General features: G+C 35.2%; 10 protein-coding genes across 11 annotated transcripts; 3 read left to right on the forward strand and 7 right to left on the reverse strand.

Annotated features, from left to right (window-relative positions):
- Nucleotides 1-689: 689 nt before the first annotated feature.
- On the reverse strand, nt 690-1,538 carry LOC122588081. Its single transcript, XM_043760225.1, has one exon. The coding sequence runs from the start codon at nt 1,536-1,538 to the stop codon at nt 690-692; it is 849 nt and encodes a 282-aa protein (XP_043616160.1).
- A 19,729-nt stretch (nt 1,539-21,267) lies between these two features.
- Nucleotides 21,268-24,860, reverse strand: LOC122606601 (sec-independent protein translocase protein TATB, chloroplastic-like). Of its 2 annotated transcripts, none has more exons than XM_043779446.1 (5): nt 24,495-24,860; nt 24,085-24,206; nt 23,438-23,497; nt 22,894-23,336; nt 21,268-21,649 (listed from the first exon to the last, which is right to left on the reverse strand). In XM_043779446.1, the coding sequence occupies exons 1-5, from the start codon at nt 24,718-24,720 to the stop codon at nt 21,586-21,588; spliced, it is 915 nt and encodes a 304-aa protein (XP_043635381.1). In that variant the 5' UTR covers nt 24,721-24,860; the 3' UTR covers nt 21,268-21,585. The 2 variants fall into 2 exon arrangements, with proteins under 2 accessions (XP_043635381.1, XP_043635389.1); XM_043779454.1 differs by having other exon boundaries at nt 22,898-23,336; nt 24,495-24,859.
- Nucleotides 24,861-34,302: 9,442 nt separating this feature from the next.
- On the forward strand, nt 34,303-39,546 carry LOC122608067 (silicon efflux transporter LSI2). The gene is made up of 4 exons (XM_043781156.1): nt 34,303-34,399; nt 36,082-37,334; nt 38,703-38,892; nt 39,039-39,546. The coding sequence occupies exons 2-4, from the start codon at nt 36,198-36,200 to the stop codon at nt 39,302-39,304; spliced, it is 1,593 nt and encodes a 530-aa protein (XP_043637091.1). The 5' UTR covers nt 34,303-34,399; nt 36,082-36,197; the 3' UTR covers nt 39,305-39,546.
- Nucleotides 39,547-48,718: 9,172 nt separating this feature from the next.
- Nucleotides 48,719-55,643, forward strand: LOC122610963 (mitogen-activated protein kinase kinase kinase YODA-like). The gene is made up of 12 exons (XM_043783917.1): nt 48,719-49,014; nt 49,818-50,525; nt 50,616-51,341; nt 51,928-52,015; nt 52,101-52,163; nt 52,309-52,469; nt 52,574-52,649; nt 53,151-53,210; nt 53,297-53,404; nt 53,499-53,726; nt 54,224-54,315; nt 54,862-55,643. The coding sequence occupies exons 2-12, from the start codon at nt 49,975-49,977 to the stop codon at nt 55,250-55,252; spliced, it is 2,544 nt and encodes an 847-aa protein (XP_043639852.1). The 5' UTR covers nt 48,719-49,014; nt 49,818-49,974; the 3' UTR covers nt 55,253-55,643.
- A 1,892-nt stretch (nt 55,644-57,535) lies between these two features.
- On the forward strand, nt 57,536-61,636 carry LOC122607030 (short-chain dehydrogenase TIC 32, chloroplastic-like). The gene is made up of 8 exons (XM_043779953.1): nt 57,536-57,925; nt 58,867-59,098; nt 59,413-59,492; nt 59,609-59,762; nt 60,570-60,648; nt 60,954-61,050; nt 61,138-61,184; nt 61,353-61,636. The coding sequence occupies exons 1-8, from the start codon at nt 57,820-57,822 to the stop codon at nt 61,509-61,511; spliced, it is 954 nt and encodes a 317-aa protein (XP_043635888.1). The 5' UTR covers nt 57,536-57,819; the 3' UTR covers nt 61,512-61,636.
- A 9,564-nt stretch (nt 61,637-71,200) lies between these two features.
- Nucleotides 71,201-71,734, reverse strand: LOC122588098 (probable inactive serine/threonine-protein kinase DDB_G0274821). The gene has a single exon (XM_043760241.1). It carries the CDS (start codon nt 71,732-71,734, stop codon nt 71,201-71,203), a length of 534 nt encoding a protein of 177 aa, XP_043616176.1.
- Nucleotides 71,735-80,185: 8,451 nt separating this feature from the next.
- Nucleotides 80,186-80,824, reverse strand: LOC122588116. Its single transcript, XM_043760255.1, has one exon. The coding sequence runs from the start codon at nt 80,822-80,824 to the stop codon at nt 80,186-80,188; it is 639 nt and encodes a 212-aa protein (XP_043616190.1).
- A 3,440-nt stretch (nt 80,825-84,264) lies between these two features.
- Nucleotides 84,265-100,366, reverse strand: LOC122610914. Its single transcript, XM_043783871.1, has 10 exons — nt 100,086-100,366; nt 93,716-93,931; nt 89,634-89,770; nt 89,422-89,466; nt 89,296-89,349; nt 88,888-88,992; nt 88,541-88,747; nt 86,973-87,058; nt 85,474-86,330; nt 84,265-84,896 (listed from the first exon to the last, which is right to left on the reverse strand). The coding sequence occupies exons 2-10, from the start codon at nt 93,894-93,896 to the stop codon at nt 84,769-84,771; spliced, it is 1,800 nt and encodes a 599-aa protein (XP_043639806.1). The 5' UTR covers nt 93,897-93,931; nt 100,086-100,366; the 3' UTR covers nt 84,265-84,768.
- Nucleotides 100,367-103,634: 3,268 nt separating this feature from the next.
- Nucleotides 103,635-106,282, reverse strand: LOC122584775 (lanC-like protein GCL2). Its single transcript, XM_043756832.1, has 6 exons — nt 106,091-106,282; nt 105,771-105,949; nt 104,865-104,976; nt 104,662-104,778; nt 104,252-104,566; nt 103,635-104,135 (listed from the first exon to the last, which is right to left on the reverse strand). The coding sequence occupies exons 1-6, from the start codon at nt 106,280-106,282 to the stop codon at nt 103,797-103,799; spliced, it is 1,254 nt and encodes a 417-aa protein (XP_043612767.1). The 3' UTR covers nt 103,635-103,796.
- An 898-nt stretch (nt 106,283-107,180) lies between these two features.
- On the reverse strand, nt 107,181-110,007 carry LOC122584776 (putative pentatricopeptide repeat-containing protein At1g56570). Its single transcript, XM_043756833.1, has 2 exons — nt 109,386-110,007; nt 107,181-108,970 (listed from the first exon to the last, which is right to left on the reverse strand). The coding sequence occupies exons 1-2, from the start codon at nt 109,977-109,979 to the stop codon at nt 107,786-107,788; spliced, it is 1,779 nt and encodes a 592-aa protein (XP_043612768.1). The 5' UTR covers nt 109,980-110,007; the 3' UTR covers nt 107,181-107,785.
- Nucleotides 110,008-144,179: the final 34,172 nt, after the last annotated feature.

A 144,179-nucleotide genomic window follows, 5' to 3' on the forward strand; every position in this document is an offset into this window, starting at 1 on the left:
CCAAAAGTTTCATCTATATCTCTCATTATCATTTCTTCAGTCTTGCTTTTGAGCACCAAATCATCTACGTATGCCTCCATGTTTCTCCCAACTTGGGGACCAAACACTTTATCTATCATTCGCTGATATGTTGCTCCAGCGTTTTTGAGTCCGAAGGGCATCTTCTTGTAACAGAATGGACCAACATCAGTATGAAAAACCATTTTATCTTCATCTTCTTCAGCCATTTGGATTTGATGGTATCCCTTGTATGCATTAAGGAAACATTTCCACTTGAACCCCACAAGAGACTCAATCTTCTCATCAATATTGGGAAGTGGATAACAGTCTTTAGGACATGCTTTATTTATATCTTTGAAGTCCACGCACATCCTCCATGAGTTATCTCCTTTTTTCACCATCACAGGGTTAGCAACCCAAGTTTGGTATCTTACCTCCCTCATAATATCTGCCTCTACTAGCTGCCTTACTTCTTGAAGGGCAGCCCTGCTTCTTTTGGGAGCAAGAGTTCTTTTCTTTTGCACTTTTGGTTCAACATTTGAATGAACGTTTAACCGATGCTCTATGACACTCCGAGGGATCCCCACCATGTCTGATGGTTCCCATGCAAAAACATCTTTGTTTCTTTTTAGAAACTCTACCAACCTTTCCTTTGTTCTTCGAGATAGCTCAGCTCTAATGGTAACGAGTTAATCCGGGTAATGAGGGTGAATCATTACCCTTTCTTCTTTCACATTACGAGATTCCTTAGTAAATTTTAAGTCATCTTCTTCAATTCGTTGGCATTCATCTACCTTTGCCATTTCAGCGCTTACAATGGCTACTCCCCAGGGGGTTGGGAATCTCATTTCTGCATGCGGAGTGGAGGTTACTGCTCCCAAAGTTCTCATCCCTGGCCTTCCTATTATCATATTGTATCTTGAGGATGGAGCTCTTACTACCGCGAAATCCATTTCTTCAGTTCGACATAATGGAGGTTCCCCCAATTTAATAGGCAAAAGAATTTGCCCAAGGGGCCATACGACCTCCCCTGCAAATCCCACTAATGGTGCCTCAGCCCTTGTCATTAACTGTCTGGTTTGAGCAGGGAGCTGGAGGAAACAATGTTCATACATCAGCTCAACAGATGCACCTCCATCGATATAAATACGATGGATCCTTTGATCCCCGATGATTCCTGTGATGATCATTGGATTGGCAGTCAAATCCACCATTCCGGGGGGAGGGAATGTGATGGGAACGTTCATCCAACTTTCAGGTATCTTTCTTTTCCTTGACTCCCCCATTTGACTCCTTCCAAACATCTGAACCTCTTTCATCTTTCCTCTGTTGTCTCTTTCTTTGTTCCAGGAGCCACTTTGTCTCCCACCTCTTGCACCTTTATTCTCCTCTTTAATTTCTCTTACTAAATGGGCCAACTGACCAGATTTCACGGCATCTTCTATCTGCCTTTTCAACTGCCAGCAATCGTTGGTGTGATGCCCTTTGTCAGAGTGGAACTCACAATACTGCTCGTTCCTCTTTTTAAGATCCCCCATCATTGGTCTGGGTCGAATGAAACCAACTCATGCATCTTCGGTGGCCAAAATTTCGGCAGGTGTTTTGATTAAAGCGGTGTAATGTTCATGCCGCCTCACATTAGCTGGAGAATAAGGAGTATTTTGACGACGCTCAGACCTCTCGGTGGAGGAGGTATATGCCCTTCTATTGTTGAATTGGCGTGATTGCTTGTTGTTGCGTCGGGCTGGTGCTTCATCTAATTTTGCAACTGTGATAGCTTCTTTTGCTCTAATGTGAGCTTTAACCACTTCCATCATTTCTTTCACAGTATCAGGAACCTTTGTATTTAATTTTTCTATCAATTGCTTGGATCTGATGCCATGCATAAAACCTGACACCCGCATGGTTTCACTTGCTCCCAAGATCCGCATACTTTCCAAATTGTACCTTTCCATAAATGCGGTGAGGCTCTCATTTTCTCTTTGACGAATGTTATGGACTTCCACCGGGTTTCGGGTGTATTTTTGTTGAACCATGAAGTGAGTGAGAAATTTTTGCCTCAATTCTTCAAAGCTATCAATGCTCCCTCCTGCTAAACTACCATACCAAACTCGGGCAGAACCAAAAAGAGTTTGGCCAAACATGTGGCACCACACAGGCATGGACCATTGTTCCACCTTGGTCGCGCCAGAGAATACTCCCATGTGGTCATCTGGATCTGTGGTACCATCATACATTTTCACATTAGATGGCATTTTAATCTTGGAGAGAAACTGGAAATCAGATATTCTTTTGGTGAATTTAGAAGCTGATGTGGGGCAATAAGGTGCCGATAAGTCTTCTACTTCAATGAGAGGCGTTTCCTTCCTTGTGGGTATGAATACATAAGTACCAGATGTACCAGGGGGTGGTTCTGTCAATTGGGTGTGACCCCTCATCGGTGCATTGAGTGTGACAAACTGTTCTGATGGACCACCGATGTTATGATTTCGAACCTGATGGTCCCTACTTGATCGAATTGGGGTTTCTTCTCTGAAGCGCAACCTCGTCGGAGCTACACCTTCCTTCATATAATTGTGCATCATCATGCTTAGAGTACCAAAGTTGCTTCTTATGAACTCTGGAGTGATTGGATCTAGATCCTTAGAGGTGCCGAGACCTTCGGCGTGAACCACATGTTGGGAAGGAGGTGGACCTTGTGGACCAGGGGTCTCAACCTCCTCCATTGTCTGGTCCAGAGCAACATTAGTGGTCCTCGAAGGATCTGGTTCAGAGGGTGGTGTGAGTTCCATCGATGTAAGTGAACCCGAACTTGTGACTTTACAAGTGTTGGGGTCCCACGGATGGCGCCACTTGATGAAGTAATGGACCTACTTCGGGATGGACCAGGTAAAGTCTGGTTCTTACTTTAGGATGGACCAGGTGTAGTCTGGTCCCTCTTGGTGAATGAAGGATGAACTGCCCACGATGGAACACACAATCGTTAGAAGGGCCGAAGGAGAATCCTCCTTCGGGTGGCGATTCCCTCTTGGTAATTCAATCCTTGTTAGGAGTAGAATTATACGCCACGGTTTGGTTGGAACCAAACCCCGGATGAAGCAGAATATAACATACGATATTTATGTTTAGAGAGAAAGCAAGAGAGTAAATATTGGAATAGTGAGAGAAGTGAATGATTTACTGTTGGTGAGCATGCGGTATTTATAGGCAAATGGGATGTGGATAATAACCAGCTCTGATGGGGCAATGATATTATCCACCATGTAATGGGGGTGACCAAACTCCAGGCTGTCACCTGTGGGTGGTTCCTCGAGTATTGGGGTTGTCCTTTGGTTAATAACCTATACCTTTTCTTACCCATTAAGAATTCTGCTTTGGTGATCCTTCTAATTAGTTGGCTCCAGATGAAGCTTGTGCTTCCTTACTGGAGGTTCTGCTTCCAAAATGAAGCTCATGAAATGCTACGTCATCATGTACAAGGCTACATGTGATGGAAAGTGGGGTGAACATGAATGTAACCATTCGGTTTTACCTTGAATGGTATAAATCTCAATATTTTGTATTGATTGATTATATGCTTACCCTGTGCTACTTTGTCCCTCTAATGTAGGCAATTCATAGGTAAATATGATTTCCAAAAAGTATAGCATAGCAACTATCTGAATTCTTTGTATTTGAACAAGGTTTATAGGTTTTTATGTATTAAATTAATACTTTTGGGCTTAGGGCAAATTTCAACTCTTTTGACATGTTTGATTCTAAAAATACATTTTGTAATCGTAGTTCTGATGGTCCACGAATGCACAACTTATGTTATATTTAAATTAGACAATAAGGTAAATAAGAAGATAAATAACAAGAACAACAGCAAGTTCAATTGTAATAAATCAATACAAGTATAATCATATGTATCATTGATTAAACGATGAATACATGGTTAATCTTACACACTTGACTTACAAGAATACAAAAGAACAAAGGTAATTGCTAAGTCTAGACACACTAAAAACTTGAACAATTACAAGTGACACACACTTTCAAGGTGACTAACACACTTGATACAATGCGGCTGTGTTACTTTATATAGAGGAAGAATTAGGGCAACACAGCCTTCCTTTGATAGTGATAGATGGTGGTTGTCGACGTTCCATTGGCTCCTTGTACTTCCAAGCAAGAGCCTTTGTCTTCTTTACCAAAATGGGTATGAGAGAGAAGACCCAAGTTTTGGTCCCAACATGTACCTTTTCCAAGTAAGGTATGTTACAGTTGGAAGAACCACCATGTGGCTCTTGACTTCATATGGTTTGAATACTTCCCGCCATGACAAACATTTGGTCAGCATGCATCCCGCTGAAGAGAGTCACTGGACTCGTTGAAGACTTGCTGACTATACATGTCAGCGAGTAAGTCTAATCAGCGAATCCAAGACTCAACAATCTCCCCCTATTCACTGAAGAGACTTGCTGAATAAGTAAGAAGAATGCAATATGAAGGAAAGATGTCTTTTATATCATCAAAGAGAATTACAAGTTGAAGCATAAAGCTTTTACAAATTAAGACATCTAAAGATTGGCAACTTCTATCTTCCAAGCATCTTCCTTCTTGGCAATTCTCAGTATAGGATCATCTCTTCTATGAGGCTTCAACAGCTCTTCATCAATCTTGCTGATGAACCATGTGGCACTTGCTAACTTGGAGAATCTCTTCCTGATGTTGATGAGAAACCCAGTGGAAGCCTTTTCTACTTCTGCCAATCTGAAGAAGAGTTGATCATTCTGAAAGTTTTGGAAGAATATGCCAGCAGGGGACTCTAGTGTCCTTCCTTCTTCAAACATGCTTCTAGGAGGCAATCGAAGATTCAATGTGGCATCACCAACTAGAGGAGGAAGAGCTGCTGGCAAGAATTGATACGTTTCTTTCCTTTTTCTTTGTGTTTTCTTGCCAGCAGACATTGAGATAGCAGCTGGAGCTCCAAACACTAGCCTCAGCATGGGCAGATCACATTTAAACTTTGTTTCAAACCCTCATGCCTTCTCAAAGTACTCCCTCAGCATGTTTTTCAATTGATCATAGCTGGGAGCCTTTTTATCCTTGATGAGCATATACACTTCAGCCCATTCGGATGCACTCAAAGTAGTTACCTTGACACCTTCATGTCTGACTAGCTTGTCAGCACCTTCTCTTAAAATCTTCAAATTTGTTTTTCGGCCCATGTCAGCACGAAAGGCTTCAGCAGCCACTATTCTTTGAGGCCTCCTCCTGTCATTCATGTATTTCAACCATTTTGCCTTTTCAACTTCAAACTTCGATCTCTTTTCACTTAGCTGCTTCTCTACTTCATCATGTTTATGTCTGTAGAGAGCTTCAGCACCACCAGTTTGTAGAATCATCTTCTGCTCAGCATCCAATTGTTCTTTTTCAAGGAGTGGCAGTTGTCTAATAAACTCCATGTTTTCTTTTCGTTTTCTTGATTCTCTTTTATTCTGTCCAGCTCCTTGATTGCTTCTTCTTGAGTTCTTCCCTCAGCAGTCAAGACTAAAATATCAATCATTTGGTGTTGATGACCTGCTGAGGATTGGATGGTCAGTGATTCAGTAGAAAATGAGGTGGCAGCAGCTTGAGGTTGCTTGAAGAATCCAGACCCCGTGAGCTGTTCCCTTTGACTGACAGTCATTGGAGTAATTTCAGCATTTGCCAGATATCGTCTGTGAAAAATTGGCAGCATTTCACGAGATCTGTCTTCAACCATTTCCTGAGCAAACCTCAGCTCCTGAAGTTTCAATCTGGGGAGATTTGACAACAATCTGCTGCTCCCCTTCAGCATTAACATTTTCCTCAGTCTCCCCCTCAGCACCAGCAGGGGGAACTTCAGCATCAATTCTTGTCTCCCCCTCAACATCAGCAGGGGAAGTGTTTACCTTGTCCTCACTAACAGCCACTATTGCCAGTTCATCTTGTTTTTCAGTGGCTGCAGCAGTGTATTCTTCACATGCAACCTTGTCAGCAGAAGCTTCATATATATCGCTTACTGCTTTGTTAACAGCTTCGCTTACAAGTGCCATCACGGCAGCATCAACTTTCTCCCCCTTGGAGGTAGTATCATTAATAACTACCTCCACAATTGTTGTTGGAGCTGCCTGCTGCTAAACAAGTTGGGACAACATCTTCTTAATGTCCCCAACTTCTTGCCCTAGGTGCATTTGGCGCTTACGATCTTCCTCAGTGAAAGAGACTTGAGGAGGAAGACTGGCCACTTGAGTCTCTAAGGCATTTATGGCCTTGGTGTTGCATTCAACCTGGGAGAGAAGAGGAGAAACCAGGTCAGCAACCCTTTTTGCTTCAGCAGTAGCAGATTCACTGTTGTTGGATGCTTTCTTTGTTGAGAACCGTACAGCAGTTCCAATCTTGCACAGCGATCGCGAGAACCCTCGAATGGCCTGCTGATCCTTTTTGACAACATTTGTATAAGTGCGCAGCTTCTCTTGATCAGCAGCCATAGAAACAGATTTTTCCTTAAGTATCTCGATGCTGGCAATGTTTTCATTCTGTTTGCTGTACCAGCTCTCCAAGATCTTCACCAAGTTGTCATCCTCATGACTTTTGAGTTGAACAGCGAGTGTGGCAACCTTGGTGAGATCATTCAGTTGGTGTTCCACCCTGGCCAGCCTATCAGAAGAGTGAGTAGAGTAAGAGATACCCAACTCTTTGGCAGTATGAGAGACGACAGGCTTGGCAGCAGAAGTACAGCTAGGAACACTTTGAAAGGAAGAGGGCATGCCAAGGGAGAGCATGGTGTTCACTGGTTACATGGGTGGAGTCTGAGGTCTGGTAGAAAGAGTCAGCACCTTAGTTTCTTCAACATTAGCTGCTGCATTGTCATCAGCAGCAGCTTCTTCAGCTCTTTCATTGATGGCTGCTGCATTTTCTTCAACAGCAGCAGCCTCTTCAACATCAACCTCCATATCACTCGCTTCAAGTTCATCAGCTTGGTTAGAGGAATCCAGCTGGAATTCATCAACAACAAACTCGCCCAACTCAAAATCACTTTCTTCACCTTCATCATCACCTTCAAAACCAGCATTTCCTTCACCACAAGCAACATCCTCTGCATTTTCAACCTCAACACCCATCCTTTCATACATAGAGAAATTTAGAGGAGTAGGGGAACCGGGGGCCTCAGCTTCAGTGTGTTGTACCACCAAAGCATCATCGGGCGTAGACTTTGTTGTCTCTAGTATCACCTGTGATATGGCTGCTGACAACGACTCAGAGGGTTGAGAAGAAGAAGAGGGAATAGTTTGTTCGGTGGACTCAACTCTAATGGGCTGGGGTGGCCCTTGATCTTCACCAACCTCGCTTACAGAAGTTTGAGGTGGCTGCTTTCGGTTACCCTTTTTCTCGTCAGCAGTCTTTTTTGAGACTGCTGATGGGCTGGCTGGGTCTCTATTGTCCTTGGGCAGTGAGGACTTCTTAACCTTAGTAGTTTTGCCCTTTGGTACTCGCTACTGCTGTTTTGGGACAGCAGCAGGAGGTAAAGTGGAAGAAGATGCGAGTGTTTTGGCTTTCTTGGGAGCTTTGGAGGCTGCTGGGGGGATTATCAGCATACCAGCTCCAGCAGGGTTAGGTTTATAAATTTCAGGATATACAGAATAAAGTACCTGCCTCATAGCTGGAGTGAGCACAGCATACTTGGAGTCGAACTGCTCAGGGTCGCAAGCAGGACTTTTATATACAGAGCTCGCAACCCTTGGAGAGAGAAGATAGTGAGCACCTTCAGGAAGATATTCTCCCTTAAGCTCATGCTTGAAGGTCAGTGAGAGAAATCTGGAAAATGGTACAGAGCTTGACCTATTCCCTATAGTGACCTTTCCCTTCAGGTCTTCAAAAATAACACTGGCAAAGTCTATATTTCGACCATTAGCCAGTGCATAGATCATCTGCGTTTGAGCAGCAGTGGCTTGATCAAATGAGCCACTATTTCCACCAAGACATTGAATGACATGAGTAAACAGCAACCTCCAGACCCCAGGCAAGAACTTCTTTTGAGGATTGCTATGAACAGGTGTGGGTGAAACTATGTTAGATCCGTACCCAATGGACAGCAGCCATTCCTTCCAAACATTTGTTTCTACAAGTCCAACAAATGGTCGTTCTTCAGTTTGATTGGGAAGACGAAGAACTTGTCTCAGTAGATCCACTGAGATAGATATAGTACTCGTCCCTTTCATGACGGTACCAGTAATGGTGCTACTTGTAACTTTGTAATCACATGTCCACCAGAACTCCCTTAGGAGGTGGACAACTATTTCTTTAGGATCGCTATAAATAACCCTTCTAACTGGGCATCCCATTATGAAGTCGAGCATGGAGAAGTAACCTTTGATTTTTGATGGGATCTCTTCAGATCCCAGATAGTTATTAGCCTTGATAACCAACTTAGAAGCTTGGAAAGACACTTGATTAGAAGGATTAATGCCTTCATTATCATAGATTTGGGAGTTGAGATATGAGAGATTTTGTTGTACATATAGAACATGAGCACCCTTTCTATAAATAAAGAGGGTGCTGTCTATAGATCCTCGCTGAAACTCATGAGAAAGAAGAAATTCAGAAAGAGTGTCATACCAAGCTCTAGGAGCTTGTTTAAGACCATATAATGCTTTATAAAGACGATAAACGTGGTTTGGCTTGGTTAGATCTTCAAAACCAGGTGGCTGCTCCACATAAACTTCTTCTTCGAGTTTTCCATTCAGGAAAGCACTCTTGACATCCATTTGATATACAGTGAAGTTTCGATAAGCAGAATGTGCCAAGAATAAGCGTATTGCTTCAAGTCTGGCCATTGGAGCAAAGGTTTCGTCATAGTCGACACCTTCTTCTTAAAGGTAACCTTGAGCGACTAACCTAGCCTTGTTGCGTATAACAACACCATCTTCGTCAGTTTTATTCCTATAAAGCCATTTAGTTCCAATGGGTTCTTTGCCAGGAGGAAGAGGAACTAAGAACCAGACATGCTGTCTTTGAAATTGTGTTAGTTCTTCTTGCATGGCAGCAACCCACGATGGGTCAACTATAGGCTCTCCAATATTCTTAGGAGTGATCATTGACAAGAAATTAACATATAAACATGTGTTTCTAGTCGTTGATCTGGTCACAATGCCTTGCTGAGGATCACCAATAATTTGGTGAGCTGAATTACTTGAAGTCCATTTAAGTGATGGGACACTTGATGAACCTAGAGTGGCAGCGGATGACATTTGTATGGGATCAGAAGGAGAAGAATAAGAGGAGAAATCAATGGTTATTGAAGGTTCAATAGGAGTTTGATCAGTGGAGCCATTTGACTGATTTGAGTTATCATTGATGATGGGGTCATCAGCAGACTCCATGTCTTCAGCATTAGCTGAAGCATCATGAAACTCATCATCAGCAGAGTCATCAACTTGCATGTCATCAGCCAGTGATCTAGGTTTGGCTGATGTAGCCTGGATTGATCTTAAAATAGGCTCAACTGGCTCAATCGTATAGATATGAGCAACAACTTGCTCGAGCTCAGGATCCGTTGAACTGTCCTCGGTGAGTTGCTGATCAAGATGAGGTGAGCAAGAAGCATCAACAAATGAGTCAGCATCCTTCGTAGGAGGATTAGTGAACTCATTGAAGATCTCTTCAGTAGAAGAAGGCTGGATATCTTTAAGAGCAGATGAGCTTTCATCAAAAGTGACATGAATGGATTCATCCACTTTTTGAAGTCGAGTATTAAATACTCTAAAACCTTTGCTAATAGCAGAATATCCAACAATGTAACCATCATCAGCTTTAGGATCAAATTTTCCTAGATGATCCTTATTATTAAGAATAAAGACAAGACAACCAAATACATGGAAGTATTTGATTTGAGGTTTCTTTCCTCTTAACACTTCATATGTTGTCTTGTCATGTCTTTTAACAATGAGACAGCGATTTTGAGTGTGACAAGCAGTGTTGACTGCTTCAGCCCAAAACCTACTGAGAAGAGAGGACTCACTGAGCATTGTACGTACTGCCTCAATAAGAGTTCTATTTCTCCTTTCATCAACACCATTTTGCTCAGGAGTTCTAGTAGAAGAGAAGTTTTGTGAGATCCCTTGATCAGCACAAAAAGATTCAAGAGTGTGATTTCTAAACTCAGTGCCATGATCACATATGAGTTCTTTAACCCTTATGCTGTTGAGATTTTCCATTTTCTTAATGAATTTGATAATTTCATCAGCAGCATCACTCTTAGAATAAAGAAAAATTGTCCAAGTGTATCGTGAATATTCATCCACAATTACTAAAGTGTATCTACTACCCTTTAGACTTTGGACATTCACTGAACCAAAAAGGTCCATGTGAAGAAGATGAAAGCAACCTTTAACATAATTTGCTTGTTTTGTTTTGAAAGTAGCTCTATGGGATTTGCCTTTTTCACAAGCACCACAGAGTCTATCTTTTTCAAAAGAAAGAGGAGGAAGGCCACGAACAAGGTTCTTTTTGGCCAGTGATTTTATGGTTTTAAAGTTCACATGCGACATACGCTTGTGCCATAACCAATTTAACTCGGATGCTGACTTAGCAAAGAAACAAGTCTCACTATCAGTCTTGATAGGAGTGAAGTCTACAAGATATACATCTCGTTGTCTTGGTGCTACCAAGACGACTTCCTTGTTGATGTTTACTACAGTGCCTTGATGTTTATCAAGGATTACTTTGTAGTCAGCATCACATAGTTGACTTATGCTGATGAGATTATGCTTTAATCCATTTACATAAGCAACTTTAGAGAATTTTATGAGGCCATTAGAAAGAAGACCATACCCTTCAGTCTGTCCAGTGGAGTTATCACCCAAACACCACTGTAGGACCAGGTGCCTCTGTATAGTTATCCAGCAGGGGACTTAGAGCCAGTCATGTGTTTTGAACAACTGCTGTCCAAATACCACACTCCTTTTCCCAGCGAACCCTGCATGGATATAAAGAAAGGATTTAGGGTTCACTTTGTTCATCCATTGCCATGTCAGCAGGATTAACTGAAGGTACTTCAGAGGAGGATATTGGCTCTTAAAAGAGAGCCTCCTCAAGAGTAGTGTGATTTCCCACAGAGACAAGACCAAAGGAGTTATCTTCATTGGAGGGCATTATGCTGGTTTCATTACTATGAAGATATGCATAGTTGCTCACTACATCAGGAGCACTATACTCAACCAGCATTGAAGGTTGCCCCCAAGCATTTGAAATAACCCTCTGAGAATGGGGAAACTTAATGCACTGAGCTGCAATGTATTCAGCAATGCTTGCATTTGTGACAGAAGAAATGTCACTGATTACTGGATCAGTAGAGAGGTTCTCACTGATCCTTGTAGAGGAATAAGATGTTTCAGTAGATGCAGAGATGTTTGGTTGATCTACAACCGCTGGAGCATCTCTTGAGCTGACTGAAACGCATTCAGAGACAACATATCCTCTGCTGCTACAAAGATAGCATTTTTTGTCAGAAGGGTTGCCTTGTTGATTCTGAATGAGAAAGTCCCTCAGCTGAGAAGAAAGATCATTCACTCGCTGAGTAAGCTCATTTATTTGAGGAGAAGAGGAAGATGAAGCCTTGCTCTTTTGCTTAGACTTGGATTTATTCCTTTGTCTAAGTTTAGGAGGGGGCAATTGAGGAACAGGACCAAGGATGGACTCACCATGATGATTTTGAGGATTTTGATGTCCTCTAATCATGGTCCATGCTTGCTTTTCAGCAGGATAGGAAGAAGAGGAACCCTGCGGAGACTGATTCACTTGGTTAGGAGTTATGGATCTGATTTGACGATTTAGAGTCACTGACCTCATTTGCCTATGAGGTAAGTACTCCATGTTCGACACTGAGGATTGATTGTGCTGAGAAGGCACTTGTCCTCTTTGTGGAGTAGTAGGTCTCATTTGCTGATGTGGCAAATGTCCCCGCTGAGGAGTTATAGGCCTTACTTGCTGATGTGGCAAGTGTCCTCACTAAGGAGTGGTAGACCTATTTTGTGAAGGCGGTCTTCCCCTTTTTGGAGTGTTATGCCTTAGATTTGATTTTAAATGCATAGATTGAGATGCCATATGAGTTTGAGTATCAGCAGGTACAGCCTTTGTGGGAAGTACTTGCTGATGTCTTGCATCAGCGAACCTAACCCGTCCGTTCATTAGACGACCATGTTCAGACATGGGATTAGCATGGGTAGGTTCCAGCTGAGAGGAAGATTGAGCACTAGCGTGTTGCTGAACGACCTGATTAACTCGCTGAGGAGTACCATAGTCATAGGGAGCAGCAATAGTGCTTCTTTTAAAGGGCTCAGCACCTTTTACAGATAGTCGCTGAGGAGCAATGGGTACATATCCATTACTTGAAATATTCCCTTTAAAGGTTCTGGGTGGAGAATGTTGAATTCTCCCTTCATGTGGCATCATGCCAACAATGGGAAGATGAGAGAACATGTCAAAAGTACTGGTTGAGGAACTGGTACTTTTAACATTAGAGGAAGAGGGCACACTGGTGGAAGATGTAGCCTTAGAATCTATCTCAGCATGGTAATCATTTTGTCCCTTGACAAAATACCACTTTTTCATCTCTTCAGGAGAGATGGTAGATGAAGAAGGTGGAGGAATAGAGATTTCAGGCTTTACATCATCATTAAATGAGTCAGCAATTGAGGCAATGGCATCAAAATTGCCACCAATCACTGCTTGTACTTGAGTAGGGACTTGCTCACTCAAGCATTGATGATGAAATTTGGAAGCCTTTGACCAGGAGGTCACAATCTTCTTCAGATTAGAAACTTCAGCCTTGAGAGTTTCATTCTCAAGTTGGAGTTTTTGAGTCATTAACTCATGAGATTGAAGTTCAATATGAACATTTTTCAATTTCATAAGTTTTTCAGATTTTTCACTTAACTCTACTCCAACAGAGTTAAGTTTAGATTGAAGTTCAGCACGTAGACTTTCTACGAACTGAAGATCACAAGACAAAGATTCAATAATTTTGGTCTTGTCATGATCAAAAGAGGAAGAAAGAAGAGAGTGTACCTTTTTAACAGTGACGTTTACCCACTGACTCGAGGAGACTTGATCCTTTGTCAGAGCATCACTGTCAGCAAGTGCCATAAGGCACATGGCATCAACATAATCGTCATCATCAGAATCATCTGAGTCAGCCCAATCATGTTCTTCAGCAACAAGTCCTTTTGCTGGAACTTGAGCATCCTCTGTTTCAGCCACCTTTGCCTTCAGCTGATAGTATTTGTTCCTGTATTCATCAGCAAATTTAGAAGGGTTAGGTTTAGGAGCAGCAGGAGTGGGAAAAGAGACTCTGCACTCCTTCTGGTAGTGGCCTTTTCTACCACACCTCCAGCACTCTTCCTGTGATTTATCAACAGGAGGTTTGAGGGGAGCAACCGTTTTGCGATTGTTCCACCTTCTGGAGTATTTTCTACCAGCAACAAGGGCAAAGCCCATAAAGTCATTAAACAAATCTTGTTTCTCTTCATCATCCAGATCATCAATGAGAGTCTGAATAGGTGCTGGAAGATTTGAAATACTGGCACCATCATAGAGATCGATGGGCTCACTAGAAACAAGAGCTATAGGGTCAAAAATAGGATGGGAGGAGATGCTGACAGAGGAAGAAGAAGAAGAGGGGCCAGCATGTCTTTTGGCATCAGCAGAGGCTCGAATGTTTTGAGCCAATGCTCTCTCTTCAAATTGAAGAGTGCCAAAAAGTTCTTCAAGATCAAAATCTTGGATTTTCTTCGTTGTACGAAGAGTTTGTCTTAAGTTTTGCCAGTTAAGAGGAAGAGAGTCGATGAATTTATGACATACTTCAAAATTATCATGAGTAATGCCAACATTTGTCATATCATTGAGCAACCCTTTAAAGCGAGTATAGGTACTCTCAAGACTTTCATCAGGAAGGGAGAAGAAGTTTTCATAAGCTCATTTCAAATCAATTTTCTTGATTTTGATGAGGTCTGCAGATCCTTCATAGGTGCTGACCAGACTATCCCATACTTCCTTTGAAGAGGGATACTTGATGACTAGCTTCATGATTTCAGTGGGAAGAGTAACGATAATCATGTTTTTCAACCTAGCATCAAGATTTACCAGCTTTCTTTCTTCATCTGTCCATTGAACCTCTGGTTTAATCAGGTCAGTGACTATCTTAGGAGCTTTAGGTGTAGCTCCTGGAGTCCTTTGGACATACATCGGTACGTATGGACCCTCAGTTAATATGGTCATTAAATAGGGTTCCACATCAGAGATGTGAAGAAGCATCCTCTCCTTTCAAGACCTAAAATCCTTGGGCTCGAATTTAGGAGGTGTCGACACGTAGCCAAAGTCACGTGTGTTCACTAGGCTGGGAACAGAAGACATGTTCTTGTTTTAGAAAAAGGGTTTCAAGAAAGATTAAAGAACAGAAATTTTACATGTAAACACAAGGAGGCAAACAAATCTTGTTCCAATGATTTAGGAACGGTGGCTCTGATACCACTTGATAGTCCACGAATGCACAACTTATGTTATATTTAAATTAGACAAGAAGGTAAATAAGAAGATAAATAACAAGAACAACAGCAAGTTCAATTCATTAAACGATGAATACATGGTTGATCTTACACACTTGACTTACAAGAATACAAAAGAACAAAGGTAATTGCTAAGTCTAGACACACTAAAAACTTGAACAATTACAAGTGACACACATTTTCAAGGTGACTACACACTTGATACAATGCGGCTGTGTTACTTTATATAGAGGAAGAATTAGGGCAACACAGCCTTCCTTTGATAGTGATAGATGGTGGTTGTCGACGTTCCATTGGCTCCTTGTACTTCCAAGCAAGAGCCTTTGTCTTCTTTACCAAAATGGGTATGAGAGAGAAGACCCAAGTTTTGGTCCCAACATGTACCTTTTCCAAGTAAGGTATGTTACAGTTGGAAGAACCACCATGCGACTCTTGTCTTCATATGGTTTGAATACTTCCCGCCATGACAAACATTTGGCCAGCATGCATCCCGCTGAAGAGAGTCACTGGACTCGCTGAAGACTTGCTGACTATACATGTCAGCGAGTAAGTCTAATCAGGGAATCCAAGACTCAACAAGTTCGCACATTATCTATGTATAAATCTCCAAGAAATCAATAAAACGGAATGTGTTTGAGGTCGTCCCCATCTATTTAGACACGCACTTAAGAGTTATACTTGAAACCCGTTTCCTTAGTTGTCTGCCGAGAATATTATACTGCCCTTAATTTTGGATCCTTTACAGTTTCTATGTCTGCTCTTTTTGCATATTTCGTTGGACTCTAACACAAGTTTTATTAATCTTCAGCCATAACATAAGAACAGTTCCAGTTGGCATTATTCAAGACTAAGAAAGAGAGCACGTTTGCAAATTAGATATTTGATCTGCTTGACACCAAGCATAATGAAATCACAGTGTTCGAAGAGTTTACAAACTAAGTTTGGATTAAATAATAGAAGTGATGTAGAAGTTAATGGGAATGTTAGAGAAGCTATATCTTGATCTCGAAAATCACCGTATGGCCGACTTCTTGTGCTCAATATGTCAACACAGGCATATTTGGAAAACCACCCAGGTGGTTCACTTATACTGAGCTGGAGCTTGCAATGGGAGAATTCTCGGAAGCAAATATCTTGGCTGAAGGAGGTTTTTGGTCGGTACACAGATGGGTACTTCCAGACAGCGGAAAGTTGCCATCAAATTACACAAACTAGCAAGTTCTCAAGAGGACCAACAGTTATGTTCAAAATTTCAAACTTTTGGTAAAAGCAAAAACTTCAATGGATCAAAGAAGGATTTTTCAAGTATCAATCCATGTATCCCAATATATACCTCAGACATAGCGCTAGAGAAGAGGAATGCAAACGTTTCTAATATGCAGGATGAGTAAAGGTTGAAGGTCCCATTTTTGTAAACAACTCACGAATATAAAAAATGTACACAAGAATGTAAAACAGACAAGGATTGAAGATTTTAACATTAGACAATGATGACAACCTTACAATCATCACAACAGATGTTGTTTTCAAAGAGTTTTTTACTCATCTATAATTCTTTTTATATTTATATTATCTTTGTAATAAATATTAAGTACCTTTATTTTGTGGACATTTTATCGTTGAATGACTTAAATCTATTTTATTGTTGAATCCATATGAACATCTATTTTATTATATATAACTATTCATTTGGTATAACAATTTTTATTGGATATCATTTACGATAAATTACGTAGAAAACAAAAAAGCCCGGTGCAACGCACGGGTATCACCTAGTTAGTTAAATATTTATTCCTAGCAAAGTGCATTTGAATTTGAATAAATACTGTAAACAAAATGTCTATAATGTGCATACAATTATCATTGTGGCTTGTGTCACATCACTTTTTACTTGTTATATAAGGTGACATGACAACATTTTAACAAGTTATATACTTTATAGTTAGATACATACTACAACAACAAACAATAACAAGAAGATCCAATCTTTGTGGTGGATATGAGAAAGGTGAGCTGTAAACAGTATTACCTTACCAAAAGATAAAGAAACTCTTTTAATAAAGACCTACGGCCATAAAAAGATAAAAGTTGAATAGTAGTGTAAATTGTAAGAGTTTAGTTACTGTACCACAAAGATTATAGTTAGTTACATACCAATAAACCATAAATAATGGCCTACAGTTTGACACATTCACACTTACTTTTAGCCAAATACGGAGTAATAGTATCTTTTGAAATTGAAATGGCAAAAAGTCTCTCACAACAAATTTAACAAAGAAGTGAATTGAATCCTTTAGCTAAAAATGAATATTTAATGATAATAGTAAGTCTTATCAATCTATTTACGTGAAAAAATAATTAAAAAAACACCTAACTACTCAAGTTCAAGTCTTAGAGTGGAAGGTTTTCCCCTAATATATTGCCGCGCATTTGGCGAACTATTAGGGGGTTTTTCCTCCTACTAGGTATTGGGTGAAAGGTTCTCTAGCGTAGACCCGGTTAAGACAACATAGTCTAAAGTCTAAACCCTCCATCGTGATATTCGATCCGCACCTGTAAAAAAAAAACACAATTTTTTTTTGAAAATTAACTTTTATTCACATAAGGAGTCGACTCATACAATTGAGGAGCGGCCCAAAGAATTATATGTTATGTACAAACATTGAAACGATTCCAATCTTCTAAACTTATATTACAATCTCTTGATCTATGTTTGAACCATAAAAAACTAGTTGTCTTGATATCTTGGAGAACTTTTTCCGCACAAGTCCTTTCTTCCTTAAATCTTCTATTATTCCTAGCTCGCCAAATGCACCAACACGAAATGAAGATGATGCCTTTGAATATCTCTTTTGCAGTTTTCCCAAGTCCTGTATGATCTTCAATTCCGAAAAAATCTTTAATCGAAAAGAAAAAAAGTGGGGGAACTTTGCACCATGAGCTAATTTTGTGCCAAACGATCTGAGCCAATTCGCAAGAGCATAGCAAGTGCTCCAGACTTTCCTCCATTCCGTTGCATAGCACACAATCCACACTTTCGAAGACGACATTCCTTTCCCTTAAAGCGATCATCGTTGGAATTTTATTCATGGAAGTTTTCCACAAGAACCACAAGCAATCTTTTGTAACCCACTTAGGCCCATTGAACACGAATTTGTCGCTATAATCATTCCCACTTCTAAGGAAATCTTTTCCTCTTTTAACCGCGAAACATGTATCATTCCCTCTCACATCTATCTGTTTCGTTTTTGATATGAAACTTAGAAACCATAACAGAGAGGTTTAACCATTCTGCCATTTCTCCCGGTGAAGTAATGGTCTTGGTCCAGTTTATCACGACTCCAAAGTTGTTGTTCACCCCAAGACGTTCCTTGATCAGACACTTTTTATCCTTTTCCAACTTAAAGAGCAATGGAAACCGCTCCTTAAGTGCTTCATCACAAGCCCAAATATCTAACCAGAATCTTATATCATCCCCTCGACCAACGACCCCTTTAAAGCATTGATTAAGACCCACTCCCTGTACATACAAAGGCATAAGTTTTTCTTATGTCATCATTATATTTTCTTTAGTAAGATAGATATCAAATCAATGTTATTTAACACTCTCTTTTATACCACCTCCATGGCCAATCTGTTTTATCTAGCTAGATCCTCAAATTTGTACTATCATATTTTTTTCATATATCGAACTCTAATTCTAGAATAACTCATAATAAGAAAACTCATGTTTCTATCTATACTCCTTTATAAAAAGAATAACACACTCTCTCCTAATTGTTGAACCTTACACATGACAAAATTACACTTATACCCTCTTTATCCCCTCCCCCTTAAACACACACAACCCAACCCTTGTTAGTATATGTATAGCATTGCACTTTGAACATGCTCCATTCGAGGAAAAAAATAAGTGTACATCGGGTGATTTTGTGATGTTAATTGTAACTGCCGCAACGTGCGGGTATCATATTAGTTTTTTTTAAGTATTTTACTCACATCAAAATTTGAATCCAAAACATCAAGTCTCACCATATGACACCCGTTACCACTGCCATCTAACTACGAAAGGCCTCTACTTTGTAGGGGACTTTTATACCTCAAAAATAATATTGAAACACTTCTCATCCAATTTGCTATGGAAGTGTCAAAACAAATAGATGTAATCAAACCATGCAGAACCAACTATTGTGACTTAATATATTGTCCAGAAACGAATGATTATAACAATCAATTTTTAGGTTGTGAGTTCAAATCTGTGTGGATTTATTAAGTTGCCTTTTCAGAATAATAAAAATAAAAAATGCAACGCACCTAAGGCCGCTCACTAAGCTCACATCGACAGGGTCTTCGACCGCTCGTCGACGAGGACAACATAGGGAGCAACTTCGTCAATAGCTTCTTCCTTCGTTTCCTTTTGATTGATCGATGAACATTGACGAGCGGCATAGCCGCAAAACGCCAAAACAAAAACAAAAAACTTTTTTTTTTAAAAGATGCAACGGTCGGAATTGGATTTTTTTTTTTAATCCTCCTTCTATATATACTATCTTCACATTCTTCATCAAACCATTTCAAAAAACCATTTCAAAAAACCATTCCATAAAACCATTCCATAACCATTCCATTTCAAAATGTCGAGGCATTTGTGGACTGAAGCTGAACTTCGTTTAGTGGTCATGTGTTGGATATGGGTGACTGAAATGCCTAACCTAAACGATTCGAATGTGTCCATGTGGACCTTAATATGCGAAAGGTTCAATGCAAACACGCCTGAACGTCCAAGGACCAAACTCAACTAATAGGTAAATTCAACAAAATTTGCAACGAATGTAAGCAGTTTGAGGCAATCTATTCGAGGTTCAAGGCACAGGGGACTTTATCGGATGAGATGGTTTATGTAACGGCCCATCAAGAGTACCGGCTGAATTACGGGAAGGACTTCAAATACGAGCGGTGTTTCCAGGAGCTTATGAATGTTCCCAACTTTTATAATAATTAAATGTGTTTTCGTATTTTAATTAAGTGTGTTTTTGCATTGTAATTAAGTGTGCTTTCACAGTTTGAATTGTGTGTTGTCTTTTACTATTGTGATGTTTTTAAGTATTTGAATAAAATAAATCTACTTTAAGAACATAAGTTTATTCATAATTTAAAAACATTAGAAACTTAATAAAGAAAAACATACAACATAAGATTAAAAGAGGCCACTTATTTCTTTTGGGCATAAACTGCTTTGGCTTGGTTGATGAACTCATTCAGGGTGATGACCGCACAAGCAATTTCTTCCACAGCTTCTTAAATCTTGTCAAACTTCCCCTGCAAATAAGTAAAGTATTGACACTCAAGCTCAGTGCAATGCCCCGTTTGTATATACTTGATTTGTTCTTGACACCATTTCTGTTTCGCTTAAAGTTTTAGACCAATTTCAACAAGCTTGTCTTTGCACATTTGGTGGTCGAAGATATCAGCCATGATACTGTCATTCACTTGATCGACAATCATTCGTGGTTTTCGGTTAGGGGCATTTGATGAAGAAGCTATTGCAGATGTATAAAAGTGTGAGTTTTGAAATGAAATGTCTGGTAATGAGACAGTATTTATTGCTGAAGTCACAGACGCTCCTCCAACGTTCAAAATTCAAAATATTTACATTTACAGTCCCTCAAACAGCCAAAAAATATTTACATTTACATTCCCTGAAACGGCCAAAATATATTTACATTTACAGTCCCTTAACGGCTAGCTACATTATCACTCTACAAATAAATACCCAGAACCTTAACCAGTTTCATCACATTATCAATCTTCAAACTTATTTCATCTGCTAACTCACTTACCATTCCAAATGGCTTCATCATCATCAAATAAGAACGTTCACCGACCTCGTTTCACCAAAGATGAGATGAAAGCACAAATCATGGAAGATGTCAAAGAGGACACCCTCCTTCAAAATGAACTCTCTGGGGAACTGCTTTACCTACGGAAGAAAAGATACCAATGTGACCAACACGTTCAGGAAATAGAAGCACCAGGTCGCATGGTCTCGAAACACGAAGAGACATATTCTTATTTTCTACAGGATGAGAGCAAAAGGGTGAAGAGGGCGATCGATCATGTTTTTAAGGCCGGTCACACGTTGACCGACCAATGCACTTGGGCAGAATCGTACCACGACAACTGCGGAGAATGCAAATCAACGTGGGAAGTGAAATGCTCAGAACACGACCTGTGGTGGGCCAATGAAACGGCTCACCGTGGATTAGGAAAAATGTCAATCAAAGATGAAGAGTAATCGTAGTTTTATTATCTATTTCATGTTTTAATCATGTACTGTATTTTTTAATTATGTATTGTAATGTTTAATTTTAAATAAATGTTGAATCATTAATATTTTGTTTAAATATAAAATAAAATAAAATAAAAGTGTGGAAGAGGGGTTATAAGGAGTGATTGTGGAAGAGGTGGATGAAGATAGAGAAAAGTTGATGTGACAATGTGAAAAATGTGCAGAAGAGGTAAAGGTTGTTCTAGCTTTGGGATAGGCCTAAGCAATCACTTTAATACATCTACATTTCTTATGTCCAACAAATACAACAAAATTGGTCAAAAATATTGCAGGATCAATCATGATAAATTCCAGGTACAAAAGTTAAAAGCGCAGCTAATAAATTTGAGACATCTGGTTCACTCACTATAAACTGGAAAACCAAATTCAATTTGTTGGCGACTTATAACTGACAACACATGTTCTTCGTAATCGATTAACATATAACCACAAACACTTTTAAGTAACGTGGTCTATTTCCTGAGAATATATCAAGATCTAACTTTAGATCCTTGGAACCTTGTCCTGAAAACATTTGGTGCTCTATATCAAAGCGTAAGAACTTGTCCTATATACAATAAATATGGAGATACATATTAAAACGTTACAGTTATACGAGTGAAGAATGGGCAATGCCCCATATTTCTGAAATAGCAATGGAGGATCATTCAGGTTCTGTGTTACTGGTCAAAATTTCAAACCATTCTGGGGTATCAAACTTCTGACCCAACAGCTACTTCTTGAACAGAATCTGCCATCAGTTATACCAAAGATGTGTTAATTTATTATTGTATTTCATTTAGAAAGACATATAACTCACACAAATAGACACTTTCTCCACCATATGACTAAAACCCACAACTTGTTAGTTGCCGGGTCACCTCACATACCGTGATACCGCTAGGCTCCCCAAGAGCCTTTGGTACCAGGATGTGTTAATGAAGTGGCAATCTGGGTGGTGTGTTGTCTTTAATGGGCTAAGCTGAAGGTAATCAACTAAAAAGGGAAACTGGTTGAAAGTCTACCAAAATATTCTGAACTATATTCAAATGCCTAAATCAAGGGGTGTTTAATTGTTAATGGATCAGGTTAATGAATCAGGCTTGATTTAATTAAGCAGGGTTATTTGGAAGCTGACATGTTACCCTTAACTCAAACCGACAAAGAATTTGGGTTGTTCGGGTTAAAAAGGTTGGCTTAGTTTTCGGCTTCTTGAATAAGCCATAAATTTTAGCTTGGGCTAAATTTAATTGATAAACTATGAGTTAAAAGTTAAAGGACGGGCTAATAGATGGGTATGGGCTAAAATATTAAAGAAAATGATAAATGTGACTAATTTGGTAGACAAAAATCTGGTGCCATGGTTAAGATTTAAAGTGAGAAAAACAATGACTTTATGCAATTTCATTCTCCGAATCTTAGCCACTGATCATGTCCGGCACCAGATTTTTAGGCATGTTTATAGACCTACTCACCTACTACTTAGTCATATGTATCATTACTCAATATTAGATTGGGTTGTAATAAATTATTAATACCAATTATTTATACAAAAACTAAAGTAAAAAATAAAAAGAAACCTAATCCACCTAACTAGTCGAGTTGAAATTGTTACATCAAAATACCCATCCAATTAATGGCAGATTTCAAGTTGGTTGTCTGGGTCACCTGGAAACCGAATAAATAGTGTAATTTGGGTTCGAGTTGGCTCGGTCCAGGTTTCTTACTTGGGTTCAGATTTTTTGCCGGGCCTGCCTAAAGCTTCATAAATTGTTTTAATATACAAACGTCATCATAAATTATGTAACAATATAATCTCTATGATCATATCAACAGATAGAGCATATAAATATTAATACAAACATATCAAACGTGTTTGCAGTTGGTTTAACCCACATTAAAACAACATGCTTGTGACCTGTTACCCAAATCGCCCATGTTTATACCCCTAGTGAGAATAGCAGAGGAGTTTCATGATGGAGAGTAGTAGCGTACTTACTAGGCTCAGTTGTCATGGTGGCAGCAGGAGTTGTTGCTACTGCCTGAGAATTTCCGGCGGGGGCAGTAAATTGTGCTGTTGTTGCCTGAGAATCCTCGTTGGGTGCAGCTGGAGATGTTGCTGTTGCCTGAGAATCATCGTTGGTTACAGATAGCAGTGATGCTGTAGCCTGAGAATCCTCGTTGGTTGCGGCCAGAGGTGTTGCTGTCACCTGAGAATCCTCGTTGGTTTCAACTATAGGTGTTGCTGCCCGAGAGTCACCTGTGGTGGCAGCAGTTGCGGTTTCTGTTGCTACTGCTTGAGAATTTTCAGGAGTGGCAAAAGATGTAGGGGCTGAGGACATGGTAGGTTGATTGGAGGTGTTGAGTTGTGATGGATTTTTAAGCTCATCAAGACCAATTTCTTTTTCAAGCGTGCTCTTGAATTCCCTTGAAACTTCCTATAAACAAAATGAAAGCGCCGTTCATGGCACTGGATTATTTTAAACATTTAGATAGTTACAAGATGATACATTAATAAAAATGACACTAAATTTCTTGCCTGAAGTTCCCTAATGGTTGGTTGAAATGTCCGCAAAGTTTTCCCTGCGCCTTTAGCAATCTGTAATATAAGATGCGTTACATGGCACATCGAAGAATTAAAGTGAATTTACAAGTTCTTTTGTGTTATCTATATAAACAAAAAGTTACAAATACATCTTGACCTTTAGGTATTGAATCTATATGAGTCATTAGATATTTATGCGATATGAGTAATCAAAGTGGGTCATTTTTGCATCTAGAATAAAATTCAAGTCCAAAATCATATAATTCGATGATTTAAGCTATAGATACATAACTAGGTAACCTTTCATTTATGTACATACTTTCTTCTTCACATCCGATTAGTTTGACCACAAATAATCAAACACTGAAATAATAGTAATTGTTACTCAAACACTTGAGACTAATTATCACCACTTCAGTCTAGTAGCTCTAATAAACACCATGTTGTATACATGTAGAAACTTACAATTCTACTTTTTGAATCCCTTAAAAGAAAGATTAATATTTAACTAAAGCAGGAAATTATAACCCAAGTAGTAAAGTAGACAAAATGAGATCAAAAACATTCTCAAGTAAACTCTATTTTTCCAGAAATGAAAAAGCCATCAATATATCAAGATGTTTAAACTAAGTTATAAATACCTCAGCAAGACCTTTAGGGCCAAAAACCAACAATGCAACCACTCCAATCACTAAAGCTTCAGGAGCCCCAACTCCAAATAAAGATGCAAACACACCTTTCCCTCCACATTTCCTTTTCTTTTCTGCAAAAAACCAAATTAAGACTTATACTTCAATAAAATACACACAAAGTCTTCAACAATACCTCTGTTCCAAACATGTTGACTTTTTTTAGTCAAACTGTAAAAACTACAACTTCAAAATTAATGTGCATTCCAAACTCTTCCTACCCAATTTTACCAAAAGTAAACAACTTCATAACAAAGACTACAAAAGTTTAAATCTTAACAAAAGTTTAAATGTTAACAAAAGTTTAAATCTTTTTCCACTTCAAAAATTCCAAGTTTGACTTGACAGTCAAAGAAACTTACCAAACTTGAAACTTTTCAGCAAGATTGAAACCCCATTTGACTTAAGTCCATTCCATGTTGAAAAAGAAGATAAACCCAGTTGAGGAACCACTGTTAATGAACTAAAAGTTGGGTTTTTGGAGTAGGAAACAGGGGATGCAAAGATAGATACAGAAAAGTGGGATGATTTAGAAACTGTGGGTAAAGTGTAAGATGAAGAGGGGTGAATGAAAGTTGCAGAAGCCATGGAAAAGAAGGTGGTTGGTGGTCTGTGGCGAGTCGATCTGAGGTTGAGGAAATGTTCGATTGAAAGATGATTGGTGGGTGTTTGGATGTGGGCCTAATGTTATCTTGACTGTTGATCCTTGATATAGTTTCATCGTAGTGTTGTAGAAGCAAATTTATGTAGTGTTTGGGTTGATGTTTTTAAAACCAGTTTTTAGGTCGAACGGAAACTTTTTTATAACATTTCGTTAGGTGGAACTTTTAACCTAAAAATGTAAAAATTTACTATTAGACTAGATTAGATAGAACTTTGGTTTTGAGCATATAGTAGAACTTTTGTTTACAATGTTTAGAAACATAGCTAGAGTTATAACCTAGTTATTACTAAAATAAAATGAATAATGGGTAAGATAAATTTTTGTGGTTACGTAGCTAACATTTAATTGACAAGTTTTTTATTTTAGATGTCATTTTTTTCTTTTTATATATGATGTTTCTTTATGCTATTTAGATAATAAAAATTATTGATTTCGATGAACTTTTTGTAGCCTTTGAGCATTAGTTTAGTGATTGAACCCCATTTAGAAAGGATTGAGTTCATTACGTTAATAAAAAAATGTTGATATGTAGGACTGTCATTTTTGACCCAAGCCGAATCCAACCCGAAAAAAATCAGGTTAGGGTTGATTATTTTCGACCCACCAACCCGTTAACCCGCCAACCCACCAACCTGATTTTTTCTGGGTTGGGTCCAGGTTGGGTTGTTGGGTTGTCAGGTCGACCCGCCAACCCAATATTTTTAAAATAATTGAATTATATATAATAGTTCATACACATTACACTAATTCATACGTCATATTCTCATTTTTTATATTTATAACATAAAGTAACTTCAAATATGAAATAAAAGGAGGATTCAAAATCCTGTGAGATGATAGTGATGTAGGATGAGGCGGTAAGTATGTTAACTTTGTGCCATGTATTAACAATACTCTCGTATTTCTTTCTTTTTTGTACCATTCATTTTCGGCTTACACCATCAATGATAAAACTTTATATTGGTTGATTTATTTCATTTTATATTTATATATATTTGCTTCTCGGGTCACATGGGTTTGGTCATGGGTTGACGAGTTGTGAGTCAGGGTTGAAATTTCTGACCTGAAACTTTTAGTGGGTTGGGTTAGGGTCGAAGTTTTTCAACCCGCCAACCCGAACTTGTCAATCCGAACCTGAACCCATTGACAGCCCTAGATATGAATATCATTTTCTTTTAAGCAAGTGGTGTAATTAAATGTATCAAATTAAGTGTGGTGTTAGGTACGTATAGTTACATCCCACCCAGCAACTCGCGGACCCAATTGCTTGCAGATTTTGTGATTTGCTTTCCACATTAAAATATTTAATGTGCACACTAAAGAATTAGATTAATACCCGGTCAGTGACCGAGTTATCTAAAATTTATACAATACATGTATCATACATCTCGAAAAATATAGTTTTATAGTATATCAAAATGGAGTTTGTTATGAAATCAGACATAATAATAAGATATCGAATCTTGTACATTTTTTGGTATAACATATATAGAGTAGGTTTTATATATCATCGACATTACCCGAAATTCGACTTCAAAGTGACCCAGAAAAACTGGGTTAGGGTTGTGAAGTTTCGACCCGGTAACCTGCCAGTTTGATTATTCTTATTGTCGGGGTCGGGTTGAACTTTTGGGTAAATAGGTTAACCCGTCAACCCAAAAATATTTTAAATTCATATAAAAAAATCTTAGTGGAACGATCCACTAACTCATTTGATCTGACAACCCACAACCAATTTACGTGAAATCAGTCCACCAACCATGAACCATATCACCTAAAATCAACCCACCATACCATTTAACCCACAAATTTGAATATTTCTGGTTGGTGGTAGGATTTGGGTTGACGAGTTAGTAGGTTTTGGTGGAGCTCTTCAAGTTGATTGTGACGTTAGGCCGGGTTGGGGTTGGGTATTTTCAACCCGTCAACTCGTACCTATTAATCTGAACCCAATATAATTATAGTTTATGAGTAGTAGTAGTAGGCTAATATGGTGTTCTATGTATATATGTTTATATTTTATATTTATTTTTATTTTTTAAGTTGTAAATTATGTTTATAATTAAATGATAAACAAACATTTAATTACATTACAGGTTTTAGGTAAAATAAAACAAATATTAAAGTAAAACAAATCTTTTATCATACTAAAGCACAGTTCTAATAACTTATTAGCTAATCATAACTCTTAACTTTTATAAATTTTAATTTTGACTTTCATTGACTTTTTTTATATAAATAAATATTAAAATCTCTATATATATTAAAAAAGAATTGTCTTCTAAAACTATTTTTAGAAAAAATATTATCTGGCATGTCTATAGTTTTTTTACAAAAGACTTTAATTTATTTATGATGTCATATTTACTATTCAACATTTTTAAAGATAAATAGTCCATTAAATGCTTATTTTAAATTTCTATTTGTAAAACTGTCTTTTTATGCTTTATTAATGCAATAAGTACTTATATATAAAAATTATGTTAGTTAATTTAGTATATTCAAACCAAATTATAACATATCAATAACAAAAAATACATATATTTATCTTTATATCTTTATAATTTTTAGTTTTAATTAAAATATTCGGGTTGAACTCGGGTTTATTAGCTAGTATTATTATAAAAAATAATGCCGACCACCTACATATCTATGATAAACTCATAAAGATAGGTGATATAAAATAAACTCATAAAAGATAAATATTATATTATTTAATTATTTTTTTCCGATTACCTATATCTATATCTATATATTGAATATAGATAAGTATTATCTTTATATAAATAATATAATAGATTAGTACGGTCTACCTAGATAAATATAAGAAGATACACATGAATTATTAATAATTTATAATTTTATTATATTTAATAATATATAAGTGAATTAGATTAACGAATAAATATTATCCTACATAAAAGGCGATAACCGTACTTACTTTAGACATGTTTACAAATTTAGGAATTGTATTGTGATTTCTTTATTAACAGGTTAACGGTATTATTTTGATGGGGCATCATTACTACGTTTAATATAATGGAGTTCATATATTAATTTTGTATTGACATATAGAAGTGTTGTTTTAAAAGTTAATGCATAGAATTAAATAGAATAAATTAGTTTCCATATCTAACTATTTAGTTTCAATGACCAAGATTAATTTAACTTTGAATTTAAATGGTTAAGATTTAAAGTTATTTTTATTTTTTTCTCTTAGTTATACCAACAATATATATATAGTTAGAATAAAAAAAATGTTTAATATGCATAAGTATTAAACTTAAAGGTGCGCCTAAAAATCTAATTATGACATATGAGTACTTATATGTCATCATTAAATTTTTAGGCACACCTTTATGCATATATATTAGACATGATGGTGAGGATTAAGAAAAAATGAGTGATATGAAGAGGTGAGGCTTGTGTCATCCATTGAATGTGTTAGACGTGTTTTTAGGCATACATATTAGACATTTTGTATCATTACTCTTACAAGAATAAACATATTTAAATTTCTCAGTTAAAGTTTTATCGTTATAGAGATTAACCATCATTTTAGGAAAACTTACGTATATTAGAGGGGTAGGAGTGGAGATGGGGAAGTATTTGGGCCCGAGTGACCCCGCGTGGGCACACCACTGCCAGGGGTTTGGGGTGGGGAAAAATGGAAGGAATCCGGTGTAGTGAGACCGAGGAGAGAGAATTGGAGGTGGGGTCTGCGCGCAGGTAAAGAATGAATGGTGGCTGGCCACGTGGTGGTGTGAAACGGTCATCAAGGATTCAAGCCTTTGGCTTCTTTTCAGAATTTGTTTTTTTTTTCATTTTTTATCCCCTTATATATATATATATATATATATACAAACATAACCTCTCATTTTCACTGTATTTTTATAAAATTCAAACACATCAACATTTTCATCACTAATTTCTTACACCCATCACCATAAAATATAGCATATCTTGATGATTAGTTTTTTTTAAAGTATTATGTAATTTTTTTTTAAAAGTATTATGTAATGTTTTTTTATAAGTATTATGTAATAAAAGGGTAAAGTAAAAATAATTGGAAATTAAAAAGATGATGTGGAAATTGGGGTTGGGGTGAGTAGCGCCACCTATTTTGGGGTGATTTAGGGTGAATTGGGAAAGTTTGAGGTGGAAGATTTTTATTAGAAGATGGTGATGTGAAAATTTGGGGAAGGTTGGGGAAGTGGTAACCACTCCCACCCCCCTTAGGGTGGACAATATGACATAGACATAAAATATACACCTAATAAGCACATGTATGAACACTGCCTCGCTTATCAGGTGCCCGTGGGGTGGAGAACCAATTAAGGACCATAGTGTCTTTTTTTTTTCCCGGAATAGATGCATTCCTTAGGGGGGAGGGAGCCGAAAGGTTGAACCCTCCCATCTCCCTTCAAACAACCAATCAAATTACTCCACCTCATTTCAACCCTCCAACCTTTTTTAGTGGCATCCGATACTCCCAACCTTTCTTTAAAAGTTTAAATACTTATCCTTAATATTAAAAACTTTGCATTCTAAACCCTTTAAGAATATAGTTAACCAAATTATATTTAAGAATAAGATTGATTTGGTTGAGAAATAGAGTGTCGTGGTAGAGGGGAAATTGGTTCGGGTCGATAGTATTGTTGCAAGGTCGACCCACTCGCATGAAATGGATCAACTGGTACTTGATTAATTTGTTGTCGCATCGTTTGTTTTGGCAGCCGATACTGTTATCGAGCGGGTTGTTGTTGATGGCCTGCTAGACCGGTGTTGTTTCGATTAGCCCGTCCACGACCTTGCATCTTTGTATTTGTGATTTTCATTCTAGGATCCAAGATTTTTTGGCTAAGATATGGTGTATATATGTTTGTGTGATGTATATATAAGTTGTGTATGTATATATATAACAATGGTGGAGTGTAAAAATCTGGGTCAAAAAGAAACCTCCGACTTCGAAAAGTTGACACATTTGGTCCCTCTAACGGTCACTAGACCGTTTGAAATATTTTCGTTTTTAGCCCCTCAACGGTCACATTTGGTCCTCTCCGCTCCAACCTTCAGCGAGCTTTGATCTCGCCCTCCCTCCATCTCGCTCCAACTTGCTGCAGTGGGTGCCGAATCTCGCCATCTCCCTTCCATCTCGCAATGAGCTCGCGCTCGGCTCCCTCCCCCCTTATAAGTGGAAACAAATAGACACGGAGCAGTAAACAGACATTCTATCCATCCTTACCAACAAATATATATAGTTTATATTAAATTATATAGTTTATATAAAACTATAAAGTATTAATTCTTTAGGTTATATTGGATTTTACAGTGATAATTTTACAACGACTTTGTTTAATCATTCATAATAATTTATATATTTTATTGTATTATTATTATAAGAGACTAGCATTGTATTCGCGTAATATGACGTTTTTGATATAGGCGACCGATAGTGATGGTGGTGGCGGCAGATGATATGAGTAATTGATGTAAATGTGCTTGATTTAAAGAGGGTAATACTGGTATATTATACTCCCTCCGTCCCATTTTAATTGTCTTATTTTGACTGGTCAAGTCTTTTTCTTTCGACTTAGACCGTAAATATCTTTGTTTTTGTTATATATTAGTTGATAAAAGTTATATCAATGGAAAGTATATCTAAAACTCAATCAATTCATATATGTTATACCGAGTGTTATATAACACAAACAAAAATATTTACGGTGAAAGTTGAAAAAAAAAACTCAAAAAGTCAAACTAGGACATTTAATATGGGACGGAGGGAATAATATAAAAGATTGATTGTGTAATTTAATATTAAAGGTTGGTTTATTAAAGGTAGTTCGGAGAAAAAACCACATCCACCTCCAACACGGTGTTGGAGCAATCCCGTCTATATATGAAAGTTATATTGCTAAAATGTAAAACTTCTAAATGTCACTGCTAATTTCATGAATTGGTCGAAAAATGTTTTTTATTTCCCGCAGTTATAAAAAATGTTACATCATTAAAAATGTTACGTAATAAAAAAAATGTACGCGTCAATTACACGTGTCAAATGTTATTATTTCGGGTAATTAAAGAATATTTATTTATAAAAATAACTTTTAAAGGTCACTAATAAGAAAATGTTTTCTATTTGTTTCAATTATTCCTTTGATATAAACATGTTTCACCGTTTATTTACTCCACATGCGCTACTTGATTCCTTTGACGGCTATGTCGAGTCACCAAAAGCATAAAAGTTGATAAGTTTATTTGGAAAAAAACATTTAGCTTGGACTTAGTGGACTAATTAAATGAAAACAGTCAATTGGATCAAAACAACGTTATAAAGCAAAGGGATTATAAGAAGAGAGAACGCACTTGATCAATAAACATATATTTGATAATGTAAAGATGAATTGGAAAGCATTATTTGCTGTAATTTTTTAAGTTTCATAGGTCTTTTTGAAATACTAGACTTCCCCGAATCATCTCTATATATTGGTTCATATTTTATGGTGAAGTCATATAATTCTTCAAGTAACTTTCGCTTTGGAATATATCTTCTGGTATACATGCTTTTTCTTCCTCTATGTTTACCTTTTTAGCACTTAGCATAATATTTGGGTTGTTTAATGTATATTTGGGCATTTATCGCTTCTTTTTTTTTTCTTTTTTTTCAACAACTTACTAGTACACTGCTTTAAGGTTTTAACTTTTGCGTAAACTTATTGCATGTTTGTGACTATCTACATTATCATGGTAACATATTGGTGAATATTAATTTATCTGATTCTTCCATTTAGGTTTTTTAGGTGAATTTTGCTTAATACTATTGTCATTTTTTCTTGCTCTTTTGCTTCAGTTAAGTAATATACATATTCTTCGTTCTAGCTAGTAATGAAATATTAAAATCTAAAGCTTTTTGATAGACCATCTCTAATGTACATACAAAATGTTTTGGTGTCTTTGAAAAAATAAGCTAAAGAATGGGTGTCTGGTTTGCCCCTCCAAGGACCGCCCTTATATGGTAGGTATGTATGTATGTGTATAATTTGTAAGAAGTCCTCTTATCCAACTAGATAGCCTCACTCCCTAATTTTTAAGGGGCTACCCACTTGGTGATATAGCGTTACATGGCTCAAGTCTCCTCCTCCATTGGTAGCCTCACTTCTCCCAGCTTTAAGGTTTTAGATAAAATAAAATAAGTATTAATTAAAAACAAATAAAATAATATGTTTCTCTTCATTGAGAATCAACGTGTATCAATTTTATCATAATTTAAGGTTAAGATTTTGTCTTATTTATTTTACTTTAATACTTATTTTATACTAACCAATTTTTACCACAGAAGTGTGTTTTATCTACTCGCGTATCAAAAAAAAAAATTTTTGAAAGACTGAGCGGATAAGCGGGTTCGAATGGTAATGCCTTAAAGGGTTTGCTCTCCCATGTGTAGATAAGTATAGTATTGTTAATGCACCCTCACCACATTTGGTGATGGCAAGATTTGAACTCATGACCCTCTAGAAAGATATCATAAAATGGAAAACTCCCTAACCACTAGGCTATCAGCCTAATGGCTACTTGCGTATCAATTAATTTTGAGATAAAACTAAACATGTTTTCACAAGCCTTTAATTTCCCGATAAAACTCATTTAGATGAATGATAGTTACGTAAATGCACAGATCTTCTAACCTCTTTTTAATATTTGATTTAATCATAAATAATAATATCATAGTTTGTTTTACTATATGAACCATAATAATATCTTATTTTATAACACTTGATTGCATCAGAATGTCGTTAAGCTATTATAGTTATAATTCTCGCCTCTTTGTTTAAATATTTGTATATGAGTCATCACCTAAGGTCGATCAATTATATGTGCAATAATGTCGTTCGAATTGAAAGACAAGACGTTGTACGATAGATAATTAATTAATTAGTTATGCATAAAATATCTATTACGGAGTATTATTTACTATAGGCATGGGCAGGTTTACGAGTACACCCAATGCGGTGAAACCAGATAATGATAAATCAATTTACTTTATATGCCTAAAAGCAGTGTGGAGTAAGTATTTTCAGTCTGGAGTTGCTGAATAGTTTTTTTGATACTGATAAGCATAATAATTATACTATAAAATTAAAATTGCACTAGTCTGGGGTTGTCAATTACCTTTAAACTAAATAAATACATAGAAATAGTACTAAAATTATAAAGTTTTATAAATATTGTGCGATTACCATAGCTACCCGTGGCCACCACATAGCTACGCCACTGCCTGAAAGTCAATCTAATAATAAGATGATGACATGTAGAAGAATCAACGAATAAAATTAGGAAAAATAATTAGTGAAATCGAAGTGTCAAATCCTTAAAATTTTAAGTTATTTTTATGCATATGAGTTAAGTTAATTAATATTTTTCTATCTTGATTTTAATTTTAAGCCCCTTAAGATTTTGATACTGAACCCACCTGATAATAGTTCGAGTTCCGCCACTAATGTATATGAAAAGAACTCCATGAGTAACTTCAAGTAAACGTCGATCATAGTACTAATTTTTTCAGAGGATGAGGTCCAATACACCTATGACATACTCCGTATTATTTTGTCCGGGGATCATCTTTTAAATCATAAGTTAATTACGAGTATTTCGTATAGGAATCTTTAAATTTGTAATAAGTTCCTTTTACATCGATATTTCAGTTTCATGTAGGTATCCATACATATCTATATCTATACTACTCTAAAAAACGACCTACCCATTCCCTTTATGTAATTAAGATTTTGAAATGATCATATTACCCTTATTTTTTATTCACTAATTTAAACATTTTCACTTATCTACTTATAATAACCTTAATGAAATAAAGTACAACATAGATCCTCCAACCCTTAAAAAGAACATAGTAACCCCTCTTACATCGATTAATTTACATTCACCACCACACCACCACTACTGTTACCGCCGCACATCGCCGCCATCACTGTCGTCGTCCTCACACCTTCGTCGCTACCATCATCACCGCCGCATCGCGCGGACATTCCTCTAATTATTATATACACATAAAGAGTAGGAAATAGTGAATATAAATAATTTCCTCTGTTTTCTACTTTTCTCTGTTGGTTCTTACTATTCCTAATCTTATTCATCTAATTGTACTTATTGATTCAAGACCAAGACCTTTAAAACATAAACATTTTTTTAATTAGTCTTCATTAATCATTATTCATTAATAAATATTTAACGAAACAATAATCTAGGAAAAAAAAAACTCTAATTTTGAAACAGATACACATCACTCTCATTGAAGTCAGACACCTTTTTACATGGTGTAGAATTATCCATTAAAAAATAAACACAAAAGGTGTTACGTGGCTGCATAAAATTTGTTTGTATCATGAAACGTAGTCATAAAAAGCTGTCAGTCTGTTTGTTTTCTACTACCCATATATATCTTTTCAAACTCCACAACTTATGCTAATGTTTTTAGCACAAATAATAATGAACATAAGCTCTTAATCATTTATCTTATTCTTCATTCTTGGACTTGTTATATTCAGATTCAGCTGCTGCTGCTTCACATTTCCATCAGCCCATCAAGTAAGTTTGTTCTTACTATTTAAGATCCATTTCTTTCTTTATGTAAATCCATATCATTGTTAGTTTCTCTTTAGTACGTGATTAAACAGTCTATTTTTACATTTTATAGCATTAAGCCTAATTAGCAGATTAATATTGTTGTTGTTATTATTATTATTAGGTGTAACAAATCTTAATGTTTAAGATAATCATATAGTGTGTTACAAATTACCTTCACCTCCATCACGTGGGTAAATTAAGTGGATTATTGGAGTAGGCCGGTTAAGTAGATTATCGGGGTAGGCCGGTGTTTACTATCGAATAAACGGGTAAACAGAGGAGGTTTTCGGGTTTGACTTTTAAGATTTATATGGCCCTCCAACAGAAAATATCGACCACACCTAATTTACTACATATGCATACTCATAAAGTCATAACTTTGCATTGTCAATTATATTTTTTTCACTGTTTATACCTTTATTTATTTTCTTGTTTACATGATGTATCTATCACATGAACTTATTGAAATAGTCCAAATCACATGAACTTATTTTTGTTAAATCATAAGTATTCAATAGTCTAAACTTACTCTAGTTCTATTCGAATTAACAATTATTTACTTAGAAATATTATGTAGCATTAATGTACTTTAAAATAATACCCTATATATGTATAACTTTAGAAGCAAAACTTAGATTAGTAGTTAATATCATTATCTCTGGATACAAAGGTCATGGGTTTGATCCTTATTCATTATAAGGTCGGGGGCCTTATAATACCTTAAGTAGAACCTAGAAGCAGAAACAACCACTCAACCTTAGGTGGGGGTAAAACAGGCTACATGTCAACCTAGTTTTCCCATACATCATCGTAGACGGTATTGAGACCTATAACCCGTAAAAATGGTATTGAGAGTTGCCTCTTTTTTTCCTTTTCCTTTTTTTTTTGGTTGCTAAATATGTATAGCTCTGAACGATTCTCCTATGTTTAGAATTTATTCTGCTTATGAATCAAATATTGTGGCAGATGCAAAGTAACCAGACAATTATCAGAAAGTGCTTGACAATTATGCTTTCATTATGGTGCAAAGTAATTAGAATCACATGAGCAATTTAGATTAGCTACTTCCAACTTGCTCTGCTGTTAGATAAGCACATAATTACTTCGTATAAGCATTTTGAATAAGCTACTCTCAAACTGCTTAATTCACCCGTAAATAAGCATATAACTATTAGCAGTTTACTTTTTACGAAAAACTCAACATTAATTGCTTATCTACTATATCATTGTATTGATAAGCTGATAGCCTGATATACACTATTATTAAACTATCCCAAACACCTTTAATTATTTTTTTCAAAAGATAATAATTAGCTACTGTCATTGAGGTGAAACCTCAGTGGCAAGGCAGTCCTCCAATGAAGGGTTTCGGGCCTGGTAACCCCGGGTTCGAATCTTGTAGGAGGCAAGGGTTTACCCCTATTAATCGCGTGCCTTCGGGCGGATTAGTAGGGCTTTTCCTGCCCATCGGGTATTTGAAATAGGCATTTCTACTCCGAAGGAACTCTCTAGCGCGGACCCGGTTAAGACAACGTATGCTAGACCTCCCGCTGTCGAATCGCGACACTAAGTTTCAAGCGAAATTCACCTTTCAAAAAAAATAATTAGCTACTAATCTTTCTAATGCTTTTACTCTATTTCAGGGTGATTCTTATGTCAAGTAGATATGACTGTTGATCATTAATGAAGTTCTTGAAATTACTTATTATAAGAGACTTGCATATTCAATAATTGGTGAAATTTCCTCTTCAGTGCAAAAATGGTGATGGCTCCTACTGTTAAAGTGATTTTAGGCTGTCTAGCTTTTGCTGTATTTTGGGTTTTAGCTGTTTTTCCTGCTGTCCCTTTTATGCCCATTGGAAGAACAGCAGGATCTCTACTCGGTGCCATGCTTATGGTTCTTTTTCAAGTTATAACACCGGATCAAGCTTACGCATCCATTGATCTTCAGATTCTTGGACTTCTATTTGGGACAATGGTTGTAAGTGTTTATCTTGAAAGAGCAGATATGTTTAAGTATTTGGGTAAATTGCTTGCTTGGAAAAGCTGGGGATCAAAAGATTTACTATGCCGAATCTGCTTGATATCTGCGATTTCAAGTGCTTTTTTCACCAATGACACATCCTGTGTTGTTTTGACTGAATTTGTACTAAAAATTGCAAGGCAACATAATCTCCCACCACATCCGTTTTTATTAGCACTAGCTTCAAGTGCAAATATTGGATCTGCTGCCACGCCCATCGGTAATCCTCAAAATTTGGTAATAGCGGTCCAAAGCAAGATACCGTTCGGGCAATTCGTACTTGGGATTGTGTCAGCAATGTTGGTGGGTATTTGTGTAAATGCTGTAATACTTTTATCTATGTTTTGGAAGTTGTTATCGGTTAAAAAAGACGAAGAAGAACCACCAGTGGAAGTAACCCCTCAAGAAGATGTGAACTTCCATCGTTTTTCACCGGCTTCAATGTCACATGTTACATCTCAAAATTCACAAGAACTTACTGCTTATTTGGAGGCCACGAGTGTTCATAGCTCCCCCGCTGTTAATGGAAATGCAGATTATACTCTCAGGAATCGCTTAGGTTCAGGTGACACACAAGTTCTCCCGAATGACATCACAGACAATGAATCAATGCAAAAGAAGGATGAAAAAGTTGTTTCAAGAGTTCCATCAATGAATGGGTTCGTGAATGCAGTTTCTGACTTTGGTTTGGAGGATATTAATGAAAAGTCTGCCAAGTGGAAGATAATATTATGGAAAATAGGAGTTTATGCTATTACAATTGGAATGTTGGTTTCCTTTCTAATGGGGTTAAACATGTCATGGACTGCCATTACCGCGGCATTAGCACTTGTGGTTCTTGATTTCAAGGACGCTCGCCCGTGCTTAGAAAAGGTACATACCATATAACCATGGACTACATATATTGTTGAAAATATGAGCAGGTAGATTGGTTAGGTAACTAGTAAAAATGGATACTAGGGAAAAAAGTAACTTTTTGACAGCTTGAAATTTTTGGGTTGTTTTGACTGGAAACACTTTTGGTCAAAACGCTTGGTTTTTAGGCTCTCTCCGTCCTGAACTCGCCCTAGGCGTGCACAACAACCGGCGCACTGGCATGCCCGTATTGGGATTTCAGCGTGCCTGTCGGGGTGTTGCTTTAGTGTGTGCCCACACATGTTGTGACCGTGGCATATGTGTGGGCCCTCAAGGGGCTTAGTAATGTTTTTTCCGTGTATTGTATATGTGTTTGTTTGTGCTATATGTATACATATACATATATTTAGCATGATATGGGTGGTTGGGAAATGAAATCTTTATCTATAGTTATTGAATATTCATTTTTATTTTATATGGTTCTAATGAATTAACACTTTTTAAATTTTTTTATTTAATATAATGTTTTTTAATTAATATAATGTGTTTTTTAGTTAATATGAATGATTATATGACATGGACAAAATAAATTTTAGTGTGTTGGGTTGGAGAAATTGAATTCAATGTATTTGAGCAATGGTATGCATGCTTGAGCACCTTGGCCTTCTCATTGAAAAAGGCCTAAATAATTTATTGTTTGAACTTTGAAATGTGATCACTAAACTTAATTATAGTGTTTCATTGAACAACCTTTTCTTTTCTTTTTTTAACATAAAAATGATAGTTTTTGAATGATATGGGTGGTTGGGAAATGAAATCTTTATCTATAGTTTTTGAATATTTGTTCTTATTTTATGTGGTTCTAATGTATTAACACTTTTTTTTTAAATTTCTTTATTTAAGATAATGTTTTTTAAATTAATATAATGTGTTTTTAGTTTAATATGGATGATGATATAACATGAACGGATAAAATTTAAGTGTGTTGTGTTAGAGAAAAAAATGGGTTCAATGTGTTTGAGCAATGGTATGCATGCTTGAGCACCTTGGCTTTCCCATTGAAAAACGCCTAACTAGTTTATTGTTTGAACTTTGAAATTTGATCACTAAACTTAATTATAGTGTTTCATTGAACAACCTTTTATTTTATTTTTTAACATAAAAATGATAGATGTTATGAATAAAAGTTCTAGTTTGGCGACTTTCGACCAATTTGACCCATTTTCTTGTATGCTATTAATTTTATTTTATATATCTATTAGGTTTCATCTATTAAAAATTTTAGCGTGCTGGATATGCTCAGCCTGTTGCTCCTTTCGTTTTCACTTTTTACCGTGTGTGTGCATACGATTAAACACTAACAGTTCCATTCCTTTAACCTTCTAGGTTTCTTATTCACTGTTGGTATTCTTTTGCGGAATGTTTGTCACCGTTGAAGGCTTTAATAAAACAGGAATCCCAAGTGCTGTATGGGATTTCATGGAACCTTATGCCCAAATTGATCACATTAGCGGTGTAGCAATTCTTGCAGTTGTGATAGTAGTACTATCAAATCTTGCTTCCAATGTCCCAACAGGTCCTCATTCCATCCTTTATTAGCATAAGTATCCGATTTAAACACTAACCAATAATCATATAATAATATTTGCAAAATAATGTCTTTAATCCATGATTAATTTTAGTTATAGCGCCATTTACCTCAAAATGAACTTCTATTTTCAGTACTTTTGCTTGGAGCAAGGGTAGCAGCAGCTGCGGCTACTATATCACCCGAAAAGGAGAAAAAAGCATGGCTAATATTGGCATGGGTTAGCACTGTAGCTGGAAACCTTTCGTTATTGGGATCAGCGGCCAATCTTATTGTTTGTGAACAAGCTCGTCGTGCTCAAAGTTTTGGGTACAATCTAACCTTCTGGTCTCATCTCAAATTCGGTCTTCCTTCAACCATTATAGTTATAGCTATTGGTCTGGCACTTATACGGGGATGAAGATAGAAAATTTATTGGGATTTCAATAGGATCTCCACTTTTATATGATTTCCATTGAGGTTTGTGTAAAGTACAATAAAGTTTACTAGAGTTTCAATCAAGTGTTTATATTATTGGTTTTGGTGTCAATTAGTTTGTGTAAGATTGGGACAATCATGTTAAAATGAATACTCCCAACACCATGTCTCCATGAATATATATATATACGGCTTGTTATGAAGTTTAACATAGTTTGATAACTAGTTATCATATTCTTTTTTCGAATTTAGGACATTTCTTAAGTTAAATGTTGGAGAATGGATGGTAGTATCCATCAAGTTATGAAATTGTTTTTATTTAATCTGTATCAGTGTATCCTAACATAAATAATGATTTGAAGTTGAGCCTGCTAAAATCATCCTAAATCCAACTTTTATGGTTCAATTTTCATATATAACATGTTCAAATGGTTGTAATACTTATCGTTGGTTAATGTTAAAGTTGCACATGAGCTCGTGATAAAGTCTAGGCTTGAACTCTCCTTGCTTGGCTCTAGTAATGGGCTTACACTGATGTGTATGGTCTCAAGGGAAACTATAACTATTGGGCTTAAAGTATGAAAATTCTGTTTCAACTATAGGGTTGAAGCCTTGAAGGTTTGACTGTTGCTTTATAAAAAAAAATGGAAAAGGAACTCCCAAACTAGTGAAATACGATATGACACAATATATTTTGTTCAGATGACAATTTTTAGTAGAGTTTATAATTTATGGTTTTGTAAACACAATTACTTGTAGTTCGAGTCTCATATAATTGATTAGGGATTTTCTAACTTCAACCCTTTAGATTGCTTTTAATAGATTGTTTTTAAGCACTAATTACCTTTCAAATATAATATTTAATTAATTTAGATATTCCCTCCATTGACTTTTTATTAAGTCTGTTCCGATTATATGTTGTGAAAGTAAACTAAATATTCTAACTTAATCTACAATTTACATATATATATATATATATACATGAGAATAGTTAGGTAAAGCATGCAGTACCTATCTTAAGTAAAGCAGGGAGTGATTATGTAAAAATCAGGGAGAGTTTATGTAAAATTCAGGGGGGTTATGTATATTTATTAAATTCAAAGGTTTAATATGTAACTTTTTTTAATGTGGCAGTACCTAAGCTTAGGTAAAGTCTGCAGTACGGATCATTTTCCTATATATATATATATATATATATATATATATATATATATATATATATATATATATTTACATGTATTTTCCAGCTAGGGGTGTTCATTCGGTCGGGTTTTGGGGGAGTAGAGTTATTCGGTTTGGCTTAATTGGTTTTTTAAAAATTAGTAAACCACCCAATACCAATCCATACATGTGGCCACCCAAATAAAATTCGGGTTATTTGGTCGGGTTTTGGATTACCCAAATAAAAACCGCTTTCAAACTTTGATTTAATATATTTGAATAATCATAAAAACCGAACTTCAATGCACACCATTTTATTTATTCATGTGAGGTTATTGAAATAAATACGTGTATTTTTACTTTTAGGTTTAACGTATTTACAAAATTAAAGTTGTATTTATGTCATTTAGATTAAGTTATTATAATTTTTACTAAATGTTAAATGCTTAATCGGGTTTCAGTTGGACCCCAATTTTAATTTATCTAAACCAAAACCGAACCATTTAACGACTTCTTTAATCGGTTTCACCCAAACACTAAACCAAATCCGAATAACCCAATCCAAATAATACACATGTCAAACGGATTGGGTGGATTATTTGGTTAATCCAAATAATGAACACCCCTATTTCCAGCAATCAAATTTTATTATAATCTCATCGCTACAACTTACAGGCTACAATGCATTATTAGAAAGTTCATGAATCAAAAAAACCAAAAAGTTGTCTTAATACTTCAAACTAAACACTGGATTGAGTCCAAGATCACCAGCCATTTTTTTGCTTTTGTTTTGTGGATTATTTGAAGACACATTTTCCCCAGCAACATTATTCTTCTTATTATCACAATTTGTTTTTGTATGTCCTAATTCTTTGCATATGGAACATCTATTACGCGACTGATTTCTTAATTCCTTTCCACCCTTCATACACCTCTTTTTTGGACGATCTTTTGTTGCTGATTTTGGGGGGCAAAAATTGTTATATCTTTTTTCCGATTCAGTGCCTTGAGCCGTACTTGTTTGAGTCAATGACACATTTGGTGATAAATGTTACATTGCACTGCCACTCTAAACATTGGTGAAGTTTTTATGGGTTTTCATTTTAACAAATAAAAGTGTAAATAAAGTTAGATATTTGAGAAAAATTAGAAATAAAATATTGAATTAAAATTACTTTGATTTGACTTTGACAAAAAATATGGACGACGCCAAAAATCAGTTGAAGGAAATATCTAAATTAATTACATATTATATTTGAAAAGTAATTAGTGCTTAAAAACAGACTAAAGAGCTGTAGTTAGAAAATCTCAATTGATTATTATCCAATATATTCTCGTATATTGTTTTTAAGTTTGATCCTTAAGCTAATCGTATGATTATACTAGTTAAACGTTGTGTTTTGAAAACATTCTTTATTTTAGCATATTTCAAAAATGGAAATAACTAATCCTTTTTAAAAATTAGTTTAAAAGTCATCATAAAATTTTATAATATGACATGTAGATTTCACTCATTTTCTTTCCTAATTTTATCCCCTCATATTTACAAATGTTGTTATCCTATTATTAGGAGAATTTTAATTTTAAGTTAATGAGTTAGAAGATATATCATCTCTTTATTACACATGATAAAAAAAATTAAATTATAATAAGAAAAAGGTTTTCAAGTATAGTAATTATCAAGATAACATTCAATGGAAAGAGAAATGAACAGCGATGTAATTCGTTTGATTTATATTTTTAATCATTTTAAAGTTAATTAAATCTTTATAATAAATAAAAGACAATTGTCTTTCTAAAGTATTTCTAGAAATAATATGATGTGGTAAGTCTACATTTAAAAAAAAAATCTTTATTATAATTATGATATCATAAATAATTTACAATATTTTTAATTAAAAATAGCTCACTAAATGCTTATTTAAAGTTTATAATTATTTATTATAAACAAAGAAATTTTTTTTATATAGTATAATATCCTTTTTATGTTTTGTTAATGCTATTTTAATTTATAAATTATTGTATTATTCAATTTACTATCTCCATATCGATTTATAATATATTTATAACAAAAATTAAATGCATATTTTTTAGTTTTATAATTTTTATTAAAATCCGCTAGTTTAAGTAAAACGAATGAAAGTTATCTAGATCGATTTGCAGTATAGTGACAACCCTATATATAAATCTTATAATATACACACATAGTACCGCTTGGACCTTCCTCAAAAGTATTGTAAGTTATTTTTGACGACACTTGGATTATTCTTATCATTATACTAGAGACGTGAATGTCGTGGTTAGTATATGGTACATTTCATTTCTTGCAAATACTAAAATTTTTATGCGCTTACACTTGACAATGTACATAAAAATGGTGAATTTCGCGAATCTTTTTTACCAGGACTCATAATTGGATAAGAAAATCGAGCAATGAATATATATATATTATATATATATATATATAAGAAAAAAGTGAGTATGAGGTTGTTATACACCAAATTTCGGTGAAAAATCTCTCACATACTAATTTTTTTAATATTTTGAACAAATGTATGGGTCCCTATGATTTTTATAGTTTAAAATAAGATATGTGAGGGTTTTTCACCCAACTTAGGTACCTAACAGCCTCATATATATATATATATATATATATATATATATATATATATATATATATATTGGGTTATATTAGGGACTCCTTATTTTAGGGACCATTAGGGACATGTAACTTACACATGTGTAAGTTGTACCTCACACATGTGTAAGTCGTGGTGGCGGTGGTTGTCGTCGCCGGAGGATCATGGTGGTAGTCGGAGATAATGGTGGTGGTGGTGGTGGTGATGGTGGTTGTATAACTTACACATGTGTAAGTCGTGGTGGTGGTGGTTGCCATCGCCAGAGGATCATAGTGGTGGTCGGAGATGATGGTGGTGGTGGTGGTGGTCGGAGATGATGAAAAATGAATGATTGAGAAGTGTCCCTAATGGTCCCTAAAATAAGGAGTTTCTAATTTAACTTTTCCTTATATATATATATATATATATATATATATATATATATATATATATATAATCAAATAAGAACAGTCTTAAGATAATAACGGTAAGAACACTTAAAAACATCATTTTGATGCATTAAAAGTCCATAAAACTAATATAGTGCATAACTAATTATCATTATTTAAGTGTTTCACAACACATTGATCCGTCAAAATCGAAAAAATCACGTTTTTTGATGGATGCATCATTTTGAAGAATATGCATCAAAGATGGATGCACAAAACAAAAACATGATTTTCTTGATATTGACAGGCTAATGTGTTGTTATACACTTAAATAATGATAGTTAGTTATGCACTATATTAATTTTATAGACTTTTAATGCATCAAAATGATGTTTTTTAAGTGTTCTCACCGTTCTTATTTTAAGACTGTTCTCACCGGAGTGTTACCCTATATATATATATATATATATATATATATATGGGAAAAGTGAATATAAGACTGTCCGACACTTAAGCTTAGGTGTGGAACCCTCACATACTAACTTTTTAATATTTGTTGAAATTTAATTAAAACACATGGCCCCCTGAAAAAAAACAATATGTAAGTGTTCCACACATAAGCTTAGCTACCTAATATTTGTTCCACACTATATATATAGTGAAAAGCTATTTTGAGAACTTTTTTTTGCGAGAACTTTTGATGACTTTTTAAATCAAGCCCAACCGATGATTATTCTTTACATGAAAATTGTTTTTTGAATGTTTTCTGGATAACTTATGTGTAATTTTGAAGTTTATAATTGTGTGGAGGCATGGATTATCATCCGTTATACAATTATGTGGAGATTTAGATTCTTGATCACATGTGTTCGAATATTGCTATGATTACATGTGATTGACTTGCATACATGTGATCATAGCAATATTCGTACACATGTGATCAAGAATCCAAATCTTCACAAAATTGTATAACGGATGATAATTCATGCTCCACACAATTATAAATTCAAATTTACACATAAGTTATTCAGAAAACTATCAAAAAACAATTTTCATGTAAAGAACAATCATCAGTTGGGCTTAATTTGAAAAGTTCTCAAAGGTTCTCGCAAAAAAAGGGGTTATCAAAATAACTTTACCCTATATATCTATACTATATTATAAAAGAAATAGCCCCTTTTATTTATGGAAGTGTTGAAAATATGTAATATTTTCACTTAGCACCCCTTAAAATATTTCCACATACACTACCCCATAACATTAATGATTAATTTACACTACCAATCCTTTATTCTTTAATATATTTTTATTAACCATTTACATCAATTATCCACACCACTCGACGTCATCTCCACCATCAACACTCGACCCCCCACTACAACGGCATTGTCACGACCACCGCCGCATTGCGCGGGTAACGTGCTAGTATATATATATAGTAAAGTAATTTCTCACACACAACCATTTATAATCGTTGTTAAAAATAAATTTTGAGCTCTTTTGATCTAGTTTACAATGGGAAGCAAATAATAGAATACATCCACAGTTACAAACCCATAGTCCCAAACTACATGTGAACTAATTGATACATGAGGTCTAGTATTGCCATTTTATTTCTATGTGGCAAAATGTCTTCGTTTTGTTGATGTGGCCCGGTTTTTATGGACCTTGCTTGTAGGACATGGATCTTAAATACATATTCTTGTCTTTTCTTCAAATAAAAATGTAGAAAAAACACAATTTTTGTCACTAAGATTGCTAGATCTATTAGACACGGATGTTTAAAATATTGAGAAAATGACCCAACTTGTGAGAAAAAGATATGACATAAATTGGTGTGAAAGAGATGTATTTGTTTCAGGTTTTAGACTTATTGTATGCTAACCTTTTAAAGTAGTATATAATTATCATTTGATTTATTATATGACGTGTGAATCCAAAGAAGAAAAAGTTCGTGTCATTGCTTATGTATTAAAGTTGTACAAAAGTTTTCTATGGATTGAGATCAAAAGGATAATGTTAGAAACATTTTAATAATTGTATTAAGATCAACAGTTAGAATTTAAAAATGCTAATTAAATTTTTAGCGTTATTATAATCATAAAAGTTAAGATTATCTCAACTTTATCTCTCGAGTTAAAATACTTTAAAGGAATCCTCATCTGTTTTTTATTATCCACAATGCTTAAGAAAGAAAGTTGTAATAACCAAAAATAATATTTCTCATTTGCAATATAAGTTTAGATATTGGTTTTGTAATAAAACAGATTATCAACTTTTTAAATTTAATTTAATTTAATTAATTAATTAATTTTTTTGTGTAGAACTAACAAACTCCAACCATACCAAAACAGGAACTTGACTAAGAGTCTAACTGACAAGCTATATATATTATATTATGAAAAATGATTATTGTACCACAAATATTGATGAATCTACTACTCAGTATAACTTTTAAAATATATACTGTACAAGTCAATTAGGATTAGTGTGATAGATTAATAAATACGAACATGGTAACCGCGCAATGCGGCGGCGGCGGTGAGAAAGACGGTCTAGTGGTGTTGGTGAAGGTAATATTGGTGGTAGTGACGGTGTCAAGTGATGTACGTTGATGTAATTGTGATAGTGAAAATTTTTAAGAAGATAAGGGCTTAAAGTATTAATTAATAAAATGAAGGTCTAGAGTGTAAATTAAGGCATTAAGGACAAATTTAGTTTTTTATAAAAACTATTTCCATAATGGGTGTTTATTAAGGGTAATTTAATAATTTAGTGTAACTATCTATAAAAATGAAAGATGTGATAACTTTTATAAATATAAATATCACTTCTCATATGTTATATATATTGTATGGATTTTAATCTAAAGTTCAAATATATGTTTCTGGGGAGAAGCCTAATCTTGCTTTAAACTATTACAAATCACAGATATGTATACATATATATAAAGTACTAGCGTGGTGTCGGCACAATGTGACGGTGGTGCTGGCAATGTGGTGGTGACGGGTAGCGGTGGTGACAACGAGTAGATATAGGCTATTGATGTAAATGTAGTTAATATAATAGTTAGTGAAATTATTTTAAGAGTTGAAGGACTTGCGGTGTAATTTATTTCGTTAAAGGTATTTTAGATATGTTTGTGGAGATAATTAAATCAGTGAATAATGAAAATGTTGATTTAAAAGAATAGTAGGGGGTATTATTGTCATATTGCATAGAGTAATTTTAACATTTCTATCAATAAAGGAGAGTATTTTTGTTCCTTTTGATATCGTTACCAGCCACCTATCTTTTGGGCGGGGATTTTGATAAAGACGATCTAATTGTGATTATCTTGGCTAGATGTTGCCAAAAATGATGCCATATGCTAATTCCCCAACGTCTTATCTTACCAATTGGTTACCATGTAAGATTATTCACCTCAATCAGTGACCCGTTTTCCTTTATGATAAGATTTTTTTTAAGGCTATCGACGGAGATGTAGCCGTTTTACAGAATGTGTCGGTGACCCCTTTTTGTGGTGTTTAATTGTCGCCAATAACCGTTTTTTTTCCTTTCATAAGACCATTTTTGATAGAGATTGCTTTATTATTATTATTTTATATATATATATATATATATATATATATATATATATATATGTTTTGTCAATATTGTTTGATTGTGATTATCTTGGTAGAATTATTATTGTGGTAGTGTTACTGGAATTTCATCCTAAATTCAATATGTTGTCGTAATCTAATTAGGTTCCCCGTGATTAAGTTATGAATTCGGTAATCGTTTAAATGACAGATGATGACAGCGATTCGAAAGGGGATTCGAAAATCCGAGCCGTATCTCAACAGGGTAAAATGATGGCATCCATGACATGCTTCGCAATTTCAATTTCTTGTCCTTGAAAAAAAAAGGTTTTAATAGGTTTTGGTATTCACACCCTATAACTTGGCATAGATTGAAATGTTTAGACATATATTTTTTTTAACGATGTGATATGTTTTTATTGCCTACCACCATGCCAACAATTAACATGCTAATACCCACGACTTTACCTTAAAAATCCACTATATTCATCAAAATTTGTTACCATAATTAAAGTTTATGCAAAATCATTAAACTAAGGTGCCAACAATTAACATGCTAATACCCACGACTTTACCTTAAAAATCCACTATATTCATCAAAATTTGTTACCATAATTAAAGTTTATGCAAAATCATTAAACTAAGGTACAAATTGACATATTTATTGAATACGAGGTTAAACATTTAGATCTCAACCTACTCACATCATTTTCATACAAATTAATAAATAAAAATTTTTTAAACAGCCAACATACTCGTATTATTAATACGAGCATAGTGCCCGCGCGTTGCAGCGGCAGTGGAGATGAAGGTGGTGCAGAAGGAGGGCTACGATGGAGGGTGATAGAATGTGGATGAAAGTGTGTTATGATTAGAGAGAATTGAGAAAAATAGAGTATATAAGGGTTTTATGTTTAAATAGAGGTAAAGTAGATATTTAGTCAGGGGTAAAATGGAAATACTGAAAAAAATGTTTAAATTTCCTAAAATAGATGTTTAATATGTTTTATAAGAGAGTATAGATAAACAACTACCAAAGTGATAAAATACAACGTCTTACACGATAAAGATTAATTATACATATATTACAACATCATAGGAGAGACACAAACAGAACGTAATCCTACCCAAAGTGGTTAAGTAATACATGACACCCCGTTGTTTCTCCACTGCTTGACAGATAAACTAAGAAGCCTCAACTGGTTTAGAATCGATAAGTAAGAGAGGGTTTTGACCTCCCCAATGACTCTCAAAATATAGGTGTAGTTAAACGTTGCATCATTCCTTGCCTTTTAAATGCTTCACACTATAACCATAATGACTGCGTTTAGTACTTTTTTTTTTCCCTTGTTTTTGTTAATACTCTATAAATCTTTGATATCAAACGCGAAGAATGGGCTAAGTACAAATTTGTTAAAAATAAAAGTTAGATATATCAATATAATAATAGATAAAAATAAATGGTTAACATTGTCTATTTTCTACATAAAATCAACACTACTATTAGTACTATGTAACTCCACTCTCTCTAATCTTCTCTATCTCCTCCATTAAACTAAACCAATTAAAGAAAGTGACAAATCATTCATTCATTCAAGCATTAAAACATAAAAGAAAAAAAAAAAAAATACAACCAAGAAACCCACTACTCTCTTTCACACACACAAACACACTCGCTTTCCAAGTTTATTCTCCCAGAAAGAAAGAAAGAAAGAAGAACATCACTTGGAAACCTCACATTTCCAAAATCTTCTTTTCTTTCTAGCCTATAATTTAAAAATAAACTATATATATAAACATTTATATTATACTTTGTAAGTATTTGTTTGTAGTTGTAGCTTAATCCAAACGTCAAAGTACTGGTTTTATTCTACTTTGCAACTTCTGCTTAAATCTTAAGAAGCATTTATTCTAATGCTAATTCTTGCACCCAAAAAAAAGGTTAGCTTTTTTTTTTTTTTTTATCAATCTTTACATTTTTCTTGTTATTTTTTGTGTCTTTATTTAATTGTTAATATAATCTTGTGTAGATCTATCTTTTACATGCTATAATTTCAGACCCACTAGATCAATTTGATTACACACACGTGTGTGTATATATATATATGTTGTAAAACGGTGAAAGATCAAATCTTTTAGCTAATTGGAAGAACCCCATTATCTAGAATGGTAATTTAAATTTTCATTTTTCAAGAAAGTTATATGTTGGAAGTGTTTGCTGAAAGTTGTTTGTTTAATATTAGGAAAAAGGAATAAACTTTTGTAATTTGTTTTCCATTTTATGTTTATATGTTGGATAAGTAAAGTAGTAAGCGTTGTATCTTGATTTAAAATCGAATTCGTTGTTAGCAATTGAATAGAATTTTATGTTATTTACCTTGATTTAAGTAGTTTTTAGTTTTTTTTTCCTGGTAATGGTATAAAATAAGTGATTATGATGCATGCAAAGATTTAAAAGATGTTGGTTGATGACGACTAATTGGTATAATTAAATACACGACTAGCCCTTGCCCGTTTGATCTCTTAAAAATGAAAATCTTGTGATGATGGTGCACACATGGAATATAGTTTAAAGAAAGTTCTCAACGAATGTTCAATCTTGTATTAGGTAGTTGATCCCATATTCCATTATGATATTACCTTTTGGAAATGAGAAATGCACTAAGTAGTCTTGTTGATATCGTTGTAGTCATTAACATGTATATTCTGTTTGATATTTCTAAATTTGAACTTTATGCATTCAGAGCTCAGTCTACAAAAAGCACTGGAGATTGATTAAACTAGTGTAACATTTCTCATAGACTTACAAAGTGAGGCCAACTGAATAATCTCATGCAGAGGAATTAACCGATTGGTAGTGGATTATCTCGAGGTTCCATTTCTTTTGTAAATATTAGAAATATGCCTTCATGGTGGAGTAAGTCGTCATCAAAAGAAACAAAGAAGAAAACGAGCAAAGAGAGTATAATTGACACTATTCGAAAATTTAGGATCCCTTCTGATAAGAAATCAACTAACAGATCAGGTGGTTCTCGAAGAGGTTGCAGTGACACAGTTTCAGAGCTTGGATCTCTGTCCCGGGTCGAGTCCAGGTGCGTTTCACCTTCCAAAGAATCCAAACTTGTGGCTAGATGTCAAAGCTTTCAAGAAAGACCTCAGGCTCAACCGCTCCCTCTTCCACTTCTTCACCCTTCCCGTGTGGCCCGGACCGAGTCAGCAATCAATGTATCAGGGAAACCGAGACAGGAAAAGGTGAAACCGTCAGCATTTCTTCCACTCCCCCATACTGGATACTCGCGGACCAGGACAGATGCTGCAGATTTTGATGGAGCAGATTCTGTATATAGTGAATGTTATAGTGATAGTGATGATCCGCCTGACTCTAGCCAGCTTAGCCCATTGGCATCGGACTATGATACAGGGAGTCGAACAACTGCTGGAAGCCCTTCCAAGTAAGCTTATATTTTAAATTATTAATTTTAGCACTTAAAACGAATACGTTGATGATCTGATATTAACTTACATCTTTTTGTTTGCTGAAGTATGATGGTAAAGGATCTGTTGCCTGTCACTAAAAGTCATTCAAGGGACGTCGCAAAACCGCAAGATCATCTTTTTGATAACCATATATCATCTTCACCCACTAGAAGAAAACCAATAGGCAGTCATGTACCGAATCTCCAGGTTCCATACCATGGTGCGATTTTCAGTGCTCCAGACAGCTCGATATCCAGCCCTTCTAGAAGTCCACTACGAGCATTTGGAACCGAGCAAGTTATAAATTCTGCTTTCTACGCTGCAAAACCCCATACTGATTTTCCTTTCCTTGGATCCGGACACTGCTCGAGTCCTGGGTCCGGTCAGAATTCGGGGCATAATTCTATGGGAGGTGACATGGCAGGGCTATTTTGGCAACCCAGCAGGGGTAGCCCTGAGTATTCTCCACTTCCCAGTCCCAGGATGACAAGTCCGGGTCCTAGCTCAAGAATCCATAGTGGTGCAGTCACACCACTTCATCCAAGAGCCGGAGGTGCGGCCATTGAGTCACGTCCAGAAGATGTAAAGCAAAAAAGTCACAGGTTGCCACTTCCTCCAGTCGCAATTTCCAGCCCCTTACCTTTCTCTCAGTCAAATTCAGCTGCAACATCACCTTCTGTACCACGAAGTCCTGGGCGTTCCGATAATTTACCTAGCCCAGGCTCAAGATGGAAAAAGGGGAAGCTGCTGGGTCGAGGCTCATTTGGGCATGTTTATGTTGGTTTCAATAGGTAAGGAATGGTTTGGTCTGCTTCTTTTTTCATCATTCCTTTCCATTTGCTTTTTTCTCACGTCTCACAGTAGTAAAATAGTTAGGTTGGGTTATTATTTCAAGTTGCGTTGGGTTAGACTAGTCAGGATATACTATGATGTTGCAATAAGCATCTAAACCTTTTTTAAGGCTTACACATCTGAATACATCGCGGACATCGTTTACCTAAATTGCTAAATACCCCGCGTTTTGCGTCCTGGAGCAAATTATACCTAATCGGGTACCGTTTGTTACCTGAACAATCGGGGTCGTGATTTACATCATATAGTTGACGTTCCGAAAGTCTTGATGCGTTACCTTTTAGGTTAAAACATATCTGACATGTTGATAGAACATTCCCCAAATGGGCCCATTTTTATTTGAATGTGATGAGTTGTTGCCTTTGGTCGTGTCTAATTAGATAACTCCCGCCAGGTGGACTTTAATTTGATTCGTTTAGATATGTAATTAAATATATGATCGTAGTTGTTTCTAACCTTTATAGTTTTTTAGCGTAAGTGTTTAACCTCAGCCGTCTCTTATCTGGGCTTACTTTGCTGGTGCAGTGATAGTGGCGAAATGTGTGCTATGAAGGAAGTTACATTGTTCTCGGATGATGCAAAGTCAAAGGAAAGTGCAAAACAGTTGGGCCAAGTACGTATTAACAATTTAACTCAGTTCTTCCCCAAATCATTTCATGTTTGCCATATCCGTTTATGATATTTCTAAATTGTTTCAGGAAGTTTCTTTATTGAGCCGGTTAAGCCATCCGAATATTGTGCGGTACTATGGGTCTGAAATGGCAAGTTTCTTACCTGATAACTCAACTGTAATAATTATCATGTCTGACCTACAGACTTCATTGAAGTTGTGGCTCTGAAACTCTGTTATGCTGAAAGGATGTTATTTCTTGATATTATTATCTTATTTAGTGGACTTCTGTACAGGTTGATGACAAACTTTATATATATCTGGAATATGTATCTGGTGGTTCAATATATAAACTTCTTCAAGATTATGGACAATTTGGTGAACTGGCAATTCGAAGTTACACTCAACAGATCTTGTCAGGGCTAGCATATCTGCATGCTAAGAATACTATCCATAGGTAAATAAGTTTCCATTTGAAGCCAATCCTAACTCTTAAGGTAATGTCTCCTCATTTTTTCCAAACATATGTAACATCTTGGGTATCTTTAAATTTGGTTGCAGGGATATCAAAGGAGCAAATATTCTTGTTGACCCAAATGGCCGAGTCAAGCTAGCAGATTTTGGAATGGCAAAGCATGTAAGTCTGCGTTTTAATTTTTTTTTCTAGAACGGCGTAAAGTTCGACCCAGTAACCTATATGCTTGTGATTTGGTTAATTAGGTTTGTGTTTTATCTCAAATCCGTTAAATGTGTGAAGCAAAAATAATTAGCTAAAAGGGCAACGGGTCAAAATGGTAGAAGTTCACAAAGTCTATTTTTCTTGCATACAACTGTCATACTGTAATTCCCAATTGTTTCTATTATAAGATTTTAGGTATTAATGTAAAAATATTGTTCTTGTACTCATAATTACCACATCAACTATATATGAACAAGCTGAAAAATGGACAAAAAGGTTTTGTGGGTCAACTGAACCGATCTCACCCTGGCTTGACCTGTATTAAGATAACCCATTTGATGTGTTACTCAACCTCTCCATCTCGCCATCTCTAGTTAATATTTACAATATGCATATCACTGCTAAGATGAATTATAAGGTTGCATGCTAAGATTATTATGACATCCACACACATTGCAGATCACAGGGCAGACATGTCCATTGTCATTTAAAGGAAGTCCTTACTGGATGGCACCTGAGGTTAGAATATAACTTATTTTCTTAGCATTTATTACAATATAAAAGTGTTATATGTTTTGTTTTTTAAACATTGTTTGTCAAAACAGATAATCAAAAATAGCAATGGTTCCAACCTTGCTGTTGACATTTGGAGTCTCGGATGTACAGTTCTTGAAATGGCAACAACAAAACCACCTTGGAGCCAGTATGAGGGGGTCAGTAGTCTTATAACTTAATGGTTACCATGATTTTTATATTCCATATCAGTAGATGATATCATTTTATTAAAACACAAATTTTGGATAATAGGTCGCTGCCTTGTTTAAGATTGGAAACAGTAAAGAACTTCCTGTTATTCCTGATCATCTCTCGGAGGAGGGGAAAGATTTTGTAAGGCAATGTCTACAGAGGAATCCACTGCATCGTCCTACGGCTGCTCAGTTGTTGGATCATTGCTTTGTAAAAAATGCAGCTCCTTTAGAAAGGCCTGTATCATATTCCGAATCATCTGATCCACTTCCTGGCGTCACAAATGGGGTAAAAACTCTGGCTTTTAACTTCTGCTTATGCTGTTTCATTTATATCAATGAACTTCATCTGTATTCTGCATCTATCTCTTTTTTGATTTCATTGTTATAAAAGGAATATATGCATTCACCACTATTATTTATTTTTATCATGTCAAACCAAACCTTTTTGATCCGTCTTCTAACCTAAAAAATGTGCTAGATTTTCCACCTCCCATACAAGTTTAATATGCTTTTCTTTTACTTGGAATAGTTTTTATTATTCTTACTATAGCTTTTAATAATTCTTCTTCTAACAATGACTATGTACCAATAAACTTGACATAATATTATGATATTTGGAAATATGTTCATACTGTCAGTCAAGCCATAATATCTGAAGCACTATCTAGTGACACATTATGACGTCGAAATAATGTTTGAAGATTGCTGCTTACTATGGGCGATTTGTTGTTGGCTATAAAAAGGGTTTATTGTAATCATGTAATGTTCATTATCTTTTCCCAGGGAATTGGACATCCAAGAAATCGGCAGGCGTTGGATTCTGATAGACTTGCTACCCATTCGTTTAGAGTGCCAAAACCGGGCTTTTGTTCCAGGTATGCCCCCCAACCAAGCTACTTGCAATGTGCATACGAATTACACAACAAACCTCAGTGGGAATTTCTCTTAATTGCACTTGATTTTGCAATAGAAAATGAAAGTTGGGGTAACTAGAGGTAATGGCTTCAACCCATAGACTTTGGGCGACTATCAACCCATAGACTTCGGGCGACTATCAACCCATTCAACCCAAACCATTTACTAGAAAGCAAAACATGCTAACAGGTTGGGTCAAAAGAGTTTATAGTCACCTAAAGTCTATTTCTAATGCATAAAACCTTTTGAATTGGTTTTATTCACAAATTCGTATTAGGATTATTGATTGTAATATCATAGTATTTGGTAAAACATAAATGACACATTGACTATTTACAAAACCTGTACAAAAAAATTGGACGGGAGAGTGTTGAGGTCAACTTAATGTAGCCATTTGACCACACTAATTCCTCTTCAACCTAAACCGTTTTTTAACTGTTACCAGTGTTACCATCTTGCCACCTCTAGCAGTAACATCACCAGACTTACATATATCATGTTTGCAGTGATGTTCAAATCCCAAGGAATATATCATGCCCGGTTTCTCCAATTGGAAGCCCTCTTTTACATTCAAGATCGCCACAACACCTCAATGGAAGGTTATCTCCATCACCCATATGTAGCCCGCGAACCACTTCTGGCGCATCCACTCCTCCAACCAATAATGGTTCTAAAATCCCATTTCATCACGTTAACCAGTCAGTTTACCTGCACGAGATCTCAAAACCTACCAACCTTTCTTACCGTGATCCAGTCCCTGATATGTTCCGAGCCAAGCAGTCGGGAGCTCATGGGTCTAGCCCTAGAAAGCAATTTGGTGGGCTCACTCACGAACTTCACGGAGGACAAGGGGTCTTGGTTGACTCTGCATCTATCTACTCCAAAGGGACAAAGTGAATTTCAAACCATCATTGGATTTAAACCCCTTGTAAGATGCACATATCATTTCATTCATTCTAAATGCAAAATGCGGCTAATAACAGGAAAAGAGACGTAAAGCGGCTCAAAATCCTTGGCATGTGATCCTATTTGAAGGTGGGTCTTGCATATAGTGTCTCATTTTGCTTATATATTGAGTTCTGCAACCATCATCAAGGACTTGACTGACCTTAAGTTGCAAAAAAGCGGTTTGTTAACTGGTAATTTATGGTGGTAAAAACAGCATTTCACATATAGAAGAGTAGGAATTAGGAGAATAAATAGTTACTTTTTTTTTTTCTTTCTTTGTTACAAGGGAAGCTGAAACTGTTGTACATAAGATGCAAAATCATTAATCAGTTTGTGTTTCCTTCACTTGGCCAATTGTAACGTCATGTATCATCAGTGTGTATGATTTGTTACCTGTACATTAGGATTTTAGAGAACTGAGATATTTAACTTGGAGGGTTCAATTGTCTTTTATAGACTCATAGCGTTATCATCATGTATTGATTGAATCTGGGCTTTTCATCACTAAACATACAAATAATTTATGGGATAAGTGCGTTGAAATGTAGATAACTAAGATCAAAAAGTTATAGTGTGCATGAACTATCGAAAACCTCTATTGTATGTATAAACTTTGTAAAAATGTTGAAGTTATGTAACTTACTATGATTGAATCAAAATGTTGCACGTGACAACTCATGTTAGGTGACACGTATACCATTTTACATAATTTTAACATTTTTATTAAGTTCATGCATACAATAGAGGTTTTGATAGTTTGTGTAGACTATAATTTTTCGGTCTTAGTTACATACATTTTGGTGCACTTGTCCCAATAATTTACTAACAAAATTATATAAACACGTGTGACATTTCTGTTTTTACAAACGACATTTGTGTGGCATATGATAATGAATAGAAAGAAAATGTAACAAATGTGATTGGTTCATCTTGTGCAAGTAAAAGTTTAGATTGGTAAATACAGTTTAGGTGAATATTAACTACAAGTTTATAAAACTATCAATGATGGACCTAAAAATGACATAAAAGAAACAAAAAAAAAAAAAAAAAAAAGAACTGGTAATTTGACTTCTAATAAAAAATTCATAAGTAAATTTACTCAATTTATTTGATACCACCTGTACCCAAACTTTTAATACTTGAACCAAATTTCCCAATTATGATTCAGAGACCAATTCACAAGAAGATAATGAATGTTATCTTCTGAGGGCACTGAGAAGAATGTCTAATAGTGCTAATACAATACACTTGTTGATTTACTAGAAACAAATCAATAATGAGTCTTTATCTTCTAGTGATGACAATCATGTAGATAATTGATCTACTTCTGAGGGTAATATTATATAATGATATGATCAATGCTTTAAATGAACCTTCTGTGAATATTATAAGGTTCGAGAGAGTTTCAAATCTTCCTCAGAATGATATAGTATAAAATCTTCTCTTTTATATCTAAGATTGTTACAACTAAATGTCTTCTAAATTTAGCATTGAACAATGATTGACCTCTATTCCATGTTAAATGATGTGCTTTTCTTTTATATGCTTGTTACAACTAGATGTCTTTTAATCTATTGTAAAATTCTTCCCGTTCATTTAGCGCACATGTATCAAAATAAAAATTTGCAACTTGAGAAAACTAAAAAAACTATACTGTATTTAAAAACTCAGTTTAAAAAAAAAGTTACTGCAATTAACATGGAGACTTGGGTTGAGTCCTAAGCGAAGGTGGTAGGGGAGAGGGGGGTCTAGTGAGGTCAATGCATCCCTCAAAATTAAAATCTTATCATAGATTTTTAAAATTTGTTTATAAGTTTATAAATTTTGTTCCTTTTGGATCTACATTTAATAAATTATTTTTTGTTTTGTTTTAACTTTGCCTCCTTTTAATTATTCTTTGGTATTTAGTTATGAGGTGTTACCTTTATTTAATTGTTGTGCCATCCGGCGAATTAATAAAGAGTTTTTCCTTCTATTAAGTATTGAAACTTTTTAACGCGGATCCGGTTAATACAACATGTTTAGACTTCTCGTTGTGATATATTCGATTAAAAAAAAAAAATCTACATTTAAAGCTGACTCCAGAACTTTTATTTATTTTGCTATGTTTTATTTATTTATTTTAAGTCTTAACAAGCTTATCCACCTTAGTGTATTTCGTGTAAGCAGATGATGTTTGGTTTTATCTAAAGTAGTGACAGTGAAGTGATGGGGAGCGGGAGGTTAGAAGTCACAAATGTCGTGAACAACAATAACACGTTAATGATGATGTTTGTTTAGTTTAATTTAGTTTAGTCGGGTGTTACATGATGCGTGTCAAAAGTATGTGAGTGTGATAAAAGAAAGAAAGTTAGAAAGAAAACCAAGGTGGCCACATAAACTCCATACAACTCTTTCTTTTACTTTCTCTCCCATCAATCTTCATTTTATATATCAAACATAAATATCATATGAATTCATAAATATAAATATAAATATACATAAATAAAGAGGCTGGAAGAGATAATAAAAGGAATATGTGGCTGTTCGGGAAAGCAGGTCCTTCTGGATTTTCAAAACATTCAACAGCTGAACAAGTTACAGATGGAATTGATGCTTCTGGCCTTACTGCCATTGTTACTGGTTCTTTTTTTTTCTTCCCTTCTTCTTTATCATTGTCCCATTAAATACTAGTAATATATATATATATATATATATATATATATATATATATATATATATATATATATATGTGTTTTGCTGTATGCAGGTGGGACTATTTTTTGTCATAAATAAACCTTATTTATAGGTAAAAGTAGGACTATATATTTGTGCTGTACTATATGACCCCACGGCTATAGGTGTTAATGACATTACATGCTATATGTATTTGGTTCACAAAATGCTTTTGAAAGGAATGAAATTCAAAAGAATGAATTTTGTCTATTGGAGATTGACAGAAATTCCTCACCCCTTAAGGAATAAGATTACTTTTTTTTTTGGACAACCAAAAACTAGTGGTATTCATTTTCAATTCCATCAAATTCCATCAGTGAACCAAACGCGACCTAGTTTATACTTTAGACAGATTTTGATTTAACTGATCCCATTTTAAGATCAAGGAGCTGAGATAGTAACAAGTTTTGCATGCTTCATATCTCTTTGCTAACCCTTGGCGAATGACCGGTAAATCACTAGAACTTAAGAAACCGTCTGATTCTATTCATTAAATGAATAGTTGAATTCCATGATAGGTCTTTATATAAAGAAATGTAGGAGATAAATACATCACGAATAATCAAGAAACCATAAATTCACAAATATGCATATGATGATGCTAGTAGGATTTGCTATGAAGCTTGCACGCACAGAGCAGTGTATGAATCAAAATTTGTGATATATAATAATACATTATTGGAAAAATACTAGGTTTTTGACCCGCGCAAGTATCTTTAACTTTGTACATGTTCTGAAGCTAAACGTCTATTTTGAAGATATAGAGGAATACTCCAAATCCAATATGGAATAGGACTTAGTAAGACATAGTTGTAGAAACTTATCTATATTCTGCTAAACAACTGCAGGAGGATCAAGTGGCATTGGCCGTGAAACTGCACGAGTCCTAGCCCTTCGTGGGGCACATGTTGTCATGGGTGTCCGGAATATGGTTGCTGGGAAACAGGTTCAAGAGGCAATAGTCAAAGAAATCCCAACAGCCAAAGTTGAAGCGATGGAGTTGGATCTTAGTTCCATGACATCTGTTAGGAATTTCGCCTCCAACTTCAATGCAAGTGGTCAACCATTAAACTTGTTAATGTAAGGTTATAAAACAAAAGCCCTATAAATTGCCCTCCCATCAGAAAAGAACAGTTTTACTGTAAAAGTCAATCAATCAGATTTCAGTTCTAGAAGTGATATGTATTTATTACAACCTTCATTAGGATCATCAAACTTTTGATGAATAGTATAAATATTCTTGTCGGTTTTGATGCTTAAAGAATAGTTGGTACGACCTCAAAAGTCAAACTGTACTTTTGTTAGCAGAATGGAGGGATTACGTATTTGCTGCTTTAATCTGGCTAATGCAAGTTGAAACTTTCTGACTTTTTTTCATTTTGGTTTGTGTTAAGAAATAATGCAGGTATTATGATGACTCCTTTCATGCTTTCTAAAGATAACCTAGAACTACAGTTTGCCACCAACCATTTAGGTATCTGAGATATATTTTCTTCCCCTTTAAGTAGTGTTTTAAAAATTAAATATGGTTCGTACTTCGTATACTATGATTAAGGTGTTATCTCTTTACTAAAACTTTGTTGTATGCAGGTCACTTTCTTCTTACCCAGCTGTTGCTTGATAATATGAAGAAAACAGCCAGTAAGAGTAAAAAAGAGGGAAGGATTGTGAATGTATCATCAGAGGCTCATAAATTTTCTTATCCTGAAGGAATTCGGTTCGATAAAATAAATGATGAAAAACAGTAAGTTTGCTCATAGAGCTCTCCTTTAAGATTATTTCATCACAATAGAATCACATTTCTCTTTTTGTTCATTCTAAACCTGTTTTGCATCTTGCATACTCATTCATGACTCGTGAGGCCTTATGTGAAAAGAAAATATGTTTAGTAACTTCATATTTGAATTGCTTGAACTTTAAGGCTAGCTGTATATACGTTTTTCATGTATTTCAGTTTAGTTATAGCCTCTTGTCCAAAGGTACCAGTGTTGGACAAAACCCAACATGCTATAATACATTTACATTATAAGTTACCTTGGTCAAGTGATTTATTCTTATAACAAGAAATTGGGCAGGTAGTCAAAAGCTTGTTCGAAACATGAGCTATATTTTCCATCCAAATGGATAAATTTATAAGTAAGATGGCTTAACACAATAGTCTGGGTAAAAAAAAAAGAGTCTAAAGTCTTAACTGAGGAAGAAGTAGATCTTATAGTCAAGAACATGATGGCCTCTTTAGAATCGGAACTCCAAGAGGCTGCTCATATAAAGTGAAGACGGCTAATGTTACTTTTACTACTTCTTTCAATTTGTGGCATAATCGTCTCGGTCATCTTTCAAACTCTAATCTTAAGCATATCTCGAGTGTATTGCCTAATGTGTCTAAACTTTCTGATGTACATTCTGTTACTTGTATGACTTGTCCTATTTGAGTGATTCTCATGCTGTAACTGTGTATGAGCTTATTCACATTGATATTTGGGAACCTTATCGTGTTTCTACTTAATCACATTGATATTTCAGTGTAACTTAATCACCTCATGTTGTACAGTTACAATAAATATCAAGCATATGGTCAATCAAAGCTAGCCAACATTTTGCATGCTAATGAGCTCACAAGACAACTACAGGTATGCGTTTTAAATAGTGGTAAACTAATGAATCATTTTGGACAGTATTGGCTATTGAAGTAAAATAAGCTGATTCTTCTGCTTCAAAGTTTTCTAGGATTTCCTTAAAACCTCAAAATTAAAGATGCATTTCACATTTGATAATCATATTGAAACCTGGAGTAAATACCATAATGGATATTAAAAAAAAAATAGTGGCAATCATGCATCCATATCACCTGAGAAGTAAGAGGTTTTACCTTAAAAGTCAAACACTACCTGAAGCTGTCTTTAGCTTAATCTACGGTTATTTGGTGATTAAACAGGAAGAGGGAGTTGAAATAACTGCAAATTCTCTTCATCCGGGAGTAATTTCAACAAATTTGTTTCGCCACATTTTTACTCCTCCCAGCTTTGCTGAAGGTAATGTTTCTTGACTTTTCGTCAAAGTAGAAAACGAAAAAAGAAAGATAATATAAACGTATGCGTCTATACTATGTTTTAATGCAGGTTTTGTTAAGAAGCTGAGCAGTTGTCTAATGAAAAATGTTGAGCAGGTTAGTAATTTAGCAAACTTATGCATGCAAAGTGGTTGTTTATAACTTTGTACATTATGGGTTTCAAATGTTTGAGTTCGACCATTTATTTGGTCAATTTTACTAATGTGCTTTTGCAAAGTTATTGACTTTTGAATATATTTTTGATTTATTTTGGTGTGGTATCAGGGGGCAGCAACAACATGCTATGTAGCACTGCACCCGCAAGTGAAAGGGGTAAGTGGTGAATACTTTTTGGATAGCAACTTGGCAAAAACGACAAAGCTGGGTAAAGACGTTGGTTTGGCTAAGAGATTGTGGGATTTTAGCATGAATTCAATCAAGTAAACATCATCATTTGCAGCTTATAGGGATCCTCCTTTTTTCAATGTAGATATTTACTTGACTTCTATGCAAACCCGATAGACTTTTTTGTCTTGCTATATAAGTGAATAAGAAAACAGTTTTAACTATTTGACAAATGTATCATTTATACCATCCAACTTTATATAATCAATGCCATTTTATTACCATTATAATGGCAAGTATGATAGTCTAACTATTGTCTTTCAATTAGCTAAAGTTCAGAGTATTTTGTGGCAATTGAACTGTTGAATCATGTCCCAAGGACTTGCTTGTTAGAAGTCATCAATCCCTTGCCCTACCTACAGTTGTCACCGTAGGGGTATTTGTGTCATTTTGACCATTTTGGTTTGATATTGTCACACGTTTTCGCGTGACCTCGATATTCTCATTGTTCTTGTGGCACTAATCATGTTGACTAGGCAAGATGTCCCAAGATGTTCTACATTTGCAGATTATGTTTTCTTTGAAGGTATCCAACTATTCATGTCTAATAGTTACCTACACGTGAACATATTATGTCTTGGTCTAGTCAAGAATCAGAATGTGGAGCTCTCGTCAACGTTATGGCTGAAGCAGCTTGCTTCTGTAATCTCCCCCTTGAGTCCATTATCCACTCGCATGTTCCTTCTGTTGTTTGTGATGATTTGAATGAAGCTTATTTACCATCTAACCCGGTACAACACCAACTTATCAAACATGTTTAGGTAGATTTACACTTCGTTCGGGACTATGTTGCCTACTTGCCTTGCCTGGCTCAAGTTCATGTGTTACATATTACCGAAAGTTCATCAATTTGAAGACAATTACCGAAAGTGACTTTAGGTTGCGATTTAACACAAACTTACACATGGGTTAAACCAAACCCATTTCCAGAGTTGATGAAAAGTTGCACCATTTATAAGACTGCTTTCAAGTAATAGTCAAACTAGGATGAGGATGAACACCAGTCACTAAATGGATATCTCGCCCGAAATAATTTTTTAGTTATATAAATGATAAGGTTATTAAAGATGTTAAGATAAATATAAACTTTTAACATTACAATTTGTTATTAGAATCAACAAGTAGCATGAATCGAATATTAAACTTCATAATCATCATAATAATTATTAAAAAAAATAATCGTTTTATTTGTTTAATTAAAATTTGTTTTATTTGAACTTCTGCCGTTCTTTTTGTTTTCTAAAAAAACTTGTTTGATTTGAACCTGGACATACAGAAATGGAAGTAAAATAATTGTAAGGGTATAATAGTCATTTTCTAAATTATCTCAGGCAACCGTGTTTAATAACACGCCGGAAGTTCTTCCCTCCTTCTCCCTTCCCCGCCGCGTTATTTAGGGTTTATGGTGGTTTCATAAAATTGATAGGGTTTATATGTATCTATATATATGTATAGTTATTTCTTTCGTTGATTCATTCATTCATTCAAGAATACAATCGTACGTTCAATTTTTAGGGTTTATAAATATATATCTGAATTACTATAATAAGAAGAAATAATGGGTGGTGTATCACAGCAGCAGCAGCAGCAGAAGAAGATTTTATTTTTATTGAGATCATGTAAGAGGAAGATAAGATTATGTATCGCTGGAGGAGAAGGAAGATGCAAGACATGTAATGTAGGATTTTACAAAGAAAGGGCTCTGCGTAAACATTACGAGTGGCACGAATACAACTGCGAGCGCCAGGAGGCAGGGGATCCTCCGGTGAAAGAAGCGGATTTCTTGGCAACACCGGCACCCGTGCTCTACGTTTGTCGGCCTTGTGGCAGAGGATTCACAAGTTCAAAGGCTCATCTCCAGCATCTTGATAATGATTATGATATTGCTGATCAGTTACTTGATATGTTGAAACGATAAAATTAATATCCATCTTATATATATATATATTTGTAATTCTGACTTTTCTGTTAATTAGTCTCTTCTATTTGCTTGTGTACGCCTTTTATGATATGATTCTTGATTGACATAATTATGAGCAAACTGTTTATTTACCGTAACGTATTAATTATCATTGTTCTCTTGTTTATTTACATAGTTGAAACGATCCTCACTTGTATATATACATGACTAATCTTTCTCACATGAGTCCTGAAGTTGGTAGGAAACATTTCGATTGGAAGACTTGCTTCTTCATAAGTGCAACTACAAGTTTTGAAAAGCTAGAAACTTTTGGAATAAGTGCCACTGTTACAAGCTCAAGAACTCATGCCCCATTGTTTGGAGGGCTTATGGCTGATAGTTATGTTGGAAGTGTTCCTTTGCAGGTTTCAATTTTTGAGGGCAAAAGTTGCTTAAGGGGGGAGTAGCAGTTAGATAAAAATAATTAGTCTCAGTTAGTTACAGTACGTAACTAGTCGGTTAGTGATTGAAGTCGGTTCAGGGTGTCTATAATGGAATGTTAAGCTTGAATTTGATAAAATATCTCTTTCCCACTCTTTCTTTTCCGAATTTTCTCTGTAACACTAACCAAAGTCATTTGCACAGTTGATGAAAAAGTTGCACCTGTATAAAACTGCTTTCAGGTAATGATCAAACTAGGATGACAATGAATACCAGATGGATATCCTGTCCGAAATACATTTTTAGTTATATAAACGATAAATTTATCAAAGATGTTAAGATAAATATAAACTTTTAAATTATACTTTGTTATTAGAATCAACAAGTAGCACGAATCGAATATTAAACTTTTCTTTTTTTGACTTGCACGGAAATTTTATGATTCAAATCTTCACCAAAAGATAAGACACTAGGATCATCAAAATAAACATATAAATATCCATGATCTAATCCACCCAAGATGCAAGTATTTTGAAGTCTTAACATAATAAGATTACCACACACACTTGGTAGTAATATATATTGTAATAATAATAAGTGGATATAGCTTTTGTCTTTCAAGTTGGACGGTCAGACGTTGACTTTTATTTATTCATACATACTAGTTTCTCTTGGCTTGGCCTGGTCTTATTACATGCAGCTTGAAGCGGTTTGATGCAGTCACGCAAATCCTTCAGGTACGTGGTTGTATAGGGGTGCTTGTCCAATGCAAAATCAAAAATTTCAACAACACGCTTGCGAAAATGACCAATCACAAAATCCTCAAAGTTCTTGGGTGGTTTGTTCATGGTATACATCATTGTTTTCAGTGATTTAATAAGAGCAGTCTCATTGTATAGATACAAAGCATGTTCTGCATCAGAAGAGCCTTTCATAATTGCATATGCAGGTTCGTTGAACAACGGATCAGCATTTAAAATCTGATTCTGTATGGAGACCAGAAGTTGGAGCAGAGTCATTGTGCCAGGCACCCACATCGACTCCCATCCACCACTTTTAGTAGGAAGATTCAAACGAACCTCACCACATTTGGACAGATTTGGATTGATACCCATACCACCAGAGCGATAATGCAAAAGAGGTGGGCTATCAGGGTAGTCGCTTAGGAAACACACGTCAAAGAAGAAGAGACCACTATGATAAGGAATGATAAGGAGTACCAACTGGTCCAATAATTACCGCTCTTAAAAGATCCAACCTCGATTTATAAGCCCTCACATATATGGTCTGAGTCTCAGGTAATTTTTCTTCAAGGATCCTCAACTCTACGTGTATCTTGCCAGCCAAGTCTTTTGGGACTGCAGAATCGCGTGCTGAATAATAATGATCCACTACATACGCAAACTTCTCAAAGTTTTTATAACATTTCAGAACAACTTCTCTACCAAGCTTTGCCAATGGATTGCTACTCGGATCAGCACTATCCTGGTCCATTACCACATCTTCCATAGAAAAAATACCGATACGTGAACTATGGTTCAACAACAAAATCCTGCGAGCCGCTGATATTGGTTTCGGACGACTAGCAATGTACCTATTTATGTCGTCGCTTTTAGTATACAAAGGCTGCAGCGGTTCAATTTTCATTCCTTCTTTGACTAGCACCTTACCCACCAAGCAAGGAAAGGAGCATCTGATCTTCCAAGGCACATTACTATAGCCTGAACCATCATCATGACATACGTCACCGTGCTGCAGCTTCCTCTTTTTGTTCACTCTACCATCACCCATGTTATCATCAACGACCACAACGTTCTTCTTCTCTTTAATTACTAGATGAAAGGATTCTTGAGTTCCAATTGCTCCGATTTTGTTAAATGCATCTACAAGTGGGTTGATGCATGATGCCACCTCATTCTTGAACTCGAGTGAGCAGGTATGCTTGTCATCATTAACAAGACACCCGACCTGTATACCTTCCATATATCCTTTACATAACATTAATATATCAGGTAAACGCTTGCGAAAGTGGCCAACCACCAAATCCTCAAAGTTCTTGGGGGGTTTATCCATGGTATGTGCCATTATCATGAGGGATTTCACAATAATATTCTTGTTGTTTAGCAACGCAAGAAATTCCCAATTGGGTATGCCTCTCGTATCTTCTAGTCCACAAGCGTTGAAAAAAGGCTTTGGGTTGAGAATCAGAGTTTGTATGGAAATCAAAAGGTTGAGAATATTTGTGCCACCAGGGACCCACAAACGTTCTTCTTTTAAATCCGTATTGAAAAGGTTCAAGCAGACTTCACCGCCTGGTCCCAGATTTGGATTGATACCATGACCGTGACAGTGATAGCGCACTTTAGGGGGACTATCAGGATAATTCTTTGGGAAAAGCAGATCGAAGAAAAAGAGACCGTTTTGATAAGCAGTCCCCTCTAGTCCAACAATTGCAGCTCTGAAGAGATCCATCCGCGATTCATAAACCTTGACAAAGATGGTCTCGGGCAAGTAGTGTTCAAGAATTCTCCGTTCTTCCTTCATCGTACTAACCCAATCTGCATGTTTTTCTGTGATTTCTGAATCTGAAAAAAGATGATCGGAATGATCAACGACAGTATCAAACGTCTTGAAGTCTCCTATAACATCTTGTTTCCGGCGGTTTGGGGTTTTTTTGAGCAACAAGCTCTTTATTATTATGGGACATATATTGCATCTGGAGATTCTTTTTTAACTTTAATTTTTCGGATTCAGAAGATATATGTATCGAACTTTAGGCCGAAATTATTAGGAACACGCATCGTCACTAGAAATTCATTTTGGGTTCCTCAAGGTTGACCCCAGTAACGAGAAATTCGGACATCTCGAATCTAAATGTACTCTTCGTTTGTGAGGAGGCGTTTGGTTGTAGAAAATGTTTTCTAGTTTTTCATGTCTAATTTTTTAGAAAATGAAAGGAGTTTTTATTTCCTAAAAAACAAATAAAAATTTTGAAAACGCGTTTTAATTAGAAAACTAACAAATATGTTAAAGATGTGAAGGAGGGGGAGGAATGAAATGGAAAATGAAAAATGCAAAACAAGAAAAAGATGTTTTCAAATTATCTATGGAAAAAATAGAAAACATTGTTTTTGTTTTATTGGAAAACATTCTTAGATAACTATGATTAGAACGCGTTTTATATTTTTCATGTTTTCTTGGAAAACAAAAGTGGAAAACAAGGGGTGTTTTTCGCAACCAAACTCCCCCTAAGAGTTTCGCTTTCCCTTTGCGATTTGACTATTTATATTATTAGATGTCCTATGGGCCTATGTTCAAAAAAGGATTAAAAAGAAAACAAAGTTATATTATGGGCCTGGGCTTGTGTAGGAGGTCATGGGCTAGCTTGACAATGTAAGAACCAAAGTTGTTCTATTTGTTCAATTAAAAATTTGTTTTATTTGAACTTCTGTCGTTCTTTTTATAAAAAAAACTTGTTTTATTTGAACCAGGACATGCAGAAAAGGAAGTAAAATAATTGTAAGGGTATAAAAGTCATTTGCCAAATTATCTCAGGGCTCAAGCAAGCCATGTTTAAAAACAGGGTGGAAGTTCGGAATATATAGACTCGAGAATCCACAATTGACTGACCAAATCAATAGAGATAAGGACTAATCTAATACTAAAATATATCAATAGAGATAAGGACTAATCTAATACTAAAATATATATGATAATAGTTTCCTCTAATATTCCCCCTCAGCTTGAGCGTGGATATGCAGTAACATTTAAGCTGGATCTGAATGTCTCAAATAGGTATCACGGTAAGCCTTTGGTGAAGATGTCTGCATATTGTTGAGAAGACGGAACATGGAGCACTTTCACATGGCCTATTTGAACCTATTCCCGAACAAAGTGAATGTCCATTTCAACATGCTTGGTACGCTGATGTTGCACAGGATTCCCAGATAAGTAAACTGCTGAGACGTTGTCACAAAACACTACTGTGGCTTTGTGTGTTGGAGTCTGCAGCTCAAGTAGAAGATTTCGAATCCATGTTGCTTCTGCAACAGCGTTTGCAACCCCACGATACTCTGCTTCTGCACTTGATCTAGAGATGGTTGGTTGACGTTTTGAGGACCAGGAGATCAGGTTGTCACTAAGAAAAATACAATAACCAGAAGTGGAGCGGCGTGTATTCGGGCACCCTCCCCAGTCAGCATCCGAGTAGGCACCTAACGAATGACTTGGCGAGGCAGATAAACGGAAACCCAGATCGATGGTGCCATGAATGTAACGTAATACACGTTTCATAAAATCAAAATGAATATCCTGCGGGGCATGCATGAACAGGCAGATTTGTTGCACTGCATATGATATATCGGGCCGGGTAATGGTGAGATATTGTAGAGCACCGACCAAACTTCGGTACAATGTACCATCAGGTAAAGGAGTCCCGGCAGTAGCACTTAGTTTGGAGTTAGTATCAAGAGGAGTGTAACATGGTTTGCATGCGGTCATGTTTGCCCTATGTAGGATGTCACGAGCATACTGAGTTTGAGCGAGTAACAAAGACTGATGATCTCATGTAACCGTGATGTCGAGGAAGTGATGAAGAGGCCCCAAGTCAGACATGGAAAATTCAGTTGATAGCTTGGTAATGAAGTTGTTGAGAAGGTTGGGATGGTTAGCCGTGAGAACAATATCATCCACATAAAGTAACAGATATGCTAGGTTGTTTCCATTCTGGTAAATAAATAATGATGTGTCACACATGCTGTTGCGAAACCCCAAGGATGTGATGAAAGTCGAGAAACGAGTATACCATGCCCGCGGTGCCTATTTCAACCCGTATAAAGATTTATTCAGCCGGCAAACATGATTGGGGTGAGCGGGGTCAATAAAACCAGGAGGTTGGTACATATACACGGTTTCCTGAAGATCACCATTTAGGAAGGCGTTTTTGACGTCCAACTGATGTATCGGCCATGACTGTGACACGGCTAATGAGAGAACTGTACGAATGGTTGCTGGTTTGACAACTGGGCTAAATGTCTCAAAGCAGTTTATGCCTACTGTTTGAGATTTTCCATTGCATACAAGGCGAGCTTTGTACCGCTCTAATGTGCCATTGGCATTAAATTTGTGGCAGAATAACCACATGGAGCGAATAACCGGGCTGTTTACGGGCCTAGGAACTAACTACCAAGTATTATTAGCCTGCAAAGCACTATATTCATCGTTTATGGCCCGTAGCCAATTCTGGTCCGTTAAAGCTTTGGTATGTGAGTTTGGGACAGGTGAAATATTGGATGTGGCAGCTAGATTATATCGAGGATTAGGTTTAGAGATACCAGCTTTGGAGCGGGTTTGCATGAAATGAGGATTGATAGGGGTGGGGTCATCAAGGAAGTTGTAAGATGTGGGGGAGGATAGATCAGTGAATGGGAAGGTCTTTTCATCAAAAATCACATGACGGGAGAGATGGACACGACCCGTGACGGGATCATAACATCTGTATCCACGGAAGTCAGAAGGATAGCCAAGAAATACACATCTGGTGGACCGGGGTAAGAGTTTGTTGGGTTGAGTGGCGGACATGTTGGGGTAGCATGCACAACCAAAAACTCGAATGTGATCATATGTGGGTTGGCGGAAGTAAAGGGCATAGGCGGGTGTTTGGAAATTTAGGCGAGTGGTGGGTAAGATGTTGTGGAGGTATGTTGCTGTGTGGAGTGCTTCTACCCAAAATTTGGGTGGAAGGTGAGCATGAACGAGAAGATCCCGAATGACGTCATTTAAACGACGAATCATTCGTTCGGATCGACCATTTTGTTGGGAAGTTTGAGGACAGGAAAAGCGAAATAAAAGACCATTTTGACCAGCAAAAGTTTTGAAGTTATTATTATCAAATTCACCCCCGAGGTCACATTGAAATGTTTTGATAGGTAAGTTGAATTGGGTTTGGATGAGTTTGTAAAATTTGGTAAATGTGTTAAAGGTGTCAGATTTGTATTTAAGTGGGTAGACCCAAACATAATTTGTATAGTTGTCAATCAAAACCATATAGTATTTATAACCAGAATTGCTCAAAACAGGAGATGTCCACAAATCACAATGAACAATATCAAATGGTTTAAAAGTACTAGAAACAGAATCCGTAAATGGTAAACGTTTGTTGTTTGACAATTGACAAGAAGAACAAAAAGACGAGTCAACAGTTTTATTGCATGAAATACTAAAAGTACGTTGAAGATGGCTTAGCACATTCTCCCCGGGATGCCCGAGACGATTATGCCATGGTGGATGAGTGGTGGATGACAGCAAGGAGAATTCAGGCTTGGTGAAAGGGTAGAGATCTCCACTGCTATTGTGGCGGGAAAGGAGTCTGCCATCCTTGAGGTCCTTCAAAGAAAAACCAAAAGGGTCAAACTCAACGGACACCTAGTTATCAATAGTAAATTGACGTACAGATAAAAGATTTTTGATAACACACGGTGAGTGAACAATGTTATTAAGTTTATAGGTTTTAGGGAGGGTGTATAAGCCATTACCGGAACCAGAAACGGGTAGGCATTGGCTATTTCCAACAAATATAGGACTTGGAGGTAATAAAGATGGAGTTAGTATAGTACCTAGATCTGATGTAACATGAGATGTGGCCCCACTGTCCATGTTCCAGTGAGGGTCATGATAGTTTAAGCTCATGTTCGAGAGCGCAACACCAATATCACTTGGGCAGAGGGCATTCCCATGCTGTTGACCAAATCCAGGAGGGTTTGACGTGGGATGATGGGCTACATGGGCCTGATGTGGTTGCTGAAACTGAGCAAGGGGCTTTTGAAAGTAGTAGGCTGGTCGAGAAGGATAGGGCGTAGGTGGGGGTGTCCATGAAGGATGGTTATACGGTTGTTGAGTGGAAATCCAGTTGGGTTGAGATGTTTGACCCATGTTGGTTTGGTGCTGTTGGCTTGAAGTGGTTTGATATTGAGCTCCCCAAGAACCAAACCCCCAACCAGCCATGGATGAAATTGCTCGGATGTTGCCCAGTGGACGTCCCCCACGCGTTGAATGGCCACGACTTCTAGCAGCCTTCGCCGGGTCATAGTTTCGGCCTCGATAGCCATTGGGATAAGGGGACCGGGCTGGATCATTTTGGACAGGGGTATTGGGATATGGGGACCTGGCTGGATCATTTTGGGCAGGGGTATTGGAGTGCAATAGCACCATATCACGTTTGTTGTTGGATCTGCCTGCAATTCGAGTTTGCTCGTCTTCAATCATACTTCGAGCAACGTCCCATGTGGGTTTGTTTTGGTTTATGATGGCAGCAATGGTGTTGTATTCAATGGGAAGTCCACGAACCATTTGTATAACGAGGCGACTTTCATTGACTGGTTGATCAACATCACAGTAATTGTTCAGCAATGTCCTTCAAGGTTTGACAATAGTCATCAAATGATGAGCATGAATTGAGGGTGGTGTTGGTGAATTTGGATTCAAGGGTGACGGCTCTGGCGTGTTTATTGTTGACAAAAATTTCTTGGATTTTTAGCCAGGCGGCTCTAGCTGTGATATCAGTGTCAAGAACACGGGCTAAGATATCATCGGATAATGTGCTATATATCCACTGGAGAATGAGTGCATCAAGTTCAGACCACGCTGAATATGTTGGGTCAGATTCTGCGGGTGGGTCGGTTCCGTCTATGTGATGAAGAACTTTATAGGCTCGGACATGGAGTTTGAATAACTTAACCCAAGATGAATATGTGACCTTTTTGCCGTCTAGGGTTCGAATTTTGTTGTTGATGTTGGTGACTGTATATGCTGGGTGTAAGGGTTGCCTATCGGTACTGTCAATAGTGTTGTTGGAGTTGGAATTGTTATCACTAGAGTTGTTAGTGTTGTTGGAGGCAGAAGTCTCTTCTGTATCATTAGCCATGGTGTCTTCGAGAAGAACACTAAGGATGAATGGTGGGGGCTGGGAAAGAAAAAAATAGGGTTAAGGTATGGCTCTGATTACCATGAAGGAATTTGTATTTCTTATTGATCTTTTTGTCAACATAAACAACGGAATATGTAGACTCGAGAATCCACAATTGACTGACCAAATCAATAGAGATAAGGACTAATCTAATACTAAAATATATATGATAATAGTTTCCTCTAATAGTTCTTTGATGCTTTTTTAGTAATTAAAAGGTATGGAGTTTTTTGATGCTTTTTTAAGGGTATAAATAAAATAATTGTAAGGAAGTAAAATAATTGTAAGGGTATAAAAGTATGAAGTTTTTTGATGCTTTTTTAGTAATTAGGAAAAGGTAAATTAAAACAACAGCCCCGAATCCAAATTATTTTGTCATATCATTTGCAGCATATCTAAAGTAATTATATATGCTAGTCATGATAACGTGCGCGTTTGTGTTCCGAGAATAAGTTGCTTCAGGGAGCCTCGGAAAAGGAAGTTATGGAGGTGTGTGCTTAGCTTACTTATTAGTTATTACCTTGTCTTATGATCGTCTGATTATATAATGTAACGTATTAACTATCATTGTTCTGTTTATTAACATAGTTAAACCGATCCTCACTTCTATTAGTATAGTATACTAAAAGTCTAAAACAATACTCAGTAAGTCAGTGTGTACTCCATTTACTCTGTGATAATCAAACATTTAGTAGGCTAAGCTGTAAGCTTTCCCAAAGGCATTATCTATTTATCTAATAGCATAACTAGTATTGCAGTTTTTAGTTGAAGTTTTTGCTGAATTGCTTCACTAAATTATGACTTCAAACACTATGTTTCTGACCTTTTTCACTGAATTCATGGCTTGCGTGTTATGGGCTTAGTCGAGTTTAGGAAGTTTTGAGTTAAACATTATTAGATGATCAGCAGTAGTAACACAAATTTCAGTAATCAACCACATTTACAATCTTACAATGTGTGCATTAGGTGCTTTCTATTGACAGTGACAGTTTATCACCTTTTCCCATTTTCTAGAATTCCTTAAAACCTCAAAACTAATGACGCATTTGATAATTATATTGAAACCTGGAGTAAATACCTTAACGAATATTAAAAATATGGTGGCGGCCATGCATCCATATCATCTGAGGAGTAAGAGGTTTATCGTAAAAGTCAAACACTACTTGAAGTTGTCTTATGCTTGAAATACGGTTATTTGGTGATTAAACAGGAAGAGGGAGTTGAATTAACTGCAAATTCTCTTCATCCGAGAGTAATCTCTACAAATTTGTTTCACCACATTTTTACTCCTCCCAGCTTAATTTGCTGAAGGTAATGTTTCTTAAATTTTTGTTAAGGTAGAAAATGAAAAAAGAAAAATAATATAAACGTATGTTCTTATAATATGTTTCAATGCAGGTTTTGTTAAGATGCTGAGCAACTGTCTAATGAAATATGTTGACAAGGTTAGTAATTTATCAAATCTATGTATGCAAAGTGGTTGTTTATAACTTTGTAATTTATGGGTTTCAACTGTTTGTGTTTGACCATTGATTTGGTCAATTTGACTACTGTGCTTTTGCAAAGTGGTTGTCTTTTGCATGTAATTTTGATTTATTTTGGATCGGTATTAGGGGGCAGCAACAACATGCTATGTACTATGTAGCACTGCACCCACCAGTGAAGGGGTAAGTGGTGAATACTTTTTGGATAGCAACTTGGCGAAAACGACAAAGTTGGGTAAAGACATGGGCTTGGCCAAGAGATTGTTGGATTTTAGCATGAATTATATCAAGTAAACATCACCAGTTTGTAGCTTATAAATATCCTCCTTTTTACCATGCGAAAGTGTTCAAGGTTTTACTTTTTACAAAAGGTATTGCATTGACATTTATGCAAAACTGTAAGTCTTTTGTCTTACTTTGTAAGTGAATAAGAAAACAGTTTTAACTATTTGGCAAAAGTTTCATTTATACCATCCCGCTTCATAATGCCATTATATTACCGATATAACTGCAAGTATGATAGACTAACTATTACTCATGTCTTTCAATTAGCTAAAGTTCAGAGTATTTCGTAGCAATTTAACTTTTGAATCGTGACCCAAAGACAGCTAGGCAAATATAGAAACCAGTCAATGGGTCAGGAGGGGAGGACAAGTCAAAGATTCATTGGGTTAAATGGGAAAGGACGGTAGTATCAAAATCAATGGGAGGATGGGCATTCAGGTTGTTACAGGCTTTCAATCTCTCTTTGATTTGGAGGGCAAAAGATAAACCCAATGATCTATAGTTCAAAGTTGTTTCAGCATTGCATAGTCAAAGAAGATTCAGGTCCTTTTTACCTATTAAGTTGTCATTAGGTGGGGTGTGAAAGACAATATGTAGTTGTTGATAACGAGCTTTTTTCATCACCTGGTCTATCCCAAGTTGGAACAAAGGTGAAAAGTGGCTTTGGAAAGTAGATCAATCGGGTGTCTTCACAACGACTTCTATTAGGAAGCAAATTGAAGAACTGGAAAGAAACAATTGGGTTCCCATTAAAGTAACTTCCATTTTTAGAGAACTTTAATTGACAGGTCACTCACAAGAAGAAACTTGGTTTCAAGAGCTATTTTGTTAACATATCCGGGTATGTTAGAAAGTTGCTTCAAGATTCTGAACTTAGGCTATCACATGTGATTTCGCTAGAGCAATATGACAGGTTATTGAGCAATGGTGTAGAGACCGCTTTTTAGTATTGATTCTATAAGTGAGGTAGTGGCAGTGCTGTAGTTGAACGAGAAGAGCAAATGGCTGAAGGGTGTTGATAATAACCACATTTTGGTGTACTTGACAAACAAGAAATGAGGGCAAAGGCGAAGTCAGGAATTTGTGTTGAGGGGGACCGAACAATTTGGGGTTGGGGTTAAAAGGTTGATTGAAACTTGTATATTGCTCACATAAAGTGTATAATATATATACAAGAGGAATCCTCAATTAACGGAGAGGAATTAGGAGATACAATTGGAAACTATACTAATTGTCCTAGTATTTAATGCAAATATCAATCACATTAGCTACACAATATTTACTATATAGAATTAGTCTCGATACGCCCCCGCAAGATGGAGGTTCCGTCAGAAACACCAATCTTGGACCGTAACTGTAGAAAGGGAGCCCGAGAGAGCGGTTTAGTGAGAGCATCTGCAAGTTGGTCCTTGGAGTTTATGTGATGAACCCGTAATGTGCCCGCAGCAACTTTCTCCCGAACAAAATGATAGTCTAAGGCCACATGTTTCATGCGCGAGTGATACACAGGATTAGCACATAAGTAAGTTGCACCTGTATTGTCACAGAAAAGACGAGGTGGTACGTTCACAGAGACACCGAGGTCTTTGAGAAGATTTTCAACCCACGCAAGCTCGGCGGCTGCATTTGCAAGTGCTTTATATTCTGCTTCGGTTGAAGATCGTGAGACTGACTTTTGTCGTGCTGATTTCCACGATATGATATTCCCACCAAGATATATAAGATAGGCTGTCGTTGAGCGACCAGCGGTGGAGACACCTCCCCAATCTGAGTCGGAGAAGGCAGTGAGCTCAAAAGGGGAACTCTTTTTTAGAAACAGTCCATGATAAATTGTGCCTTTGAGGTAGCGAAGCAATCTTTTAAGGGCTTGCCAGTGTGTCTGGGTTGGTTGATGCATGAATTGTGAAAGTTTGTTGACTGCAAAAGAGATATCTGGACGTGTAAAGGCAAGATACTGAAGAGAACCCACAAGCTTACGGTATGGTGTCGAGTCAACTTTTGGAGTACCATCTTCAAGTGTGAGAACTTGTGAAGAGCATAGTGGGGTGTTAACTGACTTGGCTCCATCCATGCGATGAAGAGATAATAAATCATGTATGTGCCTTGATTGAGATAAAAATAACCCATTTGTTGTAGGTATAAGTTCTACCCCCAAAAATTGACTTGGATATCCCAAGTCTTTTACTGAAAAACGAGAAGCAATACTTGGCACAAAATGATCCAAAAACTTATTGTTGTTGCTTGTCAGAATTATGTCATCAACGTAAACTAAAAAATAGCATTTTGTATCACCATGATTGTAAATAAACAGAGAGGCATCCGCATGAGACTTAATGAACCCAAAATCGGTCAAGAAAGAGGTGAGTTCCATGTACCATGCCCGTGGCGCTTGTTTTAGACCATATAGAGATCGACGTAATTTGCACACGTGATTTGGGAATTGCGGGTGAACATACCCTCGAGGCTGTATCATGTATACCTCCTCGTGCAAGTGACCATGCAAAAACGCATTATTGACGTCCAGTTGGCGTAACGGCCAATCCTTAGATAAGGCAATAGCGAGCACCGTACGAATAGTAACGGGTTTTGTAACCGGACTAAACGTGTCAAAATAGTCCTTCCCATATTCTTGCAAGAATCCTTTGGCCACGAGACGTGCCTTATACTTATCAATGCTACCATCAGAACGACGTTTGATACGAAAAACCCATTTGCAACCAATCGGTTCGCGAGCAGAAGGAGCCACAAGTTCCCATGTTTGATTTCGAAGTAAGGCGTTATATTCGTCATCCATAGCCTTGCGCCATAATGGATCTTTAGATGCTTGAAGATAAGTTTTTGGTTCAAGGGACGGTGGAATGGGATGGACAGTGGTGGTATTAACATAATGGGAATTGTAATACTTTGGATTGGGTTTGCGAGGTCTCGGAGGTAAGGGTGGGTGCGTGGATTGTAAAACAGAGTTGGAAGGAGAAGATGGAGTTTGTGAGGTGGTTGAGAGGGGTGTAGCGGAAGGTTGGGTCGTTGAAAGTTCATCTGTGGCGTGAGAAATTGAAGATGGGGTTGACGTACTAGGAGGGGAGTGTGGTGTGGAAATTTGGACAGGTGATGTTGGTTCATTTTGTTGGGAATCATGTGTAGTAGACGCATGCAAAGGTGGTGCATTAATTTGAGGGGAGTTTGGTAAGGGTATATGCATAGATGGTGGACAAGAATTGTTGTAAGGGAAATCACGTGGAGTAGGCAGAGTGAATTTTTTTTGTTTGAATGGAAAGTTGTCCTCAACAAAGACAACATGTCGAGAATGGTAAAGACGGTTTGTCCGGAATCAAAACACTTGTAAGCTGATTTGGATGTAGAGTATCCTAAGAAAATGCATGGTTGAGAACGAGGTTCTAGTTTGGATGTGGCATAAGGTTTGAGCCACGGATAACATAGACAACCAAATGTTTTGAGTTTGGTGTAATTGGGTGATGCACGATAAAGCATGTGATATGGTGTTTTGGAGTTGAGATTTGGTGTAGGGAGACGGTTGATAAGATAAACCGCCGTTTGGAATGCATGAGACCAAAAGGAGAGCGGGAGCCCGGCATAGTGAAGCAAGGCTAGTCCTGTTTCTACAATGTGACGATGACGACGCTCGGCTATACCGTTTTGTTCAGGGGTATGCGGGGGTGTGGTGTAATGCGAAATCCCCATGGATTGGAGAAAAGGCAAAAGACCAATGAACTCGCCTCCATTGTCAGTAAAAAGGGAGATAATTTGTGATTGAAAAAACTTCTCAACAAGAGATTTAAATTGAGGAAAAATGGTGGATACATCGGATTTTTGTTTTAGCGGATAAAGCCATACATATCTAGAGTAATAGTCCACAAACACAACATAGTATTTAAACCCATCAATGGACTGCTGAACCGGTCCCCATACATCCGAATAGAGAAGTTGTAATGGTTTTGTGGCAACAAACGAGTTTGATCCAAATGGCAACTTGTGACATTTATTAATTGAACATGACGGACAATGTAAGGTAGAATACGACAATGATTTAAAGTTTAGACCAAGGTCTTTACAAAGAAATTTAAAAGTACGAAAACACGGATGTCCAAGTCGATGATGCCATTGGAGAGGTGAGACGGACGTAGTGGTGTTAACTTGTGGAAATTGCGACAATTGGTTCAAGTAGTAAACATCATGGATGTTCTCCCCCCGCATGATAGGCGCCCCCGTTTTGAGATCCTTCACAAAAAAATGAAAAGGAAAGAATTCAACAGAGACTTGATTAGTGCGACATAATTTTGCAACGGATATTAAGTTTGTACGCAAGTTTGGAGCACATAAAATATTAGGTAAAGTTAATGGTTTGGTTTTAGTAGAAAACTGAGTAGAACCAATATGTGAGATAGAGAGTCCCATACCATTTCCAAGGACAACCTCATCGGGACCACCATAATCTGAGACCGAAGTAAGTGCAGAAGGAGAGGAGGAGAGATGATGCGATGCACCGCTGTCCATCATCCACATATGAGATCCCGATTTGGTGGTGGCGGTATTAGCAACAGGGTTGGAATTGTTGAAGACGATTCGATTTTCTTTAAGAAATCTTTGAAGTTTCCTGCAATCAGGTGTGTCATGACCATTAATTTCGCAAAAATTACAAAATTGGTCATTGCGGTTGAAGGATGAACCCCGTTGGAATCTGGTGGAACTGTTAGAACGAGAAGCTCGCTGGAATGAACTAGATTGTTGGCTTCGCTGGTTCCGAGGCTGTGAACCGTAGGAAGACCGATAGGTAGGGCGGGATTGTTGTTTTTGGGTTGCATTGGCGGTAGCAATAATAGGAGTAACGGGTTCATCAGCCGGCTTTAAGGAGCGTTCAAAGTCCACAAGCTTATCAAGAAGTTCCGGATAGGAAATTGGTGTCTCGCGGACTTTTAGTGCGGACGCAATGGGAGTGTATTCATCACCCAGTTGGGTTAGAATGTGAACCATAAGGTCTTCCTCACTAACTGGGCTTTGAGCGAGGGCTAATTCATCGGCGATGGAGTGCATTTCATTCAAAAAATCAGCAACGGGCCTGGCTCCCTTGGGGTTCTTTGCAAGTTTAGACTTCAGAGATATGATGCGAGATCGTGATTTGCTAGCAAATGAGGACGATAACCTGTCCCAAGCATCTTTGGCAGTAGTTGCTGAGGCAATCAGTGGTTGTATTTCGTCTGAGCATGAGCCGAGAAGCGCACTAAAGATGACTTGGTCTTGTCGAAACCAAGTTGCATAGTCGGGATTTGATTTGGAAACGGTTTTATCTTTGTCTTTTTCAGTGATTGTCTTTGGCGGTGAGGGAATAGTACCGGTGATGAAGCCTTCAAGATCAAGGCCGATGAGGGTGGATTGAACATGACGTCTCCAGACGGGAAAATTTTGGGCTGAGAGTTTGATATTGAAGTGAGTTGCAGCGGTGATGTTGATGATTGTGTTTGAGGAGGCCATTGGTGAGTAAGAGGAAAAAAAAAAGAAGAAGAAAGGATCGACTCGTGAGAGTGTATATTAGGCTCTGGATACCATAAAAGGTTGATTGAAACTTGTATATTGCTCACATAAAGTGTATAATATATATACAAGAGGAATCCTCAATTAACGGAGAGGAATTAGGAGATACAATTGGAAACTATACTAATTGTCCTAGTATTTAATGCAAATATCAATCACATTAGCTACACAATATTTACTATATAGAATTAGTCTCGATAGGGGTTGGGGTTTTTTTTGTTGAGGTACGAGTTTGGGTTGGTCTTCATGAGCGACGTCATGTTTTCCTTTTAAAAATGAATCGATAGTATTATTTTGCCCTACGATTCAACTTGAAATCGTTATTGTAAAGCACTACTTGTCAACTTAATAATCAAGAACTCGTTAGAAAAACTAAGCAAATAGCCAAAAATGTTGCTTAGTTGTGGCATTCTAATGGTGTGTAATTAGAGTATAAATAGTATATAAGCATATAATTAATAAACTAGCTGTAGTAAGGCTACATGTAAACTTGGTTTTGGTTGATTTGCTAGGCTGAGTTGTATGTAATTTTTATATATATATTAATAAGATTGTTCAAAAAAAAAAAAACTTTGAGAGAACCTTAGATCGACCTGGTTGGTTTTGAATATCATAACGTAAAGCTCGAATCTAACTTCCATTTAATTTTAGATCCAAGTTTGGCTAGCTCGATCAACTTGTTTAGACTAGACTTGAGTAAAAGCTTTACAAAGTTCAACACGAGTAAGCCAACTCATTTACGAGTCTATTAAAACCCAACTCGATCACATTGCAAGTCTTGCCTATAGACATGGCTAAGAAGGTTTAACAATCGGCCTCCCTCAAAACCCAATCAATCTTTACCTTCATAACCTAATAAATTCCTCCTTGTTACGCTTTAAAAATATATCTAAAGGAACTATCTATTAATCTATTCTATCACTTCCTACTATCCTACAAATATATTTATCCGAGTACATGATTTTTTAGATATACAAGACAATTTATATATTACATCAAGTATGTGAAAAAGAAAAATAACAAAAGCAAAAGAAAGTAAACACAATCTAACATATATCCATTGATTATTAACTAATTAACCACCACCAAAAACTTAAGAATCTTTATCCTTAGAATCATTATCATCACCAACATCATCATAATACTTTTTAAAAGCTTTAGGTAAATAAAAAGGCACCAAAAACCCAAAAAGATTAAACCCCCAAAACACCAAATTCCCGAAAGCTAGACACCTTCCAAAAAACAACCTCCTTTCACTAATTCCATTCTCAACCACTAATTTCTCATCATAATTATCATTTAACCCTTTCATAATCTCACTTTTAACCCAATCCATAATCGCATACATCCTCATAGCATTATAACAAACCGGTACAAAAACCCGAATCGGCAACGAAAACCCGCCCGAAAACGTCACACTTTCCATCAAAACTTGACTAGCTAATAAAAAAACATGCGGTGCAGCCGCTTTTACACCTTCTTTATCACCCAACAAAACTCCATGAACAATATAAGCTATTGGGAGGACAAGTCCTATGAGGGCACCGACAGAAACATAGGCGGTTAAAAGCCGTTGATGTCGGGCGAAAACGGGTGGGGCCGGGGTTGTTGAGAGAGTTGGAAAAGCGAATTTGGAAAGGAAAAACATGTAGAAAGATGAGAGGATTACGAAAGTGATGTCTTGGAAACCGATGAGGCCGGAGAATGAAAGGATGATTGTTATGGCGACCATGTTGAGGTTTTGGAATGATAGAAGGCCATGGTAGTTTATGGTTATTTGTTTTTCGGTTTTGTTTAAGGTTATCGGTGCGACGCCACCGGACATGTTTTGTTTTTTTTTTTTTTTGGTTGGGGGTGGAAATGGTGTGATTGGAAATGAGTGTGTTTTTGTAGAGGTGTGGCGGTTGGTGGTGGGATTGAATGACACGTTAGTGATTTGTGGCGAGGGAAAATTTTCATATGCAAGTGAAGTAATTCTCTTTTTAATTTCTATATAGACAAAAAATTATGAAGTGATATTGGACTTTGGATTTAGCGTATAATACGTGGACAGGCATTTTGTGACTACCGTGGCAACATATAAGCTATCTATCTCTAATTTGTTATAAATGTATATTTATATTGTGACTATCCATTTACATAATCTTTAATCTCATTTATTGTTATAAGGTTCTTAGAGCCCTATAAATAGTGGCATTGTATTAGAGATATCTTAATATAATATAAGAACTCTCTTACTCTCTACTTTCTTATGTCTTTGTAATCTTTGTTAGTCATTGTTATCTAATACGTTATCAGCACGATTTGCTCTTCTAGTAAGATCGCACTATCAAAAGGTATAACATATAGCCTAATTTATCATTGTTCCTTAACCTTTCATACTAATCCATATTGTAATTCATACGATGTTGGGTTGTTAGAAAGTTGTATTGATTTTCTTTTATTCTACTAATCTAATCCATATTGTAATTCATACAATTTTGGGTTAAATATGACTATTATCACATGACCATAAAATAAAGTCTTGGTCTCTTCGTTGGTAAAGTTTCTGTGATTTAATTTGGTCATCTTGTATTTTTAACTTCGAATAGTAATACAAGTATAAAGCCACTCCAACTTTTCGTCTTTATTTACAATACTTCTTTTCAGTAAATTTTATATATATTATTTTAGTTTTAATTAATATTTTGATTCTGATAACATATATAAATATAGACACAAAAGGGTATATATATACATATTATATCTAATGGATGTTGTAGCAGCCTATCTCTACGGCTTACTTGATACCGATATTTACATGAAACTCCCTGAAGGGTTCAAATTGCCAAATTCATGTAAATCAAGTTCTCGAGAACAACTTTCAATTAAATTAAATAAATCATTATATGGGCCGAAACAATCTGGGCGTATGTGGTATAATCGCCTTAGTGAGTATTTATTGAAAGAAGGTTACAAAAATGATTCAGTATGCCTGTGTATCTTCATGAAAAGGTCAAGTTCAGAATATGTGATAATTGCCGTATATGTTGACGACTTGAACATAATTGGAACTCCGGGGGAGCTTCAATTCAAAGGGCGGTTGAATATTTAAAAAGGGAATTTGAAATGAAAGACCTAGGAAAGACGAAATTTTGTCTCGAGTTACAAATTGAACATCTCAAGGGTGGAATCCTTGTACATCAAGAAACATATGCAGAGAAAGTACTCAAAAGATTTTACATGGAAAAATCACATCCCTTGAATACCCCAATGGTTGTAAGGTCGCTTGATGTTGAGAAAGACCAATTCCGACCCCCGAGCGATGAGGAGGAAATTCTTGGTCCAGAAATACCGTATTTAAGTGCAATTGGTGCACTAATGTTTCTTGCTAGCCATACGCGAATAGATATATCATTTTCGGTAAACTTATTGGCAAGATATAGTTCATGCCCAACAAGGAGGCATTGGAATGGGGTAAAACAAATTTTTCGATATCTTCAAGGTACAAAAGATATGGGTTTGTATTTTACAAACCAATCGAAAACAAGTTTGGTTGGTTATGCAGATGTAGGATATTTATCTGATCCTCACAATGGACGATCTCAAACTAGATATTTATTTACAAGTGGAGGTACCGCAATTTCATGGCGTTCTGTAAAGCAAACAATCACAGCCACATCATCAAACCATGCAGAATTATTGGCGATTCATGAAGCTAGTCGAGAATGTGTTTGATTAAGGGCTGTAATACAACACATTCGTGAGTCTTGTGGCATATCTTCGAGAAATGAAGGACCGACAATTTTACACAAAGACAACGCAGCATGCATTGTACAACTGAATGAAGGGTACAACAAAGGTGATAGAACAAAGCACATTTCACCAAAGTTCTTCTTCACACATGATTTGCAAAAGAATGGAGATATTAGCGTCCAACAAATCCGTTCCAGCGAAAATTTGGCAGACTTGTTTACCAAATCACTTCCGACCTCTACATTCAAGAAGTTGGTGCATGGGATTGGGATGCATCGACTCAAGGAGCTTATCTGATCATCATCAGGGGGGGAAATACGCATTGCACTCTTTTTCCCTTAGCAAGGTTTTGTCCGACTGGTTTTCCTTGCAAGGTTTTTAACGAGGTAGTATCATGCGTATGAAATGGATAGTCAAGGGAGAGTGTTATAAATGTATATTTATATTGTGACTATCCATGTACATAACTTTTAATCTCATTTATTGTTATAAGGTTCATAGAGCCCTATAAATATTAGCATTGTATTAGAGATATCTTAATATAATATAAGAACTCTCTTACTCTTTACTTTTTTATGTCTTTGTAATTTTTGTTAGTCATTGTTATCTAATATAATAATTATTATTATTATTTTATAACACTAATTATTATTATTATTTTATAATAGGAAATTAGGATTATTTTTTTTAAGAACGGCAATAAAGAAATTAGGATTATTGACGAACCAGTAGAGTATGTCATCAGGTAACATCCGATTATTGTTAGACAATAATGTCAATATATCAGTTTAGAACTGAATAAATTTAAGAAAACCACTTTTATAGAAATCAAACTCATGACTTTTAACCATCCATAAAGAATAAAGAATGATTAATATTTCTAAAAATTAATCTTAAAAATCCTCATGAAATTATATGAAAATAACATGTAAATTTCACCTTACTTTCTTTTATAAAAAATTCATTTTAATTTTATCCTTATTTTTTATGCTAGTTAAAAAAAGGAAACAATGACATTCGAGTTCGCCTCACGAGTCGCGTATTACAAACTCTTACCACGAGTTGCACGAAATGGCGTGGCCTTGTGGCCTTTACCAACACGAGTCAACCATCAATTTTAACAAGACTTCTAAAAAGAATAAATTAGAGAATAATTACATCAATCTAATTAATCAAGCTAATCTCTATTGTATCACGTTTGGTACTATTTATAACCGAAATTCGACACTAAGTATGATCATAAGTAGTGTTAAAACACTTATCAAAGAAAACGCATAATATGCAACTAATACGTCAAAGAGCACAAAGACAAACATCGTCAGTACCAAACATAGGAATATGGGACGTGGTGGATTGTGGAATCGAAACTCAGTAAGAAATGAAGGTGTTTCTAAATTCCGAAAGAGAAGGGAAAAAAAGAAAAGAAACACGTACTAGTTTCTCAGTAATGGTTGTCTGCCTTCATAAGAAATCTCCAAAGCAATAGAGGTTATTGAGGATTATTTCTACAAAGAATGATCCAGCAGTAAAAGAGCCTCTTACATTGACTCTCTTACTAAACAAAATCTCAAACTGACTCAAAAAAACCATAATTTTATAAGGAAAAACAAAATCCAATAGCAAAAAAGATGTTTAATTTCCTCAACTCCTCTGGTAAATTGGAACCCCTAGCCATAAATAAAACTGCACATTGTGGGGAGTCTTTTGTTTTCCTTTTGAAAGGATCACACACATGGATCTTTAAAGAGACTCTACTCATGTCTCTTAGCAAAAAGCTGTTGATGAAAAGTTTCTATTGTGTTCTCCTTTATTACAGCCTAATTAGCAGGTCTTTGTTTCAGAATATACTGTCTTCATTCCCTTCATGGGTTTTGTTCTAAACTGAGGTTTAATATGTCCATTTCGATGTGTATGAGACCCAGACACCACCATTGTTTCCAATCAATTTTCTGCACTCACGAGAATGACATGCTCATGAGGTTCAGATGAATAATGGGTGCTCCGGGCAGGCGGTTCAGATGATAATAGAACCAACTTTACATGCTCCCGTGACGCTACCTCTTTCCATCCTGCAAAATTGAGGCACTTAAGAATCAGATGATGCAAATACAGCTGCCAAACATTCACGTTTACAGTTGCAAGCAAGGCCTATGAATGGTGAACCTAAGTTACAAATATGATCACTATGATTAGAGGTGGCAACTTCAATCATTTATTCATAACTGATTCAATTTGGATTATGTTTTATTTCTAATTACTAATGGGTCAAACATATTAAATTATAATAAAGTTAGTCAAAACTTAACAGGACCACAGGGTTTATACAGGTCAAAGTCATCTAAAGTGTATTTTTAACTCAAGGAGCTTCCTAAATCCTTATATCCGTAAACCATAGTGGTTTCATATAAAAGTTAGAAATGGACAGAAGAAGTGGTTCAGTGTCAATCGGGCCTGATCTGATTCACAATTCTAAAATTTACTTCATAAATCAACTACCCATTTCGACTCGTTATCGTACCCACCCATTTTCCCACCTTTAATATTGATCATAAAAAACCTTCTTATTGATAGGTGGTTTGTATCTCAAATGTTTCTATTTAAGAAGTCTTCATTGTTAAATGAGCACATGACGAAGTGAGTACATACTTTGTGCGAGGAAAGCTTTAGCTGCATGAATAGTGAGTGGCATTCCTTCCTGCTTACCCCGATCTTCCATTTGTGGATGAAAATTGCTTGTTCCCTTACTATCATTTCCATTTAACTCGCATGAATCATGAGGACTCATGGTAGGTAAGGTTTTGGCAGGTTCTTTATCTGGTGTTGTATTGCCTCCCAATACACCTCTGCTGCTGCTCTCTGCCAATTGATATGCGTTGCAACTTTCTTGAGCTTCAGCCAAAGTATTGACCTTATGCTGCTGACCTGGACACTTTCTCACTGTCACCGATATGGAACCAATCATCAGCTCACAGTTGTTCTGATCAGTTTGATTAATTGAGTCATTTTGTACTCTCGTTTTTACAAACTCGCCACCACTATATTCGGATTTATGCTTCTTGGCCCAAACTTTACTACCACTACCAACAGCTGCCCTTTGTTCCTTGTGCTTGTGTGCTTGTTCCCGTTTAAAATTGTGAGCAAATTGAAAGTTGTTTCGTCTGCTTTTTTGCGAATTTGGCACCTGCCATCGAGCCACATAATGCTGAAGACCATTCTTGTGAACCTTTTGGTGCTTGATCTTCCGACTAGTGACATAATCTGAACGATCAACGGTTGACCCACCATGAGCTCCAACATCCATGTCATTCTCACTGTTTGATGGCTCAATGGTCTCAAGAGGCATGCAGCTTTCATCTGGAATAGAAGAATCAACCTCAACAGACGACTGAGGACTAGAAGCTTCTGTAGAAGCATTAGAGAGATCTACCTTCAACTGATCCCTTACTCTCTGTTCCTTCTGCCGAAGCTTTCTTTGTCGTTTCCTTTCTAACAGCTGAGTTTGCCTGTATCCACAAGGACAAGAAAGGAGTTAAAACGGGCAAGCCGAATACACGGCCTCTCGGTGCCTGGAAGAGAATGGTTTTATTAAGCCGCAAGCATGTTGGGTATATATGCATATATAGATCAATTCATGTCTCTACATATCAAGTGAAAAATAAGATCATGCTACACAGGGGTAATAAGCAGAAAGATTATGACATTTTCCTGGTTGACTGTGTTGGATTGATTAATTTCAACCCAGTGATAGCATATCTCCAACAACTTAAACAGATAAACAAACAATGTAAAAAATAAATTACAAAAAAGGTGGTCAGATAGGTTGCATGGGTCAAAGGATTTGAAGCCTCCAAAAGTCTATTTTTAATGCATAAAACCTCCAGTACTACTTTATTTAATTAAAAGAAACTATATTCTCGTTGAAATACCACTATCTGCTTATATTTTTTATTTTAATCACAGAACAATAATATTTCCGTGCACATATATAGCACATTAAATTTTTATTTAAAAGAATAACAAAATTTGGACATAAATTAGATTATTAGTGCAGATAAAGCGTGCTAATTTGTACACAACTCATATATGTACTTCACTACTTCAGAAATAGCACAGAGTGGTCAAAGATGAAAGCAGTGACCACATACCTTTTCTGGGCAGCTTCCTCCTCTTCAAAAAGTAACTTCTGGCATCTTAATGCTTCGGCATCTTTGTCTGCAAGGCATGCCTTCACCTGATAACAATCAAGAAGTGGGAAGAACGATTCATCAGTAACGATTCAAGATATATTTTAACACTTCCATTCTCCAGATGTCATATTTACTATGTTTCTATACTTGGTATGTTAACATCTACGTACCCCACAGATATTTGATAAAAAATTTTAAGTTTAAGCAAAACAAACATCAACAAAACGCGAAATACTATTTAAAAAACTCAGGCAGTCATGGTAAGGCACTATTAAACTAAGTAATATATGTGAAAAACTCAAATTTATAGATTTTCAGTTAGGTTTTTTTCTAAAAATTTTAAAAATCATGACCACTACTTTATATAATAATGAGTTATTTGCAATATTGGTCCCTATGGTTTTTTCATATTTGCAATGGGGGTCCCTTTTTGAGTTGACTAGCAATGGAGGTCCCTTTGGTATTGTATGAAATAACGATACTGCCCCTACACGTGAGGGCCACGTGGAGACTTGGGACACTTGTTAACAATTCAGTTAAAAATGGACCAATCTTGCAAAAAAATCTCAAAACAGGGACCCCCATTGCAACGATAATTGAAAAGAGACCCCCATTGCTAAACTCTACAAACCACAGGGACCAATCTTGCAATTAACTCTATAATAATATATACCAAATCAACACTATGATTAAATGTTTTGAACAGTATTACAAATCGACCGTTGGAATTCTGGTTTGCTTTCCAAAACAAGATCGCATTTGAATACCACGTACTAACTTCGAGCAAAGATCTTTATTAAAATCTTTTCAAAGTGAAAAAAAGATCTGTAACAAAAGCTAAGCAGCTTGACTAAAAAACTTGGCTAAGAAACAATTTACTACATAATTCTAGCTTCCAAAATCGAGAGTTGACTTTAAAAAAGTCATGGCCGTGTTCATTTAAAACCCCTAGCTTAGGTCGCTTATGTTCATTGTAAATCACTAAGAAAATTATGATTCCTCCAACAAAATCAAAGAATGACAACCTTGTATCTTAAGTCATAACTTGTATTAAATACTTAACAGCTCATTTAAAAATTTGGTTCGCCAAGAAATTGTATGGTCCAACTTAAATGAAAAAACTATGGTAGGGGGTGCTCCTCAGAAAAAGACCAGGACCAAACAGAAACCGGAAAAATGAAAATTATGAAACTAAGAACTGCACTGGTCTGAAATGGTATGGCAGCATCCGGTTCCAGTTTAGAAACAGTTCACTCCCAAACTGGGATGACCTAATATGAACTGTAGGTTCTATAGTTAAACAATGAAATATGTAGAACTAGAAGACATAAGTTAAGTTCTGGTTCTGGACTGCACAGGTCATGAAACCAAATACAGTCAGTACCAGTTGAGTGCAACTCCAGATCAATGTTTGCATAACCTATAGTCTAAATAGTTTTGCTACCCCTTCAGAATGCCAAATTAGCATGGTACAGAATATTTTAATAGCAACCTGTTTACTAGTAAATGAGAATATGAGAATATACCAATTTCTGTTCAAGAAGAAAACTTGTGCAAGCAATTAAGTTTTTCATCTCAAGGGCAATCTTCCCCGGTTCCCCATCAAAAACATACTTTTGCAATGATTCGGCACTTCCGGCACATAAAAATGTTCTCTCGCTGGCATCATCAAGTATGCTAAACAATTCCTGGGAAGTAATTGTGAGCCTTGAAGGTCTGCCTTGGATAATATCCTGCAAATGATTCAAAAGAATACCCAAGAATCCAAGATATCAAGCCAATGACAAGAATCAAATAAAAGCAGCAAATAAATAAAAACAACCAGGTAAAGTAAGAAAATAATAGCATTATATATATATATATAACAGCTTACCACAAGAGCAGAGCCAGCTCTGAGGTAAGTTTGAGGAAGCGATAGAAAAAGTGTTTTCCGCAAAGTAGCTGAAAGATTCTTAACAATGGAAGAGCCTGGAACTTCCTAAAAGGAAGAAAAAAGTAAAAGTGCTTAGGAAAAATGAAAATGATGTTCTAATATGGAGATAGTCCATTACTCCAATCTATAAAATAGGAAGGCAGGCTAAGTAAGAAATCTTCACTATACGTGGCGTCACAACGGTTAAAGTTTATGTAGACCAGGTTGAAACAGATTAAATTAATTGACCCATTTTTGAAATTAGTCATTTAAGAAGCAGAAAACCAAAACAATCATTGTGGTGGCTAGTTCAGCGCATATTAGCACCCAAAAGCAGACTTGAAAAAGGGAAAACAACTGGATCAATACCTCCAGATTAACATCCTTAAAAGACATAATTTCCTTAGCTTCCTCATATGAGAGCTGCATAAAGCAGAATAGTGAGGATGTTAGAACTAGTATAAGACCTTCTCAGATATACACCAAGGCTCTTACCTTATCCCAAAATGCTCCTAGTAAATCACGGTACTTCTGAGGATCCTGATAAATGAAAGTGAATGCAACATATTAGAACACAAACTTTGTGGTTAAAAGAAATAATACCATGGATACTCAAATGGAAAGATATTCAACATTTACATGACCAAAGGAAGAAAGAAACAGATACTAGAAAAAATAATTAGAAAACTTAAGTGAGAGAGAGAAACCTTATAAAAGTTCAGAGACCGGCGATGCACCCGTGTATGTCTCCGGTAGTTAATCGGTGAAAAGAAATCGCGAGCACATTTATCACATTTCTGCATCTGAACTTTTGTAGGAGCAAGCAAGGGCCAACCAGAGAGATCTGCACAGTAAGACACTCTCAGATTAGCCTTCATAGGCCAAATGGTAGGTAACAAGTGAAACTGCTTCATGTTGAAACAGGCTGGGTCGGGTAACTTTGACCCACAAATGCTTTTGTAAATTTTTAAAATAATGAGGAATTATTCATTATCACAACCCTGATATTAATATATTAGAAGTCTAAATTTATATTTAAACTATATGGGAGATTCGATGCATTAGAACATATTACATACTTTGGGTGACTTTCAACTCATTCCAATTACTTAAGATGTTCCCTTGCTATAAAAAAATTAAAAACTATTTGACCCATCTGAGAATAAAAACAAAGCCCAAATGGATCCCTTCATATATAGATAGTATGGTACGTCACTACTGCTTCTCACCAAAGACGATACCTTTGAATGCTTACTTGCTTTAAGGGAAATGTAGCTGATGCAGGTGACCCGTAACCTGACCCACAATATCCTTTATTAAAATAAAATAATCTTTTTATATTATTTGTTATCTTTTAATTTTGTAAGTTATATTTTTAAATTATAGATTGATTGATTTCCTATTTTAGTGATGTTAGGTTTAATATAAATAGGGATTCTAGTTATTGTAAAATTCAGCTGAATTATTGTTACTCTTATAAGAATATTGACGGTTTGTCAACGGTTTTTGATCTTTTGGTTAATCTTTAGTCTTGAGCCATTTGATTGCACTTCTAAACTGCATCAGTTGGTATCAGAGCTCAGGTTGATTCAAATGGCTCTATGTGAAGAGAAGTACCTTTCTTCTCGCAGATTCGCCGACCGAGGCAGTGAAGAGGGTGTTTTCTATTCACGTGCCCATGGAGATCGTTTCTACCGCAATCGTAGATTCGTCGTCGGAGGCAACGAGATGGTAGGCCGTGATCCATGGGATATATTTCAGATCAAACAACTTCGGAAACGAGTCCGAGATCTTGAAATACAACGCGAGATTAAGCAAATCCGGAAAAGGATTCAATATCTCGCGCTGCAACGGGAGACAAAGAAGGAAACCGAATCGAGATACGTCGTCCGGCACGATGTGAACGAGGAGGAGGAGTACCCTTCTTTTGATTCCAACCCCCGGTTCTTTGAACCAATCTATCCGCTTTTTGTAGAAGAAGAGACTCCAAGATTTGATGAAGATGAGGAGTTTGGCTATGCTTTTCCTCCTGTGTTTGATACGTATGATGAAGAGGAGTTTAGCTACGATTCTCCTCCTGTATTTGATACGTATGAAGAAGAGATTTCATCATATATCTATCATGTGTCACCTATGTTTGATGAATATGAGGATGAAGAAGAGTTTTCGTCAGTTGGTGATGATTCGCTAAACATGGTGGCTGTGGGTGGTGATGAGTTTGTTAGATGTCGTGAATCTGTTTTGGAAGTGTCGATTTTTGAGCCAATATTTACATGGAATGGAGATAATCTATATCATGATTATGGGTTGCCTTTTAATTTGGAGATTTCATATAAAAAGTCGGTTGCACAAAATATCAGTGATGATTTAATAAACAAATATGAGAACTTGAGTGGTAGAAATATATGGGGTTATGAAAATATTATTATGAGTTCAAAAGAACTAAAGTTTGACAAAGTGAATACAACCACCGTTATATTTGGTATTGATCCACACGAGTACAATTTTAAGATTACATCAATTGATAAAAGTTTTGTAAGAGATTGTGCTGTATCTTTTGTTCTACACCAACCACATCTAAGTTTGACCAAGACTTTGTGATGCAGAAACAACCCCCGGCCATTTCCGCATAATTACTCGGCTCGTGTTTTTATTAATTGAAGCTCAGCAAGCAACTAAATTCCCTTTGATGTCTCATTATAGGGTTATACTCGCTGATGGCATCAACACAAGTACTTCTTGCTATGTGCTCATGAGTTAAGACGAAACCAGTCCAAAACTATTATACTTACTGAACTCGTGCTGATAATAAGTCGAGTACTGAAGTTATGCAACAAAATCAAGTGTTGCTGGTCTTAAAGTTCATCAATGATGGAACTAGTTTTGATCAGCAACAAGCCTTGCTAAAACAACTTCAGCTCATAACGAGCTCATAACAACCAGTGAACTGGTAAGCACCAGATGCAACCAGCAAGTGTCCAGAACAACGATGAATGAACTGGACAGCACCAGATGTGATCAGTGAGTGTTCAAAGCGACTAGTAACACTTTAGTGAGGAGGTTACATCAGCAGGTCGTTCCTCAGCAAGTATTTATAAGTGACACTAGCCACAAATGGGTGATCAGTGCTTTATTTAAGTTATACTTCAGCGAGCATCCACCAATGAACTTAACAGCTATGTTTCAGTTGCACACTAGTGAAGACTCGACAGTCAAAGCTCCAGTAACTTGCTCCAGTCACAAGGCTTCAGACATGGGTTCCAGTTTTACTTCAGTGAAGTTATCTCAGCCACACTCCAGTGAACCAGTGGACAGCTTCAGTTGATAACTCCAGTGAGTTGCTTCAGTCGAAATGCTCCAGATGGAATACTCCAGTGAGGGGTCTCCCGGTCAAGACTCCAGTAAAGCGACTCCAGGTTAAGGCTCCATTGAAGCAACTCCAGATCCATGCTCCAGTGAAGATCCTCTAGTTTACTCCAGTGACGACTCTTCAGTCCAGGCTCCAGTCAAGACCCTTCAGTAACGCGACTCCAGATCGAGGCTCCAGTAAAGACACTCCAGTGGAGCTTACCAGTGAGCACCTCCAGTCAAGATGCGCCAGTAGTAATCCACCAGGTCCACTTCAGTATGTTGTCACCTAATTACTTCCATCCAATAAGAAGTGGACACATCATAATGTTCTAGAAGCTTTTGGATAAGAATGGACATGTGGATGTGACACCTTTCCTAACGGTTTGCATGTGCCAACGGTGGGGACCATTTCTAAGAGAATAATTCTAGAAGCTGCATATGCCCTTTTCTATTGGTTGTCTAAAGTAGCGGTGGTCCTTGATTTCTATGACAGCCTTTTATTTCTTTTATTATTGTATTTCTTTAATTCTAAAAAATAGCATTAGTGGCTATAAATAAAGGTTCATTTCTCATTGTAAGGGAGATTATGTTGATATGAATGAAATTAATAGAGCAGCCTCTATTTCTTGCAAAATCTTCATTTACCTTTATAGATCTTTGATCTTGGTGGTTTGGAGTGATCCCTTTATCTATATTTGTGGTGGTTCGTCTTTTATCAAATATAGTGGTGAAATCTTAAATCTTCGATTCCTTTATCTGTGTTTGTGGTGGCTAGACCTTTATCAAACATAGTGGTGGGTTGGAGTGTTTCCTTTATCCTTGATTCCGGTGGCTTAGCCTTTACGAATCTTGGTGGTGAATTCTTTATCTATCCTTTTATTTTATTGTCTTGTTTCTTGTTTATTTCATAAAATCTAGAAAATACAAAAATTATTTAATTCCATTTTTGTTTAATTTCCGTTGTGCTTAGTTCTTTTTCAAAGAAGGAGAGAATGATGCGGGTGACCCGTAACCTGACCCACAATATCCTTTATTAAAATAAAATAATCCTTTTATATTATTTGTTATCTTTTAATTTTGTAAGTTATATTTTTCAATTATAGATTGATTTGTTTCCTATTTTAGTGATGTTAGGTTTAATATAAATAGGGATTCTAGTTATTGTAAAATTCAGTTAAATTATTATTACTCTTATAAGAATATTGACGGTTTGTCAATGGTTTTCAGTCTTTTGGTTAATCTTTAGTCTTCAGCCATTTGATTGCGCATCTAAACTGCATTAGTAGCTTTAAAAAATTATAATATTTTGCTTAACCTTGGCACCTTAGCGGCTTAGCCCCATAAGGCTCAAATACTCATGATTCAGACAATCTATATGCAACTATTTAAGATTTTTTACAACTGAATCATGCTGAACCATAAGAAGATGTGAGCATACCTTGTTGATCCAGTTGATGAAGAAATTGTATCCACTGCATAGAACTGTCCCCCGTCCTAGAGAGCGAAAATAAGGGTTCTTTTCCAACTGATTGTCTGATAAATGTATCCAATGAATCAGCTCCTTCGTCCACTTTCATTGCATCTAAACTACTGGTGCCCAAAAATTTTGCAACAGGCATCTAAGCTAACTTATTAAATACTCTGCAAAAAAGACCTGCATAAAAAGAGTGCTCAGACTATTTCAATTAGACCAGCATCATAAATGCATTAATCCTAGAAAAGAAATATATATAGGTAAAACAGCAAATCAATAGGAATTATAATTCAAATTACTACTACAGAGAAACGATGCGATTCAGCCTCTAGCACTTAAATTTGACTATTATAAAACAATTTTCCTATTAGTAGCGGGTATAGGTGGCAATTTGGGCTGGTTGGTTGGGTGATCGGGTCAAAACGAGTTCGGGTCATATCGGGTACGGGTCAAAACGGGTTCTTTAAAAAACGGGTCAAAACGGTTCGGGTCATTTCGGGTCCAGGTGAAAACGGATCGTTATAATTTCTTGCTATTATTTTCACAAAAATAAAAAAAAATGAATTTAATCTTTCATAAATTCATATAGTACAATATATTTCAACCAATCTCTTATATTAATATAACAAGATTGTGATGATGTCATTTTATATTAAAGAAGACTTTTTAATATATCATCTTGATTTTTTATGACATCATCCAATAATAATTAAAAGTAGGCAAAAAAAAAGAATAATGCTAATCAAAATAAACATTCCTTATACTAAGTAACTTTAAATCTGGCAATAGCAATAAGTCTATCTTCATCCTCAAGACAAATGCACAGCCGATTGGACTCTTGTTTCTATTTCACCACCATTTTTTGCTCACTATACAATTTTTTTTCTTCTAAAACCTTTCTCCCTCTGGAAAATAATTGATCCACATATCTCCACCACCGCCCATTCTGGCCCGCTCATACTTCTATCTTTGCCCAATTTAATCCAAAGATTTTATAGGTGTGATTTTGAATTCACCCAAATTGAACCACTAGGATATTTACCACCACCCAATCACACCCGAAGACCATGGAAAATGATCCAAAAGACCAAAATCACTCAATAATTTACTTTTGGGCAACTATTGCCAGCTCTAGTAGCGGGGAACAAACAATGTTCTTTAATACACAGAATGTGCTCATCAAAGAGACATACACCTTACAAAAACTGGAACTTTATGCATGTGATACAGTATATATATATAGAGAGAGAAATAATCAATTAGTAGAGCAGTTGAATAAGTGATAAGTTTCAAAGCCTGGAATATAAACCAGGAACTAGTTTCAAATCTCTTGTCGAGCCTCCATACTGCTAGACACTCATATCAATGTCCACAAGATTCACATGAAAATTAAGGAAACAAATTTGCAAATTAACTTCATGGGTTACCCCTGGCCGCAATGGCATCAGGTCAACAATTTAATGGATGTTGCTATAACGGGCACCAAGCTACCTATCTAGTAAAGATGATGAACGTCGTACATGCTTAGCGAACGTTAGCACCTGATTAGCTGGGAAATCGATTTTTGCAAAATGATGGCTTATTTATTACTTCGAACACGGTCGTAAATTGGTCATATTTCTGGTTGGGGATAGGTTTATTACTTAGTTGGAGTCTGAGTTTTGTTTTTGGGTTCATGGTCCATATATGGTAATGTTGAATATGGTCAAGTGGGTCGATCTTATGTGATTGCTCACACCTTGTAATATGTTCTATCTGTTAGTGTATATAATATTTACCAGGAGCTGCTCCTGGAGTCCTGGTTACCCCAAAAAAAACGAAATATTAGATTAAAGAACAACAAATCAACTATTGAATAGACTATCGCATTTTTAAAAGAAATCAATAGATTAGTGACATTATATTAATAGTGACAACCTATAATGGAGATGGATCAAGGAAATGAAAGATGCAGAGCAAAGGTGAACTGACATACTATCAAAGGGGCAATACCTTATACTCGTAACAACCAATGCTCGCTATTGCCAAGTCCTGACTTGTGAAATATCTTGATTTTTAAGTATATTTTCCTCTCTATGCGTACTAGAATCATGCACACGTGATGCTTGACAATACATCATTATATAGTTTCTTCAGCGAGGATGGTCGGTTGGTGGGATTACGACGCTCAGCTTTGCCAACGGCCGTTTTTGTGTGGTGGTCGGTGTTGCTGATGTTAGAAAGGCGTGATATTATGGTATGAATTAATTTATATTTACTAATGTCCATTTTAGTTAATCAAATATATGATTCCTATTTTTTAATTAAGATTCTTTCATTTAATTATTATATATGCTTAGGAAGAAAATAGTTAATTTCTTGCACTTAAAGTTTCAAATTCTGAGACAAAATGCCAAATCCTTTATAGATATAGAAGGTAGACACGTTAACTAAAAGTTTATTCGATTTAAAAGACCCTGTGGCTATTATTATTTTTATTCATTAAAGGTGTCCCATAATCACAAAAAAGGGTCCCCACATTAACCAACTCTGGTTCTTAGCAAAGCTCAGGTGAGATGGATAGAACTGACACCTAAGAATACTTTTTAAGAAACCATGTACAGAAACCAAAGAGTGTAGAAAGCTTCTCCATAGATTAACTCCTTTCATCAGATCACATCATTCACTACCAAACAATATAAAATGAAGAAAGTAAACCACTAAATCCCAACGTAAATGAGATGGTAAAGCATTATGGCAAGAAGTAAATATGTGTGGGAAGGGATAATAACAGAACGGATAATGCTAATACTATTCAAAGTTGATTCCTTTTGTATTTTCACATTTGTCTTTACAAGATAAATGCATCACCTCAGGTGCATTGGAATGATCAAGCAAATTGGTATTAAAGGAAGGTCGTCACCCTAAACAAAGAGCTACAGCAGACACTTCTGCAGCTCATGTTTTCATGTCTCCTAGGGTGCAATACGATATTTATGTACATACGAATAAGGGTCAGGCCAATAACACAAAGCGATAAAATACATTTGACTAATCTAAATCACCTGGATAATATTGAAGTTGAAGGCAAAAATTTCCCTTTCTTTTATTTCGTAGACACTTCTTAATTTTTCCTGCCCGTTTTACTATAGCAAGCAAACACGGTACCTCTCCATGTACGCCCAACAATTCCACAACTTAATCGATCCTCATTTTCTACAAAAATGGAGAGGTACCATGTTTGTTTTACAAAATCAAACCTCATTTTCTACAACTCCATATATTTGTGCTTTTAAGTGAGAAACACATTACCATGTTTGTTTCACTAAATCAATCCTCATTTTCTACATCAAAAAAAATGTAGACAAATTAGTGAAATTTGTCTACAACTAAATGCAACCCTAATGATTCTATTCTCCAATATCACTAAAAGATCAAATATTTTGAGTCACATTCTAACATTCTTCAACTGTCATGTGACAACTCGTAGTTTATTAACATCGGGTTAGTCTTAATCTAATTTAAGCTTAGTCATTATCATAATCTTGTCTAAATTAGACGGTCATATAAGTGGAAATTTTTAGACGATAAGACTTTTGGCTTGGTTCATTTAGACGTGTCCTAATGACGTAAACTATTAGCTATCTAGTTGAATGCCCAGTCTTAAAAATAACTTTAAATGAATATTTAAAGGTTATGTCTTGTACAAAATAAATAGACCGTCTAGACTTAATATTTTAAAGTTTACTTTGACGGAATTTTATTGACTTTTCTTAACTTAAATAACACGAGGAAAATACCTTTACTTTAAATTATAACCTTTTAGTCATACGGTATTTAATCGTAAGCATTTTACCAAATTAAGGGTACAAAAATATCATATTTAGGTCACATGGGCCGGTTCTCTTGTTTGTGGCAGGAAAACAAAACACCAAAGCCCCCTTTTTTTTCCTTGTTATTGATTGATCACACACACACAAAAACTCACACACACAAAAGCTTTTCTCCTCCTCCTCAATCAGTTATACAAAGGGGAAATCAAGGAAAAATATATTTAATTGTTCTAATAATAATAATCTTCTTGAAAGCATCATCATCGTCATTTTTATCTTCTTGCTTTCTTTTCAAGAACACCAAAAGAATTTGTAAGTAAACCATTTTCTTTAGACTTTGACTTTTATAAATTTAATCATATGATTTAATTTCATTTATGTTGATTGAATTAGATAGCCTTGAAAATGAAAAGAGTTTTGGGTTGTTGTTGTTAGATGAAATTTTACTAGAAATAGGTTTTGGAAATCAAAAGAGTTGAAATGGTATATGGTTAGCGAAATGGATTGTTATCAGGTCCTTTGAACACGTAATAGTTGTTATATTGAAAAGACTTCGATTATAAAATGATTTGGTTTGCGGAAAAAGGTCGAAAAATGAGTTTTTTTGTTTCGATCAGGTCATGCCTCGCGCCGCGAGGTTCTGTACAGTTTGACATTTTCATATTTTTGATAACTTTAACACTTGAACTTTGTTTACATGGATTAGTACTTGAGCCTACATTTTAATGTCAATGTCAATGACATTAGAAACTAAAGTCGAATAAAATGGACGTTTAAATCACACTCTTGGTCGTGGCATTCTAGGGTTGATAGCTAAGTAGTTATACATAGGAAACTTGACGTCATGAGATTTGATCCTCACCATTGGTACTCATATCCTAGGTTTTGGATAGACGTGGAGACTAGACTGCTCATTTTCTCAAGCTACTCATACTTTTAGCTCGTTGATCGCTAAGCTGAGTTTATGGCGCCCTTTTTCCTTTTTACTTTGGGCCTGAAAAGCATGTACTGCTGTATACACGACTACTTTATAAATGATTTGTCTTTGTCTATGCCATGAGATTTGGCTACTTAAATCATTTGCCTTATGTTTGCCATGTTGACGGCTGTCTGAAAATGTGTATACATGTCTTATGAAATTTTGTTCTATATGACTTAGACTTGCCATGTTGTCGGCTGACTAACTGTTTATGTGTTTGACAGACTAAAATGTTCCCCTTATGTAGTTATTAACATTATGAGATCCTAATGGTTGTCTTGTCAGCTTTCGTATCTGACTGTCATAATTCTGGTCCGCACCCCACTTTAGACGGGAAACCCTGTGCGAGGCATATTAGTCATATTGTCGGACTTAGGTCTGGACTGTCATTATATATTGTCGGATTTTGCTCCCGGCTGTCTTGTCTTAAATAACTACAGGTAATTGTGTATTTTCAATGACGACTAAACTTTGGTCAAACACACTGTAAACTCACCAACTATTTCGATAGTTGATCCTCTCAAATTTCATGCTTTTCAGGTAACCAACAGTAAGTCTTGGATCATCTTGGCATTATAGGGTCATTCTTTTGACTTTGGACGTATAATTAGTGTCAGACATTGGAGGACTATTATGTTCTTAGTTCTAATTGTACTAGACGGTCCAAATATTTATCTTGTATTCAGTGGGCCCAATTCCATATATGGATGACTTGTATCCGTATTCTGGGGTCCACATTTGAACGATTGTACTTGTATTAGACTTGTATTTGGTATTAAATGGATGTAATTTCTATTAGCCTATGGTTAGTACGCAATTATATGTTAACCCTGTATTTCCGCTACAACGGGGTGTGACACGTCAAATCCATCAGCATGCCAAAAAAACGTACTAAAATAAAAACAGAACAAGGCCATACAATGACCTAATCAAAATAATGTCTGAACAGCCTTATAATCTTATATCTACACATATATCTAAATTCTACTGCAATTGCAATTTCTGTTCAAAAAAACGACAAATACTACCACCACGTGGACAATCCACATCTAAGGGAAGTTTTTAAGGCCATCAAACACCAATTGTACACACGAAACCTTCGATGCCAAATCCAACTCAATTACAACACCCTATTAAATTATGCAGAACCAAAAATCCTAGTCATTGAACAAACATGCCCTAACTGATACCGTGCTACATCAAATCGACACGTCTTGAGTATAATTATCAATTAGCAACACTTACTAGAGCTGTATAACATATACATACATCAACAAAATGTAACAAAACATTACAGACAGAATAAATAATATATATATATATATACACATAAAATCATCAAAGCAAAAACAATTGGGATAGTGCAGGATGAAATAGATCATAAACAATAATTAACAAATCTCAATTCATACGGATTCGCTTGGAGAATAACAACAATATAAATTATAATATTATATATATATATATACACACACACACATATAACGTGATCTCTGGTTAGCTACTGCAGGTAGTGATAGATACAGAGTCTACGTTAACGTACCAGTGTGTGTGTCTGAGAGAGAGGCGGTGGAGTTGAGATCTCCGGCGATCGTATGGAGTCGCAGTCGCCGGAAAATGTACAGAAATAATAATAACTAATTATTATGGAAAAAGGAAGGAATTGTGGTCGTTATGAATGATTACAGTCGGGAAATATGTAGAGGGGAATGTGAATTAAAGCAGACGAAAATAATTTTGTTAATAATTTAAATTTATAAGAGATACGAATGTCGGATCATCAAATTAAATTTCATTTTATACCGAGTATATATATATATTGCTTTTGCTTTTGGGGTCGCAGACCGGAACTGCTCATTGTGGACCGGTGACTACCTAAAGTTAAGCTTTTTATTGGTTTTGGTTTGATAGTTCGATAACTCATTAGGCTCGAATTCTAAAATGGAAAATTAGGATGGTTTAAATATTTCGAATATGTTTTTATACAAAATGATAAATCTTCCTAACAAATCCTTTTAAAAAACCTCTTAATATATCGACTTGTTAATAAATGTAATTCACTAATTCTCTTTCTTAATCTCATCTCCCTGATTTTCCACATGTCACAATATTATTAATTAGAAGGATTTGTAGGCTAATAACTTAGGAGGATTGATCAATACCCTTTTTTATACTAAGTAATTTTTATTAGAAAATTAGATTTAGATCCCGCTTAAAACGCAAGTCTGGTGAATAAATTTTGATTAAGTATTTCCGCTAAGAAGAAAGTATTAACATATAATGTTGTGTTGTAAAAGTGTATTCCAAAAAAAATGTCAGGTAGGATTGAAGGAATTCGGACGAGTTGTCCACGGTCTAGTGACCATTGTTAACATTTACCCTATATACTAAAAACCAACTTATTTTTTACCTTTTTAAAAGCTATAGGTACAACTACTTTATGCATATACTTGGTACAATTCTATAAACATAAAATACAACTTTTGACTTTTCCAGATACATTTGATTATTTGGTACAACTGTTATGGAAAAAAAATACACTTTTTCAATCCTTACAAGTTGTTAACGCAAACAACACCATATGCATCTATCGCCACTCACCAGAAAACACCGTCGGTACATCTTTTTATGCATAGTACAAATTTTCTATGCACAAGTTTACTAACTTTTCCCTGAATGTGTTTACATTCTTTTTTGCATCCGGTACACCCGACCAAATTTCCACTTCCCCAATGTCGGAAACCGTTGGCTTAAAGTACCCAGACGAGAAGCTTTTGGATAAATCAAATGCTAGAGAACAAAAGGAAACAATTTTTCTAATTAGTAGAAGATCAAATAAAATATATATGAGAAGAAATCGTAATATTATTACTTACAAAAACACTGATTATGAACAAATAAGAAGAATATAAAGCATGAACCAAAGAGTTTCCCAATAGATATGGATATAGTTACTTTAATCATCATCAATTCCTCATCGACACGTATTTCAACTTTCCAAGATTTAAGAATACAAACATCAAATAATAAATCTGAGTATGAGAAATCTGAAATCTATGAGTGTGTTTTTCTTTCTTGGTCGATCTTCATTATGTGTGTCTTTTGGAAAAGGGTAGCTGTAAAAGACGTGGAATTCTGTGGGTGAGAAAACAGAGAGTTAAAGGTATAGGTGGCTAACTGGGGAAGACTTTACACTTTTGATTTTAAACCCATCTATGTGGCTAAATGTAAGGTGATATACAACACGTGTAAATGGGAAATCTTTACTTCACTACAATTTTTTTTTTTACATTACTTCACTACAAATTGTTTTTCCTTTTTGTATCTTCATAAACTATAACATTAATTTATAATAAATTATTGATAGTATACTAGATGGCTAAACTTTAAATTATAAAATATTTTATGCGTAATTTAATTTGGTCAAATTAAATTAAATTATTTAAAATATGTGAAAATATGGTTGTCATAAGTTAGGCATGGTTAGATATGAGTTACGTATGACATGATATGAGTATATATTATTGGTAGATTGTTAGAAATGGCTAGGCATACGAGACATGATTGTCATCATCCTTAATAGTTCGTCCCGCTGCAACGTGCGTGAGTGATGATCCTAGTATGGACCTAAAATACAAGTCATTTTTTGTTTATATATGAACCTTGAATACATGACCAATGAGTTTATTTGGTAGAATTTGTTTTGTTTTTTGAAAGATGGATAAATGTATGTCTTTTTTAAAATAGTATGCCTCTTCTCAAAAGATTACATAAAAGATCATGAATCATGGTTTTTTTCGTCTCATACTAATTATTCATATCTTGATTAAAGTGATGCGAATCATCACAACATGGTGCGAAGAAGTTGAAGATGTTAACATATACTACCTCTTGATTCTTGGATATTTATTTTACACTTTCAAAAATATGAAATTAAAGATCATCTTGATCCTATTATTTCATCTTGTTATAATACTAATAATAATAATAATACTGGTAGTCTGACAATCGGGTCAACTAGTTCATTAAATTTATCATAATAATTAGTTGGGTTTTGTTAAACAAAGTCTTAGGGGCTTTTGTTAAGGTGCATTAAATAGTTGTACATTATTCTATAAAAATCAGGGGTGGGCTTTTGACATGGAAACGTACAACCTTTTATGCAAGTAAAGCCCTAAGGGCTTTGTTTAACATTTTCCTAATTAATAAGTTTTGTATAAATCGTTTCTTCATCTTCGTTGAACAATTTACAATAGGGGATAACTTAGATGATGTTAACATCATCTTGGTTAGATAATGTTGCTCTCACAAACCATAAAAATCATGGGGGCTTTTTGACATGTGTAAAAATTGATTTAAATGAGTTTGTGAGAGCAACATCATCCAACAAAGATGATGTTAACATCATAAATCATTTTCCGTTTACAATATTATTCTTCTGATATTCATCATGACTATAATTTACATAAGATAAATTACTGCATTCACATTGTTTATATGTTCATCATGATTCATGACTATAACTTACATAAGATAAATTGCTGCATCTACATCACTTACAAAAGTTATACTTGGTTATGTCATATTAAAGTATGTTTTTGTAAAACAGCTAAAGTTATACTTAAAACAGCTAAAGTTATACTTGATTATGTCTATAACTTACATAAGATAAATTGCTGCATCTACATCACTTGCAAAAGTTATACTTGGTTATGTCATATTAAAGTATGTTTTTGTAAAACAGCTAAAGTTGTACTAAAAACAGCTAAAGTTATACTTGATTATGTCATATTAAAGTATGTTTTACAAAAATAGCTGCTTGATTGTGTTATATTCAATATGTTTGACAAAAAGCTGGCACTGATATTAACTATCTAATTTTATAACTAGTGTCACGATAGCGGCTACACATGGAATCCAACCAAAATTGACATATATGCTTCAACCAAACAGTCGAAAATGCCACATGTGGTCGATCTTTGGAGAAGAATATACAAACACATGTGAATTAACTTGACACGGCTCCAGCGGCAATACAACAAAACATCGACTCAAAATATCAAATCTTGTGTCAAGTAGTTGTAGACCAAAATTATATATCATTAACATTTTATATATACTAGGGAACTGCTACATCTCATTTATCATTATATTATACATATATGAAACTTCAGATAACATAAAACAGCTATACAAAAGTAACACATAAAACTACACCGTTATAAGTCCCTAGCTGGTAGATACACATACATTTTCATATTTCATAAGCTGGGAACCTAGCATTAGTAGGATCTGCCATGTCGAAAAAGAGATAACACATGCCTCCGATTCCTTCAAACAAAGAGTAGGGAGTGTCGCCTCCATGCATTTGGCCATCAGATATGAGTTTGTGGGCTCTATCAAGTAAAAAACAAGCAAATGCCTTTGCCTTGTGTAAAAATTCCACATCACCCGTCATTCTATAAAGCGATAGAAAAACGTATGCATTCCCACTGATACCATGACAGATGCCGACCTTTTTCAGCAACCCACGAGTCCACACTACGTTGGCTGCATCAAGTGCCGCTTCTAGAAACTCTTTATCTTCATAAACCTAATCCCATAGCAATATGTGACACAAGATAATAAGAAACAAAAAACTAAGTACACTCATTCATAGTGCTTTTTACCTGGCATAATTAAGGGCAAAATAATAGTAGTGCTTTTTACCTGGGCTGCTTTGACTAGTGTAAGACAAACTCCGGATGCTCCATGACACCAATACACAAGTTCATCAGTTTTCTTTTCTTCATCCCGTGGATAGTTTCCACTAGGGAAACGATTGTTAACCATGTACTTAAGAGTGTTCTTCACATCCATGAGTACATCCGGTGAAAGCTCAAAATGCATGAGAACATACATAACCCCAGCCAACCCATGGGCAGCACCCCAGTATCTCTCACCAGCATATTCAAACATCAAAGGGCAATTTGTATTGGCACCCAATTTTCTTCCATGTTTGACAATCTTGTCCACAACTGCATTCTGTTAATTCATTTATAATAGATGGGTTTAATTATTAAAGAAGCACAAATTAAGTGAAAAGGTATGAGTAAGAGTACATGAGCTAGAACCCTTACGGTTTGTGTTGACGGGATTGTTTGATCACCTAAGTTCTTATTAAGAAAGAGACATGCCCATAAGTAACCAGCTCTCCCACGTAAAAATTCATCCGGAACATCTTCATTTATCTTGATCTGTTACCAGAACCAAACACACACCATGATTTATAATAGATTACATGTATATGCCTGTAATTTGGATAACTCAGACTGAACATTACCTCTCTAAACTGAGTCAGATAGTAATCAACCATCTGCACATTATTTCGGTGCTTTGCCACAACAGCACCAAGAGCACAAACTCCCACACGCCCCAACAGAAAAGAGACATCCCTACAACGACCATCACATTTTCACATTCTCTTCAGTTCCAAAATTTTACATAAATCTTTATTCCTAAAACATGAGTTTCCATGTTTCATAATATACCACTGAATAAACGAAGACTAGATTTTGCAATTATATATCTCATGTGTGTTTCGGAAGTGATTAATTTATGATGATTTTGAGTCATGTTGCTCTATTTGACCAACATATATCTACTTATCATGGCTATTCTCATTACCGTAATATATAGCAGTCAAATATTTTAAACAGCATGGTTTGGATAAGTGGTAAACACCCTGCCTCTGGAGACAAAGATCATGGGTTCCATCCTCATCCCATTCAAAGGTTGTTGCAGGGCCTTTTCTACCATTTTAGTACAAAACGGAAACCTCTCTACTACATCTTAACCTTTCCCATACACCATCGAGGTATTGGGGCTCAGAACCCGCGGAAGGTGGCACCGAGCCGTTTCTTTCTTTACTACTATATTTTGCAACAAAGCAGAATACCACATGCTACCTAAATTTGATCATTTACTTCTTCAGATATCTAAACTAGTTCCAATGATCATAAGCTCTTATTATAGTTGCAACTTTCAAGCTTCAAAACACATCTATCTCTGTATTTCACACCATGTCCTAATTATGTAACTTTGATCATATATCATCCAGTATTACCTTAGAAGTTCATATCCGAACAGTTATTTAAAAAAGGCAGAGTTACACCATAATCTGGGTAATTAAGATAGGCAACAAGCTTTTAACATGCAAATGAAACAAATTAATAAGTTAAGTGAGAACCTGGAACCCAAAGAAGCAGAGTCACAAGCTTTAATAATCTCAGAACAGAGATCAAGATCGCTTTTATTGTTAGTAACTTGATAGGACTTGAAAAGCAAGAAAGCCGTTCCAAGAGTGCCTGTATAGAGTGAAAAGTCTTCGATGTTTTTCCCTGTAGATTCCCATGTTTCCGCAACTATCTGTGACACATTTTCACAAAACAGCGAGCATGAGCAACATATATTAAACGAAATAGATACTTGTTTAATGTTTATTTAGAAAAGAAATTTAATTTTCATACTCATAATTTATGAATGGAAGTGAGTAGATAGATATATTACAGTTTGTTTGAGATCCAAGGCTCTTGTTTTGAGTTTCTCAGAAAGAGTGACATATGGTAAAGAAAGCAGATTTAACAATGAATTATCTCCATCTGTTTTCCCTTCTTCTCCTTCTTCAGCTCCTTTTGCATGTACCGCTGCTTCCTCATGAACATAATCTAACATGAAATTATCAAAATATCGATCTGTCATTTTTTTTCAAGCGATATGTTATGATGATGAGGATGAAGTACAAGACAGCAGAGATTACTATTACTCGTACTATTTTATGTATATATAGATGCCACCCAATGACAGAATGACTTAAATTTTCATGGACGAGACACGTGTAACCTTATGTAAGCAATTACATTGTCCCTCGTGTACGTGCCGTTTCGATAGAATTAAGTTGATTTGTTGTCACTTGTAATAAAGGAATCGAAGATTTTGTTCGGGTGTTATCATGAGTATTTTTTTTCTCCCTTTATAATAATTTCGATCTCCATCTTTATCACCCCCACAATCTGCCACAATGACTCATCATTTTTGGGTTGTACCGTACAACCCAAAAATTTATACTTCGTATCAAGTACTTAACAGCTCATTAAAAAGTTTGATTTGCCATGTGGTTCAACTCCAGTGGAATAAATTATGGGATTAGTTTTTTAGTTTGTAAAATGTATATAGTAGGAAATAACTAATAAAGTTGTGTGTATTGTATGTAAACAATTCGAAATAATGTTTATTGTATGTAAGAATTTCGTTTCAACCAATTAAAATATGACAAGTGAGACCTGTATATGGTTGACACGTATGTTTTCTTACATATAATAAACATTTTTTCGAGTTACTTATATACAATACACATAACTTTAGTTTTTTCCTACTATAAGCATATACAATACACATAACTTTAGTTTTTTCCTACTATAAGCATTCGGTCAAAGATAGTTACATTCCAAGAAACTAATCTCATAAATTATGGTAGGGGATGATCATCAGGACAATACCAAGACCAAACAGAAGCCAAAAATTAAAAAATTATGAAACCCAGAACCAAAATGGTCCATAATAGTTTGGGTTCCAGTTTAGGAATGGTTCAGTTCCAAACTGGAAAGTAAACGTAGTATAAATTTAAGGTTCTATGGTTTAATAATGAAATACATAATAAAACATGGTTTCAACTTTCAAGTGTGGAAGAATAAATAATTCTCGAAAGCACTGGTTCAGTTCTGGTTCCTGACTGGATCGCACTGATAATCAATATAGTCTGTACCTGTTCAGCTCTTCAGTTTTGTCAATCCAGACAAATCTTTGCACACCGTATGGTCTAAAAAACTTCTATACCCATCCAGAATGCCAAATCATCATCGTACAAGATACTTTTATAGCAACCGGTTTTCTAGTTAAATGACAACAACAGCAAAAACAAGACTCAATCCTTGTAGGGTATGGGGGGTTTTCTAGTAAATGAGAGTATGAGAATATACCAATTTTCCGCTCAACAAGAAAAGGTGTGCAAGCAATTCATTATGTCATCTCAAGAGCAATCTTTCTGGGACTCCCATCAAATAAAAATTTTTGCAGTGATTCAGGACTTCCAGCACATGAAAATGCTCTCTTGCTGCCATCCTCAAGTATGCTACACCAAATGCAGGGGAAGTGAATGGAAGCCTAAAAGGTCTACCACATTAAACATGAAACCACTAATGCTCCTTAATCCCCAATTTGCGGAATGTAGTTTTTCTCTGCCATATGCTGACCCAATACTCCAAGAACCTCATAAACAAGTTGTTCATGATAACCACCCCTGTCTCCAGCAACAAAACTATAGAGCTGATTCTGTATCTCGACCCAACTCCTACCAGCTACTTTCTTAACACCAAATTTATTTAGTAACTTCCTCATTTTGGCTCGATCATCCCATTTACCTTCTGCAGCATACATATTTGACAGTAGCACATAGATTCCTGCCTTCTTAGGCCTCGAATCCAACACTTTCTGGGCAGTCATCTTCCCCATGACGGGCTTCCCGTGTGCTTTACAAGCTCCGAGGAATGCTGCCCAAACAGATTCGTCAGGTTTAAATGGCATATTTTGTATCATATCATATGCTTCCTTAATCCTTCCGCCGCGCCCAAACAGATCAATAACACATGCATAAATTTCTTGATTTGGGCTAATTTTGTACTGGCTAGTCATTAATTTAAAGTAACTTAACCCCTCTTCAACAAGTCCAGCATGGCTGCATGCAGTGAGAACTGCCATGAATACAATTGTATCTGGTTTTATACCTGAATTCACCATCTGATTGAATAACTTGATAACCTCATGTCCATGCCCATGGCTTCCGAATCCAATCATCATTGAAGTCCAAGAAACCAGATCCCGAAAAGACATTTCAGAAAATATCTTTTTAGAATCTTGAATGCTTCCAGACTTTGCATACATATCGATGAGAGAATTTGCTAACGGCAAGTTCTGTTCATGACCTCTCTTGAAAATCGCACTATGTATCTGTTGGCCACAGGTCAAAATTGACAAATTAGTACAGGCTGCTATAACACTGGAAAATGTGAAGCAATTTGGAGCACACCCCATAAACTCCATTTGCACAAACAAGTGTAAAGCCTTCATTGGATCGGGCTTTTCGTATCCTGCTATTAACGTGTTCCATGTAATGTCGTCTTTTTCATACATTCCATTAAAACACACTTCTGCTTCCTGGAAGCAATTGCACTTGCAATACATGTCTAATATAGAGTTCATCACTGGGATATTAAGGTCAAACCCATGTTTGATTACTGAAGCATGTATTTGCTTGCCATAAGTATGTGATCCGACTCCTGCACATGCTCTGATTGCAATCGAGAAACTGTAAGCGCTTTGTTCAGTTTCCTCCTGTCAAAAAGATACAAAATCTTAATCATTGGTTCTATTTGCAATATACCAAACTGGGATTCAAACTAGACATGACAATTTCGACCAATGTACTTTCAAATGGCTTGAATCTGATTCTATTATATCTCTAACGGGTCAAAAAACAGCTTTGAAAGAACATACAAATAAGTCAGACTGGTCAAATTCTGCCAAAGTATGTTTTAAAGACTCAAATTTTCCTAAAGCTTAGCAAAATTAAACTATTGTTGGAGTAATATATAGCTTCAATATCATTCTTGAGGTACTAATTACTTACATAAAACTAAAAAATTTTGGAAAAAAATCTGTTTCATCTCAACCTACACAAACCCAAACCGTATTATACTCTTTGTCCCGATATTTGGGTAATTGTTATGTACCTAGTGTTTGAACATACCATGAGCATTTCTCGAAATATTTGAAGGGCTGAAAGCCCGTCATCCCTATGAGTGAATCCGGCTATAAGTGTAGTCCAAGACACTTGATTTTTCAAACAAATCTCTCGAAAGATTAAACAAGCATTGTCCATAGTAACACAACAAGTAGCATACATGTCCAAAAGAGCATTATCGACATATATACTATTATTACACCCAACAAACCCATGTTTCAAACCCAGCCCATGAGCTGAACCACCACAAGAAAGCGACTTCATCCCTTTACAAGCCTTAAAAACGGTCGAAAAAGTAAAGGCATTCGGAGGATCAAAACTTTCCCTCATCATATCTTTGAAAACCAACCATGCAGAATTATAAGTTTTGCATGTTGTGTATCCAAAAATCATGGATGTCCATGCGACTACGTCTCGGTCAGGCATTTCATCAAACAGTTGGCGTGCTTGCTTGATTAGGCCATTGTCAAAATAAGCTCTGATGAGATTAGTTGATAGTTTTGCCTGCTCAAATGGTGTTGTGGAATTTTGGGTCACATTTATAGCAGCGTTACGAATTGGTACAGTAATTTTATTGGCCAGCAGATTTTTATGACTCATTTTTGATAGTTTTTGCCTATTTTGACGATTGTCAATGTCAATGGTTTTGGGTTGATAGTTTGATGAGGCTCGAGTTCTAGGCTATCAAAATTTGAAGTTAATTAACAAAATTTGACGCACAACCGAAAGTGACCCGTAGCACAATTTTTTTTCCACTAGCTTTATATAGGTATAAAGTAACGACAACAACTAAATTGTTACAATTGTTAGCATTTTTTAAAAGATTTTTGGCTATTTTTAATGAATGTTAAGAATTTTTGGCATTCTTAATAAAAAAATTTTATCATTTAGTTATACTGATACATCTTTATAAGTTTTATTGATAAAAAAATGTTTCAAAAGTTAAAAGTTTGTTACAAGACCGGTATCCTATATTTATTTGACTCGTAGTACTAATAAAAAATACATCATTTTTCAAAAAATTTTAACTACATGAATTTAACGGACCTGTAGCCCGGGCTACCCCTTAGATCAATGTAGGTCCGCCCCTGGGCAGTATCTTTGTGATTGTTTTCTAATGATTATTTGGCCATTCCAAAATATATATCTTAGAAAAATAAAAAGAGTTAATTACTTAAATGGTACCTAATGTTTACGTGATATTGCTGGTTTGATATCTTTCCTTTCGAAATTACGCGGATCGTACCTAACGTTTCCAAAACTCTACTCGGACCATACCGAAACCAAACGCCGTTTGATGGCCGTTAAAAACCCAACACACGACTTGCACGTGAGGGCTAAAAATGTAATATCGCGTTTCTTAATTATTTAAATGGTACCTAACGTTTGCACGGTATATTGCTGGTTTCATACCTAATGTTTAGTTATTAATTTTTTTTTTAATTTTTGTATTCGTTTTTAAGGTGAATTTCGCTTGAAACCTCGTGTTGCGATAAGTCTAACATATGTTGTCTTTTTTTTTTTAACGACAACGTATGCTAGATCTCCAGTTGTCGAATCGCGACATGAAGCTTAAAACAATGTTTTAAATACCGATAAAAACCGGACGGTATTTCTGGTATTCCTAGTATTTTCCGGTATTACCGTTGCGGTATTTCTGATATTTTCAAAAAAAATGAAAGAAAACTTGGAATTTTTTTAAAATTATTTTTATGATAATTTATTGTTATTTTTGGTTATTTGTGAACTTTAAAACTTATTTTTTATTATGAAATACTTATTTGTTATTATTTTTGAGTGGATTATAAGTACATTTTGACTATTTTCGTTAAATTGGAGTAACAAGTTTTAGAGAATGTTTATAAAAAAAATTAAAAATAGTCGTATCAACCAGTATTTTCGGTAATACCGATAATATCAGAAAATTTTTCACACCGATATGACTAAAATACGATTTTTATAACATTGGCTCAACGCGAAATTCAACTTTCAAAATAAAAAAAAAATTAATAACTAAACATTAGGTATGTAACTAACAATATCATGCAAACGTTAGGTGCCATTTAAATAATTAAGAAATGTGATATTATATTTTTACCCATCATGTGCAAGTCACGTGTGTGTGTGTGGGGGGGGGGGGGGGTTAGCAGCCCATCAAACAGCCTTTCAAAAGGCATGATCCGCGTTAGGTATGATCCACGTAATTTCAAAATGAAAGATATCAAACTAGTAATATTGCAACCGTTATGTATCATTTAAGAAATTAACTCAAATAAAAAATGAAAAAAGGTTATGTAAAGTGTTGGATTTTTTAAGAGAAATCAAAACTCAAAAGAAAATGAAAGCAATATCTCAACATAAAACTCACGTAAAACATGTATATTGCAATATTTATATTTATACTCCTTTATAAAACACTAGATTAAACTTGCACGTTGTACGGGACTGACTGAGAACGTAAACTAATATTATATGATAATTACTTATTATTCATAGTTTATGATAATATAAAAAATAGTCAATTTACAACTGATACAAATAATAATATTATAATTTATAATTATATAATATATACAATGAAATATGTTAAAGCATGACTAGTGAAACATAAATATTTTTAAATCATAAAACTCCTTTTCTATGATCTATATATATATTTAATATAATATAATTAACAATCTCATTTAAAACAATGATAGTTATCATTGAATTAATAAAAATACGCAGTTTAAAGCATGTATAGACATCTTTGAGCTCATATATTATCAAAATACGGAAATCTTAGTTATATAGAGTTAGCTTACAAATAAGATTTAAATATCAAAAATATATGTTTGAAATTTATAAAGTAAATATCTAATTTAACATTGATAATATAATCTGTTAGTAAAATATTAGATGTAATTATCAATATAATATAGTTGTATACTATGTTAAAGTAATTATATTCCACGTATAAAGATAATTAAATACAAAGGAAAATAAAAAAAGATATGTTACAAAGATCGACAATATATTATCAATGTCTTTTAATTAGTTTTAATATTCAATGAATATCTAACGTAGTTTGCAAAATATAAACAAATATTAAGTCAGATCAAGTAGTTTGTGCATAATATTAAAAGTTAGAGATCGTGATTTCTAATCTTGTATTTGATTCTTTTATTTTCTATTTAAAATTGATTTTAAAAAAAAGAGTAAATGTCCACGTAGGCAAACGATTACGTGGCAAATGAAATGCCACAAGAGCATTAAAAAAATATAAATTTAATGTCAATATATTTTAAAAAAATATTACAATTATCAAGAAAATAACACCTAAGCAAAAAATCTAATTGACACGAAAGAGAGTGTTTCATTTTTAATTTTCTACCTTTAAAATATCTAATTTACCTTTAACTTTTGTAACACTACATTTTTTTTTAAAGAAAATAAAATAAAATTTATTAATATATTATTTATATACGTTAACATTTAAATATATGAAACTAGATTATATACCCGCGTAATACGCGAGTTAAACATATTAGGTTTTCATAATAACAGAATTAATAATAAATAAGACATGTTGAAATATAATCTCTTATATAAATAAAACAAGATTCTTATGACATCATAATTTTCTAAATAATGTTTATTTGTCATTATTAGACTTATTTATATCAAATTTTTTTTTATTTTCTTGATTTATGACATCATCCTATTCAAAAGTTTAAATCATTTTCTAAATGATTTATGATTTATTTCTTTTCAAGCGTAAGTCCAATGGAAATTAAAATGTAATTATCTAATTTGTTCTTTTTTAAACGACTATATGTTAATTTTCAAAAATAGTATCACCATCTTTTTTTCGTCTTAATATTAGCAATCAGCCCGGGTATATTAAATAAAAGAAAATTGTTATGACATCATCATTATATAAAAAGATCTTACTTGTGATCGATCTCCAAGTTCTTTTTAAAGTTTAGTTTTTCTTTTTTAATTTACTTATGATATTATAAACACTTTCCTTCTTTAAGTTTACTTCATTTTTATTTTTGTCATTTATGATATCCTTTTTATAAAAAAAATATTTTCTTTTGAAAACTTTAATATTTTATACATGGTGTTTTCAATTTTCATTATCTAAATAGTTTTATCATATATAATAGATTTTTAAATTATCCGCATATTATGCGGGTTAATAAGCTAATTATATATATTCGATGTATAATGTATACTATTTCGAGATTGTGAGTATGGTTGAACTATCTCATAGTTCTTATACATCGACATAACTTAATATTAAACTTTTTTTAATAAGCCCGGGTTGAACTCGGGTTAATTAGCTAGTGATATTATTATTCAAAAGATTTTATGTATCGAAGTCATTTAGTAAGATATACATATAATTGATTAGATTTTTTGATAACAAACAATGTAAAAGATTTTTTAAGTCTTTAGTTGTAAGTTGAATTAGCTAATGCTCATCACTTAAGTTAGGTCAGCTTGGATGTTTAAGCCGACCCAATATTCACATGTATCAATGTAATCCGCTTAAGAGGTTATTTTTCAAAATTGCTTTAATGTAGATTATAACATTTGATCTAAGTCGTAGATGATCTAAGTTTTTCATCATTTGTATGTTATGATATTTAAATAAAAGATATTACCGATAAGTATACTAAAATAATTAAAAAGATAAAAGACTATAAAAATGGCAACATCATTAATTTCTAACATCTTTTATCTATGTTTGTTAAATTACGATATTATAAACTATCTAACATGTCATTAAATATCTCTATTATACGAAAATTTTAGTATATATATATATATATAAAACTTTATACCGTCACAAAAGATATAATTAACATACGTATCCTACTAATAACTTTTGATACAAAATATTTTTTAAAATAATAGTATCATCAAATTTCAACCTGTCTTATCAATAATTAATAATTTCATTATAAGCCGTAACGACAACTCAATAAGTTTAACTTGCTTATTACACAAGAAATAATCTAGCATTATTATTTTTTTTGATAAGTGAATTTTACCTCAGACGCGTATGATGTGTGCTAATCGCACAACGAAAGGGTCCCGCACTAAGCGGATCTTAAATAACATTTCTAATCATACCACCTCCTTAATTGGAAAGTACCGTCGAGGGGAACCAAGAAAACGAAAACATATGCATATTTTTATCATTATTATTATATGGTGACTCATTGATAAGGTCTTAAACCTTGGAGAAATCTACAAAAGTGTGATTCTCACTTTCTATATTTGTGGATGTGAATTATTGAAGGGAAAAGAGAAATTTCATTTCAGGCATGCGTGTTTGAACTCTGTATACTGTTCAACCGGATATCATTATGGTGTTTTGATAATAACTACTAACTCAGTTGTAAAAAAAAACGGGATGACCATGGTCTTAGAAGTCTTATCAAAAACTATATTTGTGTAAAATTGGTTTAGTTATTCGGAATGGAAACAAAAGTTGCTAATTAAGAACACATTACTTCATGAATATGCAACCAATCATGTTTGTGTGACTAGCGCAATTTTATTTTATATTGAAACAAACAAAAGTTACGTTTTCTTCTTTGTAGGAAAACCAATATAATTTGTTCAATTTACATATTAGATTTTTAATCAAAACTTCCGTAAATAAGCAATGTGAATTTAAGAAATTTTATAATATAAATTTATTAAATATTCTTAGATCTATTGATATACTTGACTAATTTAATAAAGTATAAGGACTAATGTTGTGTTTTTTGAAAGTAAATTTAGAAACAACATCATTATCTAAATCTAAGGGTTGTGGTTAAAAGTTTGAACTCATCTAACGGTTTTAATTTTTTCATAAAAGAATTTAGCACCTTGTTATTATATATATTGGTAGATGTCAAAATAAGTGATGCATTTTCACAAGCATATCTATAACTTAAGGAATTAACATTACAACAATTATAGCTTAGCTACGTGGTTTAGTAGCATGAAATGCCAGCCAAAACCCAACTTGCTTCATCCTCATCCATTTGAAAGAAAACTTCATCCAAATGATCTATATTCTATTTCTAATCATTTCGTTCGAATTTCTCTTAATCCAAAGGAGTTTTATCTCTACACTATTACTAGAAATCTTAAAAACAATAATAATAACTTCTTGGCTACTACTACTACTTCTATGTACCATTTTGTCGTCGTTACGTATATGTGTCGAACACAAGAAGAAATGGAAAAGAAACCCAAATTGATTATGAAGAATCTTAGGTGATCCTATAACCAAGTTTAAGGTAAATCCTAATTGAATAAATAATTTGATTAAATATATTAAGATTCTTCTTGGATGGAATTGATAATTTTTGATCATTGTAACTATATAATGAACCCTAGATGTTTTGGTCTAGGGCTTCTTGGATGGTGTTGTTGACACCATATTGAGATAAGGTGATGGTGTTTGGCAAGTAAATTATAATTCTTTAACTTGTAACCGAGAGATTTAGTCAATGGAAAAAGAATTACAATGATGTTCTTATTTGAGTGATAGGCCAAACACCAATTGTATATTATAAGTTGTGTTCGTGAGGCAGAAAGAACAAATTGTGGCCTAATGATATGATGCATTTGGTTAGGTATATAAACAGAGAAGTAATGTTGTGGAATTTTCATGTCCTTTGATGTTTGTGGAATTATGAGTTCATGGCCAAGGTGAGTATATCTATGTACATATATTTGTATCATGGGCTTAACATGAATTATGTGAGACCGGTTGGCATTAATTCATGTTAACTTATGTTGTTGATGATGAGTAGAGACCACGGTACCGGGTGACGACTCGATGTACCTAGTGACATTGGTATGGATCCATATGCTATTTGTTGATTTGTTTAGAAACATTATGTAAGACCGGGTTGGCATTATGTTCCTAAGCCTATTCATGTGTTGGCTAAGCTGTGACGCTTATTGTTTAGTTGTTCTTATTTTTATAGGCAACCCAGAAGAACGAGACAATAAGAGGATTGATGTGTAAAAGTGCTTTGGAGATGGAGGCATCTTAGAATGCACTTGTCATTATGGGTTAGTGATCCCTTATACCTTGTGTTTTTGGTATTTATGTATGCCCACAACCATTAGATATTTGATCATTTTACGTATATTTATTTAATATAAATTTTTTTAAGATGATCTATACTTTAAATGATCAATTGTGCCTTTAAAATGGTTATCAAAAATATTAAATTAATAAATAAAAAGAATTTTAAATTGTGGGACGTTACAGTTTTCAATACATTTCCAACTTACATATTACATCTACCTATTTCAACTATATTTATCCAAACTATTTCTCTCCCTTTTTCACTAATTATATATATTAATGGCTACCACAACTAAGAGAAAAAAATAATTTCAACTATTGATCTAAACCATTGAAATTCATAATCAAAACAATCTTAACCCTTAAAATTAAAAGTCAACTTAGTTATTTTATATATGGTAACCATTTAAATACTATTTAATCTGTACTTTTTGAATCATGGATTCTATATACAAATAAGTTACTTGCCTACGTACAATTAGCAAATTTTTATGTTTTATATTTTTATATAGAACGACACGTACAAATTATCAATGGATTGAAAATATTTTGAAGTTCAACAGTTTAGAGTGAGTCGAGCACTTTAAAATATTGCAAACAACCTTAATGTGTGATATGTATGGTGAACATTTGAGTTTCATGCTAACCGAGAGATTATATGTATTATACGAGTGGTGTACCCTTAAAATGTAGCGGTGGTGGTAGCGATGGGTGGTGGTGACGGTAACGTGTGGTTATTAATGTAAAAGTAATTGATGTAAAAGGAGGTAGTGTATTTATTTTAAGGATTAAAGTAAGAATGTATATTGTAAATAAATTTTATTAAGAATACTATAGGTATATTAACTGAAAATATATTTAAATTAGTGGAAAAAAAAGGTAGTTTAGATCGTTAGGGTTGAAAAATATTTTAGAGATTTTTTAGGTTAGATGTAGTGTGTGAGTTAAAAATGTGTTGAAAATTAAGGGTAGTTTAAATATTTTGAAGATTTAAGTTAAAAAAAAAAAAAAAAGAGAGGAGGGGCAGTTTGTTTTATAAAGGAAAAAAATAATTATATAATACAGATTGTCCATATTTCAAAGGGAGGAGGGCAGTTTGCTACGGTACGGGCGAAGCCCTTGTGCCCGGCGTCGGCTCCGTGGTTGGGGTGGTCGGAGATGATGGTGGCTGGTGGTGGCTGTCTCGCGAAGGAAAAAACCTAGAAATTTTAAACCCTAAAATGCTAAAAAAGTTGTACTTACACATGTGTAAGTCTCGCCAGAGATGGTCGCCGTCGCCGGAGGATCATGGTGGTGGTCGGAGATGATCATGGTGGTGGTGGTGGTGGTGGTCGGAGATGGAAGGAAGAAAGAAGAAGAAGTTTGTAAGTTAACTTACACATGTACTATAAAAAGTACACATAATACAAATGGAAGGAAGAAGGAAGAAGAAGTATGTAAGTTAACTTACACATATACTATAAAAAGTACATGTACCACAAATAACTTTCATATATATATATATGGGGGAAGGAATATGGGCTGTTATGCACCCAACTTGGGTGAAAAACCACTCACATACCAATATTTTATTATTTTGAATAAATGTTTGGTCCCCCATGATTTTTAATATTTAAAAAAGTTTCTTCTACAACATACTTTTTTATATCATTTCACATGTGAATGGACAAAAAAAAACATATAATCCAATACAAAAAAATGGTTTTCAAAATAAGGAAAGTTATATATATATAGGGTAACGTTATTTTGAGAACCCTTTTTTTGCGAGAACCTTTGAGAACTTTTCAAATCAAGCCCAACCGATGATTGTTCTTTACATAAAAATTGTTTTTTGGTTGTATTCTAAATAATTTATGTGTAATTTTGAAGTTTATAATTGTGTAGAGCATGAATTATCATCCGTTATACAATTATGTGAAGATTTGGATTCTTGATCACATGTGTACGAATATTGCTATGATCACATGTATGCAAGTCAATCACATGTAATCATAGCAATATTCGTACACATGTGATCAATAATCCAAATCTCTACATAATTGTATAACGGATGATAATCCATGCCTCCACACAATTATAAACTTCAAAATTACATATAAGTTATTAAGAAAACAATCAAAAAACAATTTTCATGTAAAGAATAATAATCGGTTGGGCTTGATTTAAAAAGTTCTCAAAAGTTCTCGCAAAAAAAAATTTCTCAAAATAACTTTTCACTATATATATATATATATGTATATTTTCTAACCTAGTCAACGACCGGGTATAGATCTAGTTTAAATATTACCTATAATACTTTTAATGAAATTTTTTACATCATACATCATTTAACCCTTAAAATAACACTATCTTATTTTTATTACTTTTTTTTTTCCAAACTAGTATAATGGGAAAACTTATTTACCATACTATTATAGTTCTAAAAATATTTACCATTTTAATTAAACTTATATGATAGTTTTTTTTTTTTTTTCCTCTTATCTTTGTTCTGATTTTTGTTTTCCTCAGCAGTTAGCACAAAATTTTTTAGATGTATTTATGTTTGTCCATGATTAGCATAAATATTTCTGTTGTAATTTATACTCATCTTATGAAAAATTGGATGCGAGTGAACAGGTGCTATTAAGTGTTAATAGATCCTTTTTTAAACTTTTACGTTTAATGTTTAATTAAAATTTAACTAAAATGGTAAATATTTTTAGAAATATACAAGTTTGTTAAATAAGCTTTTCCACTATATTAGTTTGGAAAAAAAACTATTTCTTTTATATCACTTATCTTTACATTAATAACCACTCTTTTACCGTCATCGTAGCCATTACCACCCTTTGTCGCTACCGCCGTTGCATTACGTCGGTAACTCACTCAGTCTTTTAAAACAACACATTAGCAACCCGTCATCGATATACATAATTTGGAGTAAAAAACAATGATTACCCTTTCACACAATATTTAGGTTTGTCTCCTGTATTCTATTTGGAAATAATGACTTAGCAAAGTTGTTTGAAACTTTGAATATTTTCATTGCATCTTTTGATAATTTACTTGTAACGCGACAGTTTCCACAACTTGCTCAACTATTAATTATGTCACGGTATGTTTAAGGAAAATTGATTAGTTATGGTATTTAAGGTTTTTATTAAATCGATAGATGTAATTTGAACATTTTTAAATAAAAAAGAATGTAACATATGCAAAATTGTCAATCAACCCGCTTACGTATTGAAAAGGCTAAAACAGTTAGGCCACCTATAGTTTAATACAAAAACATTACGATCACGTTCAATTTTGAAAAATGGTTTTTAGTTTTCCATTTTCGATATTATATGGAAAACATTATTTTATTGAGACCACTAAAACCTATATAAAAAGATACACCACTTTTGCATAAGAATATAGTGTTATTATTCATTTCTTTTAACAACGTCAGTGATTTGATTTAACGGTATGCTTTTTTATTGTCCGGTAAAGATCAACCACGTCACCAGTGCAATCAATCCGAGGGCATAACTGGCGGTGGAAGTCCACTACCGTTCTGGAGGAAACCAACTAAATGCTATAGAAAACCCTCATGCCCCACCTTATTGACAAGAACTCCCCAATAAGTCTTTCAAAAGTTTCAAACCTGTGACCAACATTTGGTTGAAAGACATAAAAGATATTAAATGTGTAATTGGGCTAAACCTTAAGGACAAAAATCTAATGTTATTATAAACCTATTTAAACTTAACAAATTTCGGTTGAAGTTTGACTCCTTATCAACAAAATCTTTATTTTTCAAATCGCATGGCAACTCTACATTGATTAATGGCATCAATGGTGTTGTTTGTTGGAGTTCTTATGCATAAATGTGATCTCTGACTTAAGGTTTCAATTTTCAAACATATTTCTTAATCATCTTAATACCCCATCCCATACATGTTATATCTATTTCAACATAATTAAAAAAAAAAAGATAATTACTATTATGAATAAATATTAGATGGATGTCCATATATAGTAACTAAATATTTGTATTGTATTGCGAGATTTGTTTCTTGGATCTTATATGTATCTATATAAGCATTGTATTGGTGATGTTAATGAATGAAGTTCTCCATTGTCTCTATTTCTCTTGTCTTCTTCATTGTTTTGTTTTTTTAGTTTTACAACACGTTATCAGCACGCTTTAATCTCTTAATATGAGAAAAATAAATTAGGCCGATCAAGATTTCTGGCACCAGTCATTGAAAAGATAAACAAATCTGAGTTTACGGCGATCAATTGAGTTTACGAATATGCTTTTTAAAACCTATGATTTTTCACGAGAGTCTTATTAAAATTTAAAGTTTCACGGTTTGATTCATAATGCAACTGTATGATTTTTCTTTTGAATTGCTTTAAACTAATCTAAATATGAATCTGGTTTTGATAACATACCATGGAGGAAAAAGAACTTTAAATTTGATTGGATTAGTTTTAATCGGTAGTTTCACAATATTGTGAGCCTCTAATTTTTTTTAAAAGAAAAAAATTTTCACCGACAATTTGTTTTTTTTTAATCAAAACTAGTTATTTGGTAGTCACCATGAATTACTATCTAAGGGAATTTGGAATTGGCAGTGTTTGCAAGTGGGTTGGCAGCCGCAAAAGGTGAAAGCGTCTCATCGATCCCTCGGTCTCTCTCGACGAATACGATACATATCTTAGTTTACGGTCTTGAGGTATCATCTTAACTTTTCGATTAAATATTATATATTTGGCCGGTTTGTTTGGTTTTATTTTCAACAACATGACCTTGTGAATTAGATATCACACGCAGATTTAATATTGGGATCCCCTTAATATTTAATAAGTCAAGGTTGTCCATGGATTTTGAGAAAATAAATTAACTGAACGAGTCCATAAATATCAACCGACGTATGTCTAAACTTTAATCACAGTAATATCATCTTAAGGTTATAATATTATAAATATAGTTGTATTAATGGCATAATTCCACGGATTTATATGTGACCTTAGGTATTTTTCAGTTTGAGGGGATATTTTGGATTTAAGTTTTTTTTATTCTTGTTACTTTGCATGAAAGAAAAAAAAAACACTTGAAATCATTGTTAGGAATACAGATAAAACTAGAGTCGCATGTTATATGTTTTGTTTGTACATTTTTCTAACTATAACAGAACATATAAGCTATCTTTGTGACCTGAAAAAAAAAAAAGGAAATATTGAAGTCCGCATAATTTTGATCTGAGATTTGGGAAGGAAGGGAAATTATATGTTTCTATTTTTATTCTCTCGATGATCAAGCTAATTTTCTTGATATATACGTACAAAATATATTGGTATAGAACATGTGTACATGCTATAAAAGACGTAAACATGTTGGTTTTGTAATTAATTGCTATTGTTTCAGTTTTATTTGCATATATAAGGACAAAATTAATTTTATCATCAACTTTAAGATACATGTAAATATAAATGGCAAGGTGCTAAAGGCTTTTCTAGCTTGGTTGATAATAAGCGGTTTTTGAATTTAATTCATGAGTATGATATGTTTTTGTTTGATGCATGATAAATATATGATCATAATAGTTTCTTGTGAAATTGAAATTTTTTATTAATGGAATGCACATTAGTAAAGTGTTGATTATATTTGTTTTCAATCTGCATCTCATATTTGTATGGAAAATTTGCATTCTGATATTTTAATTGATCTATAGTGAATATGATTTATATGTATCATGGCAAGATGTTAATCTCATTAATTTATCAATGAAATATATATATAAGATGAGTTATATGCATTTGGTTGACATATTGCGAATATGTTTTATATCGACTCGTTTGGATAAAAATGTTTTGAGATTTGATAATATATATATGTGGCTTGTATTAATGCACATGTGAGTCTAAACGAAAGTTTATAAACATTGATTGGTTGATTAATTTACATGACCGGTTGAACCATTCCGGGTCAATGATGATGTGAAGTATGTAAAAGAACAACAAAGTTCTTCAATTGATTATTGGATTTGTACTTATTTGCTCTATAACAAAGTATATGATAAGGATTGAATTCCTTAAATTAATGGAACATATGCAAAGGAAATGTAAGTAGGCCTATACATCGTCCGAAAAGACCATTTAGTGTTTTAAATCGATGCATCGTCTAAATGGGTCACCAAAGTCGCAACATGATGTTTGCGTAATTAATTGCTCATCTTGTAAGATTGAGAACATGTTCCATATTGTATTGGCAATAATGATTAACTTGGTGATGATTAATTAGAGCAAATGAATATGATTTGGGGCCATGTTATTTAACATGTAATAATATGAACTCACATCATGTCAATAGTGTTCCTCCCCATTGAAATTGGTTTATGGTCAGAAACCACATATGTCTCATAAGAGTTTTGAATGTGCAATATATGATTAAGTTGCTCCACCATAATGCACAAAGATGAGACTTCAAAGAATGTTGGAAATAATGTTGGGAAAATAGACGTGCCTTGGAAGTGTGTAGGCTCATGCTTTGATTTAGTTCGAAACGGTCTGATTACACTAGACATTAGTATGGCTGTTTTGGGTATGAGTTGAAACATGAAAGAGGTGTACGTGTTCAATAAAGTCATCATTGGAATTGTGGCTTAAGTTTTTCATTGATATGATTTAGTTTTCCCAACATTAGGGGGAGATGTTCCCAACATTAAGGAAAGTGAAAAGCAGCTAAAGAAAGTAAGAATGAATTATCAAAGATCTTCACACCAATGAATATAAGCTTAAAGTTTGTGAGATAATTCATTTAGTATGTTGTAATTGCCAGCAATGTTAACTGACCAATAAGCTGCTAATGCTCCTATTTGAAAGTGGTAGAAAAATTCGATTCCAAATAAAAAGCCTCGAATGAAAAGGAGCATTACATTAAGATGACCAAAGTCGAGGTACAAAGACCCCAAAAGAGATTGATGATAAGATCCTAGACATGAAGGTTTGTGAGAAACCTCGGGTACCTGGAAATAATGAGATCTGAATTATTTGTGACATGTCTAGAGACTTATGGAATCGAAAAATAAATAAAAGCAACGTCGGGATTGATTGAATATGATAGCGCTAATTAAGAGTATCAATAATGTGAGGATCTTGAAAGCATGCATGCACAGAAAATTGATATGATATGATATGGATGATTGACCAATGATAAAAAGACGCTAGTAGTTTGGGACATGAAGTCCAAGCACTTGAAATTGAAGATATTTGGTGGAAGCAACTAAATTAAAAGTCTGGCAAAATGAGAAAAGCTTGATTCGCGTCTAAAGAATATGAAAAGAGCTCATTTGAAATTGAGATTCCATGAGGGATATAAAATGAATGAAGCATGTCTCGTGATTTAAAATGATTGAAACACGTGTGGAAAATTCTCAGAGAATATTGTTTGTCATTGAAATTATTATGGTTGAAATTTATAACGAAATCCGAATCTGGATATGATATAAATTTCATGCAATTTTGATGATTTGAATATCGATGGAACTCTGAGGGAGTGTCCAATGGTGATTAAAGTAATGAATGGGAGATGAAAGACAAGGTTTGTCTTGATTTATGAATTTAATATCTTAAGAATGAATCAATGTGCATCATGACAAATAAGAGAGAAAGATAATAAATATACTTGATATTGATAATAAATGACGCTCATGATTATGAGGTCACATGATGCTTAAAATGCCCCTTTATGACTTTTTAGATAATGATCACATTATTGGTTTAGAAATGTCATTGAAACACTAATTATTCTTGCAGTTCAAATATGGATTATACATCATTTACCTTGAGTTTATTGGCAATTTGTAACTTGTGAAGTATGAGGATGTACTTAAATGAGATGCATGATGTATTACTTATCCTCAAACGTGGTATGTGAATATATGTGAAGAGAATAATATTTGAGGATTTCATTTGTACGAGAAGCAATGGAATTTATGTTGTTAAGACACTTCATATTTCAGGCATTGAGAACATTTGGTAATAATGAGAATTATTAAGTGATGTGATCATGAGGGGGAGAAGATACGCGTTGCACTCTTTTTCCCTTGAGCAAGGCTTTGTCCCACTGGGTTTTCCTGTCAAGGTTTTTAACGAGGCAACATCCCCAAGCGTATCAAAAGAATTATGTACTCTTTTCCCTTCACTAGATTTTTGTCCCATTGGGTTTTCTCTAGTAAGGTTTTAACGAGGCATAATGTCTTTAATAGATGGACATCCAAGGGGGAGTATTATGAATAAATATTAGATGGATGTCCATATATGATAACTAAATATTTGTATTGTATTGCGAGATTTGTTTCTTGGAGAAACTCTTATATGTATCTATATAAGCATTGTATTGGTGATGTTAATGAATGAAGTTCTCCATTGTCTCTATTTCTCTTGTCTTCTTTATTGTTTTGTTTCTTTAGTTTTACAACAATTACCACAATGATCAAATTTAAAGGGTCTATGTCCAAATCTAGACACCTACAATAAATTTTACCATAATAGTCATGAATTTCTTACTATCTAACCATATTAGTAAGAAATATCAATAGCCAATCAAATAATAACAAGTGTTTTTTGTGAGTTCCATATATACACTAGTTTTTCTTCTCTTCTTCCAAATAATGATACTGCTTCTCTTTTAAGTTGTACTCGTATCTTCACTCTTTCTTTCAAATCAATTCCCATATATAAAAATTACTTTTTCCAGCATAATAAGTACAAACTTGCATTTTAAATCCAAGTTTATAAATTTGATTATACTATCATGGTACCCGCGTGTTGCGGCGGGATACCATGGTAAAGCCTTCTCATGTCTTGATTAACAAATAAAAATAAACGTGGACAATCAATTAAATAATAGCATACGATGGATAACGTAGATGCAACAACGACCAATAGATAAAAAAGTAACATCACATACAACATCATAGTGTGTTTTTTTTAAAAAAAATAAATAAAAAAGATACATAAAGAGCGAATATTTACCCCCAATGAAAGAGATGGCTAGACAGGCGGTGGAGAAGGTGCAACGACCGGGTTTAGCGCGTTGTTGGTTGCAGCGGCGTTATGGGTTGCAGAAGGCGAGTTTGGAGCGTGTCCATTAGACACATCGGTGGAATTAGCAATCGTTTGGGGCTGAGTGTGCGAGCGGCGACAATGTATCTTTTTGCGCGATGAAGAAGCATCGGCAGATGGCTCGTTTTTTGCCATTCGAGATTTTAAGGAGACTTACAATGTAAAGAAGATGGAAAGGTTTATATAGTGATGATGGTAGGTAATCAATATCAAAAGTCGGTTTAATTTGAATTTTGAAATATGTTATTGATAAACACAACTTAAATGCTTACCATATGGGGATGGTTGACTACGTGCATGGACGTGTGAATTTAGAAGACAACTGAATTATGAGATTTAATATTTAGAGTAAATTACACTTTTCGTCCCTGAAGTTGGCATGCTTTTCACTTTTGATCCCTAAACTTTAAAAATTATAATTTTGACCCTAAAGTTGGCCAATTTTTTCAATAAGCGTCATTTGGCCTTACGGCGTTAAAAAATGGCCGTTAACATACGCACGTGCTAGACACGTGAGGACATTAATGTCATTTCACCTTACACCGAGGGACGAAAAGTGAAAAAATTGTTACTTGAGGGACGAAAAGTGAAAAAATAGCTACTTGAGGGACGAAAAATGAAAATCATACAAATAAATTTATTCTTGCATTCTTTCTTTTCCGATCATCTTTTCCAATGGAATTTTCCGACTAGACATTTATTTTTCATTTACCTCCAAGCCTCTCCAATCGCCGCCACCTAATAACTACCAACAACAGCCGTCGCCACCAGCCACCGCCATTTGTAACCAACACCAGCCACCGCCATCTATAACCACCACAAGCAACTGCCACCCACCACCACCTCAGGCCACAACCACCTATAATTACCACCAGCCACCGCCACTACAATCAACACCAGCCACCACCGCATACAATCACCACCAGCCATCGCTGCCTACAATTACCACCAAACACCGTCGTCTACAGTCACCTCCAACCACCGCCGCCTGCATTCACCACCAACAAACCGTCGCCGACTAGAATCACCACCAACCAACCGCCGCCACCTAGAATCACCACCATCCATTGTCTCCCTTTCAATTAAAATCAAAATTTATAAACAAAAAGGGCTGGCATGTTTGAACTATAATTTGTTTGATTGGTTGTGTTTTGAATGTCATGAATTTGAGTAAATGATTTTGTTTGTGATTTAGATTTGGATTCAAAGTCGAGTTTTTATTAGGTATCATCGTAAAATAAATGTCTAGTCGGAAAATTTCATCGGTAAAATTGATCGGGGAAGATGATCGGAAAAGAAAGAATGGAATAATAAGTTTATTTGTATGATTTTCATTTTTCGTCCCTCAAGTATCTATTTTTTCACTTTTCGTCCCTCAAGTAGCTATTTTTTCACTTTTCGTCCCTCGGTGTAAGGTGAAATGACATTAGTGCCCGCACGTGTCTAGCACGTGCGTACGTTAACGGACATTTTTTAACGTCGTAAGGACAAAGGACGATTATTGAAAAATTGGCCAACTTTAAGGTCAAAATTGTAATTTTTAAAGTTTAGGGATCAAAAGTGAAAAACGTGCCAACTTCAGGGACGAAAATTGTAATTTACTCTAATACTTACCAAAAGGAACAATCGTGGTGGACGTGTGTTTGACTACGTGCATGGACGTGGAACTTTTAGAAGGTAGTAATGTGGGGGTCGGACTTCTAATAGTAACGTAGGGGTATATTAGACTTTTCCCCCTGTAACTTTCAACAGGGGGTTATAATCTTTAATATGTAGTATAGATAGAGTATAAAATATTCAAAGGGGTTACTAAATAGCAAAATATGTATTTCATTAAAGCAACTTCGTCAAAACTTTTAAACCCACATTATGAATTTCTTGAACCCACCCTCATCACCTATCCTCAATCATCATCAATTTAATCTCCGAAATTAGGTAAAGTTGATCTGCACTTTTACTCTAATTTTTATTGACTTGGATTTTGGATACAAGTATAGTCTTGTGTTTTAATCATAATTTTTCTATTTAGTATTCAAATGAACAAAACAAATAAAAGTTTGAGTTTGATTAGTGTTGTTATATTTCTTGAGAATTGTTAGAGGAGCACACATTGTAAAGTTTAAATTTATTCTTGAATGATGGATATATGATAGATTAGATCAAGTGTGTGTATGTGTGTACGTGAGGTTTGTGGAGAAAACCGGTAAAGGTAAATAAAAGGATTTTATATATATGAAAGCATTTTTTTACAAATGGGGGTGGAAGGGGATATTTATACATTCCACTAATTAACATTAACACCCCTTCCACTAATATAATTTTACAATTAAACACCATAAAATATAAAGCTAACAATTTCCCCCTTGGTGTTGAATTGTAAATAGTGCATCGTCTTTCGCTTTAGGCGGGTCCTTTTTGTTGAGAATATATGATGTTGAGTGATCTTGAAACTTTGACTTGTTGGATCCTTAAACATAATGTGGAAGCGAAAACTCGGGGTTTCTGAAAAAATGCGGAAGCGTGGAAGCTTGGCTTGGCTTTGAATTTCTTTTGGCATTGCGGAAGCTTGGATATCTTTGAATTCTTTTGGCATTGCGGAAGCTTGGTTTTGGACATTGGAAATTTGATTTTACTATGAAACTTCATTTCTAAGTTGTCTTTGGATAAACAATCATCTTTGGGCATTTGATTCTTTGATCAACTTATTCTTGCTCCCCCACAAACAAACATTTTTATCTTGGAGTGACTTATCAACTAAATGAATGATCTTTAACAGATCGTCTTTAATTCTAGCTCCCCCTCAAACAAATGACCTTCTTTGTATCACCAACGCTTATATATAGGGTGTACCAGCGTCTAACCCACCACATTGGCAATAACAAGCTTCGTATTATACCATCCAAAAGCATATGCGATCAAACAAACTTTTGTGGGGGTTCACTTGAGGGTAATGTTCTTGCTCCCCCTCAAATAAGCATTCAGTTAAGCTTTTTCGACTTTATATGCTTTTTCTCCCCCCTCATGATGAATGTGTGACTAACATGTTCATCATGTGTAATGAAAAGTCGAAAACAGGGATAGGTTGATTATGAAGTTGATGTCTTACATAAACAGCTGCAGCTCGGGTTATATATTGAGTTATGTATAAGCCATTTTCATCGAATCACATACAAACAACCTTTGGGATCCATTTGACTTCCGGCCCAACCGTTTTTGTCTTGACAGTCCAGAGAAAAGTTTCATCTATTCGACGAATAGAATATGCATTCCACGGAGGATGAAAACTCGGAATTGAATATGAGAAGAGTTTTCGTGGAAGCAGTGGTGAAACAAAGTCATTCACTTTTTGCACTGGTTTTGGTGCAAGGTCAAACAACTTCGAAAACGAATATTTGAATGACTTTGACTTAGATGATTTGGGATTGTGAATAGGTTTCCATTTTGACTTTGTCAAATGAGATTTTGCTCAGGAGATAAACAGTGAATTATCTTCAAATGAAAGGAAAAATATAGGAGTCTTGGTTCCATCAAAATTTGGTTTCGGAGAATACCTTCTATCCTTTTGCAAGGAATAGTTGGTGAAATGAGAAAATTTTCTTTCAAGGGGTTTGGAATATTGACTTTTGGTTTGGATGGTGTTGGTTTCGGAGAGCTTTGGGGTTTCTCAATCTTTGGAACAGAAGATTCACTTGACTGTTTCAGAAGTTTTGCAACCTCGTCTTCAAGAGATTGTATTTTTGAAACAAGAGTGGTATTTTCTGGAAGACTAGATTCCAAAGATGAGATGTTTTCTTTGAGCTTTGTCTCAGAATCTTCCAATTTATTTGTTAAACTCCGAACCTTTGAATACCAATGATCATTTTCCTTTTCAAGATATTCAATGCTTTTCAGACTGAGATCATTCGATAATTTGAGTTTGTCTAAATCTTCTTCGAGTTTGTCATTCTCTTTCTTGAAAAAATCATTTGATAATTTGATTTTGTCATTCTCTTCTTTAAGTTTGTCATTCTCTTCTTTAAGTTTGTCATTCTCAGTCTTGATCCCATGAAACTTGTTAAAAGCATAAAACTTTGTAGAATAAATCTTTATAGTACAAAGAAAAGTATGAGGTTGTACGGAAGTAGTTTGATAACATGTGCACACCCTATTTTTATGACGGTACTCTTGATCCCAAGTAGGTTCTGTTGTCATGTTCGAAAATAACTCTTTCAAAATGGGATCATCTGAGAAAATGTCTGAAGGAGTCAACATCTTGACTAAAATTCAGTCAAAAAATTCAGCCTAATAACAACTTTAGCCCAACAACTAAATACTAGCCCAAAACCAACTAGTGCTAAATCATGGCCCAATGAAACTTTCAGTCTTACAAAGTAAAATGAATTTTCAAAAATGGCAACCCAAAAATAAACTGTTTGTCTCAATGTAAAAGAAATAGTGAATTTAAAATTGACAACTAGTTTATGAGTTCCAAGAGAGTCACCACGTGACAACACAATTTCAAAATGACAATTCACTTTTGCTATATAATCACGCGTGACACACTTTAACTTGTCACCCACAATTACCAATACACGTTATCCACTGATACACGCGAAAGCACGCGTTCTACCACACTTGTTTTATCTTTCCTTTCTCGAGATACTTTTTCAAGTATTCAAGATGTATATCACTCGATTTCCTTTTCTTTTTACTTATTATATACAACTTGAAACTCTTTACCTCACACACTCTCTCTCGAAAAGTTCTCACAACCAAACAAATAGAACACAATTTTTCTGTTAACAAAATTTCTTTGATTAACGCTTTGAACAATTATGATTTCTTTTACAAAATCAACTACTCAAGAGATTAAACACGTAAAAGACTCAAACAACCACTCACAACCACGGGTAATGAAGAACGAGTTTGAAGAAGGTTGGTTCAAGAAACTGGTAAGTGTGTTTCTGCTTAATAAAACAAATGGGTTTTAAAGATTATTGGGTTTGAGTTGGGTATTTGATGAACTAATGCCGGTATTTGAACAAAAGCCGGTATTAGTGAAGAAATTAAAAATGAAGAACAAATACCGGTTTTGGTGAATGAAGAACTAATACCGGTTTCCGAGAAAAATATTTTGGGCAGAGATTCTTTTTGTAAAATGAAGAATTAAAGAACTAATACCGGTTTTGGGGTAAACCAGGTATTATGATGTCAATAAGGTGAAAGCCGGTATTTGTATAGATTAAAATGAAATCCGGTTTTTGTATGGTGAAAGTAAAGCAGGTATTTGAATGGGAAAGGTGAAAACCGGTAGGTATACCGGTATTTCAACTGAAATTCAAAGAAGAAAAGTGAAAACCAGCAGGAATACCGGTATGAAAACCGGTATTAAAACTACAAATCAAAGAAAATGGAAAACCGGTATTTGAGTGTACGAGAAGAAGGAAGGAAGCAGAAAAACGGCGGCCGGAAAACTCACCGGAAATATGAAATTAAACACGAAAACAGGTAGGATGTGGCGCCATGGGCTCTGATACCATATGTAAAGTTTAAATTTATTCTTGAATGATGGATATATGATAGATTAGATCAAGTGTGTGTATGTGTGTACGTGAGGTTTGTGGAGAAAACCGGTAAAGGTAAATAAAAGGATTTTATATATATGAAAGCATTTTTTTACAAATGGGGTGGAAGAGGATATTTATACTTTCCACTAATTAACATTAACACCCCTTCCACTAATATAATTTTACAATTAAACACCATAAAATATAAAGCTAACACACATATCATCGTAGGTAAAAATTAAAAGAACGAGGCGAGGTGAAACGTTTGATTGAATCAAATTCGAGTTGGTTACATTTTTGGTTTATATATCTCCACCTTGCCACATGCCACTTTTTAATTAGTTCAACTCATTTCCTACTAATGATTCATCTTGGTAAGAAATATTTGACCATTTGTAAAAAATATTTTGTAGGTATCTATTTTTAGATATAAATCTTTATAGTTGACTATTAAGGTAATTTTCCAAAAAAAATGTCGATACATGAACAAATTAAACATTTTTGCTCAAAACCAAGTTCTGTTAATTCGTTTATCAAACGAGCCGAGTCGAGCTTTTGTTATTTAATACAATCCATGTCTCCCGGTTTCATCAGATAATATTTTGGAAAGGCTTAAAGAAAGGGTTTGTAAAAAGGGTAAAAAAGTATCTTGATTAGGTTGGCATGTATCCTATTTAGGGATAAACTAGCACGGTACCCGCACAATGCAGTATTGGTTGTGGCAGCAACGGTTTGGTGGTGGGGCGACTGTTGGTGGTGGAGGCGACGTCGAGTGATGTTGATAATTGATGTAAAAGGTTAATGGAGATATTTTGGATAAATGATTGATATTGTAACTTAATCATTAATGATATTTTAGATAATCCTCCATAACTTTTAAAGAGAGAATTGTTTTATTTATTAAATAGTATAAAAGATAAATTGGGTGTATATGAGAATTATGATTAAGAAATAAAGGTATCTTAAGTATAAAAAAGTGCTAGATTTTTTAAAATAAGAGAAATAAAGGGTTATAGATGTTCCAATGTTCTCACATGATGACTTCAGTTTGAAACTTCCTTAATAAAGATTTTGGCGATAACCAAACTATAGTTAGAGCCGGCAATTTTTGACACGGACCTGTTTTTTCATGTTTCGTGTTTGGCCTTAACGTGTTTCGTGTCTTAACAGGTCCGGACCTGTAAGACACGAATAGTCTTAACAGGTCCGAACCCGTTAAAACACGATAAGTTAAGTAGTATATATATGGACATGTTATGACACGTTAAAGACATGTTAAAGACCCATTTAAACACGCTAAAGACACATTAAGGACACGTTAAGACACGATAAGACACGTTAAAACACGATAAGATACGTTATTGTAACACCCCGACTAAGGCGGAATGACGAGATGCCACAGAACGACATAGTACAAATGATTTAAGGATAAAACATCAACATTAAGTTCCAAATGACATTCAAATCCAAAAGATTACATAGTTAAAAGTTGACGTTTAGAAACCATTACATAACCAAATTCATAACAAAAGATCAAATGTTTGCATTACAACAGTTGAGCCAGATAGTCAAACAAGCATCCAAAAAAGGGGTCATGCTACGAACTTACTGCTCTAAACCTGAAAAGCATGAAGATAGAGTGTCAACTACGAGAGTTGAGTGAATTCATAGGTTTATACTAACAACACATTTATATTCCATCAATGTTCAAGAAATAATATGTCATAAAACTTCCAAGAGTTCCATCATAAGATCCATACCCAAACCGTATGTTCAAACCATTATATCCATCCATAATTTTAATCGATATCATTTAGCCAAAGGCGTAATTTGATGAGTAAATGCTTGAGCCACTACTAAGACCATTTCATGTCCCAACCATCATAATATCTCATTTAATAACACAAGCTGTCAATCAAGTGCTTTGACCATAATTGGGTCGTGCCATGGAGACGACCATTTGAATATAAAGTAGATTAAAGCACCCTTAGGTCGGCAGTCGTTGAGGGCGGCCACGAAGGCGGCCAATCAACCTGTCACCTTTATTTTTGTGGGTGAGTGGACAAATCCTAGTTGCGCAATCCTCTAACTACAGGCCTCCTCTTTCGGAGTTAATAGTAGTACCGAGGTGAAACAGTTTGACAGTACTCAATCTCATCATATAATATATATCACATTGAAAATACAACATAGTTCTCATATCAAAATCATTCTTCCAAATACCATTTCATAAAAGAAAGCAGTTTTATTTATCATGCTTTTCACCCCGAAAGTGAAACACATAAAAGAGTTTGAAAGGGGGCTATGACTCACTTGAATTGAGTGTGTTAGGGGCTGGTCAAATGCGATTTCTTCTCCTAGTTGTGTTATCCCCCAAGCAAGCCTAAACCATATTATATAAATTCACGACGTAAGTTCGCGTGACATGAACTAGTGTGCTAGATCATGAGGTGTTTGATAGTAGGCTTGCCCATCTTTGGTTATTCCTTAATTATGGAATTCAAGTGCATTATGATGCTCTCATTATTTGGTTAAAAGAGATTTGGTGGTAAGAGTCGTTTTCTCATTATACGTATTTATACGTTTATTGGAATTTCGATAGTTTGACTTTGATTTATATGATTTCCATTGTATACTTTTCTTGATAATAATATTTGACATTAGTGGTCTCATAATATGAATATTGATGAATATTTTCTGATTTGTGAACATTTATTTAATTTAATATTATTTAGTTAATTATTTATTCATTTTATTGATTTAATAATCAAATAATACCTTAAAAATACTTTTAAATGTCATATTTGTCTTTAAAAATTATGAATAATTATAATTGAGTCATATTCTGATTTTTATGTATTTTAACTTATAGTTTTACGTTATATATATTTTTATTTGTATTATTTCTATTAATTTAACAATAATGATTAATTAGTATTTTTTAATTACTTATTTGCCTTAGAAATTCTCCACACTTGTTACATGACTTGTGATAATTATTTTCTAGAGGTTTTTAGTCACTTTCATCATAGGTTATGGAGATTTAACCAAGTTCATGATTTACATAATTTATTTATTAATTTATATATCTTTTAATTACCATTTAAATTTATTAAATCATGTAAATACTTAGGAATCACCACACAAGCTTTTGTACAAAAATCTCAGGCCTTTATAGGCAACTTTTAACATATCAAGTTCATTTAATTTCAACCTCTCTTATGTCTTGATTATTTGAGGACTTTAAGCATGAAAATCGTTTACCAAAATAGTGATTTTAGTCTCATTTCTTAAGCAATTCGAGTACTTCAAAATGGATTTTTGTTCTTGTTTTATTATTTCCAGAAAGTTCATCATATTTTGATGGTCCAAGTCGTGATAGTGGTGGTGGTGTGATATGTGCATTTTAAAGCTTTCGGTTAGTGATTATTTGACACGAAAATGTGATTTCTGAGCTTGTTATTGTCATGAACCAAAAGTCTTGAGTTTTTTATACTTTTGAAACAACTTATCTCCAGTAGGTTTATGACATTTTCTTGATCTTTTGAGTTTGGTGCAAGTGTGTGCTACATATGCATTTTTGCATTCTTTCGGTTTGTCATTTCTAACTTATATCAACTTGTTTCATCTCAATCTTTGCATCCTTGGTATTTTATGAACTTTTCCAGAATAATATGGTCCCTTTAAACATATTTGTGAAGTCCCTCACTCAATGGTTTAACCCACAAGTGTAGAATAACAAGTCAAGTAATCACTAGAGATGACTAGTATTAAATATCAAGTAAGCACTAGATTGGACTAGTATTACGATGAATATAATTGCAAGAATATATATAACGTAATACGTACTTAAGCAATATAAAGATAAGCAAGTAAGTAAATGGTGAGATACAATGTAATTTTCAAATGTATTTTATTTATTGATGTTAAATAAAATACAAGGTTGTTGCGGAACAAGATATTACAAAGTAAGTATCTAAACAACCTATGAATTACAAGTGATCTAATCTTTGCTAAATAAACTCTTTGATCGAAATACTTAAAGTTGTGAAGTATGACTGTTTAGATCGAGAGTATTTGAGCAAAGACACCAAATTGCAAAAGTATATTATTTGGACGAGGAAGTGACTTGGTATTTATAGGCAAAAAGAATAAATATAATATTCTTTTTTCCGTACAAATATGGTTGCATGTATTTAAGGAAATTACATTAATTCCTTAAAAACATTGATTAAAGTACAAGAATAAAGTCACATGACAGTGACTTGTCTTCTAATTAACCAACCACCTTTACATGCGTGTAAGGTTTTTAACAAAAGACAAATGGATTGTCCGGTTAAAGGCATGTAAAGGCATAAAGTCAATTCCTCATAATCAGTGTTTAGACTTGTAAGGTCTAGAACACTGACAAGGACTCCAGTCAGGAGATCTGGTAAGTCTTCCAGTGAGCTCTGCTATTTGTCAGACTTCTTTCTTCAGACTTCAGTCTTCGACTTCAGTGAGAATGTTCTTTAGTGGAAAGATCTTGATTGGAGTGAGTCCAGTGAACAAATCTGGTGGAATCCAGATTTCTATACAAGTAAGTTGTTCACTGGTCTTCACATAAAATCTAGACAAATCTTCAGAGGGCTCCAGTAGTTACGTCTGTAGCGAGTCCAGTAAATCTGGACCTAACAAATTCCCCCTATTTGTTTAGAAATTATGCAAGGATTTTCAAGCTTGTATCTATACAAGTTTGTGCTTGGAAAATCCTTGAGAAATTTGACTAAGTCTAATTTAAATTTCTGGAGAACCACTTTATAGATCATCAGTATTCCCAGTTTGTACATTTTAATTTCTAGACTTAATCTGGATAAGTACTTGTGAAAAATAGGAATTGCAACTTATATTTACAGACATCAACTGGAGGAAAGTTACAATTTTATCAACATAAAAATAAATACAAGTACAATATTAGAGTCAGACCTTTTTCTTTTTAGCATGCCCAGATGGCTCTTCAGTGGCCTTCCTCTTTACACCTGGAGATGAAGACGAAGTAAGAGAAGTCCTTAAGCCCAACTCCATCTCCATCAACTCCTTCCTCATCCATTCCTTGCCAATCCTCTGCATAAATTATTTCACATCCTGGGAGACATCTTTACCCATGAATGAAAGCCCAATCTCTCTTAACTCTGACCATCCAAAAGCCCTGATTGAGGTGTCCTTCCTTTCATCAGTAAAGTTCCCTTCTCTGAAGAGTTTGACATGGAACTCAGAGAAGTTATCATGATTTTCTGCCAGATGGATCTCAACACCCATTATTGGTCGGACATCAGCTCTAAATTGTGACAAATGCTCATACTTTTCCTTTGTCTGAGCCCTTTTCACCATTTCATCCACTTCCCTTGACACTTTTCTCTGTTCAGCCACTTGTTGAAATTTTTCTTTATTGATTCTTTCAGTTGTGTTCAAGGGAATGAAGGTACTGAGATCTGCATCTCTGGCAGCTTTGGTTTTCTTGACTGGTGCCTTGGGCAAACCCTTGACTTTCTTCCTATATTCATGCTCCAGAGCAGTTGCATTACTCCTTACTTGTTGCTGGAGATTTTTCAGTTCCTCTCTTCTCTGAGCAATAAGATCTAGTATGCTTACCCCATAATTTTTAGAATCATAGACTTGTTCATCCTGAGCATACATGGATCGAATATAGACATCATCCAAGGCATCCAGACATTTCTTCAGCCTGGGATCATCCTTCATCTTCTTGTATACTTCAATTTGTACGCCCAACCTACCAGCGTTGTAAGAATCCAGAGTCCCATGCCTGGCCATATCCAACTGGTGAGCAATCAAGTCATCTTTTAAATTTTTCTTGAAGATTTCGATTAAGATGCACTCTTGCTCCAGTCTCTTTGCTTTGGCCTCATCAGCAGATACATACTCATCTGCCTCATTTGTTGGTTCCCCAGATACCACTTTCTTGCTTTTGAGACTTTTCATTGTTGTAGTGATATCTGAGAACTCTTCAAAAACTGGCTCACTGGCATCAGTACCAGCAACCTCTTCCTCAACTTGTCCACTGGCTTCAGTACCAGTGACATCTTCACCAATTACTTTCTTCCAAACCTCTATCTTCTTCCTGAGATCAACCTTCTCAGTTCCAGTACCAGAACCTTCCCCCTTGGAAGCATCCCCAGACTGAAGATGATTCCACACCTGGTCCAGTGTATGTCTGTCAGAAGAGTCAAATGTAAGATCAGACACTGGAGCTATGTTGTTTACAGTTTTCCTCAACTGCATCACTTCCTTTTTGATTATCTCAAGATCCTGAGGAAAGTGGCGAGGCAACTCGGCATCAATCACCTTCATAACTTCAGGCAACAACCCATCTCGGAGATTTCTAAGGAGTGTTTCAGACACCTCCTCAGTGATTTTTTTCAACATGTTTCCCCTGAACTTCCTAACAACTTCATCACTGAGGGTGCTGACTACTGAGTTCTTCTCCAGAGTTGGCCTGCTCTCCAGAGAGCTTATTCTGGTGGTTAGATTTTGAACATCACCAGCCAGACTTGCCAGAGGTTGAGCAACTTCAGTTTGAATGGCAGTCTGGACACTTCTTACCACATCCTCCTTGATACCCTGGAATGCAACTTGTATTGATTCGGAATTTCTATTTGTAGCCATGACAAGTTCATCCAGCTTCTCAAAGACAATCTTCTCATTACCAGCAAAAACATTCATTTCTGACTTTAGATTATTTGAAATGATAGATTTGAAGTCAGAAATAACTTGAGAAGAAGCCTGAAGTGATCTCTCCAGGTCCGCCACCTTATCAAAAAGGCCTTGGACCTCGGTTGAAGAAGAAGAGGAGAGACCACTGGAAGGATTGGTAGTTCTGGTGATAGATGATACTGGCAACACCCTTGTGATACCTTCAGTTTGATGGGTGACTGCCAGTTGTTCAGAATGTGGAATTTCTTGAGCAGAAGGTGAAGGTGATTCAAGAATTGTTGTGGTTGTTTGTTCTCGAAGGGGTGTTGGTGTATTTACTGGGGGTGGAGGAGGCATATCAGATAGAATTGACTGGGAGACAGAGTGGATGGTGCGATCGATTACTTCTTCTCCCAGAAAACTCATGTTAACATCAAAGTCATTGTCCTCGGACAGTGGAGAATCAACCATATCCCAATCTGGGCCGGTTCCACCTGCCTGGTCCTCTACTTGAACATTCTCCACCCCAACATTCAGATCAATCTGAGCCACCTGCTCCAGATTCTCTTCTCTAGCCTGCCTAACTTGTTCCCCTTCAACTTCTTCAACAATCAGGGACCCATCAGCAGCCATGATGTCCCCACTTTCAGCAGTTGCCACTTGAATGACAAGAGGTGATCCAGATCCTCTTTCTTGTTCACCACTTCCTTCTACTTGAACTGGGGAAGAGGTTACTGGGGCAGTCTCCTGACCCATTTCTCCAGAATCTTGATGAGTAGATTCTGGAATGGCTGATACCAGAACTCCGTCTCTCCTCAGACGACGAGTTTTATTTCTTGGCCTGGTGGGTTAGGTGGAATTTCAACAATATTCACACCAGGTTGTTGAAGATCTGGGGCAATCTGGGAAATAGGTTGTACCCTTTCAGCAGTAACTTCATCAGTAATTTCCTCAACATTATGAGGCTCACCAGCAACCTCCTCATCTGGTGATGATGCAATTGCATGTTCTTGAATCCTGAACTGATAGAGCATCACTGATGGGATGTCGACCTTAGTAGGTGATGAGGTCAACTCGTTGAGGTCCCTCAAGTATTCACACATCGAAAAATGAGTTGTATTTACATTGTACTCATTCTTCAGGGCCCTTCTGAAAATGATGGACAGAAAGCGAATATATGGAATGAAGGCCTTCCTGCTCTTGACCCTCAGTCTGTCCACCAGATCATTGAAAAAGATCTGGGCAAAGTCCACCCTGTATCCATGCCATAGGCAGTAAGCAATCTGGAGCTGTGTCTGGTTAATCTGATCCAGACCTCCAGAACTGCCACCCAAACACTCAACCGGATGAGTGAAGAAGTATCTCCATGAGTCTGTCAGCCTGCTCATATATACAATGCCCTTCCTGAGCAGCTGACCATTCTCGTCCACTATCTCTGTGTGCCCCCATCAGCCTGCACACCTCTCTGGTATTGATTCCAGATGGAATCTCTATGGGCATCTCATTTTCATCAAAATAATTCATCCTCAGAGCATCTCTGAGGGAATCAACGGTAATGGTGAAGTGTTTGGTGCCTTGCTTTAAGGTATAGTGGATGGATTCATCACTCTCCACGTACACAGCAGTATACCAGAACTCACATAGGTATTCATGGTACATTTTGCACGGATTAAGAGTTAGGGCACCATAGAGTGGGCTACTTAAGAAGAAGGTATTCAACCTTCCAATGATAGAAGTGGCGGTGTGATTTGTTGAGAGTTTTGCCATCCAGTTATTCATATTTATGCGGATGGCATCAGCAGAAAGAGATATATGTGATGCCTTCTTGACATTATCGATAGGATTATAGTTTGCAGCAAGGAGATTTTTAGGAGATGGTTTAGGAGCCATTATAGATATTATGAAAATGAAAGTGAAAGCTGAAATTTAATAAGAGAGATGATGATGATTGGAGAGTAAATGAAAAAAGAAATAAATGAAGGAATTTGAAGATTTGGGAGTAAATGAATTTTTCGAGATGAATCTGAAAGTGAAGGTAAATGCGAGTATTTATAGAGGAAAGAGAAAATGGAATTCAAAACGGTAAGTTTGAAAAAGTTCAAAACAGTTTTGATCGGTTTTGACATCCGCATTTAATGTTTCCCATCACACATAAATGTATGACGGTTGACAGCCCACAAAATACCTACTAACACTTTTTGTCTTCCCAAGGTAACAAAAACCATCATTTAAATTGAAAGTGTCATGCTACGTAAGCTGAACAGTAACTGTCCAGATGAAAAATTTGTAAGGTTGGCATGCACTATCCTTAGAATATTAAAAAGAAATGATTTGACACACACAGACTCATTTTAATGCATCTGGAGGTTGACTGGACACTCCAGTTTCACTGGTGGATAAGGCCAGTAGAACATGCATTAATGGTACACTGGAGGTACACTCCAGTAAGTACCCAGATTGACCATTCTGGTAATCCTCAAACACGCACATCAACTAATATAAACAAATGAGAGGGACACATTTACAAAGCAACAAAAGTTACTTCAAACATGCACATCAACTTATCCAATATTAATGAGAGGGACACATTTACAAGGTACTAGAAACATTTTTTAGAAAAATTTGTCCAGTGAGAAAATAAATTTCCCCCTGAAACTTAGATATATAAAAAAATGTGGTCTGAGTCTTTCCCCCCTGGAATGGTGATCCATAAATCTATTAGTGCAAATATAGTATCACAAAGGCGTTCGATAGCTTTACTGGCATAGATTTATAAATCTGGAATCAAAGAACCCTGCCAGTGTCACAAAGGCGTTCATAACAAGGTTCCAGATCAAGGGTTCAACATTCCCAACTCACTGACAAGATTTTGAAAAGTTTTCTCATCCAAAGGTTTTGTAAAAATGTCAGCAAGTTGTTTATCAGTGGGAATAAAGTGAATCTCAACATCATTCTTCATTACATGATCGCGAATAAAATGATACCTGACATCAATGTGTTTCGTCTTGGAGTGCATGACTGGATTGTTTGAGATAGCTATGGCACTGGTATTGTCACAAAAGATAGGAGTCTTTGAATACTTAATACCATAATCAAGCAACTGGTGCTTCATCCAGAGTATCTGAGCACAACAACTGGCTGCAGACACATATTCTGCTTCAGCAGTGGATAAGGAGACTGAAGTTTGCTTCTTACTGGTCCAGCTCACCAGTTTGCCACCAAGGAAATGACATCCACCAGTAGTGGATTTCCTGTCTATCTTACAACCTGCATGATCTGAATCTGAATAACCCATTAGATCTAAGCCTGAGCCTTTGGGATACCAAAGACCCAAACTGGGAGTACCCTTAAGGTACTTCAAAATGCGCTTTACAGCCGCCAGATGAGATTCTTTTTGGTTAGACTGATATCTGGCACAAAGACATGTTGCAAACATTATATATGGTCTACTGGCAGTCAAATACATTAGTGAACCAATCATGCCTCTATAGACAGTGGTGTTCACTGGCTTCCCATCAGGGTCTGAATCTATTGTTAAAGGTGCAGAAATAGGAGTTGATTTTGAGGGTGAAGAGTTCATATCGAATTTTCTTAAAATATCTCTAACATATTTTTCTTGATTAATAAAAATACCATCACTGGTTTGTTTAATCTGGAGTCCAAGAAAAAATGTTAATTCACCCATTAAACTCATTTCAAATTTTGAAGACATGATTTTTGAAAATTTCTTGCACAAAGATTCATCAGTAGAACCAAAAATAATATCATCAACATAAACTTGTACCAACAGAAGATTACCTCTTTCACGAAGAATAAATAAGGTATTGTCAATTGCACCTCTTTTGAAACCATTTTCTGATAAGTGTTTGGTCAGAGTATCATACCAGGCTCGAGGGGCTTGTCTGAGGCCATACAGTGCCTTGTCCAGACGATATACCCAATGTGGATGCTTTTCATCAATGAAGCCTGGAGGTTGCTTGACAAAAACTTCTTCTTCTAATTCTCCATTCAAAAATGCACTTTTTACGTCCATCTGGTAGACCTTGAATTTATGATGAGCAGCAAAGGCTAAAAACATTCTGATGGCTTCTAACCTTGCTACTGGTGCAAATGATTCTTCAAAGTCAAGGTATGTCTGGACATACCCTTGTGCCACCAATCTGGCCTTATTTCTGACCACATGACCATCTTCGTCAACTTTATTCCTGAAGACCCATCTGGTTCCAATTGGTTCTTTCTTGCCAACTGAAGGAGGAACCAGATTCCAAACTTTATTTCGTTCGAACTGGTGAAGCTCTTCTTGCATAGCTATCACCCAGCTTGGGTCATTCATTGCCTCGTCAATCTTCTTCGGTTCCATCAGTGACAAGAACTGACATATAAACATTGTTCACTAGAGGCACTTCTGGTCTGAACCCCTCTACTGGAGTCACCGATAATCTGGTTGATTGGGTGAGCTTTTATCCACTTAGAGTATTGACCAGGATTGTTTCTTACAACAATATCAGTGCAAGAATTCAATTGATTTTCAGGAGTAGGATCTTGCCAGACAACTTCAGCATCTTCATCAGAATCTGTAAGATCACGATTTGCATCATGAAATTCTTCATTTAAAGGCATTTCTTGGATTACTGGCTCAAGATCAATTGAATCTGATACTGGAGGAGTAGTACGAACATCTGATCCAATAACAAGTTCAGAGGGTAGTTTGAAACTTATTGAAGGATAGAATGAAGTATTACTGGAAGGTTTTTCAAATTGCACTGGTTCCAAGTCAGGATGACTGGAAGCATCTTCAGATGAATCTTTATTGTAGTTGATAGGGTCAGATTCACCAAAGATAATTGGACTTTCTGAGGGAGAATTAAGGGTTGGCCTTTTATTGATTGCTTCATTTGACTCATCAAATGTGACATGTATTGACTCCTGGACCTTTTCCAGTCTCTTTTTGTAGACTCTGAAGGCTTTGCGAATGGCTGAATATCCTAAGAAATATCCCTCATCAGCTTTGGCATCAAATTTGCCTAACTGACTGGAGTCGTTCAGGATGTATACTGGACATCCAAAAACGTGAAAATAACCAATATTTGGTTTTCTATTTCTCAATATTTCATAGGATGTCTTCTTGTGTCTCTTCACGTATACTGAGCGATTTTGAGTATGACAAGCGGTTGCAATTGCTTCAGCCCAGTACATTTTAGGAAGACCAGATTCAGCAAGCATACTCCTGGCAGCTTCTATCAGCGTTCTGTTCTTTCTTTCTACAACTCCATTCTGTTCTGGTGTATGTGCTGATGAGAAATTCTGGGAGATGCCAGTGTCAGTGCAGAATTTCTCCAGAGTTGCATTCTGGAATTCTGTTCCATTATCACTTCTTAACTGACACACTTTTCGCTTGTATTTGAGTTCAATTTGCTTGATAAGAGCGATGATTTCAGCAGCAGTTTCATTCTTTGATCTAAGAAATATTACCCAACAATATCTGGAGTATTCATCAACAACTACCAGGGTATTTTCTTACCAGCACGAGTCTGAACATTCACTGGACCAAAAGGTCCATATGAAGCATGTGAAGAGGTTCAGATATGCTAAAATTCTGTTTTGTTTTGAAACTGGTGCGTTTCTGCTTCCCCATCTCACATCCTGGACATGGCCTTTCCTTTTTGAAGGAGACAGAAGGTATCCCATCTGCAAGTTGTTTTCTGGACAACTTGTTGATATTTTTGAAATTTAAATGGGACAACCTTTTATGCCATAGCCAGTTTGTGTCTTCATCAGCCTTGGTATAGAAACACTGCTCTGAAGGAGAGCTTTCCATATCCATTATGTACACATTCCCTTTTCTGGGAGCAATCAATACTACCTTCCAATCCTTATTAAATACGATGCCTTGAGAGATGTTGAATAACACCTGGTAGCCATCATCACACAACTGGCTCACACTTATGAGATTATACTTCAACCCATTTACATAAGCCACTCGTCTGAATTTGACTTGACCATTGTTCAGAACACCATATCCCTCAGTCTTTCCAGAACCATCATTTCCAAAAGTAATGGAGGGTCCGTCTGAAACTTCGAACTCCTCCAGCAGGGTCTTACATCCGGTCATTGTCCTGCCAGCAGCGCTGTCAAGATACCAAATATATTTCTTTCGATCGCCCTGCACATCCACCAGATTATTAGTTTAAAGGTTTGCGAACCCATCGACTGATGGGTTCTCTGGATCCACAAGGATGGATCCCAGCAGGTATCTGGTTGATTTCACTTTCAAAAATAGTGGGTTTTCAGTAAACACCACTGGACTGACAGTTTGAAACACCTGTCTTTTGCTATCAAAGGTTTGTATTTTGTTTAGGGCCAGATGAAGTACCCTCA

The sequence above is a fragment of the Erigeron canadensis genome, chromosome 1, assembly GCF_010389155.1.
Source record: "Erigeron canadensis isolate Cc75 chromosome 1, C_canadensis_v1, whole genome shotgun sequence".
NCBI lineage: Eukaryota > Viridiplantae > Streptophyta > Magnoliopsida > Asterales > Asteraceae > Erigeron > Erigeron canadensis.

Bases quoted from the DNA above. Each gene is read 5' to 3' on its own strand.
- LOC122588081 (XM_043760225.1), bottom strand. From the start codon at position 1,538: ATGGGGGATCTTAAAAAGAGGAACGAGCAGTATTGTGAGTTCCACTCT.
- LOC122606601 (XM_043779446.1), bottom strand. From the start codon at position 24,720: ATGGCTTCTGCAACTTTCATTCACCCCTCTTCATCTTACACTTTACCC. The intron at 24,207-24,494 runs GTAAGTTTCTTT...GGTTTTTTGCAG, and splicing joins GCTGAAAAGTTTCAAGTTTG to AAAAGAAAAGGAAATGTGGA. The intron at 23,337-23,437 runs GCAAGAAATTTA...TTTTGTTTATAG, and splicing joins CAACCATTAGGGAACTTCAG to GAAGTTTCAAGGGAATTCAA.
- LOC122608067 (XM_043781156.1), top strand. From the start codon at position 36,198: ATGGTGATGGCTCCTACTGTTAAAGTGATTTTAGGCTGTCTAGCTTTT. The intron at 37,335-38,702 runs GTACATACCATA...TTAACCTTCTAG, and splicing joins CTCGCCCGTGCTTAGAAAAG to GTTTCTTATTCACTGTTGGT. The intron at 38,893-39,038 runs GTCCTCATTCCA...TTCTATTTTCAG, and splicing joins TGCTTCCAATGTCCCAACAG to TACTTTTGCTTGGAGCAAGG.
- LOC122610963 (XM_043783917.1), top strand. From the start codon at position 49,975: ATGCCTTCATGGTGGAGTAAGTCGTCATCAAAAGAAACAAAGAAGAAA. The intron at 52,164-52,308 runs GCAAGTTTCTTA...ACTTCTGTACAG, and splicing joins GGTACTATGGGTCTGAAATG to GTTGATGACAAACTTTATAT. The intron at 52,650-53,150 runs GTAAGTCTGCGT...CACACATTGCAG, and splicing joins ATTTTGGAATGGCAAAGCAT to ATCACAGGGCAGACATGTCC.
- LOC122607030 (XM_043779953.1), top strand. From the start codon at position 57,820: ATGTGGCTGTTCGGGAAAGCAGGTCCTTCTGGATTTTCAAAACATTCA. The intron at 57,926-58,866 runs GTTCTTTTTTTT...AAACAACTGCAG, and splicing joins CCTTACTGCCATTGTTACTG to GAGGATCAAGTGGCATTGGC. The intron at 60,649-60,953 runs GTATGCGTTTTA...GTGATTAAACAG, and splicing joins AGCTCACAAGACAACTACAG to GAAGAGGGAGTTGAAATAAC.
- LOC122588098 (XM_043760241.1), bottom strand. From the start codon at position 71,734: ATGGCTAATGATACAGAAGAGACTTCTGCCTCCAACAACACTAACAAC.
- LOC122588116 (XM_043760255.1), bottom strand. From the start codon at position 80,824: ATGGTCGCCATAACAATCATCCTTTCATTCTCCGGCCTCATCGGTTTC.
- LOC122610914 (XM_043783871.1), bottom strand. From the start codon at position 93,896: ATGCCTGTTGCAAAATTTTTGGGCACCAGTAGTTTAGATGCAATGAAA. The intron at 88,993-89,295 runs GTATTGATCCAG...TCTTCCTTTTAG, and splicing joins TTAAGGATGTTAATCTGGAG to GAAGTTCCAGGCTCTTCCAT. The intron at 86,331-86,972 runs GTATGTGGTCAC...TTGTGGATACAG, and splicing joins GAGGAAGCTGCCCAGAAAAG to GCAAACTCAGCTGTTAGAAA.
- LOC122584775 (XM_043756832.1), bottom strand. From the start codon at position 106,282: ATGACAGATCGATATTTTGATAATTTCATGTTAGATTATGTTCATGAG. The intron at 104,779-104,864 runs GTAATGTTCAGT...TTCTGGTAACAG, and splicing joins ATCTGACTCAGTTTAGAGAG to ATCAAGATAAATGAAGATGT. The intron at 104,136-104,251 runs GTAAAAAGCACT...CTATGGGATTAG, and splicing joins CACTAGTCAAAGCAGCCCAG to GTTTATGAAGATAAAGAGTT.
- LOC122584776 (XM_043756833.1), bottom strand. From the start codon at position 109,979: ATGAGTCATAAAAATCTGCTGGCCAATAAAATTACTGTACCAATTCGT. The intron at 108,971-109,385 runs GTATGTTCAAAC...TCTTTTTGACAG, and splicing joins TATTTCGAGAAATGCTCATG to GAGGAAACTGAACAAAGCGC.